At 38.5% G+C, this 121,896-nt stretch overlaps 2 protein-coding genes across 2 annotated transcripts in view; both read left to right on the top strand.

Moving 5' to 3' along the window:
* Nucleotides 1-1,368: 1,368 nt before the first annotated feature.
* On the top strand, nt 1,369-74,746 carry igsf9bb (immunoglobulin superfamily, member 9Bb; the record flags this gene model as incomplete). Its single annotated transcript, XM_079485995.1, has 21 exons — nt 1,369-1,580; nt 22,467-22,658; nt 26,522-26,668; nt 39,181-39,332; nt 45,183-45,300; nt 46,425-46,566; nt 48,163-48,308; nt 50,737-50,879; nt 51,839-51,979; nt 52,883-52,999; nt 53,171-53,321; nt 53,549-53,672; nt 57,364-57,539; nt 57,694-57,920; nt 58,604-58,688; nt 59,740-59,901; nt 60,087-60,132; nt 64,182-64,268; nt 68,959-70,602; nt 73,316-73,443; nt 74,532-74,746. The coding sequence occupies exons 1-21, from the start codon at nt 1,517-1,519 to the stop codon at nt 74,744-74,746; spliced, it is 4,407 nt and encodes a 1,468-aa protein (XP_079342121.1). The 5' UTR covers nt 1,369-1,516.
* Nucleotides 74,747-82,846: 8,100 nt separating this feature from the next.
* Nucleotides 82,847-121,896, top strand: part of arhgap32b (Rho GTPase activating protein 32b) — a 71,255-nt gene continuing 32,205 nt past the window's right edge. The window contains 6 exon segments of the mRNA XM_079486975.1: nt 82,847-82,936; nt 104,323-104,436; nt 110,273-110,279; nt 110,281-110,415; nt 112,397-112,488; nt 112,655-112,739. Coding sequence (XP_079343101.1) covers nt 104,348-104,436; nt 110,273-110,279; nt 110,281-110,415; nt 112,397-112,488; nt 112,655-112,739 — 408 coding nt within the window. The 5' untranslated portion in view covers nt 82,847-82,936; nt 104,323-104,347.

Genomic DNA, 121,896 nt, shown 5'->3' with positions numbered 1-121,896 from the left:
GGTTAAAGGGAGAACCCAATTGCAAGGCAGCGGGGTGAAGGGGTTAACAAACCGACTTTAATAAATACAAAACAAACACCCACAATGGGGAGAAACACTAACCAAACTAAATATCCAAAACAGAAAACAACCACTTCCCACATGGGGGGCAAAAATAACTAAACACTGTGTAATCTTAACAACACATACAGCAGACCGGCCCATGAACAAGGAACTTCTACATACAGGGCAGGAAACACGTACAACGAACGAGCACAAGACAATAGACAAGAGGGTATTATATAGGGAGACTAACAAAGGAGATAACGATGGGCAGGTGTGGGTAATGAGCCACAGGAGGAAAGCTATACTAGGAACGAGAGGGGCGGGGCCAAATGACTAGACTGGAGAGAACGCACATTATGTCCTGATTGACAATAATATGTTTATCTCCACATAAAACACGTGGGTCTGTCATGATTCTGCCCCTAGACAAGAAAATCAAGACAAGAGCAGGCAGAATCATGACAATAGCCTACTTGTAATTGATATATATTTGACAGCATTTATACTAATCAATCATTTTTCATTATATGTAAAAAGTTGCACGAAGAATAACTTCTTTTGAATCCTGTTTAAATTTAACATGCGCAAAACAATTTGCATAACACCAAATCAGCCATGGTTTTACTACAGTACCAATAAAAACGCGGTATATTTTAATAATAATTTATTACATCAATAGTTTAATTATAGTTAAACCATTGTTTATTTGCGTTAGGAACTATATCTTAACAATCACTGTCATGTCACTAGATCTCTATTAAATAACCTCTAAAAACTACAGATTAGTCAAAAATACTGACATCCTTTGATACCCTAAAATGTGACTCCGGTTTCATAATATGAACAGCGCGCGTAGTCCAATCGATGCTCGTGCTTATGGGGTGAACTGTGAATGACGCATCCAGGTTACATGCATTTCTCCCCACGCACGAAAGTCCGACATCTACCCCTCCGCATCTATGACGTGAAGCTGTATAACTCACTGAAATATGTCACGGTGGGCACCCGGCAGGCTGCTAACACGACTTTGCTTATGCGCATGATACTGCGGCTCCGACGCCACTCCACGCTCCAACTCACCTTGAAACGCGGACCTCTTCGTTTTACTTCGAGAGTGACGGAGAGGCGGCCAATCCCCGCGCCGAAGCCTCCCCCGCCGACCAATGAAATTCGAGCGCGGGCGGAGCCGACAGCTAAATTGTCGGCTTGGTTTCACGCTGGCATCGCTATCAAGCCGCGTCTGGCCGCCTCGCGCTGGTGCAGGTGCTCTATTTCATCGAGAGAGGATGCGAAAGGAAAGAAGGGGTGGGAAAGAATGAAGCGAAACGTCGGGGGAAAGTATGCAGGGCGTGCATAAAAGGGATTCAGCAGCTGACAGCGCGTCTAACGTCCAGAGGCTCGGCTCAGAATGATTTATTGAAAGGGGCACTTTGAGATATGATGAGGTTTCTCTCTGGTTGGCAATAGTACTATGATTTGGTATGTGGCCACTTTGATAGCAAGTGTATTCAGCACCCGAGGAACGGCTGCTCAAGGTGAGTTGAAGTGCAGTATATTGTATTTATCCTTAAGTTACTTTAGCAATTGACTTTGCTTGAGTCGCTTGATGTGATTTTCCTCATAAGATCATTTTGATGTTTTTAGTTCATTTTTAGATATATTTATGTCTTACTGAGGTCATATTGAATGTTGTGAAGTTAAGAATGTAGCATTTTACAATTGTTTTTGATTTTATTCTTTCGGATTGTATATAGTTTTCTGTTTATTTGCAAGTTGCTTTGTCATTGGCAAGTGACGTTTAGGTTGAAGTGTTTGTTTTTTAAAGTCAGATTGGCTTGCAGAACTGGAAGGATCGAGCTGTTGCTCTTTTCTGCTCTGCTGGTGTCTTTTCAGATTCACATTCATCTGTTTTAACCACATGATCAACTTTAGACACGTATATCATATATAATGATGCCACGTAAAGTAAGCATCGATCCCATACATGGGTCACGTAAAACTGCCGAAAGGCTTTACTTGTATATATGTACGTGCTTTCACAAAGGATATGTGCGGCTGCCATTGTGCTTAATAGTATTGGATTGATTTACATCTTTTTATGCTGTATGCTGTTTAGTTGATTTCTTTTTTGAATTTGAAACCAAAAACACATTAAAAGGAACCCATATTTGTAACTCAAGATGTATTTTGTGAAATCCTATTGACCTTAACACTAGCTTAAATAACATGAGCGTAGACTCTTGTCTTTTTCAATTTCATATGTCTGGTTTATGGACTTACATAGCCCTGCAATTCCCAATGCGTCCACTAGAGGGCTGGGTCACATTTAACTAACATTCGCCACTAAGAACTGTTCCATTTCATGTACACCTAAATAGTTTAAAATGTCCCACGCCAAGATGTGAACCATACCTACGTTGATGTGAATCTGTAGGTATTAAAATGTTTAATGCATCAGAAGCACCAGATGATCGTTTCACCTTGGCTAAGATTGAGTTTATTCTTGGGGACAGCGAGAAGCGTCTGACCTCACTGTTCTGACTGTGCACCTTTTCTACATATGCTCAATGTCTCCCTCCTGTGTGTCTGAGCCACGCTGCACTATCCCAGCCCCGCCGCAGCTCTCTCCCTGCCCTAACCCTCCCACCTCAAGCTGTCAGCTGGCAAACGGTTCCGTTACCACCGCCTATCAACCTGGCCAGGTGCCAGATCTATGCTCTGTCTAAACAGAGGACTCCGAGGCAGCAGACGGCCTTGTTGGAGAGCCATGAGCTTATGCTCTGCTTCGGGTAAACCCTCAAGGCACCATGCTAGCCGACTGTGTTGAACTAGGCGAGACCTTCAGTCCACCTGGGTATCAGACCGTATTTAAGCTTGATATGAGCAACATCTGTCCCTTTTAAATCAATTTAGACAAATCTGCATGTCTGGTTTTATGTCAGTTTGGCATGTGCTCAGATTTATTTTAAATTGCCGTCCATTTGTTTTTGAGTTAATGTACTTTCTGTAAAAGTCTAGTTTCAGACAAATAGAAAGCAAAGCATACAAAAGTGAAGGTTAAACCACTTGAGACAGCATTTTGGACTGTAGGATTGTGGTATATCATAGGCAGTGAAGGACAAATTTTTCTGTCTTAAAGGGATGTTTCACAGACAAAACTAAATTTCCTCATGTTTTACTCATCCTCAAGACATCTTGACTGAATATGACTTTCTTCTTGAAGAATAATAATAATTGCTCGACACGGCTCTGTAGTCTTAACAAAGGTCTTCTGAAGCGAATCGATGCATTTGATTGAGAGAAATATCCATATTGACAGTGCTATTAACGTTGATGTCTAGCTTCCGTTATCCCTCTGCTGTGCATGAACCTGAGGCTTGTTTTTCCGGCAAATGACAATGAAGAAAGTTCCCGCACATAGGAGATGTGCATTATTCAACTGCATTATTCTTCAAGAAGAACGTCATATTGAGTCAGGGTGCCTTGAGGGTGAGTAAAACATTGGGAAATTTTGTTTTGCCTGTGAAATATCCCTTTAAAAAGATGACCAGATGAAGTCATCTTGCTAGGATACCTCTTGGTAGACGTGCATTGTTGGTTTCTTAAACGTCCAATGTGTAGTGTTTTGGAGGATCTATTGACAGAAATGCAATATAATATACATAAGTATAACGTCTTCAGAGGTCGATAAAGACCCTACATAATGAAGGTTTTTATTACCTGTTATGAGGTGTTTCTATCTACATAAACCGCAGGTCCCCTTACATGGAATCCGCCATGTTGTTTCTACTCTTCACAGCGCGTTTCTTAAATACCAAAGAGTATAGAATACCAAAAGGCGAAACTCTGGTGCTTTTTGTTAAACAGCCATTAGGTGGCGCTTTGGTAGTGCGGCCACCGTTTTGGGGGGAAATGCCAGCTGGACCATAGCACAGACATACAGAAAAGTCATCAGTAAATTTGTTGACACCTACAGTAAATGTTGGTATGTCTTATATATGTTTTATGTTATCAGTTCTAGAATCCAACCATTTAGCCTCCTTTACTGAGCATTTTTCATTCATGCAACTTTACACATTTACTATTAGTATTATTAGTTAATATTACTCCACTAGGTCGGAAATTAATTTAGTATGTTTTTGTCTCCTGGAACACACTACAAATACGATGATTTTATAGAACCATGCTGAAAAATGATAATTTAATGGATTAATGTTCAATCCAAAAACACACCTACAAAATGGAATTTTATAATGGTTTTAATAGAAGGGGCTAATGGCTCGTAATGTTAACCATTATAACTTCTGTGATGGTTTCTAATGTTTTCTTTTAAGAAGGATGCACTGCCGAAAAAACTATAGAAAACCAATTCTAAGGGTTTCCATTAAAACATAATTATGAACCATTAGCTTTTTCCCTTAAAATTTGGGAATTGGAATTATTTAACATGCCAATTTGTCCTATGGTGTGACAGCAAAAATGTAGGAAAAAACAACGAAGAAAAATCTTTCTTATAGTGTTTTATATTATAAACATAAATGCTAATAATATAAAATATAATATTAACAGTTTGTTTTATAAATTTTGATACGTCACGATGACACGATTTATTCATCACCTACCTATTTATTGTTCAACAAAGCCAATTTTTCTGAAGCATGTCTTTAATTTGTTGGTATTAATGAAGTGTTTATAATGCTAACTTGATAACTGGCATGGTTTCTAGAGAGCAAAGGTTTTGTCACTATGTATTTACAAATCAGCTGATATTGCCATCGCGGCAGCAAAAAGCTATTGGACTGACGAGTCGCTTTCACACCAAAATGGCAGAAACACAAGGCTCTTACTGGGCGCTAGTGTTGCAATGGAACGTTTTATTGAGTTTCGCCTCTTGGTAATCTATACTCTTTGTAAATACGTCATCTCCTCCTGCAAAGCAAAACGTGATGACACCTTAGTCCTGTGTAAGCCTCCGTAGTGCTTCGAAAGGGAGAAAGGAGAGGTAGAGTGAGCCGTTGGTTGCAATTTGCAACCTTACCGCTAGATGCTGCTAAATTCCATACACTGCACATTTAAATCTGTATACTGCCTGCATTGTTTAGCTTTTAGACACAGCCAGGTTGGATTTACTTCACCCAAAAGTGAGAATTCTGTCATCATTTACTCACCTTCGATTTGTTCCAAATGTGTATAAATGTCTTTGTTCTGATGAAAACAGAGAAAGATATTTGGAATAATGCTTATAACCAAACAGATCTCAATACCCATTGACTACCATAGTAGGAAACAATGATAGTCAAAAGTGCCCCAGAACTGTTTGCTCTCCTACATTCTTCGAAATGTCTTCTTTTGTACAAAAAAAACGATTAAGTAATTTTTTCCTACTATGTGAGTCAATGGGTGTTGAGAATGATATCTGTTTAGTTATAAGCATTCTTCCAAATATCTTTCTATGTGCTAATCAGAACAAAGAAATGTTTCAACAACTCAAAGGTGAGTAAATGATGACAGAATTTTAATTTTTGGGTGAAGTATCACTTTAATGTGGCTGTATGTGAAATTATGTTGATCTGTTTTAGCAGTTAGCAACTGCTGGTGCATTCTTGATCCTTAGGGCAATAAGGGTATAACCATCTAAAGAAAGCTCCTGCTTCTGTGTTCAATACAAATCCTGTTAGAGGACGGACCTGACAGCTGCTCATGTTTAAGCAGTGTTGGATAACATTGGATGTGTCTTCCAACAGTCATCACTTTTTATCCCTAGGCTCTGATGGTTTGATCCTTATCCAGCGTACTGATAAGTGTGTAGGCATCTTCCCTGTGGAGAAATTAAAATTGTTTATGTAGCAAACAAGCAGCCTATCATGGCATCTAGCCATGTTACTAACACAAGTCAAGTCAGTATGTCACTTTGATATAGTCATTTCTGTCTCACAGCTCTACAGATTGCAAAGAAAGAGCCCTTAAATTGTGATATTGCATCTCATTGGCTCTCTTGACGGAAACATTAATATCATGTCATTATGATTTATAATGTCAGCTGTAATCCAGCCAAATCCATGGCAGGTGTTGTAATCAAACGATGGGAAGTGGCTGACTTGCGCTGAACGTGAGGAACTGTGTAGAATGTTAACCACAGAGGGCACAGCTAAGGCCGTTCATTTACAAACAGATTTTTTTGATTCTGGGTAAGGGGTTTAGATTAACAGTTTGGAGATTACAACAGTTTGAACACATGTATTATGAAGTTAATTTCAGTTTTTTTATGCCTTGATGTGAAGAGCAGCCACAGATAAGAAAAATAGGAAGGAAAGGAGGTAGATCAAGAATTCCCCATAGAAAAAACAGCAAATGCTGATTAGGTAGGTTTTGAAGCATGGTAGCTTGTTTGTGCTGGTATAAACTGGTCATGTGCTGGTTCTCAGCTGGTTTAAGCTGGTTCTAAACCAGCACGTGACCAGTTTAAACCAGCAAATGACCAAACAAACCAGCTACCATGCTTTAAACCTACCTAACCAACACATGCTGTTTTTTTCAACAGGGTTGGCCGGACTCATACCCCAGTCACTTTTTTTCAGAAACTTTGGTCCGCTTCATCATTTATTCGTCATATGTTAAGATATGTGCTAAATTGTTGTTTTGTCATATTGCAAATACATTATTGGCCTTAAACATCGGTGGTATGGCAGAAAGGGTTATCTGAAGAGAACCTGGTACACCTTGAATTCTTAAGGACTGGCACAATCTGATTCAAGACATCTTGTTCAATTTTAAACAGAAGAAAACGGTACAACTTCACATGTTTCCCCTGTGCAATAGATTTAACGAGAGCGCCTTATCTCTGTCTGGATTCCATTTCTACCATCTCAGCACTTCAAAGCCCGTTTCCTGTCTCTGATACTCTGGTCCGCCACCACAGCCCTGTAAAAAACCTGCGTCTGAGAACAATTCTTATTGAAACAAAAGAAGAGTTTGTCTCATTCAAAAGTTTGTAGGGGAGCCTTTCAGATGTTTCTAAAATCCACAGACTCATCCTTTCACTCATTGTGCTTTTTGTGAAGTCTGTACCTGAGTAATCCTTCATTTATCTTTTTGGGGAGAATAATGGCGTGATTTCTGATTTCTTGAGTTACTGTATGTGTTGTTCCTCTCTGTTGCCTTAAAAAATGCCTGATTTTCATTTTGCAGCATGCAAATAATTGGTTTCCAAGGTTTTATAACCAATGCACCGCCATTAAAGCTATTCCATAACTCCATTTATCATATTATTACAGTGAAAGCGTGTTTTGTCTCTAGAAAATCTGTCACTGCTGACATACTGTACATATGCCTTGAACCTTAAGTGCACCGGCATGCATTTTTAACCCAAAGGCAGGACTGTGCTCTGATAGATGTGAATAGAAAGTAACAGGCCACTGCTGTCCCAGGGCGACAGGCTTGTTCCATAAAAGTCACTAAAACTTGTATGTCAATCAGCTGGTGTTTGGTCCCCCTCACCCCCATCCATAGCCTTCCTTTGTCTGACAGATATAAGACAACAGTAGTGAAAGATGTTCCATATACTGTATAGATACCTTCAAAAGAGTCCTGAGGGATTTGGTTAATAATGCATGACTTTGCTCTAGTGTTGGAACTTGGACGGCAGTATGTTTTTAATTCAGACTCATCTGCATGTGAAACACACCCCCTCTATATCTGATAATTGTAGAGTATTGCACTTACAGCTTCAAGGTCATTTGTTTTTAATTTCCAGGGAACACCCATTCTAATGAAATGTATACCTTTGATGCACCTTGAAGTCAGTTATAAAACATCATCCAAGTGCGTAATTGTAATATGCCAGTTTCTAACTGAAAGTTACTCAGTTCACTTGTTTATACAGCATTGCGAACACTATGCTTTAGCAACTGAGTTACAACCGGTATACACGTTACGCCGAGGGAATGGGTTTGATTCCAAAAGAACACACAACTGATAAATAGTATTTGTTGAATATGGAAGAGTGGCCAAACGTGATGTCCAACTGTGGACAATTGACAACTTTGCTTTATATTCAAATATTTTTTTTATTAAAGGTATTCATTTGAACTTTTTTGTCATGCTGAATAGTTGAACAGAACTTGGGGTATAAAATGATATTGACTGATTTTCCCAAATATGCTGTAGTTTGCCATTTTGTACCATACACCTCATATTTTAATGGTTGAATGGAGCCTGAGAGAGCAGAAAATGAGGGTTGGGAATCGAAAATCAATTGCAATTCAGGATCGAGGGGTGAGGAATTGGATTGGAATAAAAAAGAATAGGAATCAGATACTTGAAATAAAAATGTCACTCTAATCAATTCCTGTGTGTATATTTTCAGAAATGTTAACTTGTGATCTGCTGATATCTCAATCAAAGTCCTTAGGAAAATGAACCATATTTTTACAATAGTAAGCATAGTTTCACTATAGACTTTGCAGTAAAGCACAAATGTACCAAAGTTTCATTAGTGGAACAAAAGTTTTATCATGTTTTAGGTAAACTATGGTAATACAAATTGTAATAAATCAGACAAAACATGGTTGCTATATATATATATATATGCACACACAAAATGGTGCTCATAAAAATATTTTTGCAAACCAGCCATTAGGCAGGATAAATAACCATACGGTTTGGTATATAAATGGTGTACTGCAACTGTGGAATCAAAACTGGGAATCGATACGAATCGGAATTGCTAAAAATCTAACAATACCAAACCCTAATCAAAAGCAAATATTGTACAAATATGCTGACCAAAACACTGCTTTTGGCCACTACTTTAAGCCTCGGTGGAGTATAGCATTGAAATTGAAATACACTTTATTGTCCCCATAAGTGGAAATTTGTAAGGTTTTTACATTGAAAAAACTAATTTGAAAACAAATTCAAAAATACAAAAACAGTTTGATTGAAATATGTATAAAATTGTTCTTAAAACGATTATACATACACATTGGGAATCTGTACCTTCTTCCAGAAGCTAAATGTATGTTCAGTATATGATTGTATTATGGATGTTGGACCCAAGGTCTGCATTTGTTAAACAATCATGTACAGCAAAATGAATGAATGAGACAACCAATGCTGCTATAAAAACTTTCCACCTTGGGTGTTTGTCGTGTTTACTGTTTTTTTCCTCTTCACAAGAGACTCTACAATGTTAGCAGTAGGCAGTGAATTACCTCTCTAGGTTTTTGAACAGATCTTTTATGTATCTTCCACATGAGAAGGAGCTGATGGTGTTTTAGTACTTTAGTGTGTTAAGTCAATGAAAATAAGTCTTTCGGTCTATGTAAAAGCTAAAGCTTAACATCTAGTTTAGCTCTCTGGAAACGGCTGAGTAGAAAGCGTTTGATCTTTGAGGAATTGAGAGCACAGGCCCAATGATCGATACACTCATGGCACACTTGTTCTGATCTTTGTGATTGGGTCACTGCCTACAGCACACCAAAAAGATTTCACTCATCTCAGAGTACTGTCGCATGTGGAGAACATTTGTGGATGGTGATGGTCTCAGGGGGACAATGTTTTTAAAGCACTCATATTTTGAATAGTCTTAACACATGATGATTGTGTCCCTTGCTTACCGACCATAATGATGGGGTGGTGGCCCATTTTGCATTAGCTAACTAATTATATTGTTTTCAGAATATTTTAGGGATGCTATCAATGATTTATTATTAACCCATTTGTGTTTGGTGTCAGTGCAAGTATTTCCTACATTTATTGTATCGAAGGTGTAGTTGGCCCCAAAATAAAATGATGCCATTAAATAACCTAATAGGGGTTTGAGTAAACAAAAAACCTAATAGGGGTTTGAGTAAACAAAGACATTTGCTGTTATCTTAGACTTATAGTAAAACATTTCTTTTACAATATTTTGACAAAGGATGACAGAATTGTCGGTGCCTTTTTCTTTAGTAATATAATGATGTTACATTACATAAGGATATAAAATTAGGGAACATCATGAATTTAATCTATACCACTGTAGTTCCCACAGTTTCCATTCCACTCTACACATGTTTTTGAGATAACATGATGTCATATTGGATGGCCGTCATTCACTCACACACTGATGTAACACTGTCTGCTTTTTAAAGGATGAGAAAGAGTTTGGAGGGAAAACTGTGCAAACACTGCCAGATGTCTGTCTTCATCTAAGACCTACTTAGACAGACACATATGGGATTTTGAGAGTTTTATCATGAGCTGTTAGAAAGCTGTCATGATCAGAAAGGGAGTGATTGAGAGGTAAGAGTTCTTGTGAACTCTTGTGAGGCGACCGACAAAATAGTTTTGATTCCAGAAAAAAAAAATCTACACCTGCCAATGGACATTATGTCACTTGACAAGATGAAGACTGGCTTGTCACAATAAGACAGCTGACACATTCTTATAAATAAATTTGGTATATAAGAGGATGGTATATTTTTAATACTTAGCTTAAAGGTGCTTGAAGATGGTTGCGTTTGATTTAAATCACTTACATCACGTATATCAGTGTGTGTCACTCTTACAATTATGTGTGTGTGTGTGTAACCTCGCTGAAGCACGTGGGCCCAACATGCTGCCAGACAGCATGCTGATCCGCTCTCTACTCTCTCCCAGCCCCATTGACTAGACCACTTCCCCTTGCGTGTCATCTTTCAGCTGTCCATTGATGCAGCGACCTTACTTCCTCTCGCCCGGCTCCACCACAGCCATTAAACATTCATACTCTGGCTATGAGATACTTTTGTGCTCTACCCACTACTCCCTGCTCAGGAAACTCTCGTTTTTTGCTGTCATCGCCTCTCTCTCAATCTCTCTCTTTACTCACCACACCAAGGCCCAGCTTCATTTTTACTCCCCACTGCCACCATATTTCAGATAAAATCTATTTAGACTGATCTGTATCTGAGGATCCATCTGTCTCCATCTATCTGTCTGGCTGTGCTATAGATCTGTTAAAATTATATTTATCATTTGCCACAAATCCACTCGTTTATTCAGGCCTAGATCTGCGTTTCTTCAATGCTGGATGCTGACTGTCACAAACTGAAGGTTAGTTCTGATGGATCAGGCCATCCTGAGCTGCTTCTTCCTCCGCTTCCTGTTCTTCATGGCATTGGGCCCATCTTCGATTCATTTTACCCTTCAAATCCTATCTATTTATCCTCCCACTCCAATCATATCTGCCCTGTCTCTCACTCATCATTTAGAGGTCAGCAGGGCCATAAATATGGTCTAACATGTATCCTGCTCTGGATGACTGGCAGATGTTGAGAGTTTAGTGCACTGACGTGGCATCGGTAGACCCTATTCTAATTAATCCTGCTTTTTGTCACTGAAGTAATGTGTGTAATCTGTGTTTAATATTAGGGAACGCTAAATGCATTGTGGCATTCTTGGTTGCTATAAATTTTTTTTTGATATTGATATTATTTGGTGTAGTGAAATTTCCAGTTTGAGCAGGTTTTTGGCTAGGCTGTCCATGCAGAATATTTTATAATTTTCAGTATGCATTTAATTGGAGTGGGTGTTACAATGAGATGTTACAGTGGGTGGAGCTACTTTGTGCAACACTACAGGAACGGAAGCTAAAAATGGCAAAATTATAAATGTTAAAATAAAGATGTTAAAAGAAATGTGTTAAAATGGAATCCAACTTTTTTGGGGGGGTCTATTGAAAGAAATGGAATATAATATATACAACTATGTCTTCAGGTGTATAAAGACCTTACACAATGAAGCGTTACGTATTAATTACCTTTTATTACTTTTATGTCTTTTAATAACATATATGGACATATATTTACATATGATTAAACCAAATTCCCTGTTTGTGACGTTTGAACGTCGTTTCTTATCTTAAAAAACGAAAGTAAGCGGCTTTTCCTCGCCTTCTGCATACGGTACAAATCAACTTATCAAAAATTTCAAAATCACATTTCATGTTCAGTTTTTTTCTTATGTGGAAAATAGCCATGTAATAAGTAGGAAAAAGTACAAGCAGCCAGCTGTTATCGCGAAATAAGCCCCTGCAGTGTGATACACGCTTCGTGTCGGGTCCTAATCACACTTTCAGGGGTTATTTTTAAGATAAAAACTGGCTGCCTGTACATTATCCCTTACATAGCTGTTTCTATTTACATACACCGTGGGTCCCCTTACATGGAATTCACCATGTTGTTTCTACAGTAGCCCTAAACGGACAAACTGCTTGTCATGGTTCTGCCACTGCGTGTCAGGTTTTCTAGTCTTAGGGCAGGATCATGACAGGACCACATGCTTTGTGTGGAGAGAAACACACGACATAATGTGCGTTCTCTTAGGTCTCGTCTTTTGCCCCGCCCATCTTGTTCTCTTGTTAGCTTCCCTTTAGTGTTTCATTCCCCACACCTGCCTTGTTAATTATCCTTTGTCACTCCCCCTATATAATGCCCTTGTGTTTGCTGTCCTGTGCTGAATTGTTTTGTATTACCTACCTATCTTGTGGTCCTGTTGCCTGGCCATATTCCATCCCCTTGTCTTTTGTTGGACTGCTAATTATTATTTAGTGTTGTCATATAATTTATAAGTAAGTCTTGCAATTCTGTGTTCTCGTTTTTGCCCCATTGCGGGAAGTCTTTTGTTCTTGTTTGTATTTTAGTTACGTTACTGTTTTACCCCATCGTGGGTTTAATTTTGCTATTAAAAGCGAATTGTTTGTGCACTGCTGCCTGCGCTTGGGTTCTTGGCTCCTACTATATCGTGACAATGCTCTACAGAGCGCGTTTCGTAAATACGCTTTATTCATTCGGCAAAAATGCAATAATGTGACGACATCTTTGTTCTGTGTCAGGCTCCGGTGTGCATTAAAGGAAGGGGGGAGATTTGGAGTGAGCAATGGGCTGAAATTCGTAACCTCACTGCTACATGCCACTTAAGTCCACACGGTCCTTTAAAGATGCCACGTTAATCATTACAGTCTGGGAAACCATATTTGTAAAACCAAACCGTGGGAAAGTAATGTTGTCCAGACACACTCGGTGTGCCTTCTGTGCAAATTAGAAAAGTCTAATCTCCTGGCAGATTGAACAAAGTCATCTTTTAGCACCCATATTGGGGATACGAAAGGAACGTGTTCTCTGTGTGTTTTAATTTGTGGACTGGCACAGGCACATTGCTGGATTGCAAATGGGAGATGAGCTCTCACAATGAGACAGGTTCACCAGCCAAACAAGAGCCAGTCTAGTCCAACCGCATCATTGGGGATTTTCTAAATGCTTTGTTTTTTGTGTGTGTGGGTATGATATTTCTTTATCTCCCTGAGAGATTAATATTGAAATGTTATTTATTACTTTTAATGTTACTTAATCCCGACGTTGTTGAAGATTCCATGTTGAAGCGGGAATTGTGGCTTTTTCTTTTCTCATGAGAACAGAGAAAGAACCACAGCATATGAAAAGCATATAAGGTGCACATAGTAAAAAGGTTAAGGTGAGGTAAACAGGGAATAGCTGTCAGATAGAAATAGAGAGATATATTGCTGCTTATATAAGGCTATCCAATCTAGAGGATTGTGGGCGTCTTCTGCCATTGCTCACCCAAATTTGCATTTGTTTGGGAATAATTTCCACACATATTCAGTTTTTGTCTCAGTTATTTATATGTTTGATAGGTGTAATAAAGTTCCATAGTAGGGAAGGAAGGAGGCGGGAACCGGTCGACTGCCGGCCCCCAAACATAAACACCAATTCGGGCCCTGTCCTCTCTCATTGACAGTCCGATCGCTCGTCCATTTTATGCTCCACAATCTCCTCCGTGATACGAGACCGGTGCTTGAGTGATAACAAGCGTCAGCTGTACGCGCACCGAATCCCGGCTCTTGTCCCGCCTAACTCGCTACAATAGGATTTAATGTTCATTTTGGAAGGTCTTACAGTCTTCTGTTTTGAATGGGTATTGTTGTAATCATTAACAACAATAACAACAATTGGTGTGATAAAATGTGGATTTGGATTAGTGTGGGATTAAATCCTACTTTTAAGAATTTTCTAAATGAGTAAGATGTTTTAGCATGTGAAGGTTTTAAGGGGACAAATTGTTTGTACAGTAATTGTCTCATCTAGAAGGGCAGCTTTTCTTTTTTATCAAAGCACACCATTGAGAAAACCATCTTCTGATTTGGTGATGCTCCGTTTTGTAAAATCCACTCAAATATCATGCAAAACTGAATTATTGCGGCACTATGACTCCATGGGATGTTTTACAACAATCTCTGTCTTTCTAGGCTCTTTTGTTATCCCAATTATGCATTACTGTTATGCATTACTTTGGGACTTACAGTGTCACTTTGCTAACCAGTTTGCAAAGGAATGTGTAGAGATTGTCTCAAGCATATTTCAGATCAGTTGAGTAACTCTGTCTGTACATTAACTGTGCGTTCACAACGCCGCCGTCGAGAGCATCAAAATGGCCGGAAGTCATTCATTTTCAATGTGAGCCGGCAGTGCATCTGTAAACTTTGGTCGAATCTTTCTACCGCGTTGTTGGCAGGGCAGCCAGAACGATTTTTGACGATCTCGACGGCGGTGGTATAAATGCACAGTAACCAGGTCAGGAGCTGTCTGTGTGTTGATTGGAATGAGCAACAGACTGCTGTTTTAGATGGTTTCATTGGACGCATGCGCCTGGCTCGCATTCAACTTCTGGGCTGTGTTTGGCTAGTAATATCATTTATTTTATACTTAATTCATGTTGACATTAATTTATAGTAATATTTTATTACATTATTAAATTAAATTAAAACTACTCAACACTTCTTTTACCGTCTACAGAGGTCTACTGGAAGTTACGTTTGGGCCACATAACGTTTGTCAATGTTGTTGTCACTCAAACCACCAATAGAGGGTTTGGACGGATGAGGCGTCACTTTGCCTACCACATGAACACCACGTGAGCACGTCGGAGTGGACCCCCGTGGGTAGTAAAATACTCAGCAAAATGACCGCTTACAATGTCAGGAAACGCAATTCTGCGCAAGATTTCAGTGTCCAGGAATACCTGATTTCTTTGTAAGTCGTAGGGAAGTCGTAAGAATCACCGTTGAGTCCAGCTGCTTGTAATTTCAGCAAATAAATGCATCTTTTATTCCCATTTATTTTATTTCTTCTATTCTCCTCAGCCATTTAAACTTTCTTTAGTTATTAATATTTTATCAAATGTAACTGTAAGATCATGATACCTTGAAATAAATGATTTTTATAAGGGTTGAAGAAAAAAACCCTGCAAATAAATAGGTGATTGAACACCCAGAGAAAGTGGCAGACTAAGCGTATTTGAATGCAGTCAACATTTCACCAACAGTACAGCATTAACAGCTGGTGTCTACCATATACTGTGCTAAAGTCCATAATCACAAACTCATTTTTCACTTTTATCACATGTACTGTCTTTGCTCTCGGGCGTCTAAGTACTAACAAGAAGTGTTTGGCTAATGATGAGTAAAGATGAAGTCTGGCCAGAAGATGCTTGTGCCAGCCTGTGAAAGGCAGGCAATAATTTATTTGTGCCTGTGAAAATGTGTGACTACAGTTTGGGTTGAACTAACTACAGAGAATAATGGCTGAAAAATATACTTAATAGTAATTTCATTATAATTTTAGTCATTGTAATAAAAAGTACTTTACAATTTTGTCTGTATTTAAACAGCGCATCTGCCATTCTATTTGCTTTTGGTTACATGCCAGCTATCAAAAACGGTAATTGTCACAGAGGCTTTCAAACCATATTGGTAAAATCCAATATTCCCTATTTTCTTTCTGCTTAGCCTGCTTTTGAGTCACCCACTAACATCATTACTACACAGTCATTTACACTGACACTGCATAGGAGGGTCAGGGACGAAATCAGACAGTATTCACAGTTTGGAGCAGCTGGATCTTAATAATGTGGCCGCACATTAGATGACGCATTGAAATTTGTGTAGCTAAATTGGTGGAGCATTGCATTAGCAACACACAGGTCACAGGTTCAAGCCCCAGGCATGCAGATACAAGTTTTATCAATTGAATGGACTGTTAGTTGCTCTGGATAAAAGCGTCTACCAAATGTGTAAATGTAAATCTATTTTTATCTTAACATGCTACATAATGTCAATTCGTATTTATTTTCAGAACATTAGGTTTTTAACTGGACATATCGTGCCACTGTATTATTTGCATGCATTATTTGGACCATATAAGGGTCCGGTTTTGCTGTTTACTACACATTTTTAGCTGAAGGGACTTTTTCGGCCTCTCTGTAGTACATGCTGAGCTTTGTGAAGATCACATTTCTTATTCTAACCGCTAGCAACATGAAACATATTAGCTTGCCAGAGTCAATTTGTGCTAGCTTATTTTTTGTATTAAAACAACTAAATGTAATCAAGGTGGTAATTGTCCTTACTTTAGTGCAAATCTCATGTGTGTATTTGTTTTTGATTATCTAGTATACTTTATTTAGAACCGCTTCACTGTGCAAGTGTAAAATAGAAAGCCACCAGTTTCTTTGAAAAGGCCTCAGCGATTGTGCCCCTGCAGAGAGCATTGTAGAAACACAATATTAATTATTTTCTCCATCTCCTCAAGAGTGCTGTGCTAATTGGCTGAAGGAAACAGCCAATTAAGTAATTTCCTCTCATTGCATTTTAATGGTCTTAACTCTTTAGCGTTGTTGCTTGCTTTTGATGGGAGGAAAAGCATCCGTTTACTATTTTTCCAAGTCTGGGCTTCTCATTGGAGGTCTAATGCAGATGAGATTCGCTCGAGTAATTTCATTTTTCTATTTTTTTCCCACATTTCAAGGCACGATAATCTGGTTGTTAGTGCAAACTTTCTTAAAAATATCTTATTTTGTGTTCTACAGAAGAAAGTCAAGAGGATGAGTAAATGATGACAGAATATTAATTTTTGGGTGAACTATGTAAAAATCAGATGGCCCGTTTTGCGGCCATGTGTAATCTCTATTGTACAGAAATCATAGTTAAACATCCTTTACTGTATGTAGAGACTGGTGTGTAAGACCGGCAGTACTATATGTGTACTTGAAAAATTGGTCCATTTTGAAGTCTTTGACTCCAGTTGACCCCTAACGTCACATACTGTACAATGAGCCAAATGGAGTATGCATACCATCACTGTCCTCTCAGTACTTTAGATTAAAAGTATGCTGATCTACCGTTATACATCTGCTCCTAATAGCAGCATTCATCAGGGGTAAAAAGCTTACCTTAGGACTCACATCTACTGTAACCTTTTAAACCTGGAGGTCAGATTGGTCTAACATTTACATGACAACACACTTTTCTCATAGAGAAATATACTTTTATATAACAGAGGACAGGATTTGTTTTTGCATTTTTTACTGCAATGAATAAGTCTCTGGTACAGGATTGTTTTTAAAAGTCAATATATGTGTAGACACACCTAAATATTTGTTTGCTCAAAGAATAATGAACATTTCATTTGCTATCGCTCAGGAAAAAAACATGTGGTTTTTGAACACACATTTATATAAAGTATAGAAATACAGTGCTTCCAATAAAATAATCTTCAATTTCATAGTATTTATTATTAATTCATAAATCAGTCCACGTAGCCGTTTCTTCACGATTAAAATATACCCCAAAAAACACAGTACCTCAACAACAACATCATCTGCCTCAATAAACATAAGTGGTCAAGATAATGAAAGATTAAACAGTTTTATGAATGCCAATCAATCACTTCAAGTCATTCTGCGAGCTGTCAAATATGATATGCACCTTGAAAATACGGTTTAGTAGCTGTGGGGGTCGGAGAGGCAATCGGTTCATTCATTAAGGATTCTGATCATGTGATGAGCCCTGTTGAAGCCACAAAGTTATGCACTGCCCCCTGTTCCTCCTTTGCAATTAGAGGTCCATCAACTTTCACATCTTACTACGGTCATTACTTACGAGTAATTTATGGTTATTTATAGATGCAGTCAGAAGTTGCATTCATCCTTAGCAAAGCTAGCCGCTCAGGGCAAGTGGTTCTTTTTATGAGACTGCTCATTACAGCTCACTACCTGTTCATCAGCAGCATTGATCAAGCCATTCAGGAATAGAAATCGGGAATCCAATATGGTGGATGGGTGTTCTTTATGGAGGCCTTTTATTGGTTGTGGTTGGCCAAAAGCTTCTGTCTTCACTCGCCGCATAGTAAATCAACACAATATATGAAGAAAAGTACTGGGATGCCTCTTTCTAATGAAAATGTTTATCTATTCCAGCAATTCCAACAAATATGAATGCTATACCATAACCATATATAATTTGTTTTTTGTTTCCATCTTTGTTTCAACAGTTTTGGATGGGCCTTTTTCTGTTCTGAAATGGCTGTACCCATGTGTACAAGTTATTGATGGGTTCGGGTGATGAATGTTTGGCTCAAAGGTGTTCAGGTCTGGGCTTTATGCAGACCAGCATCAATCATGAAAGTGAATAAATCAGTTCTTTTAATCTTGCTTTGTGCAGAGAGGCATTGTCATGTTGGAATAGAAAAGGGACCTACCCAAGCCGTTGCTGTAATATTAGACGTTTTCTAGAATACAATTATATACTGTATTAAGATTTGTGTGTCGCTTTGGATAAAAGCGTCTGCCAAATGACTAAAATGTAATGTAAATGACTCAATTAGTCAAAACTGTTCATTAGAAAAGGTCGTCCCAATGCTTTTTGTCTATATAGAGTACCTCGGAGATGCCGTATTTTTGTTTGCAAAAAATCCCAGAATGAAATAAGGTCTTGGGTTAACAAAACCTCTAAACCTCTTCATTCACAAAGTAATTACTTACCAGGGAACACGTTTTTAATAAGGTTTGGTGCTGGTGTGGTGTAGTCTGTTATAGCCTCATGGTAGCTTTTTATGTCTGGCGATTGTATTTTTCTTCCAAAAAACGCATAGGCTTTGGGTGGAGGAAAGCAATGCGGCGCTGACTTCCGGGTTGCCTACAAAAATACGTCATCCCATGCACCACTCCTGTATATACATTACAGGTTTGGCATTAAACGCCTTTCATGAACGAAAAAAGCATTTACATGTGTTTACTCTGATTAATAAATAAACATGATGAGTGTTTTTTCCAAATCATGCTTTTAAATTGGTGCAATGAATGTATACATATTTCTTCAAATTGAGATCAACCAGCACCTCTTTGAGGGTTCAGTGTGAACCCAGTGAGTGATGCATTCATGACAGGGGTGGTGTGATCCAGCTGAACTAGGTCAAGTCCTTTGCTGCCATTAAAACTTCATTAGTTTCTAAAGCCACATTGATATTTTGGTTTTATCAGCCCTGTCAAAATTGTCTGATGTGGATGAATAGGGTGGACAAAGCTGAAACTTATTGTGCAGCTACATTGCAGTGAGGTTTCTTTGCCCAATTTTACTCTTTTTGTTCCCCCCCCAGATGATACCCACGAGGAAGGATGACTTTCAGAAACAGAAATGCAGATTGTTAGGCTGATGGTGGGCTCTTCTAGCTTTAATTGCGCAGTCAAAATCCGTCCTGTTTATTCAATGTTTATGTTTGTCGTGCCGCAGATTACAGATTCTCATCATCAAGCATGAAAGTTATGCAACAATCAGAGTCTCCGAAGTACTTGGCAGATGCTTACACAGATGCTTGAGTCACTTTTCTGAGCAAACTTTTAGATCCAATTTGTTAAAGCTAACAGAATACGGAATTGATCAGCCAGGTGAGATGAGTTATTCTAGTGTTAAGGCTAAAATTCACTCAGAATAATCGGCTATCAGCATCGGTTGAGAAATGTATTATCGGTGCTTCGCTAGTTTTGTCAAAGGTTTGTCTTTTCTATAGCCAGTAACCTTTAGTTTACATAAAAGCCTAGCAAAAGCATGATTTGTAATATCCAGAGAGAGACATTTGTCATGTTTTCCATTCATTTTAATAGCATGTGGTGGACTTCACATTTCACCCTGCAGGTATTTGACTTGTAGACTAAGGTTTTTTTTAAGCCAGTCACTCTATATTAGAGCCATGACCTCAAAGTTTTGCTGGTCAGCATGGTGTTAAATTCTTTTGAATGGCTAAACATCGTTTTTGCATAGCTACATCATTACTTAAAGTGTAGATGGCATCAAAAGTTACAGACTAACTTACACCGACAAAACTTTGGCTTACAGTCTTATCATTTTTATGACGACTTTATCTGGTTAACAGGGAAAAACTATGGGAACTCATACTTTTTCAGTTGTAGTCAATTACGTTTTATATAGATAATGTATTTCCAGTATTAAGATTTTCTTAAATAATTCTTGTTTGGTGTGAAATGTAGATTTTTGTCCTTATAATCTTTTTAATATTTGGCAATATTATGACTCCTGGGAGTTAATTCAATGATTTTAGAGGAAGTGCACTCCCAAATCAAATCCTTTAAAATCTCGCAGCATTTACGGGTTACTTTGACCTACTTTTCTAAGTGGGATTTTCAAAGGAACAGTATGGTGCCTCCAGCCTTCCATCTCATTTAGAATGTTGAGAGAGATCTGTGAAAATCATTGTTAGGTGCGCACAATGATGTGCTGTCAAATCCTTTGTGTCAACTTTTTGCTATATTTTTAGATCGTGTGTAAGAATATTTGTCTCTTCTGCTTAGATGGTCACTGCAACACGTACAAAACCAATGAAATGCTGTCTTGTTAAACGCTCCGAGCGTGCATCCTTTTTCTCTCGGGTATCAGTGGTTTGACCGACTTGATCCCCTGTGTCTTTCATCGTAGACTGGAGTAACTCTGCAGGGTAGAAAGGGAGAGAGAGCAGCTTGTTAACCGCTTGTTGCTCTCAGCCGTGCAAACAGTGAAGTCATACCTTCCAAAGCTTGTTTTGCTCACCGGTGATGTCACCAGCAGCCAATCCGCAGGCGCTGCTGCAGTAGTTGCCGGGTTCAGCGGGAGTCTTGGGTATATGCATGGGGACGCACTGGCGGCGCTCCGCTCTAATCATCGCATCATTAAAGAGGAGGGGATGCGAGAGAGAGAGAAAGAGAGAGCGAGAGACAGAAATCTGCAGATGAGAATATCTCATCACAGTCGTGAGTCAGTCATTTGATTCCCTGGCTTTTTGTATGTGGTGTGCCTCAGATAGTGGAAGCTATCTATTGAATAAATGTATTAAAGTCCACCTAGGCTTGGACTAGGCCACACTTTCTTCCTGTCATGACAGGTACCTCTCAGAAACACTCCTAGTTTTGATGGTTATGCCAAACAGTCCTTTGCTTGCCAATGACATTAACCCAAGGTCGTTTTTAATTTATGTTCTGTCAAGCACAACAATTTTAGATATGTATTTGAGGATATTTTTAATAACTGGTTTAATTGCTGCAAGCAAGATAAGCTTGGATGACACAGCTACTGTAGCAAAGGTGGAAAGACAAATTTTTACTAGGTCCTTATTAACTGGTTTTGCTTTAATACCCATTATTTTAAATAAATACAATGGACCCTATTTACTGTATATACAGTAGTATTTCTAATGCTTCAATATAATTATTATAAAAATAAATGTTAATGGTTGAATATTACGCTTGATTCATTTCTGACTTCTGAGATAAATTGAACGTGCCAGCTCAAATTTGAGTACAGAAACCTGTTTAAAGACTATTTCGTTCGGTTCAGTTCAGTTTGTAATTTGCCTAATAAATGACAATCACATTTTTGACAGATATCTGTGTTTTTTATTATATGTATATATGCATATGTATTGTTTATCATATCAAAGTTAACAAAATCATTTATTGTATTACCATGACCTGCAATATGCAAAATGATCAACTTGACATTGAACGAAAAGTAAAATGGACACTTTTTATTTGTATTGTAAATGTTCTCAGCGGCAGCCGATTAATACTTAATTTCACAATTACATCGTGGTCTATATAAACCATGTTTATCCTGCAAGTTAATACAGTTATTAATTTAATTTCCAAGTTTGTAGGTAGTTTACTTATACCAAATGACAGACAAATGTAGCCGAGATGAAGATTTTGCAGTTTACAATCACTGACTTAGATTAACTTTTAGAAAGTTATGATTTAATAATCCTTACTTATTTACTGTAGATATCCCACTGTGAACAGCAAATTCAGATCCTAATCTAGATATCTCATCAAAACACATAGAAATTAAATTATTGTGTGTATACTGAATAGTCAAATAGTTTCAGGACATCCGGATGAGGAGTTAATTTATGCAGAATTGACCTTTCAATCAATACTGTAGTAGAGCACATAGCCTGGAGACCAAGAGTTTTTTTCAGCCAAAATTCCCATGAATCACTGCTGCACAGAAGTTGGAGTGCTGTGTGTTTGATATCATCAAATATGTGTGTTCTCACCAGGTGCCCACGGAGTCAGAGAGGAGCCCCAGTTTGTGACGGCCCGCGCTGGGGAGACCGTGATTCTGGGATGTGACGTGGCCCACCCACTCAACGGCCAGCCCTACGTGGTGGAGTGGTTCAAGTTTGGAGTGCCCATCCCCTTCTTCATCAACTTCCGCTTTTACCCTCCCCATGTGGACCCAGAGTATGCCGGTAGGCTCAGATGTTTCCATTCACTGTAACACATAATTTGTACTGAACACACAGAGGCACTCACAGGCTCATTCTGCTCTCTGTAAAGCAGAAAATTGTTCTAGAGACAATTGTAGTACCATCAGAGACAATGATGGTACTACAGGTGAATACTGCTTGATTTTCATCCTGTTTCATAAATGCATAAAGTTTTTTTGTTTTACGTTTTTACGATTTACGTTACATGGAGTAGGTTCTTCACCGATATAGTATACCCACCGAAACAGAGAAACTTCTTTTTTTTAATGGGCTCAGTCCAAGCTTGACATATTATTTAATCTCACTCAGAGGGGCAGAACGCTTTATCACAGGGCAAGAGCAGGCGCGTGTCAACAGATTAAGAAATGAAACGTGCAGAGCGTTTGAAAAAGCTCTTATCTTTTAGTTGATAAATGTGGTGGCCCAGATCTGTGGACAGGTGGAGAGCATCAGACATTGAGATGAGAGAACATTTAGTCTTTGGTGCATGGGGGGAAGTGAGGAAGATCAAATGTGATCCTTTTCTTTCCTAATTGAGGTTGGAAATTACATCATTGATAAGGAACGGAGACAGAAAGTGCATAATTTAAAAGCGTGTCAGATTTATGGAAGCAAAGAAACTGTGATAGTTGATCAGATGTGGCTTGGGGCAGGACATGCAATTTTAATGGTTCTCACTCACGGTGAATGGAAATGAGATGGTTATTTTATTCTCCTCTCTCATCCTGAATCCTCAGCTGATTTTACCATATTGTGCAGTGCTGAGTTTTGTTTTTTTAAGCAGATTACAATATTCAAGACCTTGGAAGCTTGATTTAGAAATGCATATCATAGTTAAGATGTAGTGTATCACATACAAATGTGAGAAATGGAATGGAAACAGGATTTAGTTCAGTCTGTTTTAAAATGGCTGACAGTACATACTACATTTTTCCCTAAACTGCAAAGTTCTGTGAAATTACAGTTTTCTTTACAGTTCTTTTTTCGCATTCAGTATAATTTGACAGAATGTAGCTGTTTCCTTTACAGATTTCTGAATATGGTAAAAAAACTAAATTCAAAAAATATTTTAGCTAAAAACCGTGTTATTTTACGGTATTTTACTTGCGCCCCAGCTGCTGAAAAATGTGTTTTTACTGGTTTTTTTGTGTATGTACTGTTCTCAATACAAAACCCCCGTTCAAAGTCAATTTTTGCATAAAAAATGAGCCATTTAAAAATCGTCTGGGTAATGATCATAGCACCAGGTCACATTATGACTTTTTCAACTGTATTTACGTATAAACTCTCATTCTGCAACTATGTCTGTCTTGATCGATATTGGTGTGATTATTTACAATAAAACTCTTTTTTAACCAATAGTTCACTAAAATAAATTAAATTGTAACAATATACTCTAGCTCATGCCTTCCCAAATGTAGAGGTTTGATATATGATTATTTTACACAAACCTGTCGTTTCACTTCAAAAGGCATTTATCTACCCACTGGATTATTTTTATGATGGATGAATGCCTTTGTTGGAGCTTCAAAATCATGGCGCCTGTTGGCATTACAAAGCTAGGAATTGCTATTACTCAATTTTCTCTAATTCAATAACTTCAATTGTGTTCTGCTGAAGAACGTCATGTGCACCTTAGATGGTAAATTATAAGAATTTCCTTTTTGGTTGACAATTCCTTTAATTTTAAGGGTCAAAGGGAGGACACAGTGTATATTTAAAATATAGCTGTTTTAAATGAATGATTTTCATTATAAACTATATTTTCAGCAAACTAATATGAGTGCATTAGTACAGTATCTTAAATATTTCTAACATTATTTCCTAGCTGTTAATGTTTCACTAAGCATGGTTTATAATTGTGGCAAAAACAGCAAGTGTTGTTCTGTGACCTGCATGTACTGTACATGAGTTCTCTCATTCAGCAGTATATTTCCTCTGACCCCTGACCCATAGTGGGCACCATAACCTCCACTTAGCCTGGCCACAATTGCCCTGTGTCTTTTTCTCATCTAAGACAGGCCGGTCTGTTTCCCGTATGGCTCAGGCATGATCAGATATCCACCACAAAAAGATTTCTTGTTAAATTACTCCATTATGAACCTCATGAAATGGGCCATTGTGCAGTCGTGATTATACACTATGGTGACAAAGAAACCACTTATGAATTGAAATGAATTCATTGATTGTACATAAAGAGGATGTAATGATGCTTGGAAATAACCTGAACATGTTTCAGAAATTCTCAACTTCTTTGCCTCAGCTTTAATCATAAATATGATGAAATGCACTCTTATTTATGAGACAATATTTTTGTATATTTAACTGCCTAATATACCACTGCACAATTAACTATTCAACAATAATAACTGCATAAATGAATCCTAAAATAGCCCCATTGCGGTGTCTGTGGTGCTGGGGGCAGGGTTCCACTTCCGAGCATGTAACAAGCCATGAATAAATAATGCAAATTACTGCTTTTGGGCCTATTGTTTTACAGTTTGCTGCATGCATTAAATGCAATGGTGTTATTAGCGCATTTAGTTGTGTGTCTCATGCTGTGTGTCTCTTTCTATAAAGTGCTGTGTGTAATTTTTTGGACACTTGGATCAATTGACAGAAATGCAATATAATATTCATAACTTTCTTCAGAGGTGTATAAAGACCTTATATAATGAAGCCTTATGTTTTTATTACCTTAGATTAAGCTATTTCTATCTACATACACCAGGGAATTTGCCATGTTGTTTCTATAGTAGCCCTAAACAGACAAACTGCTCTTCAAAGCGTGTTTCGGACATAAATACGTTATCTTCTTTGATAAAGACGTGACCACATATTAGTCCTGTGTCCGCCACCGTAGTGCTTCGGAAGGCAGGGGGAGGAGAGGAGTGAGCCGCTGGATGCTGCTATATTTCATACACTGGACCTTTAAAGAGATAATTTCCCCCGAAAAATGAAAATTCTGTCATCATTTACTCACCCTCATGTCATTTCAAACCTGTATAAATGTGAAAGATATTTGGAAGAATGTCAGCAATACTTTCACTACCATAGTAGGACAATTTTTTTTATATTTTGTTCTGTTGAACACAAAATGAGATATTGAGAGATAAACTATAAATATACTGTATTTGGAAGAACGCTTGTAACCAAACAGTTCTTGGTCACCATTGACTATGAATGCTTTAAATATTCTGTTTAACAGAAAAAAGATATGATGAAGAATCTGGGAAAGCAAACAGTTCTGCAACATGTTTGTTGGTGGCAATGAATTGTGTGGCTGCCATCATTCTTCCAAATATCTTTCTCGGTGTTACTCGCAGAGTAATATGTGTTTCCCATAGTAATGTCAGTTGTTTTGCAGGCATAACACACTCCTATAATAGCCCTAAACTCTGCTGTCTTGCAATCCCTCTGACAGTGCGGATATTGTTTCTTCCATCTGTTTGCATTGTTGCCAGAAAAACTGCATAAATCCCTTACTCCGCTTGACCCTTGAAAACCGCTAGCCAGCTAACACAGTGTCATGGTGGATTGCTGGTGCAGTTAGAAATTTTTCTCGAAGTTGCTCACAGGACTGTTAGGAATGACTGTGGGTCCCTTTGGCTCTCACTTCAGTTTTGAAACACTTCCTTGCACTTAGAGGGTGTGCAGCAGAGTGAAGATAAACACTTCAAGATTTATTTGAAGCGGTTACATGTGCAGTGGCCTTCACACCCAGGAATCATGTTTTTGTGTTATTTCAAATGTAAATGAAGCAGGAACCAGGGGTCAGAGACTTTTGATCTGGGTGAGGGTCGATGATAAGTGGATATCTCAACTCTCACTTCTAAACCCCACAGGACGAACCAGCCTGCATGGCAAATCATCTCTGCGCATTGAGAGGGTTCGATCTGAAGACCAGGGCTGGTACGAGTGCAAGGTCCTGATGCTGGAACAACAGTACCACACCTTTCACAACGGCAGCTGGGTGCACCTTACAGTCAACGGTGAGTGATCAGTTTTTCCTTTAATTCCTGAGTTGAAGCGGTGTCCATGGATCAGCATTATAAAGAATAAGTTCAACCCAACATCTTCAGTCTCAGTTTATGACACACTGTCGCCTGGCTTGCTGGCTTGCGTTGCTTTGGCAGCAGACACACAAATCCCCAAACTGGTTTCAGTACATTAACTCTGGCTCATCACGGTGTGATATTCGTGACACAACCTGCCAGTTTACTTCTCTAATAGACATTAGCTTTACTTGCCCCCTAAACCAGCAGCAGTGAATCCGATTACACTTTACTAGTGCACATATGGACAGTAATAGACTGCTTGATCTTGTTTGGATAACTTGCTCATTAGTGTGCTATTGTATGACCAGCAATGTTATCTCTGTTTTTATAGTTTTATAGCTTCTGTAGCAATTTGTCAAAAGGTGAAAGTGATGTTGGGTTTTTATTTTAGAATTAATAATATTTTGTTTGTACATGCATTGTTTTTAGTTTTTAAAACTTTATGTTGGTAATAATAGTAGTGTGTGTATGTATGGATGAATGTTACTTGTAAACCCACATAAAATCTTGGCTAGGACGCTCTTGTAAAAGAGATTTTAAATCTCAATATGCTATTTCCTGGTAAAATAAAGAATATAATAATAGTAGTAAAAGTGTTTAGTCATTTTTTTGGAAATTCTAAAGACATATACAGTATATTAAATATACTGTTGCTGTCCTTTTTTTTAAACCCTGGATGTCAAAATTCGCTGTTCATTAGGAAATATAAAACACTGACAACACAGTATTTAATCAGTTGACAAGCACTTTTGAATACTTTTTGTTGGTTAGATATTGGTCAAACCCAGTGATAAGGGCGACTAATAATAATGAATTATGTTAAAAAAATTAAAATGATGAAATATAGAGATGAGGTTTATAAGGACAGCAGCAATATGTTGAATAACCACATACAGTGTATATACAGTAATCCAGTAAAGCTACAATATTCAAGAAAATTGCGAAAAGTTGCTATAATAACGAAATACGATTATTTAAAGTATATTAAAATACATCTAAAAATTATAAGAACACCATATGTTTTACATTCTCTCTATGAGTATCAACGTAAAACTTTGAGTATGCAGAACTTTTTGATTTATAAAAATCATTCAGTTACTGACGGCAAACCCTTGTGATATCCACATTTGCCAATATTTCAATATTTTAAATATATCTTGCAGCCCTGTAATACTGTTGAGTGTTTATACATACAACACTTTTATTGTACGGTATTTTCTGGCGCCCCAGCTGCCGGAAAATTTCCTATTTTCTGGATTTTATTTACAGTGTAAACAACATTCTGTTGTAAAAAAATCTGATATTAGTTTAATTCTCTTTTATACTCTATTTTAACATAACATTTTTCCGTAGTGTTATGATTTAAAAATATAGATAGCAGTCCTGTACACACAATACATCACCATAACACTACAAACTGCCTAAAATAGCACCCAGATGTACGTTTTCTTGTCTCAGAGATAAATTTGGATTTTTGTCTTTGTCTGGGAGTTTCGGAGGATTGGAGGTTTGAATTTAGCTTACGTGATCATGTAAGGGCAGATTGAAAATGTTGCCTGCCTTATCAAGCCGGTAATAATCTGTGTGTATCTTTTCGTGTTTTGCCTGCTCTTAAATCTAACAGCTTAGCATACATAAGTGGGAGTGTTGACGGGCTATTTTATCAGCCGTGTGACCACTTGCCTTGCGGACTGTGTGACTAACACACTAATATCAGCAGTGTTTTTTCTATAAGAGGTCAAGCACACAAGCTCGAGAAACTACCACAGTCCATGGACACTCTCATTCTGAGCTCGCGTTGTACGCCACGTTCCAGTTTAATCAATGGCTGAATGGGACTTTAGGGTGTGCTAGATAAGTTTGTGTGGCGGGCAGGTTGTCAGCCCTCATTACCAATTCCCTCTCTCTCAAAGGCATTACTGCAGTGCATAAAAACAAACCTTAGCGTATCTGGATGAACATATGCACAGGGTGAGCTAATGAAGTGCTTTTTGAAGGGGATTGTACAGGGCGCTGTTTGATCAAGGCTGTTTAAGTGCAGCTAGCACAGTGAGCGAGCGGATCTCAGGAAAGAAATTAGCTCTGTGTTAGCTGCTCTCGCTATGCGCCTCAGAGTGAAAATATCACAGGAACTGTAAAACAACAGCTCAATCACACATGAGGTGTGAAGAACACGTGAAAAGTGCTAAGGAGGGGAGGCGATGATGTCATAGTTCATGGTAGGGGATAGGTGGAGTACTCACACAGGTGATAGCTTTTATAGAGCTTCGGAGGCTGGCATCACGCAATCTGAACCATTTTGGCAGGCTATCAGTTATTTTCAGCAATCAGACCATGAAGAGAATGTGTCTGTATAAAGACCTGCTTGACTGGGTTTGAGTGTTAAATGGGATTTTATAGTATTCAAACTCCATAACATTTTGTTTGAAATTTCATTTTATTCGTGTATAGAAGAATTTAATTTCAAAATGAGACAACTCCGTTTTTATGATGTTTTTTTACTGTGCATTCCAATTCATATCAATCAAACTGCAGTTGGTTTGTTTTGATATAAGCCATAATAACTTAAGAAATACTAACACAAAAAAACATGACAACATAATAAAAAACAGATTTTTGAAAAAATTCTCATTTTGGAAAAAAACTCTACATATATTGTTAAAAGATAAAGGTGGAGGTCAGACTTATTTGGAGGTCTGATGGAATTTCACTTCTTTAAATTTAGTTAGTGAGTAGTATAGCTGTTTGAGCATAAATAACTCCCAAGTCGCAAAGTTCACAGAAAAGCAAGATATTTTGTTGAACAGAAATCACTTTTTAAAGACTTAAATTAAAGGCTTGTTGGGACTACAACAAACTTTTTCCTTGGTTAGTGACATTATGAATTCCAAAATTTGCATTGACCTTCCCCTTGGAACACAGATTGGGTAATGGGCGGGACATCTCAACACATGCTAAGCGATAGACCATCACAAAAGACTGGCTCAGCATGACCAATCAGAGCGTTTCGGTAGGAGGGACTTCATAGAACCAGGAACTCAACTCGTTTTCTGAGAATCGAGATGACAGTGTAAAACCCTGGTGAACGATGTAAGATGAACACCTACTGTTTAGCACATCATAAACATAATAAAGATTTTGAAAAATAGGACCCCTTTAGGGGCATGCAAATAGTTTTTTTTATAGCCAGTGGCCTTTGGCTTATTTCATAACCATGAACATAACTTTTTTTATGTTGCTCTTGGGCATATCCATCAATATTTTTTGTCAATTTTTCTGGAAAGACATAATTAACATATTCAAATGCATCCATGCATGTGCATTTCTTTCTCTCCATGTACTTTCTTCTCTCGCTTTCAGGAGTACACAAACATAATAGATGGGTTTTATCACAAATGGACTACAAGCAACAATACTCCATGCCCTGCCTCTATCAGTTTGACTTACAGCTGCCGTTTACTTTTGGACCGTAACAATAGTTGTGTACAAGCATACAGCATTTGTTGATGTTAATGTTATTAACTAGACCCTAAGAAGCTATAAGTCTGTTGGAAATTTCCATTGTTGTGAGTGACCTCAGTCCATGCGGGTTTAATACTTAAAATCTTCATGGCAGGGTCAAAGAGGAGAGCAATGCGGTTAAATCTGTTCCAGCACGGCTGCGAGCTAATGCTAATCCGATAGGATTTAATGGGATACTCAGGCCATCCAAAAAGTCTACTCTGCATTGGCTGGGATGGTAAAACAGTGTCTCTCCTGTTGTGATGTTAAGATTCTTGTTGGCAGATTCCTTTTTCAAACACAATCAAGCTTAGAGAGGGTTTATCAGCAGACTGACCTTAATCTTTTGTATCTGTACTATTGACTATTTAAATCACGCAGATAATTATGACATTTTCTTAAATATTTCCTGCAAATTAAACAACTTGTCTGGTTAATATTCTGCTTACACCTTCATGGGAATTGACCATTTAAAGATATTTGCCTGCCACCTGTTTGCTGTGCAAATGTCCGTGTTGGGGAAGCTACTTTGAAATTGTAGTTAGATAAGCTACAAGCAACTCATTAATAAAAGTAGTTAAATTACAGCTTAGCTACCCATCTGAAAAAGTAGTTAGCTAGACTAAAAGTTACTGTAAAAAAGTAGCTAGCTTCTTTGAAACTTATTTTTTATTTTTACAATCTCACATTTAAATAAATAGTGAGTGAATTTACTCAGTATAGTCAGTCGTCAAACTCAGTTTTATAGTCAGTCGTCACTTCCTAAACTGCCACTAAACAGTAAGAAAAGTAAGAGAAGCCACTGAATAAAATCATTTTCATATATAATAATACTTGGACAAGCAGACAATCGCAAACAATATAAATGCGGTGCATTTGTTTGGGAAACACAGTCATGATCGTTCTAATAGAGCGTTCACACCAAACGCGGAAAATCGCACTATTTGTGCGTAGTGGGACGCTTGAACATTTTGAGTTCACTCGCTCGTGAAACTCACTTCACAACAGATGCGAATTCGGGTCATGGGAGGGGATTCTGCCAGGCCGCTCCAGTCTCGTTGCAAAATGGCTGACATGGATTTTGTTGAGAGGGTAGCTGCGCTTTATGTGCTATGGAAGGCTGAAAAACGATGTAGACTCGTTTGAGGCCATGTCTAGGTCCATCGGATTCTTTGGAGGCGCAGTCCTCTATTGTTGTTTCGGATTTCTGCCTCCGCTCGCTACGTCATAATCAGGTCTCTACTAGAGCAAGCTCCTGATTGGTTAACATGCCGCGAATATCCGCCAAAGTTAAAATCAAACGCCCGAAACGTTCAATTTGCGCAACCTCATTCGTGCGGATCACGTCTTTGCATTGACCTAACATCTAAATTATTTTCGCTTGGTGTGAACGCACAGTAAGACGCAATCCTAATATCTTTATCCTAAAAGAAGTTATAGCTACGTCAAAGAGGTGCTAATTATCTGCTAGAAGCTAAAGGAAGGGCTCATTCCTCTTCTGGCAGATTGAACAAAGAGGATCAGAGATCAAGGGAAGCGCCATGAGATATCAGTCGGATTATGTCTGCAGAACTGCAATTCTGATAATGCCATTACGACTCTTCTTTCCTAAAGCTTGTTACAGTAAGTGAATGAAGTTATGGGCTCTTTGCATAGAGCGTGAAACCAAATAAAGATAATGCAACAAATAAGCACAACAGGAGTTTCGAGTCTACTTTCATTATATTGCAGTGTTTGGAGTGATCATTTAGACAATCCTGATGCCTTGTGCTTTTAGGTCCTGCCAAGCTAACACTAAAGCAACAACAGGCTTGGCTTTTGAGTTTATGAGCCGTCCATGGTCCTGATGCAGTTGTGTCAGGGAGCTGTCCATGGTACTGATAGCTTCACTGTTATGTGTGGGTGCTGAATACTCAGCACTGCAACAACATATGCTTCTCTAACGCTGCAGATGGCATCATGGCATGATATGAAGACTTTTAAATGGCAACCGAGTATAACATAATTGTACTAAACCACAGAATTGGAACTGACTGAACTGAGAATTGCAGCTCTTATTGTGACGGTATGCTAACTCACAGTTTGTTGGTTGGTTAATGGGAATGGGATGAAAGTTCAGGGACAGGCAACACATGAGTCTAGTTGTTTATTGTTAAACAGTTGAGCAATGACCCTCGGTATGTTGTCATTGAGTGTATATGAAGCTGACATCGCACCAACCCCTCGAGTGTTAGAAAAGAGCTGTAGCGCTCTACTCGCTAATGACTTACTGCCCTAAATCCAACATGTTCATTGACTTTCCTTTAAAAGTTGCATGTCAGTGACAGAATATTTGATGGTTAAACTTGATGTCTAACTTTGCTACTGTGAAGCTGTTCTTGGCACTACGCTTCCACTACCTGTGTTCGATATTTAGCTAATTAAAAACCGGGTGACAGTAACAACTGCCGCAGGATTTACACAAGCAGTCTGGGCTACATGATGTAATTGGTTTGTAAAGCATACCTTTCAAGCTTTTCAGTCTAAAGCCAATTGTCATCTCATTAAAATCTGTCTTTCCTCTGCTGAGTAATGGTATTCCCTCTAAGCGTTTTTACTTCAAAATTGTTCAACTGGTCCTGCTTCAGTAACAAGATTTTTCATTGTGGGAACAGTTGAAGTTGTGAGTATGACGCAGTAATGTTAAAAAAGATCTTCAAGGAAAAGTTAATCTCAAAATCAAAATTTAGTTTTTTTACTCACCCACACGAACGCGTAGCATAGACATAGACAAAACAGAGGAGAAACATATCGATTCAAGTTACTTTGGTTTGTTTTTGCACATAAAATATTCTTGTCACTTAAAAAAGATTTATTTGAGCCACTATTTTGTTAATGGCTTTTGCAAGATAAAGGAATGTCACGCAAGCTTTCCGTGTTGGCATTTAACTAATCTCACGACCATTTACAAAGTGATAGATTATGTTTAAAAATAAGCAAAAATATGCACATTTTTAAAGCCTTTTTTCTTTATAGTTTATTTTGCTTCATTTCTTTCTTTGCAATCTACAATCCTATTAGAATTTGTAATCTAATGTATATACAGTTAACTCGAAATCCATCTACGCAGTTAACCATATGCTATACCTCCGGAGTGATCATGCAAGATAGAGGAGTACGGAGCTAAGGATTATACATGTAAGCAGATCAATGTGTGTAAAATGATTATATATGTCTAATATGAAAAAAGATTATTAAAGCGTGGAGTCGGCATGCGGCAGTCGCTTGTGTATGTGTGAAATGAATGCAGGAGCCAGAGGCCAGTCGTTTCTACAGCCATTTGCAACATATTTTTATCACCATCTGTCTGAGATAAAGAGGATTTTCACATGATGATTAGTGTTTTTAATAGCCATTTGAGGGTTGGTTCTGGCTGTTGTCTTTGCACATAGTTAGCTTTGGCTATCAGTCCATCCCCCTATAAACTCTTTGGCTTTTTGTTCATGTTGCAGGTGTTACAGTCCCACTATCATCGCATACATGTAAACACAGAATCAGAATTGAGCGGAATCCTCTGCGGTTTAAGGCTACTCATTATTTACCGCTTGCACACTTTTTTGCTCGGTCTTGTGTGAAGTAGATTTATCATTTCAACAAAGATTTTTGTGATTTAACCTGAACATAACAAAGTCTGTTATTGGTTAAATTTTTAATAGCTTTTTTATTTTAATTGTTTTTTACATGTAAATTGTATTAGGCCTACAGTTTTTTTGTTTTATGGAATGTAATGTCAAAATTTAATTTTTTATGCTTAATATATAATATTTTTTATTCAATATTTAATAATTAAAAAAAATTCAGTCCACAAAAAGGTTTTTCTCTTAATCGTAATATTAAAGGAGAAATGTGGATTTTTTTAGTGCCAGTGGTGAGGTTGTGAATTGCAACCAACGGCTCACCCCTCATTTTTGAAGCGCTGTTGTGTCTCTCACAGGATGTACAGTAGGGCTACTGTAGAAACAACATTGTGAATTACCTGCTATGGGACCCGCGGTGTATGTCGATAGAAATAGCTGATTCTAAGGTATGAAAAACATAATGATTCATTATGTGAGGTGTTTAAAACAGACAGAGCTATGTATATTAAATAGCATTTCTGTCAATAGATCCTCCAAAAAATACACACTTGACCTTTAACGCTATAACTGTTTGCTAATCGGTTTGTTGTGGTCATGGGAGCCTGGAATGATTAGCATCATCATTGTGTGATTTATCTGTGGTTTCAATTGTATGAAGAAATGACAGGAGTTCCTGTGCCATAAATAACATTGAGATGAATAGGAGTGTTGACAAAGAGTTTTCTCCAGTTGTTGTAGACCCTCTTGGTTGAAATGCGCCTTACTCATCTCTCTCGAGCAGAGCACCAGGCTTCAGTTTTCTTACTCAGCGTCCTCAAAGACTCAACCCTCCTCAGTATGCATAGTATCACATTTAATCCTTAAGTATCCCTGTGATAAGAAAATGGTTTGCCTATGCCTTAACTTGCAATTTGGTTAAATTCACAGAAGCATAAGTTTTCATATATCAAGAAGTGTTAAATTTTGTCGGAGAGGGGTTTGCTCTAGTTATAATTGGCTTTTGAATATCCTCTTCAGTTCTATTTTTCAAAAGTAGCTCATGTGTTTCTAGAAATATGTCTTTTGTTAAGTTATAGAAATGAACAGCTGGGAAACACAGCAATGCCCTAGCAACTCAAATACATCTTTAAATAGCACCTGAAGGTTAAAATCTGACAACTGATTTGAATGAGTTTCTGTCTCCATTGATGTGCTTGAGTGGAGTTGCATGTGATTGTGAAAACAATAATAACATAATCGTCTTTGTGTGAAGGTCACATGACTATAGCATGCCTTTTAAACCTAAATCAATGAATGGTTGAGTATTATAAGACTTGGTTACTTTGACCAGGATTGTTCATGTCAAGATGTGCAGGGAAATAAGTAATGTTAGACCAGATAAATCAGGAATAATTGTTCATCATTTGTGAGGCTGCTAAAAATCAAAGGCAATTGCAGCCTATTTGGCTTAAGGACCAACCACAAACCTCAAAAGTTTCAAATCTAATTCTTGCTTTATGATGCTCATTATAGCAGCTTGGGGACAATTGTGTTTCCTGGGGAATGATGCAAACCTTGATTCTTCCAAATTGCTTATAGCCATCAATGAGAGCCGGCATTGTGCAATCCATTATTTGTCTGTTGGCATGGTCACTATAGAATGATTTGTAGTGACAAAAGAAATCAGAGCATGAGACCTGTCAAATATACCATATCAATTTCGGAATCAAATTACTTGTTTTATTTGATCATTTGAGCCGAGACTTGTTTGTACTTAGTTTTTATATAGTTGTTTATTGGATTGAATTATTGGTGCAACCTTTTTGTCTGTTGTTCTGTTCCCGAATGTGGTAACAACTAATCAGCAGGCTGACCTTCACTTTCAGTGACATTTATACTTTTACTTGGCATCATTGAAACCTTATTTAAAAAGTGAGCCATATTTTGGTTTTGATTCATCTTGATTAGTTCTGGATGCTGGAGTCGAGATGTGAGTGGACGTTTGTATAAATAAACCATGTGAGACATTGTGAACATACTCAGTACATGATCCTGTGAGGAAGATGATGTTCCAATGGGATGATCTCTATGTTCAGTTAGCTCACTTGTGCAATATTGTACTTGTGTAGGTGTGCACTGAAACATCTGTCTGTGTGACCGGTGTTGCCTCATAGCCTAATTATAGCTGAATTTGTCTCACAATATGTGCCTGTGATTTCTATCACCGGCTGCAGGCTGTCTTGCAAGCCTGTGGCGTGAGATGATGTCATCTTTCCTCAATGCCTTGGAAATAGAGAGGTATTATTATGCATTGTTGAAGTCAAAATGTGTGAGTGTGTTTTACTCCTTTTTTCCTTGGTAAAGGTGCGTGTATGTGACAACCTGCGGAGGGTGACAGTTTATTATTTGGCAGATTCAACCGATCTATTCTGGGACTGACTGTTTGCTTGTGTGTTATTTTAATGGGACTTACTGTAATTATAAGCATGCAGAACAAGCAGTGTAATGTGATTCAGTTCGGGAAGGCTTTTGAGTGCTTTGTACTTGGACAATAAAAACTTTCACTCAGTCCACACAGATAATTACAGCTCGATGAAGCCCTCGGTTTTGTCCACTTCCTTTATTAATGATAATGATAATAGTAATAATACGTTTAATTTATATAAGCACTTTACAAATAACAACAAGTGAAAATTCATAACATAACACAATATACATATCAAACATCACAAAAATGATGGTACCAGGTTCAAATCTTTTCTAGATTAAAAAAAGGTGAATTTTAGGTCTACATAAACTAGCTGCTTTTGATGACTGAGAAAAACGAGACAATGGTAGATTAGCATAAGACTCACATGACTCTATTTGACAGCCTGTGGTGATCTTCAACGTTTGCTGGGTGCACACATGTATTTATTTTTAATCAACATCACAGGTCAGCAGTGTGTCAAGAGTGTGGAAGGTGCTAAATAAAGACTCGGGTAGGAGCAGATGGAGTGGTTTTGCACAGATGTCTTAGCGGCTGGCCTCAGAAACGTTGCCTTTAGCACTCTTGTCATGTGCCACCAGATCTTGGGGATTCCTCAAGAAAATGACAAATGGTTATATTTTAATTTAATAGAATGAAGCGATGCTGAAAACTTAAGAATTAAGTAGAGGAAAAAGCAACTTGTTAGTTTGTTATATCTGAAGGAAAGTCATAGGGGATTGAAATTTCATGCCAGTAAGTAAATCTCCACTAATTAAAAGTTTATGATTTGAAATCAACAAACTGGCTATAAATAAAGTTCAGTATCTTTGAATTGCATAGATCTGTGACTATTCTTGTTCTCAGCTGTGTGTACACCTCTCACAGAGCCTGTAAAACAGTCTTATGGGTCTCACTGACATTAAGAGCCATAATAAATAGATGCACAGCTTCAGACGATTAGTTTAGTCTAGACCTCTGTAAGCGCAGGGTTTTGAGGACCTAAAAAGAGCCAATGCCAAACCGTATTCTCTGTGTTGTTCATGCAATCTCTATGGTAATGTATGACCCTGAAAGCCCCTTTGTCATAGTAATTGTTTAACAGTTTAACCACATATGGATACAATTATTTTTAGTGTTGTCGAGGCTGGTTTCTACCAAGGTATTTTCTCTCTTTTTATATATATATATATATCATTGGAGTTTTGTTTCCTTTCTATTATTTGCCAGTGTTGGGTTTGTATCTCTGGTTCATCTTTTATAAGACTTGGAATAATACCATGGGAGCTGTACATATTATGTATTTATATAGATACTGTACTGTACTGTACTGGATTATTTCTATCCTTGGGTCAAAAATGGACCAACTCAAACGTTGGGTTATAAATAACCATATGTATGTTTGTGTTGTTTTAACCCATTGTTGGGTCAAATATTAACATTCGCTGGGTTGTTTTCATATTGCTTTTTAGGTTGTTCTCTATAACATATGTGCTCTTTTCTCTTTAGTGTTATTTAATGAATTAAGAATAATGATTAATAATCAAATTAGGAGTATAGCTACTTTTAACAAAACACATCTTTACCTTACTGATAAAGCGTATAACTGGATACAACTCAGAAAAAAATAACCATTCAATATGTTGTTTTGTCTGTCTGTCTATCATGAGCTCAGTTTTCCAGTTAAAACCATTTATGCACTTCTAACACAGTTCCATCTTGTGTAATAGGCCCCTCAATGCAGAAATTTATAAATAAGAGCCCCAAATACTACATGCAAGAAATGCAAAACATTTGTAACCTGATGGCTGAAATCTGAATAGATTTGTTTTAAACTAGACATCATACACTTGCAGACTCGGTTTCAGATAGAAACACACTAACTGTTCAAATCTGCGCTCTTGCACAGACTTTCTGCAACAAGTCCAGGCTGAAAATCTGGGCAAAAGTCTTGTTATGCCTTAGATTGCATTGGATTAGCATTAACAGTCATATCTGTAGAGGAGCTGGCTGATCAATTACTCAAGCCATCAAAGATGTTTGTCACATTATTTCTTCGGTAGAACGATAAAGATTTTACCTGGAGTCGTGGTCCATGGTTTTTCATAACCCACAATCCATCTATTTGGCATCTGCATTTACATCTGCAAGACATCTAAATAATACATAGTTTGCTCATCTGCAATACGTCTCGGAGACGTCTGAACGTTTGTAATACGCCTTCTGGAAGGGCCAACAGAGGCTTTCTTTTCGCAACGAAACACAAAACGTCTCCACTTGCGTCTTATTGTGTCCCTTTCCCGCAGTGACTTTCAAGTGTGCAAAACCGCCGTTTTGAAACCCGCCCTGCCTGCCGCAAACCTTTGTCCTCGTCCATGATTAAACTAAATTGGCGGCAGTCAGCACATGTCTTGAAATCTGTGTAATGCAAGTTTTCTATGCGCGAATTGAGTGGACGGGGTCACGTGACGGGACTGATTATTCTCCTTAGCCAATCACATTACAATTAAACACATAAAGTAGCGACGACAATGTGAGCGCATTAAAAGTACCCTGTTTTTAAACTTTAAAAAAAAAGTTAATTTCCTTAAAAAAACAACTCAATCACAGTAATTTGAGATTTTGTAATTCGTTACTTTACATTATTAATAATGTAACATGCTCTTTCACGGTCCATTGCCGGGAGTCTCTTTTACTCACAGGTACTAGCCAACAGCTCAGATGGCCTTCTGAACTCTCCTGGCTCCTATTAGCAAAAAGGAAGGAGTCATGCTTTAGCGGCATCCGCAAAACAAAAAAATTATATCCTCAGATCAGGAGGGCTAATTCATTTCATGGAATATTGCAGACCTTAAATTTCACATCATTTTTCTGTGTCACAGCTCCCCCAACATTCACGGACACGCCGCCGCAGTATGTGGAGGCCAAAGAGGGGGGCAAAATCACTCTGAGCTGCACGGCCTTCGGGAATCCCAAACCCTTTGTCAGCTGGCTAAGGGAGGGAGAGCCCATTACGGACAGCAGCAAGTACAAGGTGAGCAAAAAAAGGAGTCTTAACTGATCTGAGAAAAGTACCACAATATTTAAGATTCGTTGTTTTTTGTTTGATTTATACTCATTAAGCAATGAAATTGAGACATAATGTACTGTGTGTTTATTGTACAGGAGAGGTACAGTACAGCGGAGGTACACTACGGTGGAGTTACAATAAGCATTACAGGCAGACACTGTTTCAGAATCTCATGCTCCACAGCACTGACAGATGACAAATGTTACATGTTTGTAGTATCGACTGCAGCAATAGAGTCTGTGTTCTTCTAAGCTATTATCCACTCCCTCAGCCGTATGTTTGTGTCCTTATTGAAAACTATGGTGCTTTGGTTGCTGTTCCAACACTTGGGAGATGTTTCAGGGCAGGCAGTGAGCCATGTCTAACTGTGTCTGAAAGAAAAGTAGAAAGAGAGAAAATAATGGCAGAATCAGTGAAGCCATATCAATATACACTATATTAGAGATGCAGTGTTCCAAAAGACTGTTTGGACATGTGTAGACAGCCTTGCTGATTTCAATGAGCGTCTTAGTCATGCCATTCGCTTGCTTGAAGTGTAGACAGGTGTATAACTAAAGCCAAAAGGGTGAATTAACAGATAGTTCTTTTTTTAAAAGGGGTCATATGACACGGCTAAAACAAATATTATTGTTTTTTTAGATGTAATGCAATGCGTTTACACGATTTAAGGTTCAAAAACCCTGTATTTTCAACATACCGTGGATGTTTGTATCTCCTCATTGCCCCACCTCTCTTAATGCATTTGCAGATCACACAAAGAAACAAGATGCGCTACAAACACACAACAAACTCAACTTGCGTTATTCCATAAAAAAGTATTTTACAATGAAAATACACTCACCTTATTTGTGTATACATTTGGGCGGTCATAGTCAAGCCATACCATGAAATGGTGTAGATTTGTGGGGGGGTGGTTACACGAGGCGTGGCGTTTTAGGCAGCATTCGCTTTTAGATAGAATGTATCGACCCTTTAATTTTTGCAATTTTAAGTGTCTTTTTGCGGCAAATATGAGTTATAACAGCCAGTCAACTGATAAATCAATTAAGAGAATCATATTTGACTTTACAAATTAAGTTGTGAAGTTTTCTTGCGAGGGATGTGCATGTTCTGTGAGGAAGGATAAGAATTTACAGAGTTTTGATAAACTTGCATACATAAAGTTACAGACCTGGAACAAATTAAGAGACCAATCCAATCTTTCATGCGTCTTCACATTCTCTCAGCCTTTCACATTGCTGTTAGATGACTTTCATTACATGATGTTTGTTTATGTTGAAATGTAAAAGACAAATAACCACAGCCAGTGGGAATTGCTAATTAATTTCACATTTTATAGCCTTCAGACTTTAGCACTAGCCCTCTCTCCATCCCAATTACCAATCTCTAGTAGATTTTGAATATTTAACAAACCATCCTAATATTTCCAGGGCAAAGTTTCTTTTATAATTCATCAATCAAGAACCGTCTTGCGGAAACTAAATATTTTATTTTATTACAATTGATCCATTTATTCAAGTGCCAAACCAACACGGTGAACCTGAACATCAATCGCTTTCTGAATCTAAACCATCTGTTCTCTGAAGACTCGCCAGAGGTCTCTACAGGAACAGATGAGTCAGTCTCCACCTGAAAAAGAGTTTGAATTACAAGAGTGTGTTAAAAGATCTCCACACACAACAGAGAAATAACAGGCTGTCTGGGAAAAGCGTTGCTCTCTGATTGAACTCTTTTGAAGTGAGGTTAGATATCATCAGGTGAGGAACAACAGCATTCATTGCTTCATAATTTGAATGACGGTCAACAGTGATGTTCTATTTGTTGACATTTAATAAACAGTTAATAGAGATCTTAGGCTTTCTACGAGACCAATATTAGTTGAGATCTGTAGAATGTTGAGAACAGAACAAATTCTGATCCAGGAGGGAGCGATGTAGACTATAGTCATGGCTAATGACCGTTAAGTCAACAATTGCTTATTCATGAGTGGAGGATGGAGTGGGTCTTTTATTATACCTAAATAATAGATTTTCTACATAGTGTGTTATGATTTATTAGACACATGTGGGCTCCAGAGGGTGTGTGTTGATGTTGGGTCTGCTGAAGGCCGGCCGTGCAGCTTCGTCTGTGTAATTAGAGTAATTATGGAGTCTGGGATCCTCAACGGTGCCTCAGACTGCTCATGTGTTGAGCAAATTATCTGCTCGCTGCCCACTTACAGGTTTATAGCATGTACGTTCAGTTTATAAATGCCATTGGGTTTGTTTGTTCACGCCTCATTAATGGAGGTCACCAGATTTTGCTTCCGTAAATACTAAGGCTGTCATGATTTTAAAAATGTATTGACGATTTCAATTGTATTGTATGACGATTGTGATATATGAGTGTGACCATCGTCTGTTTTACCGCTTGACAATTTTTAGGTTTCTTGTCATACATTTTGTGTGCCTTATTCATTGAAGGTCCAGTGTATGAAATTTAGCAGCATCCCTCGCTGAAGGAGATAACGTATTTACAAAACGCGCCCTGTAGAGCAGTTTGTCTGTTTAGGGATACTGTAGAAACAGTCTTAATTTTGGATAATAGTAAACTCACCAAAACAACGGACAAGTGCAACTGGGAATTATGTTGTGAATAAAAGCATCTAAAATAAATTCAAACTGTTATATTTTAGCATCTTCAAAGCTGCCACCCTTTAACCGGAATGTTCTCTTGGCATTTTACCACCTTCTTGAGGTTTGTCCCATTGAAAGAGTTTCCAATCAGGTCTCTTATTGTCTGCTTTTTCTTCATAATTGGGCTCAAGTCATCCATTAAAAAAAGTCATTTTGATTTCTTATAAAAAAAGTTTTATGTTGGCACAATTATATGTTTGTGTACTAAAGTAATTTTAGACACTTGAGAACCTTAAACCTTGAGATATTAGAATATTTTTAAGATCAAATATTTTTGAGATCATTAGAGACATTTCATTCAAGTGTTTCCAAACTTTTATTATTTAATATTATGATGTAAGAGAAGAGAATTTGTAAGCAGCCTCTGTTTTCCATACTGGTCTACACACACTCACATGCCTGTTATCTCATGAATGTGCTAGTTATTCCTGCTATAAACCTTGCTATTACAGTTCATCTGATAGAATACTGAATATTGAACAGGAAGAGAGGGTATTTGACTTAAATGTGAATCTATGTCAGCTTTCTCTTCACCTGCTCGGCCGATAGCAGTAAAGTGTGCCTCAGGTATCGTTCGCCAAACAACTCTGACAGGGCAAGGAGAAGAAGATGCTCCACTGAATCCCTAAATACTCCTTGAATGAGCTACAACCAGGTGTTGGCAACCTTTTTAACCAAAGAGAGAGATTTTTCTGGATTCATTCATTCATTTTTGCAAAAGAGCATATATATATATGTTCGAGTATATTAAGTATGTTCGACTAATTGAAATGCTCCAGACTGATCATGACATTAGAGACCGGTCGGCGTATGACATCAAGGTGCCACCCGAGCAGAGCTCTGTGTGCTGTCACTTTGATGTCATAAGCTGACCGTTCTGCACAACACCTCATGAAAGAGACATAACTAGCGTCTTGGTAATAGCTTTGTAGTTCGTTTCGTATGCGGTCAAGTTACAAAGATAATGGCATTGAAACTCATCTGTCAACCTTGACAGCTGTATGTATGGACTTCATATGGTTCAAATGCAAGAAAGACTGCTTACACGGATAAGAGGAGCCAAACACAGCGCATTAATACTGATGCATCACAGCTTACTTTCATCAGCTCACCGGATACTTTCCTGCATGGTTTGTTTATAAAACGTTTTACATGTGATTGCATAGCAAGGCAACGAGTTCTGTATAATACGCCACAGAGAGCCCTTCGAACAAGGCATAGTGGTCCAGCAGTTGGGTTTGCAGGATGCAGGTTGATGGATTGAGGCCTGACTTTCCTTTTCTTCATTCAATACAGGGGAACCATATCCGACAGGAACATCCTTAGTTGTTTATTGATATAAAGCTAAAGCTCTGTGAACATACTTGAGACAAGCATAAGCATTCTATCTACTTGAATACAGGTGGAACGGTAACATTCTCAGATATCTTTTCAGATGTATTCTCAAATTTCGATCCCCCTGCTATACTGTGGACATGATAATATCATCAAAGGGTTTTTTTTGCACAACTGCCAGGATTCTACCCCCTTCAAACTTTTGCATGGATGCACAAATAGTAAAAACCAATAAAGTTGAATGCATAAACACATGCAATAACATGATCATATTTCAGGGGGGGTAATATTGGAGCAGGATCTGTTTAGTTCACCTGCCAGGATTCTACCCCTTCAAACATATGCATGGATGCACTTATAGTCAAAAACAATTAGGACATCTTTCAAGTAAGAAAATGTCTGCAATAGATGTAGTTCAACTATCATAATACCTGAAATGTCACATAGTCTGTGCACAGCCTATTGTATCCAATATAAGATAATCCAGAACATATTAAACATAACTACATTGCCATTGGTAAAATGGAAATAATTCTTGTGTGGGTGAAGAGAGAAAGAGAGAGAGGGATCCACATTGATCTATAAGTCTCTGTGGGAGCAGCCTGGTTTGTTTGATCTCTTCTACGCAGTCGCTGCCTCATTGTCTCCAGTTCACAACGCTTTCGGTGCAAAGCACTTCTGTTTGTTCTTTGATGGAGACAGTTTGTTTTAGTTTTTTATTCTTTATGAGTTACGAGATGGTAAAGGTGACCCCTCTTAAGTAAGCAAGTAACCTTTTATTTATATAGCACTTTCAAGCTACTACACACAAAGTGCTTTACAAAACATATATTACAGACATTTACATGCCAGAAGAGATGAAGACATCACACAATCCTGAAATGACATCTATACCTGTATGTTTTTAGTCGACATTTAAAAACAGACACACTATCAGATGCTCTGATATCCTCAGGCAAAGAGGAGCCCTCACTGCAAATGCTCTATCCCCTGTAGTTTTACATCTAGATCTTGGAACTTCTAGCAGTTCTTTAAATGAAGATCTCAGACATCTCGCTGTTTCATATGGTCTCAGAAGCTCAGCTAAGTACAAAGGAGGCAAGTCATTTAACGCTTTATATGTCAATAAAAAAATCTTATAATCGATCCTAAAGGAAACCAATGTAAAGAAGCTGAAACAGTGTCAGTAGTCTGGCTGCAGCTTTTGTACTAATTGTAAACGCGATAAATAACTTTGATTCAAAGAAAAAAACAAGGAATTACAATACTCAAGATGGGAAGAAATAAAAAGACGAATGAGCTTCTCTGTGTCCTTAAAATAACAAAAACGTCTCACTTTAGAAATATTTCTTAACTGACAAAAAAAGCCTGAACCGACTTATTAACATGAAACTCAAAGTTTAAATTAGTATCAAAATAAACACCCACATTTTTGCTACCTGCTTATTATTAGTAAAAATCCTCTTTAGAGTGGGCTCAACCTATATCTTATTCGAGCTTTGACCAATTATCCCAATTTCAGTTTTATCATTGTTTAGCTGGGAAAAATGTAATGCCAACCAATTCTTTATATCAACTAAGCATGCTTGCTTAAGGTACATGTTTGTAATGTACATGCATGTCTCATTGGACTTGTGTAATTCTGCATTTGTGTGTTTCCGTGAGAAAGTAAAAACTTTAACAGAGGTAAAACATAAGTCTTAACAAGCTGTACTGTTACAGCCGTTAGAGGGGTCACTTTCTTCAGATTATTGCCACTGTAAATGCGTGCTTGTGTAGCTGATGGTGTGACCTCTCTCCTCAGGTGAGCGATGGCAGCCTGACGCTCTTTTCCATCAACCGTGAAGACAGGGGAGCCTACACATGCCGAGCCTACAGCGAGCAGGGAGAGGCCGTCCATACCACACGCTTACTCGTCCAAGGTAATGTCCAAGTTTGCCGTCCAATCTCATGGTATTGGCAGCCTAAATCTCTCTGTGTGTCAGAGCTGTGCCGTGTGTGTTTGCACAGTCGTGTGTGTATAATCATGCTCACAGAACCGCATGTTGCATGGCACCCATGCTGCAGAGCTGCAGAGATAATTAGACTCCATATGTTGGCTGTCTGGTACAGTATAAAGCAGTAATGGGTAAGAGAGACTTCTCATCGTAGTGCTGCCAAAGATGCTTTTTACTGTAGAGATTACCAATCTGTCCACTGTCTCCTGCTGTTGACATGGCTTGTGACCATATTAACTAGAATTATACCTACTATTTCAATGCAATTTACTAAGTGATGACGTTTTTATATATGACAGAATTTTGTATCTTCGGGTGATCTGTCGCTTTTGCGTTTTTTCCTGTTTTGACATTTGCAGCGAAACATCTCTTTTCACTTGGTGCAAGTTCCCAGACTGCTACAGAAATGGCTTTTTTAGTTGCCAAAGTTTGCTATCCTGGTTGTAATGAATCCTTGAAATGTATTCTGAGTTTTGTTTAAGGAAGCTGATTAAATGAATATGATCAGAAATGATCAGTAATGGGGACTCAGATGGCATATGTCTGGGAAAAGGGCATCTAATTTGACTGTAAAGGGGCTTCAGAACCAGAGGGAATAATGAACTGAGACAGTGTCTGAAAGAACAGTTTCATTCAATGTCTTTATGTAACACAGGAGCCGTCTAGACATGGTTTAGCCTAGATTCAGAGGAAGCTCTCGAGTCTTGGTGTGAAAGCTCAGAGCTTGAGCAAAGATTCCTACAATATTCAAAATGTTTAAGTAGTTTTATTCTTGTACACCAGACTGGATACATATTGTCACTTGAGTTGTACCTTTACACAATCTATTGTCGTGCCTAACAGCAGCTTTTTATCAAAGGAACAAATGACAATTTTGTTAGTATAATTAGAACAAAAAAATTGTGAGCAATAATATCCCATATTAAATACGTCTCCAGCCTTGTCCTTTTTTAACCTTAAAGGGAGCCAACAGCACTATACACACCAACAGAATGTGACACATCCTTATATGTAACTCTGATTTATATTGTGTCTCTTTTCTATTTCAGGACCCCCATTTATTGTCTCGCCACCAGAGAACATAACCGTAAACATATCCCAGGATGCATTCTTCACCTGTCAGGCTGAGGCGTATCCTGGCAACCTAACGTACACCTGGTTCTGGGAGGAAGATAACGTCTTCTTCAAGAAGTAAAGTTATGATGGGGTTCATTACTGTACCATACTGTACGCCCACTGTCTGAGTCCTGTGTCCTTGTGGAGTTTTATCACATTCCATGTCATTTCTTCATCACCATTTTGGCATCAGTGAGTTTGCCATCAGGGATTGTGATAATGTTTGGAATGGGGCAGAAACGTTGTAAATCCTGAACTGCAAAGGGCAACCTGTCAATGAACATTTGCTTTTATGTTTTGTTTATGCATTCAGACTTTTTCCATTGTAGTGTTGCGGGTTGAAATGTATTGCATGAAAGATACAATTAGATTTTGAGAAATTGAACATTTCAAAGGAATTTGTTGCTATGTACATTTATTAGGAGAGTTTGCGGTGTGTTTGCACTGTGCGCATGTGTCATAACATCTGTTACACGTACACACAACCCAGAACTCATTTGTGTTTAAAATAATAATATAATTGTAAATCTCACTTGAATAGAAAAAATGAAAACAGGGGTTTTGCAATAAATGCTGTGTTACAACATAATGGCTCTATTCCAAGGTCTATATAAATACACACAAATACATTTAAATATTTAAGAAATATTCGCAAATATGTATTTGAACTTTTACATAATGTTTAATTAATTGTCATTAATCAATTTGACAGTACTAGTTTAAAGCATCAATTTTTTATGCTTTTATAAATCTATGATCATAAGCACAAAAAACACACCTGTAGTTTGAATAGTAAAGCATACAAATTTAATTCTCACCATCAAAACCAATAAACATGTTCTTGAGTTTCTCATCGCACTTCGATACATAGGGGCTGCGCTGACCTCTCAAGCTCACTATTGTCCCTCTCAGGTTCTCATGGCCTCCTCTTTTTCTCCTTTCCCCCATGATGAGAATATCTAGTGGCATGCCGCTTGTGTCATCATACGCTCGGCTATCACTGATTATAAGTAGCGGTGCCGTAAGCCATCCAAGACTCCCTCATGCGTGGCCTGCATAGTGTAGAAAAAGGATATTATGCCTTTTTCTTTCTAATAGAGGCTCTGTGCAGCAGGACAGGAGGAGGAACAGGCAGGAATACAGGCTACTTAGGCATTTAGTCTGGAGCATCTTTTTCCTTCTGATCTATTGACACTACTCCATCTGTTCCTGTTGAAACAGAACAGTTATTCACTATATATTTAAAGTCAGAAAAGAAAGACTTATTCCGTGTGTATTATTCAGTGTGTATACATACACGATAAGAGAAATGTTTGACCCAAAAATGAAATTTACTTAATTATCACAAATGCAGCTACGAGAATTCATAATGACTTTAGACCACTAGACCAGAAACACAACAAAACTTGCCCAGAGGCTTGCTTTTACATGCAGATCAAGCTCTAAGTCATTATTCGACCCATCGTGTTATTTTCAGTGGAAATCAAGTAAAGTTTTGCTCTGTTCATCACATAAAGCTGTCGTGTGTCCTTAGAGATTTAGAAAGTTGGAAAGTTTATTGTGTCCTGTGAAACTAATGCTGTATCCTATCTTAAACTAGAGTAGATCATTCTTAACGGTGTAATTTCAACGCAGTCTCTCTTCTGTCTATCTTTGTTTTTCTCTATCCAGTGACCTGAAGCGCAGAGTGAGTATTCTAATCGATGGTTCACTCATCATCTCCCAGGTGAAGCCTGAGGATGCTGGGAGATACATCTGCAGCCCCAGTAACAGTCTCGGCCGCCCACCCTCTGCATCAGCATACCTGACAGTGCATTGTGAGTCTGACCACTGAGAAATCTGCTGCTACAACACCAGATCACCCTCATCTACTCCTTTTATCTGATTATATTTACATTTACATTCAGTCATTTAGCAGACGCTTTTATCCAAAGCGACTTACAAAGAGTTCGGGGAACAATAAGCGATATGACATTCATCACTGAAATGCAGTGAGCAAACAAACACAGTTAAACTTTCATCAGCCGAGTGAAGTGGCATTGATGGGCGTGCTCTTTCTCACGCTGGCTGGTTGACACGTGGGCGTGCTCTTTCGTCAGCTGGATGACGCACGGGTGTGCTTTTCAAGGAGAATTGTCAAATATGGGACTATGAACCCTTGTTACGAAACGGGAATCCACGTTTAAAAAAAACTTTACGAAGCCTGTACGAACCCTGCAGGAGTGAATCGAGCACAGAAATAATACGTCATACGTTCAAACTCGTTTTTTGACAAGTTGATCCTGTTAAGCTTGAGAAGCCAGCACGTTTAACCTTAAAGAAGTCAGAATGCATGAAATAGATTGTTACCTGCACTTTAAAGCTGCAATTGCCTCTCTATCGCCATCTCTGTTTGAAACATAAATTTGCAAGTTACTGTACATGATCTTAACATGTGTTGAAAAACATTTCCCACGAAATTTGACCTGACAGCTCGAATCATAATTCACTATAAGGTAAGGTAAGCAGACAGTTTTTAACAATGATTGTTCACGTGTTTGCTCAAACACATATTTGTGTTTATTTTAACCCAGAAATAGTTGTAGATTTCACCTTTAAAATATTGTGTTGATTCAAATTTAAATAAACGTATAACATAAATTTGAGAATTTATTAGAATTCGATATGTCACAATTTTTCTTTAAGGACATCTTCCAATAAATCTGGCATGTACTCTTTGGATAAACCCAATGATTCATGTTTTCCCAGCCCGTTGTTTTAACACGCATGTTCTGCTTTGTAAAGTATTCCATGACGTAATGCGGAGGAACTCTGAATCTGAACTGAATCTTGATATACCTATGCTTTTTCATTCATTCCTGACTCAGACTTTATTCTTCAGATTCTATTTTGAAATCTATCAGCAGTTTGCTGCCGCCAGGCAACACAAATTCTGAATTATATACACGTGTAACAGATTTTTCTTGCAATGCGATGTTTTGTACTAGATGAACGGTTAACATCAGTCTCCTGGCGAAGTCTGTCTCGATACACATGCACAGGGTCATATTAGCTACAACAGCAGCTTTTGGCAGACTAGAACTTTCCATTTGCAGTCGGGAAATTGGAATGGCCTTCTATCCCTGGAGTCTGGCGTAGAATTGAAACAGTGACCTTGAGTCAGTAAGCTAGAAGATCACTCAGTCACGCCTCACGTCCAACACGTCAATAGACTCATGCAAAGATGCGTGAAATGTCTGTTCAAGACCTTCTTAAACATTGCTAAAATCCATAATTATATTCAGACGTGTTGCATTTAGTGTTTGGGAAATGAGCGCCAGTGAGGCTGTGGTATCCTAGGCAACAGACATTTGTCTGACTCTGCACGGGAGAGCCGGCAGGTATGAATTACATCATAGCTAATTTTCTGGACGGGAGAAACTGCAGGATTTTACACCTCCCCACCTGCTGTTCTTTCGAACACACGAGCACTTCGTTTGGCTGACTAATGTGCAGCGAGTGGAGACGCAGAGAAAGTGTATTTGACAGTAAGCGAGGAAAAAGGAGGGGTGATGTAAAGAGATGACATCATCCTGTGTGGAAACCCTCTTCTCTGCAGTGATGTCACCTACAGACGCTTTCACAGCCGGTTTGCATGGGCACCGGTGCCCCCTTTAGACACCTTACGGTAGTGCAGGTCTGCTCTTCACCCGTGTCCTTATTTTCTCATCCTCCCCCTCCATTTCTATGTATCTGCTTTTGTCTCGTTTTTTAGCTGGCCAGTCGCATCCCCAGACATTCTTTGTCTTTTCTATTTTCTTTATTCTATATATCACAACTACACACTTCTCCGTTGCTCCCCCTCTCTCATCATCTCCTGCATCGTCTCCACTTCAGCTAAAAATAGATGCTGGCACTTTGCTGAGCGTTAAGATGGGGCTGTGGATTTCTTCAAAGTGTTCGTTACGGAGCGCCGCTCTCCCCTTCACTAACAGTTTCTTGCCGCGCTACACTTGACTGGTGTCTTCTGTAATGAGAGACAGTCATTTAGTCACAAGCAACTATATCTCTTTTACAGAATTATTGATACTTGTTATTTCAGTTTGGATGTGGTTTAAAAAAATCAAGAAAAATTCTTGGAGGTCATTCGTTTTGTTCATTTATCTGTCTGTGTGGGATATACTGTGTAAAGCAAAGCTCATCATGTCCACTGTAGCATCTACATTATATAGTTTTTTGTTTTTATGTTCTGGTTGTGTCCCGTAGACCCTGCCCGTGTGGTAAACATGCCGCCTGTTATCTACGTGGCCATCGGACTGCCGGGGTACATCCGCTGCCCGGTGGATGCCAACCCGCCTGTCACTTCAGTGAAGTGGAAAAAAGACGGCCTGCCTCTGCGGATAGAGAAGGTAAGTCCCGTTGAACTGTGATCTCGGTGGGACTTACTGAATGTCTTTACAGGTGTTTACTGTAAGCCCATCCTCAGCAATATCCGAAGGGCTTTCAAAGATCGTTCCCAGCTGTGTGCGGTTGCTTTACCATATTTGCATTGATCTTTGTGCTTTCGCATAGACAGATAAAGAGATCACTGCCTCATCTTGAGCCAAAACCAAATGAGGACTAACTTTATTACAGGACTCTCTGAAATGCTAGTCAGTTGTGATTGGTCAGTTGTGACATAAATGGTCAGGTTTGTTTATATAATGGCTACAGAATTGTATATTGTTTGTCTAGTTGGTAGGATGATTGCTTTCTGTGTCGTAATGACCTGTTTTTCTTCAATCTAATTTTCCAAGTAAGAAAATGAAGTCAATTGAATGTTTCTGTGAATATTTTCGTTTGGTAGAAATCCCATTCTATACATTGCGATCATGAGGTTACTTAACCAAGATATAGGATATCACATTCATTCTCAAATCCTGCTCAGCTTAATAGGCTTTCAAGCATAGTGACCAGAAAGAAAGAGGTTTCTTATGTTACATCCCAAGTGGTGGGAGAGTAAATTCACTCCATTCACTCTGTTCTGTCTGCAGCGTCTTCAATGAAGTCATTTTACTGAATGTCCATAACATTACACAATATCAAAGTGATTTTCTTTAGTGTGATTATCATTGGACTGCTGCTTTCATACAGAGACGATACTGGGTGTGATTTCATTCCTTTACAGTAATTTACCTTTACCTTTAAACATTTGGCAGACATCCAAACCTATTTCCAGTGCATTTCGTATATTGTAACATCAGTATGTGTGTTCCCTAGGGATGGAGGACATGACCTTTTCATTACTGATGAAATTCTCTATCAACTGAACTACAGGAACACCAGAGTATGGCCTGGTTGAAATGTAATTGGAGCATTTGTGTTGCAGTACCCTGGTTGGAGCCAAATGGAAGATGGGAGCATTCGAGTGTCAGAGGTGACAGAGGACTCTCTCGGCACCTACACCTGCGTGCCTTACAATAGCCTCGGTACCATGGGACAGTCCCCTCCCGCCCCTCTGGTGCTAAAGGTAAACAGAACTATACATTCAAGAAAGTTCAATACAAACTATTTGGTTTGTCACTGCGTTATAGATGTTTACAGTTTGCTAAATAAATATGTTGATTCTGCTTAAAGGGTTAGTTCACAGCGAAAATAAAAATTATTTCATCATTTATTCACCCTCATGTCATGACTTACTTTTATCTGCAGAACACAAAAGAAGATATCTTTATTTGTACAGTGGCAACCAAACAACATTGGACCCCATTGACTTCCATTGTTTGGACACAAAACCACTTAGACATTTCTCAATATCTTCTTTTGTGAAGAAAGAGCCATTTAAATGGTGACTATAAATGATGACAGAATTTTATTTTTGGAGGAATGCATTTTCTTTGGATTTTAGTGACGATAAAAAAGTTTTAAGATGCTCCACAAAGACAATTAGAATGTTATAAATTTAGTTTATATGCAACATTACAATTTTGTGCATCAATTACTTGCCTCCATTTGTTGTGGTGTATAGACGGTTTCATCAGACACACACGCCTGGGCCGAAGTTAAACTCCGGTCTGTGTTTGGCAATAATAAAACAATTAATTTTATATAAAATGTAGATTAATATTTACAAAAATTGTATTTGTATATTAATTCTATTAAACTAATTTAAAACTATTCAACAGTTATTGATTCATTGTGGAGGTCTACCATAAATTAAGTTTGGGCCACATAACGTTTGTTTATGTTGTTGCCGCTGAAACCGTCTAAATCAGACAACAAGCTTGAAAGTTCATGCCTCACACAAGCAGTATATATTACATATTCAGTATTATCTGATAATGAGATTTACAATTTTACACATGAAAGAACTACTAAAACACAATGGCAGCTCTTCAATACACACATTGTATGTATGCATAACATTGGATAGGACCCACCTAAATTTATGGTGGTTCCTGGAGGGGAGTACAGGCAGGAGGCTGGACGAGAGCTGGTCATCCCCTGTGAGGCAGAAGGAGACCCATTCCCCAACATTACATGGAGAAAGGTGAGACACGCTGTATGGTGATCTAAAACCACCTCAAATAGTTTGAGCAATAGGCTGAATTTGAAGTGGATATGAGCATGAGCTAAGGCTGAAATTGGATGAACTATGAGTTTGATGTCACTGTCAACACAACTCTTCAGTTGTTAGAGCTATGTCATTTTATTGGTGAAGGTAGGGAAGCCCAGCAGAAGCAAGCACAACGTCCTATCGAGAGGCAGCTTACAGTTCAAATCCCTCAGCAAGGAGGACCATGGGGAGTGGGAGTGTGTCGCCTCCAACGTTGCCACGAGCATCACTGCCAGCACGCACCTCCTTGTAATCGGTATGAGGGGTTGATGTTTTTTCTTTTTTTGCCGGATCACAGTGGCTTGAACTTCATCTATCAGCATAGATGAGGCATCTTGCAAAAACAACATTTTCTTATTCCTTCTTTGTTTGTGAAATGTGTTTATAAAAAGCAAATGAATAACCGCTTTAGGCCTGACTCAAAATATTGCGGATGTGTATGTGATTTTTTTCCATCTGATACAAACTGCTTTCCCCCTACAGGCACAAGCCCACACACCCCCACCAATGTCCGTGTTTCGGTTTCGGCGACCTCGGCCAATGTCTCATGGGATTCCGGTTACGATGGCGGCTTTGAGCAGACATTCTCAGTCTGGTACGGCCATGTGTGAGTCATCCCAGCATGCTTTGCTTCTGCTTCTGTTCCTATTCTCGACCTGAGCTCTTCTTCTGCTGTGGGGCTGCTACATCTGGGGTCAGGGGTGGGTCTGGTCGGTGCAAAAACATCGCCCATAGCGATGAGATGACCTGCAAGGCCCATCCACAGTCAATAGGAGGGCAGATAAAACTTTAAACAGAAATCTGTGGATGGAATAACATTGTCTGGATTCGTAAAATACAAATAATAGTTTTCAGCACAATCTGTTTACTGGATATACTGTATCTTTTGAATGACTCAGTTTTTAATCTCTTTGAGTTTAAATTCAAGGTTGACTTCTTCAAGCAGTGAGCTTGCAAGCCGGCCATGTTAAGTTAAGTTTGCTCATAACAATAGAATTGAAATGGAACGATCAGGTGGTTAAATCCCTCTGTGGAGTCATTATGAAGTGTGCTGCATATAAAGTACCTCATTAAGATGAGAAGACAATTTTGGTGTCGGTCGTAATGGACTGCTTTTTAAACACAGCACACAAGAAAACAATAACATAATGTGATTTAGAACGAACACTGTGTGCTTGAGCCTTGCACCCCATCCTTATAGATTGTTTAGAGTTGGTGAATTATATCCTAACACATGTATATTTAAATTAATGGCAGAAGGCGTTGGCACGTTTCTACACGGATGTTTATGACTTTATGGATTTTATTATAAGATCAATCAGGGGCGGTTTCCCGTACAGGGATTTGCCAAAGCCAGGACTAGGCCTTAGTTAAATTGGGATATTTAAGTTGTTTTAAAAAACATACCTTACAAAAATCATTACTGGTGTGCATCTCGAGACAAAACAATGGCAATTATCTTTTTTAAGATAAGTCAGGGTAAGTTTAGTTCATTTTAAATGTCCCTCTGGTGAGACACTCCATTTTCAAAGTACAAAAATGACATATAGTCTCTCAAATATCATGTCAAAAAGCTGCATGCATACAAGCATTGTGCAAAATGCTGTTCAATAAAGTTTTATGAAAAACCGCAGGACATCACAACTACACATTAAAGTGCATATTTTTGCTTAATAGACCCCTGCTTTTTTCTGGCCTGGCTTATTGAAATCCAGTGAAAATGTTTGGCGTGTGTTGAATCGTTCAGTTGTTTTTGCAGATTTTGCAGCTCTGAGATTTAAAACCTAGATACTCCATCCAATCAGTAAAGCAGGGTATTCTCCTCTCCACATACTAATACACGTGACACTTTAGACATATGACAACTGTCTATTAATGTAAAGACTTGTGCCTCCCTCAGTGATAAAAATTTTTGGTATTTAAACTGTACACAGCGATCGCAATATCAAGTATGTAAGTATTCACTGCATTAATAAGTTTGCATTAAACTTTTAGGATCTACAGTTTAAAAGGTCAAAGGGCGCTCCAGAGGTGCTTTGTAAATGACTTGATCCATAACAGCGAAATGTTGCTTCTAAGTTAGCAGCACATCGAGTGGCTGACTGTATCTCCTCTGCCTCTCTCTCATCCCATGCCAGCGCTTCTGCATATCTGTGTCCCCGCTGCCTTTCCAGCGCTGTTTTGTGCGATATTCACCCGGAATATCAACATTCTATAGCTCTCTGTGCTCCTGCTTCTATAGAATGACACATGCTGTGCAATAACCTTTGTTTGATGTTTTTTTTCAGTGAGTATTAGTAAGAATATCTCGACTGTTTTCTTCAAAGCTCATTTGAATTGGACAAGAATCTCATTGCTAGCAAAACAAAAGTTAGGTTTAAAACGTTTTTTCTGCAACGTCACACCAGGTAACAAGAGATGGTAGCAGTGTTACAGTATGTGGGGATGTAGCATGAATAGGTTTAGGACTCCTGAGGAATTTTTGATCTATATATAGCCGTGAAATGTAGTTTGAGAGTTGAGAGACACGTGGCTGTCATATGGAGAAGAAAAAAACTGGAGGATTGTGTAGAGATGATACAAGATGGGAGGGAGAAGCAATGGTTAGAAGGTTATATCTGTACATTGCGTTGAGGCTATTTTCACTCCACAAACTAAAATGCCCAATTCCAATTAGGTTTTTTCCAAAAAACAGGCAGAACACAAAAAGAAGATATTTTGAAGAACATTGGTAATCGAAAAACAGTAGGGCCACATTGACTTCCATTGTTTGGACACAGAACCACTGAGACATTTCTCAAAATATCTATTTGTTCCAATGTAGAAAGAGTCACATGCAGGTTTTGAATGACACGAGGGTGAATAAATGATGACAGAATCTTTATTTTTGGGTGAACGATCCCTTTAATTATGTCAGTCAATGCTTTAAGTAATTTTGTTCACTCTTATCTGCCGCCTTAATGTCAATAAATTCAAGCATGCCTAATATCCTATTGCATTGACACAAAAATTCTCAGAGCATCAACACAGTAGGTGGTGCGACCAGGCTGCATTCCATCACAGCCTATTTTCAGGCCTATTCCGAGTCCTTAACTAATGCTGCAACCCACACAAATCACACACATGAGTATCACTTACGAACATCATGGTTCTAAATAAGGCCAGATGCCCCCTGGAGGAAAAAAAGTGAATTCTCTCACCTTAAGGCTACAACTTTTTCAGCGTTCAGCTCTAACTTCTCCCCTGGCCTGATGTTTCTACCACAGGTGGCCGAATGTCCAAAAGCCATTTCCAAGAGCTGACTAAAGCTGTCATTTAAAGCGCTGGGCGGTGTGACTCATGCCTTAAAGGTTGCGTATGAATGGCCTTTAAAGGTGACCCATTTGAGATTAAACAACAGCCCTCGTCAGCGTCATTGACGTAGATACAGTACATGCCGTGTTCCTGCTACTTCCTGTGCATTGTAGGAGAGGTGCTGGACGACTGCTGAGTTTCTGTTAATAGCACATATCTCCATAGCCTGTGAACTCTCATCTTGTAAGGACAGGAAGGAAGTGATCAATTATATTTATAACGGAATAGTATGACTTCCGGTCGATATTTACATTGAAGTGATATTTACTCAACCTCTTGTCATTTCAAACCTGTATGGCTTTTTTTCAACTGAACAACAGTGGTACCCATTGACTTGCATTGGTTTTGTGTCTATACAACAGAAGTGAATGGGTACTGCCGCTGTTCGGTTACCATCTTCTTTTGTGTTCTGCGGAAGGAAGAAAGTCATACAGGTTTGAAATGACAAGAGGGTGAGTATATGATGACCACATTTTTGGGTTATAATTTTTGGGTGAATTGTCCCTTTAAGAAATAACTAGATAAAAGATGAGGCGTGAGGTATTCAGGATTTTTCTTTCTAAGCTTGTGATAGGTTGCATTATTCAACCTTTATTTAGGACTCTGGCTTTACATTACAAGAGCACTCATGATGCTTTTCAAGCAATAGGTTATTCCTGATAGAGAGAGGCTCAGCTTTACAGAGAGAAGGGCTGTAGGCGCATGAGGCACGCCGTATATGATAAGATATTTCGGTAGGGATTGGCAGTCAAAAACAATTGCATTCTTCATAACAAACAGTTCTATATTATTGGATATCACAGAGTGCTCACTGAGCTAAATAAGCTTGCTTTCTTCAGCACTTGCATCAGCATCGTGAGCGACACCGTAACCATTATCTGACCGCTCGAGTGTGCGCGATGCTGAGCTCTGAGCTGTGTCTGTGCATGTGACTCCTTCTGCAGGGTGAAGAGGGAACTGTTAGGACCACATGATTGGCTGTCCACGACCGTGCCCAGCGGACAGCACTGGCTCATGGTGCAAGGCCTGGAGCCCGAGACGGCCTACCAATTCAGCGTCCTGGCCCAGAACAAGCTGGGCACCGGGCCCTTCAGCGAGGTCGTCACTGTGAACACACTAGGTTGGCAACCAATCACATTTATCATACAATACGTTCAATGGTAGAGTGTCCTTCAGTGATATCATCTCTGTTTGAACATGATCTCAGCACTGATGCAAGTGCCTATGAGAGACTGGATGACTTTTATCATGGTGCTCTGTTTAATTTCCTGCAGTATTTCCTATAAGTACTCCAGAACCACTGGTGCTGCTTACCCCACCACGGTGCCTCACAGCCAACCGGACACAGCAGGGAGTCCTACTCACATGGATCCCTCCAGCCAATCACACATCGCCAATTGATCATTACATCATGGAGTTCCGCCTCGGGGAGAGGTGGGATGTTCTCGATGATGCAATCCCTGCTGGAGAGACAGAGCTTTTGGCTAGAGACCTGGTTCAGGTATGCCTGTGGCTAAAAAGAGCCAGACCGATTTTTGAAAGTGATGTCATGCAGGTGGAAACAGTGCAGTTAGTTGTTTATATTGTTTTAGTATGTATTTTATTTTTGTTTTAAGTGTTATTCGTCAATACGTTATCTCCTTTGGCAAAGATGATATCTTTGTCCTATTGCAATTGAAATTAAGGTTTTGTAGATTTGTTTAGTTTAAGTAACTTAATTTTGTTTAGGAATGTTACCTGGTAAACAAGACAAAAAATCTTAAGGAAAATAATTTATTTAGCTGTGTATGTAACATTTACGGCAAAAATAAATTGTGGCATTATTTGTCAATTATATTCTCATTGCTGAAATGTAAATTTCAAGGAAAATGGCAAGCGAGTGGAAGATTTCCCTCAAGGTTTTCTTGAGCAATGAGAGGTTATGCAGATTTGTTTTGTTACGACGTGTTCGACTAAGCTGGAGGACACATTTTTACACAATACTTATTTTTCGGATGTTTGCAAATACAATGCATTGATTTAGTATTCCTTAAGGGAGGCCCCACAATACATCTGTATTATAATTCATCTGTTTTCTCAGAAATACAAATGTAACTTTATAACATTTTTGATTTTCTAATGACTTCAGGTCATTCAAGTAAACTAAGGAAACGTGCTTTACATTTATATTGCACTAATTTACAGGAGGCCTGGTATGAGTTCAGAGTCATGGCCGTTATGGAAGCCCTCATCAGCGAGCCCAGTAATGTAGTTGGAGTCTCCAGCACAGGTCTGTGGTCACAGTGAATGTTTTGCTCTACTGTGAAATATATTGCACATAATATCATATACTGTACTGTCACATGTTCTCTTCAATGGTAGGTTAAAAAGGTTGACTCTGGATTAGTGATAGTTTGAATGGACTCTGCTGCCATCTGCAGATCTTAAAGTGATTGTTCACCCAGAAATGAAAATCTGTCATAATTTACTCACACTCTGTGCAGAACACAGAAAATATACAAAACTTTATTTTGGGGTAAACTATCACTTTAATGGGAAGATCATCTCTTTTTTTACTAAAGGAATGAAAATGAATTGTCTGGGAAATAAAAGGATGAATTTTCCAGGATAGATTGTGCTCTGTTCTGTCTTATTTTAAGTTTAAAAACACCCACTCTACTGTACAATACTGTTATCTCTTTTTTTGTTTTATCAAAAGTTTTGTATTGTAAAGGAAGTAATTTACTGTTAGATAAAATTACACATTCAAGAACGAATACTAACAAAAGGCCATGAGCTGTGTGCAACATTATTACCCACAGTAGCACTATATACCATTGCAAAGATTGGCTGTTTTCTCAAAGGTTTCCTCAACACAGTTATAATCATAATTTATTAACCCTCGACATTTAGCTTTTATGTGACTCTTCCATCTGTGGAACACGAAATAAGATATTTCTGAAATGTCTTTGCAGGTTTGTGTCCATAAAATGGAAGTCGAAAGAAAATCATAGAGTTGGGATGACATGTGGGTTGAGAAATGTTTTGTTCTCTTACCACTCTCTATTGACTGACAAACAGCCCTACAATTCGCTAATCCACTAAAATAAATAGTTTGTACACTGCAGTCACTACTTGAAGTCAAAATAAACATGATGTTGTTATTTAACCGTTCCTTTTCATTCCTCAAAGCATCCCACTGCTACTTTGAATATCTTTGTGAACCAAGATTGGCTTTTTTGCAAATGAGTCATTCAGAATCAGCCGTGTAGTTCAGTGTTCAGCCTGCACAAGAGCTTGTGTGTGTGCATGCTGATGGAATGCCTGTTTGTGGCTTTCAGACTATTTCCCCCCTCCTGAGGTGCCAGAAGAGGGACTTGCGCGGCCAGTGGTGGCAGGCATTGTAGCCACCATCTGTTTCCTGGCAGCAGCAATCCTCTTCAGCACGCTAGCGGCCTGCTTCGTCAACAAACAGAGACGACGCAAACTGAAGAGGAGACGAGGTCAGAATAAACCACACTATCCTCCAGTATCTCAATATCAATCTCAATACACTTTCTTTTTATAGCGATTAAGAACTGGGTTTGTTTGAATGACATTAGTCATTGAGTATGAAATGCAAATTTAATGCATTTCCTGTAATCACTTTTATTCTTTCTTTGTGTTTTATTTTTTGTTTGTTTGACAGATCCACCTCTGTCTATAACGCATTGTAGAAAAAGCGTGGCGACTCCGTAAGTAAATCTCTTTCTCCTCAGTTCCTTTAGATGCAGCGTGTAGTAGGGCTGTGCAAATATTTGTAATTGATTTTAAGTTTCTATTTTGGCTTCCAACAATTATTGAAAAAAGTGATAGGACAGTATTTTATGGATGTAGAGTGATTGTGAAGTGGACAAACTAAGACAAACATTTTATTGAAGTTTTTTTCCCTTCAAAATCATTTATTGTCATCTGTACAAGTTTTGTGTACAAAAACTTTCTTAAATGCTTCTCCAGATTGTAGACAGGACATAAACAACACTTTTGGTTAAACGGAATAAACATTGGACAGAAATATAGAAAAAAATACAAAAAAGTAATAATTGCTAAACATTGCCAGAGCAACAAAGTTACACTCTTCAAAATAAATGTGCTAAATGATGCCATAGAAGAACCATTTTTGGCTGCTGGTTACATACAAAAGCTTTAACTTCTCTAATTCACAAAAATATTTGTAGTAGACTTCTAGTGGGTTCTTTAGACTATAGAAAATGTTTAATCTTTTAAAGGTGCTATGTGTGATATTAAGAGGTATATTTGGACAAAAATACAATGTAATATACGTGTCTATGTCTTCAGAGGTGTATAAAGATCTAACATAATGAAGCATTTTGTTTTTATTTCCTAAGAATTAGCTATTTTTATCAACATTCACGGCCATGTAAGGGGACCCCCTTACATGGAATTCACCATGTTGTTTCTACAGTAGCCCTAAACGGACAAACTGCTCTCAAGAGAGCGTTTCTTAAATATATTATCTCCTTCGGCAAAGAAGCGAAAACGACAACATCGTAGTCTTGTGTCAGCCACCGTAGTGCTTTGAAAGTGAAGGGGTGGAGTTAGGCGTTGGCTGCAATTTACAACCTAACCACTAGATGCCGCTTAAAACTCCATATTGCTTCTTTAACTGAGTGGTTCTTCTGGGGAACCAAAAGAGGTTCCTCTATGGTATCCCTGTAAAGAATCTTTTTTTAGCACATTTATCTTTAAAAGTGAACAAGTTTTAAAAGTGACAGAGAGAGTAGAGAACAGTAATATATCATTGATGCTTGGTCTTGTGTGTTGAACATAATTTGCTTATTTGTGGATGTTAGGAACATCCCTCTGAAATGGTAAATACTTCTCTTAAAGGTTTGCCATAATTTGCACTTTCTAGTGCATTATTGTATTTGTTTTAAAATTATTTAAATCTTAGGGATGTCTAAAAAGTTCTCATCTTATTCACTAACAAAAGGTTCCTACACAATATTCTCCCAAATAATGTGATCCTGCCTGTGAAAACCCAGTTAAATAAAAACATTATATAGGGAACATTCGGGGCAAATCTAATACCTTTATTTATGTAATATTGACCGAGTAAAGCCATATCAAAGATTGAAATCATAGTGAAATTAATGGTGGAATTCAAAATATGTTGCTCATTATCTAAAAAAAAACTTGTTTTGACAGGCAGGGTCCCAAATGTCCCAATTTTCTTAATCATTTTTCTTTATCATTTTGTCTATTAACGCTGATGTACAGTTCTGAATGATCGAGAATGCTGAAATTAGCATATTTTGTCCATGACTTTTTCCATGTAAGGGCTTTCTGCACAATCCCACCTGTACAGCATTCATCTTTCAGTGCAAATCTATATCGGAAGAGTCACTGTCATCCAAAAAACATGCAAAGCAAAACCATCGAGTGAAGATAGGAGGACCAGAAAATTTTATTTTATCCAGTGCTGGGTGGTTTTAGAAAAAGCTGATCTGATTGAAAACATAGCAGTTGTTCTCCACACAGAATAGCACTGACACTGTGAGAGTAAGAGGGATTGCAAATGACGCTTTGATTTGCTACTTGACAGCCAATAAAAAGAGATCAATGGTTTGCTTGTACAGGCACTGTATATGATGTGCACGCATTGGTCAATAAGTGAAATGCATAAGGAAATAAGGACAGATTATATAATGAGGGTGCATGATAAAAAACAGAAGGTAGAGTAATAGAATGCTGACATTCAGTAGGGGGTTCATATATAGGCAATAGGGTTTCTCATCTGGATAAATCATTCTCTTCCGTAGATATGGAAGTCAGTCAAGAGCTGGCAAGAAAATACTATATATTAAAACCTGGGTCAAGATGTCAGAGTTTAGATGATAAAAACTGTTGTCTGTTACTCACTACTATGAGCTTCAGTGCACAATTATATTCATATCAATATGTTTAAGTCTGTTAGAAATATTAGTGTGGTCCTTGACCCAATGCCGTACATTCCTCCTTCAGACAGACTTTAGGCATGAGAATGTCAATACAATATCGGAAGGGTGAAATACTTTAAAATACTGATTAGTTATCCTGTCATTGTCTTGACTGTCAATACTGTAATTACTGATCTAGTATTGTGCCACAGTAATTCTGCCTTTGTCCATAAGCAAGATCTTCTGGCCCCTGACAATCATAAATAGACATGTTTTGCTGTCTCCACTTCTAAGATGGCCTGTGACCACGCTTGAACAACTATTTTTCATCCAGCGTTTAGTTTTTGTAACTGTCTTTGGCTTTAGTGCTCTTAAAAGTGATCATTAGAACTTTTCAGTGTTGTCCAGTATTCAATAGTTGCGCAGTTTTCACTATTCATGACATCATGTGTTAAGTGTGATACTGTACTCTTCGTATTGCAGATTGAAGAATCTGTTTTGCTCGGTGCATTGTAGGTTTTTATGTCATTTTTATTTATTTATGTTTCCTTCTTTTTTAAGGTACAACAGCTGTTTATGCACCATTTAGTAGTGCTGCCAAGTTTGAAATAGCTTTTTGACAGCATAAGTTTTTTGTTGTAAAATATTAAATAACTTGGTTTCTTCCTTTGTTTTGTGGCTATTCCGGTCCAGTGAATTTCAACCAAATCTAACCTCAGGAGTGACAAAGTCATCCAACAGTTATGTAAAAGACAACGAGAATGCAAAAATGCATGAAAGATGTGAAAAGGACCTGGCTTATTCCATATATATTTTTGAACAGATCCTAAAATACTAAGGATGCACTGATAGAAAAAATGTAAAACGAAGTACGAGTAGCGATATGTTTTCTGGTACTCGCGTATTCGCCGATACCAATGCCTTTAAATTTTCCCAATACAGTGAGTCCATAATCAAATAAATTTCTATCAGTTCTGTCAATTACGGTATTTCACATGAGGTATCAGTGCATTTTTACGAGTACGAGTACATGAGCTTAGCTTTGTGCCCGATACTGGTATCAATGCATCCCTATAAAATACATGTAAGCATTTCAATTAATTGTGAATATTAACTTTTTTGCAGTATTCAATATTTTTTGCATCCTTCTTTTATTTTGAACAGTTTTTCCCATTTAAATTTTCTGCAAATAAATGTAAATTAAAAATTCAGGATACATTTAGTCAATAATTCATGTAAAAATGATACTTTAACTGAAATAAGTATGGTAGCTATAAATAATTCTGAAAATTAACTCTGGAGTGGTTTCTTGATTTTTTCCTTGGCTGTATATAGCATGGGAGACATCAGCTAGCTGTCACGTGTAGTACAAATATATCCCTATTCTATTTTTAGTGAACTGTATCCTTTCTACCTGGTAAATAACAACATTTTTAATATCTGTCTTTGTACACAAGACTTGAAGGTATTTGCCAAGTTCAAAACAATTGACCTTCAAAAACAAGCTTACCCTGAGCAATATTAATGGTGAAAATATTGCGACAACTTGCCCCATTCTCCTCATACCAAACAAAATTGACTAACCACAACATCCCAACATGCCACGGGTCTTAAAATGTGATGTGCAATGAACTGTGTACTGTAATATGAGGGAGTTTGAGGAACTATCCAGTGCCCTTAATCATGATCAAAATTTCGTCTTGTTTGACTTCTGTGTCTCTCCATGTCACTGATCTTTTTCCTGCTATATGTTGGTTTTATGGAAAGCAGCATCATTGACGGCCAACACGATCCCTCCCCGTGACCCCTCCCCACCCCTCCCATCTCTGTGTTTCCTGCCGCAGGAGTCCACTTACCCCACTGCCTGGCATTGAACCCTACAGGGAAGGGCAGGAAAGGAGCAGCTACAGGCCCTCGCCCTCCAGTCCTCTGTGAGTGCCTGCACCTTGTTCAGCAGTGTGCACTGCCTTATGTCGCATGCATCTCATGTACGCTGCTGGGCACGGTTAGTTTAGCAGGCTGTTGACCCATGCGCTGTACACACAGGGGACCCCACATTTTAAGACATTGCCACCTGCGCCCCCATGCCCGACTCACTTTATTTTCGTCTTAGGGGAAATATTTAAATTCATAGTCTGCCTTTTGTATACAGTATATGGGGAAACCTGCTTTCAGTAATGTGCTTAGTATGGGAGTCTAGTGTGCAAGAAGGGCAATTCATTTCATGAAATAATAATAGTTCATAATTTACTTGCTTTCAAGATTTTAGTAGAAAACAAAAGTACTGTGGACGTGTGATGAATCTCAATGCAGGACTTAATACATATGCAGTTATATATTATATATAGTATTATACATATATTGATATAGCCTATATTATGTACTGTGTATATACATATAGGTATTAGGCTTCCATTATAAGTGTATTTACTGTGAACATACTTCAATTACTTCAAAATGATTGTCTGGGATAACCACAGTTCAAAGACTTGGTTTATTTTTATCTGTCCAGCAGAGGGCGATACGGCGCTTTATTGGATTAAAAAACGTTAATCACAAGACCTCTTCAAGTTTGTCAGGACAGCTTTTCATTACGCATGGTAAAGCAAGCAGACTGATATGAAAAAAAAATAAGTTTAGTATAAAGCTAATTATATAAAAAATAATAGCTAAAGTTTTTGACTAACAGGATATCATTCTCAAGTTAAACCATTGACATGTCTGGTCTTTCACATTGAGATCACTCGTCTGTTGTTTGAGATTTTCGTGTCAGTTCTATTTAGTTTAGCCTTCCCATCTTTTTCTCACTCATGCTAGGTCTCACTTTTCTGCCATATGTGTTCCCTCCACAGGTTCATATTTGAAGTACAGTATTTATCTCGGAACAAAAACACTATTATTTATTTACCAGCCTTCCATACTTTAATGACTTTGATGTCTTTGTCCAATACAACAGGTGAAGTTCTTAAGACTGGTATTTCCATACAATTACAATAAATGGGCAATGCTTTTAATTTTATAAGCCATTTGGTTTTGCTTATCAAGCAAGTTACAAAAACACCATAATTACAGTTACAAAAACACCTTATCCTAAGGTCCAGTATAGTGCTATGTAGTTTTGTGATATCCAACCGGCTACTGCTTCTTCAGAACATTTTTATGGTGATTTTATCTCCTTAAAAGATCCAGTCCCTGTTCATTGTAATTTTCCATTAGTAGTAGTCTTATTTTGTGTTCCTCAGATGGAATTTGTTTGGTATATTGAAAAATTATATATGAAAGTGTATACAATATATACAAAGTATAAACGTATTATATTGGTGGTCAAAGGTTTACATACATCTAGCAGAATCTGGACAGGGGTTCATAAAAGTAAACATTGTGTTTATCTGTACAACAACTTTCAAAAAACATCTGTATGTAATTCTTTGAGCTGGGTTATTTTTTATAATTTCAGTTATTATGCTATATCAACATATCTTAAGTTCATGGCAGTACTAAATAAAAAAAACTGAAACTTATTTTCAACATTTTCCAGATTCTGATTGGTGTTTGTCAAGTGTTGACCACCACTGTATACAAATTTTATTTCAATCAAACAAAAGATCTTTAGCTCATTTATGTAAGTGAGGATAGCAAAATAAAGTAAACCGTGAGGTATTATAGCCCAAAATCTTCATACAGTGGACTATCAGTAAAATGCATGAACATTTTGGACAAATTATTCAGACACTTTGACCTGACCGTGTTTTGCTTAAGTGTTTTTTCTTTCGTTGCTAATGTTACCTTTTGGCACCACAGACTGAACAGAATTAAGCATGGTCTTGTAATCTAATACCCTAAATTGGTATTATCTAATTGTGTACTTAATTTTAACATCTGACTGCTATGCAACCTAAACCATTACATACCTTTCAAGCTAAATTATCTGACATTATCAACATGAATTTGTTCTGACACGGTTTAGTTCTTAACTCTTAAGTTCTTGTCATATTTTATTACCATTTTCTAAACTATAGCAAATAAACTGTGAGAAATGTTTAAGGTGTCTGAATAACTTTTGTAACTTCAGTATATATCATTTTATATATAAAATGCATAGACAACATTTTCCTCTAAGTTGTTTACAATGAAAGTGCCAAAGAAGCACACTGGTTGTTAGGGGCTGGCCTGCTCTCTTTGTCATGTGCCTTAACCACCCCATAATATTTATTTCAGATTTCTCCCTCAAAGGCATCTGAACCACTACCTGTATGTCACCAAAACTTCCCTACACACCAGAGGCTAACCGTTCAGCGACTGGGAATCCTGCTTATTGTTTCCCCTTGTTATAGATATTATATTATTTTGTAAAGCTGACATACTTTTGTGTTGCAGTTTTGTGCTGTTATTTGGAATCGCCTTTGCAGTATATGGTACACGAAGCTTACATTTTTTATTTAGATATTATGTGCCAAAAAGAGCATCACGGCTGTTAACTGTGTTGTATTAATGGTGGTACTGTAGTGCCTGGTGATCTTTCTTCAATCTTTCTGACCACAGAATTAAAAAAACATATTTGATGTGTAAATATTTCATTTAGATTCTGATTTAAAATCAAATTCGTCTTGTTAAAAAAAATCTAAGTTAAAAATAAATTGTGTTCAGGGCAGAGAAAGCCAAGTAAAGCCAGACAAAGGCATTTCATTCTGGTGGGTCTACAAGGTATGATAACATCTGTTAGATATCCTAAAGCAATATTCACAACTTCTAGAAAATATCATCCGATAAGAATATTTACAGCTAATACAATACTGAACCTTTGATGTTTAATCAGTATTTTTATTCAAAATACATTTTCCATTTAAAAGCTGTTGTACACCAACAAGTCAATATTGTGTAAACATTTATTTCAGTAGTTTTGCAAAAGAAAAGCAGTTAATCTTCTTAACAGATATATAAGCCCTGTGAAAACAATTGTGAAAAGTTTATTTAGCTTAAGAGTCTGTATTGTGTCCTGTGATTGGCTAGGGAGATGCTTGCTTGATAGTGCACTGTATCGTTGCTTAGAGCAGGCACAGCGTCATTGTACCTGAATGGCGGTCATCAATAGACAGTTGCCATGGAAACCGAGCTCCGTCGCTGCAGCCATTACAGGCGAAAGTGCATGCTGAAGTGATTCAGCAAAAACAAAGCTTCAGCCATCACAAGTACATTTGTATTATAAATAAAATATGGTGCCTCTATCCTCTCTGGGTTTTCTCTCTTCTTTTCTGGCCTTCACTTGTTATTTCTCAAAGTATGCTCACAGGAAAACTCTATCTCTGTTCAAAACTATTTTCAACTCTGTTTTGAATGTCTTGGAAAATGTCACCACCTATGATTATGAAGACATCAAATGTTTCTTAACTATTGATAAATAACATGTGCTGTTAATAAATTTGATACATGTTGTTGAGACAGCGGTAGTATTAAATAAGAAAACATGAATTAGTTATAATATTTCATCAGTGGTGACTTGAGAGTATAAGGCCTTAACAAGAATGAGTTATGACAAGATATATCCAGAAAGAAGAGTAAAAACTATACTAATAACTATACAAACTTACAAACCACATAAATGGCTTATATGCTGGATTTTGACTTGGGACGGTTTTAGGGTGAGTGGATATCCGGGGTTTAACCCAGAGATATCCCAATATGTGTTCGAATATACATTGTGTGTCAAAAAATGTGTGGAAAATGTGAGCCACTGTACTTTCTCTTTGTTTCAAAGTGCTTGGGAGTTTGGGCTGTTGTGGTGTCTGCCATTGCTAAGCATTTGAGACGAAATTGCCGGGAAGATGATAAGGATAAAATGGATTTGAAAAAGGCAGTGTGTCGCACCACATCAATGTGCGACAGCATTGCTCTCTACATTTAAAATAACAAACTTTTGTGTGCAAAAGATGCAAAATGTAAATGGCCACTAAGTTATTCATACATGGCATAGAAAGTTTGGGGGCATTACTATAACATTTGTGGCTTCAGCCCCCTTGGCCCTCACCTAGTGCCGCCCCTGCTTCTGGGTTGGATATCTAAAATAAAACTGTTGTGATATTTTTTGCTTGATTTGAAAATAAGTATTGTAAAGTCATAAAAAATAAACTTGTAAGTAATCTAGGGAAGATTTAAGTAAATAAACACCTAAGAAATAAAATCGTAGTAAAAATAGTACTAGTGCCACCTGTGGCCATATTGGGAGGTTGTAGGGTGAACTTGGTAGGTAGAATTGCTTAAAGCCTCAGCCTTGCTTGTCAAACCATTGCTTCAAAACATGTTTTTCATGATTTAAATAAAAGTTTTATATTCCACATTTTTGTAACTGAACTAAAAAACTTGGTTTATTGCATTCACACATTATAATGATAATGTGGTATGTTAAGCACATTGGGTCCATTTGAAACTGTATGAGAATCACAGTGAATGGTGGTATGTTTTAATGTAGTTTTTGAATCCATTTGATGACTAAAGGTGCCTCCTGGATGAATGGTGGAACATCATGAAATTATGAAATTACGACTTTTTAAGCCCTTACAATGAAAAGAAATAAAGTTAAATCATTCACTTAATTAACATACTCTATTTTTCTTATTCTCATAGATCATCTTCTGGAAAGATAAGTCCAGAAAGTGTCCGCTCCATGGGACCACCTTCAGAGTCTTCGGAGGAGGGTTTACAAGCTAAGAAGGTGTCTCAAAGTCCTGCCAAGGAGAAGGAGGTGTCCTTATACAAGAAGACCAAGAGAGCAATAATAAGCAAGAAATACAGCGTTTCTAAACACGAGGCGGAGGCCACCACGCCTATTGAATTGATCAGCCGTGGTCCAGATGGTCGATTTGTTATGGAACCAACAGATACGGAGACTCTGGTTAAGGCACGGCGTATCGAAGGATTCCCCTTCGTGGAGGAATCTGACCTGTACCCTGAGTTTCGACAGTCAGATGAGGAGAATGACGATCCTGGGCCCATGCCACCTATGATGGCCACCCTCAGACCCCATCAGATCTCCCCCATCTCCTCAAGTCAGGAGTCTTACTTGCAGCCTCCAGCCTACAGTCCCCGCTTCCAGAGGCCCATGGAAGGCATGACTATCATGGAGACCAGTAGGCTCCAGGCTACAGGGCAGATTCGCGGTGCTTCTCACTTCCGAGCCTTTTCTCATGGCCAGTTCTACAGCTATTTGGGAAGTCCAGGGGAACCCGAGCCTCCACCCCCCTTCTACATGCACGAAACCAGCCCGCTCAGCTCAGTTATGTCATCACCCCCTTATCACTTGGAGGGCCCCTTTGGACATCCAACCATCCCAGAGGAAATCGGTGAGGGAGAAATTCAGCATTATGCAGTCTCTGGCTACACCCTTCCCCTGGCGCACCCTTCCTCCTCACGCTCTCCAGACATCTGGCAGCGACCCGAATTCTCCTTTGCCACAATCGAGGGCCCTCATTTTATTTTTCCACCCCCACACCCTTTGCACCTTCATTCAGAACCTCCCCTCCCTCCACCTCTTGTTCTTCCTCCTAGTGCCCTCCAGCCCTCCACCCTCCAGGTATCTCCTTACCCTGGTATCCTGCAGTTGGAGGCCCCAAAGAGTCGCCCAGGCAAGTCTCCCATCAAGGTCAAGCCTCAGGGCCCTCCAGCCAAGCGTTTACCTATGCAAGAGGCACAGGGTCTAGGGCATTTAAGACACACAAGCCACGGTATGGGTGTACCGGTATTGCCTTACCCTGACCCGGTGTCTCACATGGTTGGCCCAAGCTCGTTCGGAAGCCTGGATACCCGATGGTATGAGCTGACACCCAGGCTTAGTCCAAGGCAGCCCCGTAGGATGGAACCCAGCATGGTCGTTCTCCATCCATCCCGCCTCTCACCTCTAACTCAGAGCCCTATTAGCTCTCACGAAGGCTCGCCAGAGATTGTAGTGCGACCAAGGCCCCGCCCCAGTGTCATTCAACCCTCGATTCCTCCTGAGATGTCTGAGATAACACTTCAACCACCATCTGCTGCCAGCTTCTCTAGGAGGTCCTCCCCCTCCTCCTCTCCTGCTCAAGGCCAAGGGAGCCGTAGGGCAAGTCCCAGCTACCGATCTCACATGGCGTTTGCCACCTCAGCAGCAAGCTATCCGTCACAGTCCCCTTCGCCTCCTGTAGAAAGTGGCAACTTTTTTGGGCAGATGCCGACCCAGAGGAGGACTGAGGAGGGAATCCTTCCATCAGAACCCTCACCACCACAGTTATCAGCTTCAGGGTAGGTGCAGAAGGTTTAAAGCGTGTGGACCGATAGATCATGTACCATCTGGCCCACGTGTAACATCCAGAACTTTTCTGGGGTCTGAGTGCAGCAATATCCACAAATCTTTATTTAATTTTAGTCTAAAGCTGCAGTTTGCTGCTTGTCTTAAATGTATTCGAAGCAATGTTAAAACTCATGCTTTCATAAATATACACTGCCCCAGATACTTTGCATTATTCCAAACCATTCAAACTCATTTTCTACATAGACAAGTTGTGCTATAGTTTTCTAATTCTGCTTTTCATGTCAAACATCCAATTTCATTCATAAGGTCTGTGAAGCACTTTAAGGCACTTGTCTTAGATAAAAAGTGGTCGCGGGGTCACGGATGCCAAGTAGAGACTTGATGAATTATTTGCTTCACAGACATGGTAACAGACCTTTTAGGGCAACGTGTCTGGAGAAGTTTCATGTTAAGTCAATTGAAAACGCAATGACGAAGCCCCTAAAAAGCCTGGAATCAGAGGATCTCAGCTGTTCCATTCACTGTCATGCTTTACCCTGCCTTTCACCCAACAGGAGGAACCCCACATGTGCAATACAATTGACCAATCCCAGTCCAAACGAAGCCCACTGTTTGACTAACTCCAGGCTTTTTAGGATGACTTACAGAATGTATGATGTGGAGGAAGAGGTTTGTGTGTCCAGAACAGCAGGCACAGGGCTCCTCTCCTGTTCCAAAGTAACCTGACCGCATGATTTTCCACACTTCCCCCCTCTCTCCCGCCTCCTGTCACCCAGGTCACCCCAGCTCTGACTGCCAGGGGAGGCTTGTTGGGCGAATCGCGTTTCAGGGATTGTCTGCTCTCATCTGTCGCAATGTCGTCATCATCTTAAATAGGGCATTTGGTCAATCTTAATGACTCCTCGAGTCTTACCTGCTTTGTTTTTGATTGATCTCAGCTATCTGGGCAGCGTTGTTGTGACCAGGTCCTCTACACCGCAATAGGTAAGGGTTGGATCCATGTCTGAAAGGGGGGGCAGCTGGTGGGGCTTTTATTCACCTTGTTCCTTTAAAGGGGAATACAAGTCTTTGGGTCTTGCTTTTCTTTTCTTTTAATTTAACTTTTTTTTTAGGTAGCCACACATTTTAGTTCTGCAGTCTTGAAACCTATATGCATTCTGCTCTTGGTATGCATATGAAAGTTTGCCAGTTACTGATTAGAAAATCCAGCATATATCATTTGGTCAACACAACCTCATGCTTGAGACACAAGATGAGTGCTAATGGTTTAATATTAGGGTAGAACGTTCTGTTTTATATATTGTAAATGATGTAACCACTACTTGCAGTGGTTGTGAGTTTTAGTTTAACCTTAATGTATAAAATCCGTCATTAGGGGCTGTCTCAAGCAGGAGAATCAGTTGCATGCTATACTTCATTTTAAGTAGATGCTCTTTATTCCTTGAAACCAATTCAAGTGATATAACCCCCATGGACCTTCTAAAGACAACTTTACAAAAATGTCTGCAATTTTATTGTATTATGAACGTTGATTTACGTTTACACAATTTATTCCTAAATCTGCACTTGTAAGTTTGGACTGCAGAACACCTTTCACATTTCACAATCATACAGAGCAAGTTTTCTTCCAAAACACTTGATGCACTTCCTGTACGACGGAGAACGGTTTATTGGCAACGGGAAACAGTCTTTCACCTGATGAAGTGCTTTTGCAGAGTATTCCCCTTTAAAGTTCTGTTCCATGTGCAAACTGCCATGCATGCCATTGCTAAATATTGCTCTTCAGTTGAAAATCCAACGAATATCCGATTAAATTCTTGTTACATTTGTTGTCCAAGTGTTTTGTTTTCTTTTTCATTATGTGACTGTTCCCAAGTAGCCATTTCCCCCTCCCGCCATCTCTCCCCCTGTCAGCATGGTGAAGCCCATTGTAGACAGTATTCATGTCTATGAGCACATTTCTGACAATGCTTTGTCGCTGAGCTGTGATTTCCCCCCTTTACTAATGGCCTTTAATTTCTCTCAGCAGCCTCAGCAGAAGGATGGCCCTACTATAATGCTATTTCAGTTATTTTATTGTGAATCATGAGAGCTGTGTGTGTGATGTACAGTTTGTGTGTGTGTGGAGCAGAGTATGCAGGCTGCCGGTTTAAATGCCTCCATACTATATTTAGATGGGAAGACTGTACATACTACTTACAAGACTCTAAGAATGCATTTATTTTCATTAGAAAAGTATTTTGTAAAAATTACCTAACACTACAGTATTTTACGGTATTATGCATTACATTATGGAATTACGCCAATCTATGTCATGATTTCTCAAAATTTCTCTCTAAACAGATACAATTTGTTGCCATATTGAGGTACTGTATACAATCAAACTATCTTTCTTATTATTATATCATACAATCTGATGAATATGTTGATTTCTGGTGTTTAATTTTGAGGGGGTGTAAAATATATACAAAAACTAAGAAAACTTCCCTTTCCACTAAAAAAACATGTTGCACTGTATTTATCGTCCTAAATAAACTGCCTGGTCTAGAACAAGTCTTATGGATTCATATGTTATGTGAGTTAACAACACTCTAAGCAGTAATTTGAGAAAATCCATGCGGTCACTTCTATGCCCAGTTTAACATCTCACCGCTCGTCCAGTTCCCTGTGTGACGGCTCTGCCTCTTTTTGCCCCCTGCACAGAAAACGTCGAGGTGCACCAAGTGGCTCTGCAGGGTCTGAGAGGATAGAAGCACTCAGATATCAACGAGTGAAAAAAGCCAAGAAAGTGGGAATCAACAATAACAACTCCAAAAGCAGACGAAAGATGGGTGAGAACCAAGCCACACAGTAAATTTTATTTATCCTGAAAGAAGGCGTTCAGCCAAATATGAAAATTCTCTCTTCATTTGCTCACCCTCATGCCATCCCGGATGAATATTACTTGGTTATGAACATTCTTCAAAATATCTTCTTTTGTGTTCTTCGAAGAAGAAAGTCAAACAGGTTTGAAATGGCATGATGATGATTAAATTATAAAACTTACCAGCAACTAGTTGCAAATTGCAACCATCAGCTCACTCTACCCCTCCCTTTCGTAGCACTACGGTGGCTGATACAAGACTAAGAAGTCGTCAAGTTTTCGCTTCTTTGCTAAAGGAGATAATGTATTTACGAAACGTTTAGTGATACTGCAGAAACGACATAGGGAATGTAAGGGGACCTGCGATGTATTCAATTAAATTTTATTTACAGTATATAGTGCTTTTCACAATGTGCATTGTTCCAAAGCAGCTTTACAGGAGAAAATAAGAAAAACACAGAAAAGGGAAAACACAGCACAGTGCATGGTGTTTATAGAACAAGCAAGATCATTCTAGCAAATAACATGTAATAAATGCAGTCTCCTGGTGAGCAAGCCATCACGGCCCTGTGGCGAGAAACCCATCACGGCCCTGTGGCGAGAAACCCAAACTCTGAGAAAATATAACCTCGGGAGTCTCAGCTGGGAGGGCCAGGTCCCCTCTGACGTGTCACAGCTGCACTCAGTGACTCTGATTAAAAGTTACGGATTAAATGTTTCTGAAAAATAGGGAGAGCTTTTAAATTGTGATTTAGGAAATTTCATTTGTTGAAACTGTTTATGTCTATTTTTGTCTTATTTTGTGATCGATAACACAAAATCTGTATGTAGATAAAAATAGCTCAGTCGAAGATAATAAAAACATAACGCTTCATTATGTGAGGTCTTTATACACCTCTGAAGACATAGTTATATATATTATACTGCATTTCTTTCAATAGATCCTCCAAAAAATACACATTGGGCCTTTAAGCTATGTACTTTCAAAATGATCTATTCTTTTAACATATTTCCTAGTTCAAGCGGTAATGTATCTTGTCTGGTTTCTATAAACAGGTGTGCCCGCCTCTCAGACCCAGCAGCCCCACACCTCTCAGGTCCTCCAGCCCGAAGAAGCTCTCTACCTCCGCAAGAAAAAGAAAAAGTTGACCCGCCAGGACCCGTACACCCGCTTCTCCGCTCTGCTGTACCGTCGTCCACCCCGAGAAGACCAGAAGGCCATTTTGGCAAGCATGGACACAGCAGACCCAGACCATGCCACTCTTCTTTAAAGTCTTAACAGGAACAGGCCACACTCCCCCCAAACTCTGAGCTCCTTCCATCTTTGCTCAGCTCAGCCAACACATCCACACCTGACTTGAATGGTTTATCCTCTTCTCTGTTCGTTTACACGTACCGTGTCACAACGTAATGCTGGTTGCAAGCATCGCAAGGTTTTGCTTCAGTTCATTTACCTCGAATTGGTAATTTTTTGCAGCTTTAGCTTATCTTTAGGATTTAGTTTCTCAACACATGGTTGTCAAGCCTATCTTTCATTCTACAGGCTGTCTCAAATAAATCTCACAGGGTTCTCAAAGTTAGACCGGATATACCTCAAATTTCGTGCTGACAAACTATTTTTTTGTGTGTTTATATATATACTGTATATACCACAATGCACATCTTCAACATCGTTTCCATATACGATTGATGTGGATCTGCAAATTAATTTGCATTCGGTGCATTATGGATGATAATGAGGCATCATGACTGTTAGTGATAGTGTTGCACTTTTACAAAATAAGCATTTTGTGTTGTTCTCTACTCACTCACTAAGACTGTCTATTTGTGACAACAGTTGTCATATTTGAGGAAATATGGAAATACACTTTTACAAAGCACAACAATTCTGTTTAGGTTGCTAAGAAAGAGATCGTGGCTTGCATTTACATTTAGTCATTTGGCAGACGCTTTTATCCAAAGCGACTTACAGAGGAGGAAACATTGGAAGCAATTATAACTACATTGCAGCCATTTGAGAAACCATTAAAACACAGATTTATAATTGTACTGATTTCGTTATGAAAATGTATAACATGTACATGCTGCTGTATTCTTTAATATATTTTCAACACAAATTTGTACTGGAGCAAAACCTTGGTGCTGTGACATCTTTCTAGCTAAGCTCACTTTTCTTGGTTACTAAGCCCTATTCACAAAGTACTATAGTAATGCCAAAAATACTACAGCTTCCTTAATCAATAAGACAATACGTGTGCTGTACTGTGAGGAGGATAGGGTTTCGTGCCATAATATACTATAGTATTTTTGCCATCAACATGCGATGCCCCCCTGACATTAGGAAAGGCATGTCAGCCTTAATAGGGCTTCTGAATGCTTGTTCCTGTCACATTTGTTTGCGTTTGATTGAACAAAAAAATGAAATGTACTCCCTTTGTAGGCTGTTTTAGAGCCTTTGGTTTTTTGGTTCAACCAGACACAGCAACCCATCACCTGATTCTCACATCTGTGAAGACCCTCGGGGGGACCCTCTTTGGAATGAGAGGGCTATTCCCAGTGGCCAAAGGTTTCTATTGTGTTTCTATCATCCAACGGTGCTTCTTTTCTACAGATTGACATGTATTTTCACTGTTTTATCGGAGGTAACTTAATATACATGTAGTGTGCTAAGGGGGATGCGGCCGTCAGGTGACCAGTGGCATGATCTGTGTCTCATCACTCACATACAGATGTGCTTTTAGCTCAGCTGGGGGCTTGTACATTTGAAATGTCTAGAAATGCTCGCGTAATGGCTGAACGGTGAACTTTGATCAGCCCTTGAATATAATCTTAAAAATGGGGATTATGGGTTTAGAGTAAGTGGTTCATGGCTAAGCCCCTCCCAATGGCCAATCTCCACATTCTAGGCATTTTAACAGCCTACGTAAGGTGCTATCAAAAGTCTTCAGACTGTACTCTGTTAATATTGCTTTATGTCATTCGTCCGATCTTCCAGCAGGTAATGGCTGCTGCTTATCTCCTGAACACCTCAGTATTTGATGTTTTAGGATTTCAACATCATCCTGCATCTGTTATTGATAAGCCTTCCGCTGTCTGCTGTGGCGTCTTGTGATGTCATCAGTCAATACCAACATTCATACTTGACTTTCTGAACGTTAGCCACCATCAGTTCGCGTTTATGTTCTTAGCACTTAGGAGTGGATGAGCCAGTTGTTAAAGGGTGAAGTGACGTCATATCTCGATTAGAGGACAGAACTCGCATGCATGAAGATGCGTTTTCATTTGTTGTTGATTATGTTTTGTTACAGTCAGGATGTACTGTAATCTCTGCTTGTGTGAGACCAGCGCTTTAAGTGCTCCTTGTTAGGCATTATAATAAAGAAAATAGCGTTGGATCAAGTGATTAGAATTTCAAAGAGTGACACACCATTTTCAGCTTTAAGAGATTCTGAGCGTGTGTTTATATTTAGCATTGTGGTATAACAGCTGTTGAGATCCTCCAACCAGCTGTGTGTTGTGTTGTTTGAATGGCTTTACATTCGAGCAAAGATTGTTAGTTTTCAATTGTTGTTTCATTTGCAATTCAAGTAACTTATCCGATCAAATGAGACGTACCTACTGAAGTTAGGTATTTTGTGTGTGTGTGACAACACACTGTCAGATAGATAGAGGCGTCTGATCATTGTGTTCAGTTCAGAGATGTGCTTAAAGTATTTTTGATCCATTTCACTCTGCAATTGTCAAATAAGGTGCTTTCTAAAAGATATACAACAATTTAATTACCTTAATGTCGTGTTCCTTTTTTATTTAACGCCTTCATACAAAAGAGTTATATCTAAATGAACATCCAAAATGCTAGGAATGTACTGTAATATTTGAAACTGTATATAACATAATAGCATATATTGCACAATGTATTATAAAATTTTAGTAATTTTGAATAAATTGGCCAATATATGCACGTAACAGACTATATTGATATAAAACATATTGTCATATTTTGGATTCAGTTTTCTAACACTACCGTCTGTTATTTTTTCAAAAGGGTTGAGATGCATGAGAGCATTTTTGAGCCAAGAGAGCTTTACTTGATGGAAATGTATCTGTCCATCTCGATTCACTTTCACTTTGAATTTGCAAGTTTAACATTTCTTTGTCAGTTTCTCTTAAAAGAACTAACAGAGAACCGTTTTCTATGTCTAACATGTTGCAAGGATACCAGTCTAGCTCAAATTCTACATTGCGGGTGACCTCCAGCTTTGCACCTGTAGCATCAATTGTTAAACAGATTGCTCATTTTAAAGCGCTGTTTAGGGATTTGGTGAGTTAAATGAATGCTAAATTAACACGGCACATGGGCGATGTAAGATTCTTGAGAGATTCTTGAGCTTGATGAAATGAACCTTTATATTTTGGTAGCATTATAGCGGTTGTAGAGATTCATTCAAGCATTAGTTGCATTATTTATTTCATTCTACCAATTTATATATGTCATTTATATCTACACATGGATTACATATTATATTACTTTTATCAATACATCTCGAGATACGCATTTTTCATTCCAAATCATTTTTGAGGTGCATAATGTTTAATAAAAACATCTTAGTAAATCTTGGGTTCTTTGTTTTGTTCCTTTGTTTATTAACATTTTACAGTTTTGAATCTTTTCATTTGTTCACCATAAAACATTTTTCATATGTTTACATCACACACTTGGCAATTACATAAATATTACATCTTTATGGACAGAATGAAGCTCTACACATACGTAAAAGTTTTTTAGACGGGTACATAATTATTTAGTTGTAAATTCAACAACACTGTTGATATCCAGCTTTACTATTTCAGATAAGAGTGTAGACCTGTAAAATTGCTTGTAGGTTTTTGTAAGTCGAACCCTTGTTGTATTAGATACATGTTTACATGATGAGTAGTGAATAGATTTTTGTAATTATTATCTTTTCAGCAGATTTTGCTGAATGTTACATAATCACAGCATGGGTGCAAAGAGCCGTCATGACTTTCTTCTTTCCTTTTATTCTTAACTCTTATTCTTGTTTGTTTATAGTTTTTTTCCTTAACAATTTAAAATGCAACAGACAGGAAAGGGCGTTCCAGAAAGAAAACTGCCAACTCAACCTCTCCATTTCATAAATTAAAAGAGGTGTTAACACCATTGTGTCTAAATAACATGTATTATTCACCTTAAAAATTAAATAGTGCGGTGAAAACGCATAATATATGTTTGTCGAATAGAACGCTGACATGAATTCCCTGCCATATATAAAGTAAAGGTGACACCAACTAAATACATTGCACATTCTACAAACTTTAGCATCACCAAATCAAATAGCCCAAGTTAGTGATAGTGTTTTTATCAGAATCCCAAAGACTTTAAAATATGTGTTTATTTTTATTTATGACAAATTTTATACCCATGGGCAAATCTACAGCTGACACTATTTGTTAAACAAACTCATGTACAAGTTAACCTCTCAAAATATAACCTCTTATAGTACATCAGGGATACAAAAAACATAAGAATTAACATGCTGCTCACAGTTTTGGTATGCAGACTCAGAGAGAGAAAGAGAGAGAGAGGAGAGGGAATGAATCAGCACAATGGAGAGGATGAGGCTATGCAGAGGTTATGTCCTCACATGGCCTAGAAAACAGATTATCAGGATACCAGCTCCACAGCAGACACACACTTTTAACAACCAAGGTGTAAATATAGAGTGCAAATCGTGCAATATATATTTTTTGTATTAGAGAATGTGATACACTGTGGCTGTTGATGGATGAGGCACTTAATGGTTTTTCTCAGTGGTCTAAACAAAGATGTAGCAGGCCTTCACTTTCAATGATCTATAATGTGAATGAGACAACTGTTACAGGTGGGATAAATTTCAAAACAGAGCTATTAAACGTTACACATGCTATTAGAATTGTAAACCAAAGTGGATGGTTTTATCTTTATTTTTTGAGTTTTTCTGTGTCCATTTCATGTCTCTAGTTTAAGCAATACAAATATATTTTATCATGCCTTGTTTCTGTTAAAACTGCTTTTATAGGATTGCAACAGCTGACAATTACAGAAGGAGCTTATATTAAAGTGAGGTTTCTGCTCATTTTTTTGTATTTCGATTTCTTTTTTAGGAGAAATGTAGGTGCTCGTAATATTATTCAAAACATAATTCATTACGATCATATTCGCCCTTTTTTTCTTTTCCTGAAAACGACATTTGATGGTATAATATGAACCTATGGGCTATGAGGAATACATTAGCTGTCGGTGTGCATCATTATTTTGGCAGACGTGTCACACAACGGAACTGCACACATTACACACTGAGATGTAACATGAATATTGATTGTGTCTGTATGATGCATGTCTTACATGCAGTTAAATATACCTGCAAAGAGTTATTTCTTTGTGTTCAAAACTATCATTGCGTTATCTAGCTACAGTGCTGTTTGGCTGATCCATACAAGATCTCTGTGTCTTGTATCTCATGACTACAATGGCGTTTGGTGGTATGTAGTGGGGGTTGGGTGTATACACCTGCAATATGTATAGCAGCACAGTCCAAGATATATGTATTCTGTATTCTTATAGTCAGACTGAACCAGTAGAAATATTTTGACAGTGTACTGTATGTATAAATAAACAGATATTTATAGTTACGTAATGAAGGAAAATTGGGGGATCTTTAATTTTGTACTGCGAGAAAAATGAAGAAGATATGTTACAAGTTAGCTGTCTTGTTTATGGAGATATATATGTTATTTCTGCTGTTAGAGGCTCATGGTAGCGAGGTGTGGTGATTAGCAAACTAGCAGATGATGCAAACCGCTTTTCTAGTAGGTATTCTAACAATCACAGTAACCTTTTCTATAGACCTCAGTGTGGTGTGTAAGCAGCCATACCATTTAACATATCATGACTCGGTGCTATTGCTGATCTGTTTTGTGGTCCAGACCAGACTGAACAAAATTTGCTGTAAAAGTTGTAAACTTGAGTGAGAAAATCATGCTACATGAATGTGCTACCAAAAACCTATAAGGCTTAGAAAATACAGAACCAGTTATGAAAATAACTTTCGTCTATAGGAGGTCATTATAGCTGCAATGCAAAATATGTTGGGCATTTTATTATTTGCTGTCAATTTAGTTTTCAAGCCTTGCAACTATTGTAGTCCATTCGAACAACATTTGGGCTGTTTATGAGGTCTGTTTTACTGCATTTTCCCTGCTTGTGTTTACTGTAGAACAACACTGTTAACTCTTATGGTAGCCTTAAAAATCTGGTTGTACCGATGTAATAGATTTGCACCATCACTGTCTCCTTTGAATTGGTTTGTAGAATCATTTGCAGATTTGCACGTTATATGACCTCATAAACATCAACTGACATTAATATGTTGATACTTATTTTTAGTTTGAATTCATATGCTGTACACTGTCAACATTTGCCTGCACAGAAAGTAAGCTGAATTTAACATTTGCATACATCACTGAATTGTATTGTAATCTGAGATCATAAACACAAGAACACAGGAACTTTTGTGTAATTTTTGTCTGCATAAATAAACGTTTACTGTTTTTATGTGACTTCTCAAATGATTTAATATATTTCTTATATATATATATATATAGAATCATTAAAATAATTGTTCACCAAGAATGAAAGTTTTTTCATTCACTTACCCTCATGTTGGTCCAATCTTGTACTATTCCTTCTTCTGTGTAACAAAGTGTTTAGCAGAATCCTGGTATGTTCCTCAAACAAATCTTTTCAAACACTACTTTGTCCTTTTTGGTGCTTGGCAGTATTAATCACCATCTACATTTTTTAATAAAAGTATCTGCCATTTCGCCTATCAATAACATGGTTGAAGGGGCATGAGGATGAGTAGATGACACACTTGATTAACAATATCTGTGTAAACATATCTAAAATATGGAACACAGTTAAGGGTTCTTTTGTGCTTTGTTTTAAGGTTTTGACGTACTTTCCTATACCTTTCACAAAACATACACATGTACAGTTTCCTTGATAACTGCACCGATCTTTAATGCTTGCTTATGTCATATATTTCATCTTCTAGCTCTTAAATGACAGCCACACAACCCAAACCATAACAGATCAGAATCAAGTTAAGACTAAGAGGTGCTTTATTAAAAAACAAAACTAAGGTTGTGTGTTTTGTATACAGCAAGTATATCATTCTAGAGGATAAACTGTATTCAAGATCAGTAATGACAGAGTCTGACAAAAGGTAGAATAGACATGTGAAGTTAAAATACTGTAAATAAAATAAAGCACATCTATTAAAAAACACTACTAATTACAGACCTCACCTTGGTTCATTTCACCCATGTTGGTACAGCTCATTGACATTTTCACATGCTAGACCGTCACCCAAATGATCTTTTCCTGCTTCAACAATGTTTTTAATAAAAGAGACACGAAATGACAGCATGTTGGTGTAAGCTTGCTTATATAATACACAGGGAACACTGGGGCAATGTAACATTTTTGTAAAATTTTATTCATAAATTTGGGTACCCTGCAGTAGCTGGGGCACATGGGTATTCACCTATTATTGCCCGTGGATATAATGAATTTGTGCAGCTGTACGGGTTCTCCTTTGCAATGTTAATTTATATAAACTGTATATAGCCTATTTTATATATATATATATATATACATTGCTTCTTGGTGCCTGTGTGAAATCTTGCATAATTCATGAATGATGTCTAACACACCGACTGCGCCAAATGCTGCCCCTATTTTGAAAATGAACACAGTAGGACACATTTAGATCATACATCGATCCCTATATCATACAAGACATTCTACATAAAACATCTACACTGAACAGACATCTGCGCCAGTTGCATTTATGTGGTCACGGCGACGCGCGTAGAACGCCACTGCGCGGTCACGCTTTTGAATGTTGAACCGAAGTCTCCCCTCTCGGTAGTGGTGGCGGTACGCGTGGCTCAGCAGAGACTTCGGCTGAAAGACAGCATACTACCCTACACGTATCTGCAGATATGAGACAGGACCTTGGATACGTGACAGGTCCACTCACATGTTCTGCGATATTTGCGTAAGTTGATTCAGGAACGCCGCGGGAACAGCTGGCTGGTTGTTGCTAGCCGCAAAGCTAGCTCGACAAACCCATTCCCCACATGGATATTTTAAACGTAACCGCGTAAATTCCACCACTCCGAAGTGTCTTTTCCTAACAGCGCAGACTGGGTTCGTTTGGACTTTTTGAGCTTTTCTCGTTGAAATCTCTTCATTTTACAATGCGACTCTCTGGCACAGCTGTTCTCGGCGCGCTCGCTGCGGTCTTCTTGGAGTATCACTGGAGAGAGCGGTGCTGAGCCGTACTGACACCCCGAAATCCAGTTAGTCTATTATTACTGACACAATTTCGCCACCGGTAAGTACCCAAACACAGCGAGTGTCCGTTATAGTTATTAATAACTTGATAGTGAAATGCATGCGCGAGACGGGGAAAGTCGAGCGGTTTGCGGGTATGCGCGCGTGGGCGCTCGAGCACTCCTATAATAAACTCATTTAAATAGCTGCACGTATTTTAGACGGTTATCCCAAATGACGCGTGAATGTATCGGTGTAGGTGTCTTAAATCGGGATGTAGGTTGTATTGTTTCAAGACATTCGTGTGTTTTGGAGGTGTACTGTTTATTTTCTGTAACCTTCTTTTATCTCTATTCTTTTAAATGCCCTTAAGGAGGGATATTTCAAGTGTTTATAGGGACTGCACGACGCGGAACGTTTCATCCTTTACTAGTGTGAATCGATATGCATGTATTTCATTATTAGAAAGCCACCCCTTCATAGGGTCTAAAGAAAAATACATTGCTTTAATGCGTTTTCAATAAGTCTGGACAAACGGACCACATATTGTTTGTTTCCTTTCTGTTCTAAGGGTTGTCGTCACCAATCAACTTTGCAAACAGAATCGTATTGTCCAGATGTTACATGTATGCTTTAAACAGTGAAAAATAATCTCTCTTTGGCACTAAATTATATGAAAATCATTCACAGATTCAGTCAGATGGAGGCATCTGCGTGCACATTTTAGCAGTTGTGTCATATTGGGCTGTATTCAAATGTGTTGGAAGAATTACAGCAAAATTCATGGTTTAATCTCTGCTTGTGTTACAATACCGCTTTCATTAATTTGATATCCAAGCAGTCCTGGTTAGGGTACCAAAAATCATTGCAGGGCAGCAGATTCAAATATTATTAGAACGTAATGAGGTTATTTCTGTTTAGATATCTGTCTTTGCCCAATATTGTATATTTTACCTTATTTTTTGTCTGGTGCAATAATCACACTTATGTCGTCATCAAGATGTAGTTACTGTAGCTGCTGAAAGGATGAGCTTGTATTGATTGGCAGAGTTGTGTGCAGGTCATGTTTCCTCTCATATTTCCATTTTTCAGCGTTGGTTAACACAACATCCAAAGTTGCTTGAACAAAGAACATTTAGAGAACAATGATGCAGGTTCTCTTTAGGACCTTCATATTTACATTACAACTATGATAACATGGGACGATGGTGAAATAATTGGCCATTATTTGCATTCAGACTGATGCTATAAACAACACGGTTACAAACATTCCCATTAATCACTTTTTCAGTGTGCCTCGATTCGCGTTGCCCACAGTGATTGATCTGAATTATTTGTATGTAACCCAGCACTTCACAGCAAGGCTCCCATGTTGAATCCACTTTTGGAACACACTGGTGAAGCGTTTTCGTCTCAAAAGGCATGAGATCAAAGTAGGTTTTCATTCGTTCATCTATTCTTTAACTCAGACAGGCAGTTTGGCATGAGGCATTGATTTATGACCTACTTTACTACTAGTGAACACACTTTCTTCATGAGAACATTTTAATTGTGGCTTTGTAGAATATGTTAAATATATAACTTTGATTGGAAAAATCTGGAAAGGTTTTTGGAATTTGACCATCCAGAAAAGTCTTCCTATGAGATTAAGAATAATGATGTTGCATATATTAATGGAAAAGATGGTAGAATACTGAAATCTCATGTTTCCTCTTTTAGATGTCTCTGATGTCATTCATATGCCATTTGTTTGTAAATTATTGGTTTTTTTTGTAATTCAACTCCATATACTTTCTTCCTAGTGTGTGTATTTTAAGACTGTCGGTTCTGTTCTTAGCTGTGAATTTTTGTTAAGGATATTTCCTGCAATGTTCTGCAATAGGCGTAGATTTAATTTTGGACCAGACATAATCCAATTGGTGAAAACGGCATATGTGATTCAAGATCCAGTGACATTAGAATTATACAGGGTGTGGTAATATTAGTGTTCTGTTCTCTCCAGCAGCCATCTGTTTTCCTTGTGTGGAGTGGTTAGCATTTTTCATGTGTACTTGGTGAATGCCTTAAGGTCATAACACTGCGCTGTGAAACGAGGAAAGAATTTATATCTCGGCATTAGATTAAAAAAATATTTTGCTCTATTTCCTATTCCCTGAATTCTTTCTTTCTGATATTGATGATCATAAAGCAAATGTAGCTATACTTTATTGGCTGAAATTGTATTAGTTTGAGGTAAGTCTGTGAAATTAATAGATGCTATGGAACAAAGTTTCTATTGTATGTCTATCTTCTGTTCTGAGGATGCAAATCCATGCAAAGCAGCGACCTAAATACAGAGCATTGTAGGAATATAATACACAGACCTTGCTCATTACTAATATGAGACATTTCTCTGGAATGAACATTTAATTTTTATTTTCAGTTGAATTGTATGTTTTCGCAGTCAACAACGTTAATACAAAGTTATCCCACGGCTGCAATTAACGACTTAAATGCCAACTAGGTTATTCTGAGATATTTGTGGTGTGACGCATCAAATATATAATTAATATAATTCATTGATCACTAAACCTACTCACGGTGAGTTGTGGGTAAAATTAGCTGTTAGAGTGTGCATCGTTTTGCACATTTGCACGAATTTCTACTGGAAGAAGTAGACCATCCGGCAATCTTTGAAATACTCGTATCAACATACTCGATTTGGGACATACTAATTCTACTTTCGAACACAATTGGACGGGTTGCAGCAAGGGTGTCCAATTCTGCTCCTAGGGGCTGCTATCCCTTTCGTTCTTACAAACACACCATAACCAGCTAATGAAGATCTTAAGAATTGCTCGAAAATTACAGACAGGTGTTGGAGCTTAGCTTTGCAGGAGCAGCATGTGCAGAAGTGAACACCCCTGGTTTTGGAGAACCTCAAAGGCGAGATCATTTGATGGATGTTGGAATCGGGCTGACGCATTACAGCCTAGCCAAACAGAGTAATCAAACTGGCAGTGAGAAAACATGAAGAAAATACCTTGAACAAACTGCTGTGTAATAAGCTAACTCGGCTACCGGCACAGGAAAACGCATGCTGTTCTCAACCAACTTATCATTATCTCCAGCGTTCTTAAAGATACGTTGCGTCAGCAAGTAAACCACTTTTGATGCGTGTTGCTGTTTACCTGTTTGTGGCTAGCTTTTAAAGCACTTTGTTTGTGCCATGGTGGCAGGAGTAGCGTTCTAAGCACTTTGCCGAGCAGTTTCATTAACAGTTGTAAATGCTCAGCTTAAAACACCTGTGTTACCCATTGATGTGATGGCAATGTGCTACTCATCATGTTTTATTTTCACAAAGCTGTACCCTGAGAATCTGAGTTTTATATTTTCTGCAGTTTTCATGCATTCTGCATTATAGCGTTTCTGTACCCTGAGATATCAAAAAGCAAAGTTCTGTATTTTTGTATGAAACTTTCCAATTGGTCTTTCAGCTTAGTGCTTGTATAACCTCTCACATCTGCCAAACGAAACCATCCTTCATGACATACCCTCAACCACTGTAAACGTTTGCAGTTCGATCAAAAGATTCATTGTCTGTTTATAACCAGTGCTGCCACACACAAAGCCTTATTTGAACTCTAACCCATGGCTCTGAAGGCTAAGGGCACAGTGTGCGGGAATGAGAGCTTTGTCATTCCAGGCTGCATGTCCATTAATTGCTGGAATCTCATACATAAGTTTGTCCCTCGACCCCCCCCCCCCCACACTTGAGCTGAGCAGGCGAGTCGCGCGAAGCATGAAAAGTATCTCCATTGGTTCGCTATATAGAAATGCTTTGGAATTCCTTATTGGATTCTTTGCGCGTAAACAATTCCCACATTGAGAGAGCTTGTTGGAGAACAGCCAGGGAATTCCTACAATGGGGGGATAATGAGGAAGCTTTAACAAAAGGAGTTCTCATTCAGCATTCAATTGGCAACACGGTGTGCGAAACTGTTTGAGTGCAAAGGAGCCACCATGCACGAAACTGATTCGGTGTCTTGGGAACATTTGCACAGCTTTTTGTAGTTTTGGGCTATTCATTCATCATATCTGCGTTAGTATTCTGCTAAATAATGCTTTGGTTTACAATACAATTTTGGTTTACTTTGCTAAGTTATCCTTATCTTTCGATTTCTACACAGTATTTAAGACAGAAATTGTTTTAAGAATACATTGTTGTAGTGAAATTATTTGTCATGTCACCAGGCAGCGGTTTGTCGCAATCCTTGATCATCCTCTGAATCACACTTGATATAAATTGCCTCTGTGATTGACATATTCACTGCAATCTTCCAAAGCGCAGGAAACATACGGCTTGATCCTCCAACTGTGGGCAAGTGCAATTTGCCAGGATGACTCATCAATGTAGATTCCTCTGTCTTTGTCTTGACAACTATGCCATATTCCTCTTGTTAGCTCTAATTTGAAATGCAAAAAGGTGCTACGGTGGCCATTACTTTCCCCGTACCATGCAGTATGACTGTACTTAATTGGTGTTGGTATGGTAGAATTAGCTATGGTTGCTTTCCTGTAGCTCAGTGGTTAGAGCATGGTGGTAGCAACGCCAACGTCATGGGTTCGATCCCAGGGATAGCACACACTGATACAAATGTATAGTATAATGCAATATAAACTGAAAAATAGCGTCTGCTAAATGCATAAGCGTAAATTTATATAGTTGGCTTTTGTTCGCCTGACCAATAATGTACAGTAAAGCAATTTTCCATGTATCTAAATATTCTAGCTACTAGAAGATAAATAAGCTTTCAGAAGGACTTTGACTTCATGATATGAAGACATTACTAATTATATTCTGAAAGTAGACATTTGTAAATATATAATGTTTGAAAGCTTCATTTGTTTTCTCACCCTTCAAATGGGATATTTCCGAGCCTCTAGGGAGACTTCAATTGAATCTGTAAGCGCTGAGTAAGATAATCTCTCCCACCTTTAATTGGATTGAGATCTAGACATTGGCCCAAACAAGGTCACGCTGCGTATATTAAGGTGTTTGAAGAGTCATAAATGGGTATATAACAAAACTGGATTGCAGATTTATTTCTGATTAATATTTCAAAGCCTAGGGCTAAAAGGCTTTAATGTGCTATAATATTATTAACAGATTATTATTTGGGTATTGTAACGTAGATATTTGAGTTTATTTCTTTCTTTACTTATTGTGGCATAAAATTTGTATATATAAGAACATTTTTTAATCTTGTTTTTGCTGTCAGTATTCATCAAGTTTAACAGTGCTGCATGTCAATTATCAGGACAAGCCATAGGGCCAACTAGCTTATTTCAAAATGTGTTACTTTTCAGCTGGAGTAATTGGGTAAACCGTGTTTGCATTGAGGAATTTTCCAAACCCATGTAAATCTTGAGTGAAACCACGCCTGACAGAATTGGGACAAACAAAGCAATTTAGGTCTCGAAGACACCAAGGAACACTGATGTTATATGCTATCTGTGTTAGGATCTCCTTTATTAGAGGCGAAATGCCCTGGCCTGCTTTGTTGAATTGTTTGGTCAATAGCAAAATCCTCACTTTTTTCCATTTGTAGTTGAAATTACCCGATTTTTGTTCATTTTAAAAGAATTTCTGTGTTGTGGTTAACTCAAGCCTTTTCCTAAACAGAGACCTGCCAGAAAATCATATTGTACTTTGTGTTGGACTGCGGCATTGTGTTGGACTACATAATTTCCTGTTCTGCTCTCTGATCTAACTTTTTTCTGAAAATGATTCCATTCCTCATAAGTAGTTGTTGCATGTACCAAAAACACTGTTTAACTGAATTAGGCTTAGTACATTCTTCATAGGTATGTTGTTAATATATTTCACCAGTCTGATTTAGCTCTTGTAAGTTTCCCCAAGACTTTTGAATTGAATGTCAAAGAAGTAGAATCTATTGACTTTCTGTTCTGCAGCAGTGAACCTCTTCCAGAGGGCATAGACCTGTGATTCTATGGATGAGACTCATAAATTAATCATTAAAGACTGAATATATTAATTATTCATGTGCATATTGAGGAAATAAAAGCTATCAGTTAAATCTCATTGGTTCACTCTGGTTTAAAGTGTCGGTATTGACCCTGTAGGATTCTTTCTTTGACCTTTAAAAAACATGGCAACATCATGACGGTTGTTTAAATATGCAATTTCAAATTTTTTAAATGATTAAGGAAAATGAGGTGTGTGTGGAAGTGTTTTGGAGCATTGTTTTGTTGGCATACTGTAGCTGCTACTGTCAGTCTGTATTGGATCCTGTTGTGAGTTGATTTCCAAACTAGCCAGTTCTTAGGTTACATTTTGGCTAGGATGTTGTCTTCGAATTCAGCAGACAATGTAGACTGTAGACTCTAAGGGCAGCGTACTTGGAGCAGAGACGTATTTTGCTGTTTCATAAGGAGAAGAGCACTACTAGACCAAAGACATGTGTACAAATTACGCTAAAACAACATGGCTACAATATATTTACTTATTGTCTATATTTTTCTGAAGTGGTCCCTCATGTCACAAGCTGGCCTGTGTTCTTTGATCAGCTGCTGGCACTTGACACTGGCACAAAGTGCCCAATGTTGATGCCAGCCAGCTGTCCAGGGTGAATGAGGAGCATCAGTGATTGAATTCTGCTCCTATAAGCTAGTTGGCCCTGTGGACTGTCCTAAGACGTTTGTCAAGAGCTTCATCAACGGTCTACTTTCCACTAGTGTCATGTTTCGAATCTTTCTCTGCCTCCAAAATCTCTGTGTTCGCACCTGTGGCCAGTAATTGTTTTTCTTTTTTGAAACCACAAACCATGACGTGTTGCCTAAGTTTTAATGTATTTAAGGGATGTTCTTGTCTGTAAAGCAGTAGGCCTATTTCTAGACCATCTCTTAATGTTTTTATTGTTCTCCAAATCATATTGAAAAGTACTGTGAACATTTTGCAATGTGATGCTCTCTGATCTCTATCTTACTACATATTTTGCCTGGAAATACATCTTGTTCTGCTGACTGTGTGCAGTTGCAAGCAAGTCTTTGTCGTCTTTGCTTTGATATTAATGTTTCTTTTACGGAGGGTATTTGTTTTAACAGTGATTATGACAAACCATATGCAACACAGTTATTTTTGGAGGTATAGATGCCAGAATTTGTCAGTGTTCAGATGCAGTGCTGAATTAATGAGCAGTGACCCACACCTGGACTCAAATGTGCATGTCCGTTTGATCTCATAGTATAACTGGATGCAAATAACAACAGTCCCAGTCTCAGATATAATTTGACAGCATTGTAAAGACCCTGTCCTTTTTCTTTACAGACAACATTAATTGGCATTCATTCAATTCATAGCATTGCTTTATAGAGATTTTGAAGACCGGTTATAATCAACAGCTTTTATACTAGGATACTCAGCTGGAAATACATTTAATTTACTTAGTTTTGTGATTCATGTTTGAGCTTGATGTCCAAAGGATTTTATTTTTTTAATTCACGTCCATTTAGCAATGTCTTATAAGTCCTGACTGAAGGTCAAGGAAAGCAATCAACAGGGAAGAATATTTGTGACTAGTGTAAAGAGTTTAAACTAGCTTTTTCCACACAATCGAGTGGGATGTAACTTCTCAGATAAGTATGTAGTATTTTTAAAGGATTGCATTGGATTTTAGTGCTTGTTGTTTATGGATACTGAAAAGCCTTTATGCAACAATAATTTTGCCTTTATTAATTCTAGTTGAGATTTTGGTCTGGTTTGGTTTTGATTTGACTGCAAACATAGCTGAACATTGTGTTAGTAAAGTAATGGATGTGACTAGTAATAAAACCTATAGCACAGCTAATGTAAAGCTATATACCAGTTGATATAAAATAAAATTTAGCAGAAAGAGAATTCAGAATCTGCAGTCTGGCCAAATATTATTTCTTCTTATTATTGATGTGAAACACTGTGTATTACATAGTCAATCATATAAATTGTTTAATGTATAGTTTAGATTTTTTTCTTAAATTTTCCTTGTTCCAGTGTAAAGAAACCAGTACAAGTACTTTCCTAAGTGTGACACTGCTGTCGACTTTCTTAACAGTGCTTTGAACCTGGAGTGTTATGTTTTAAAGGTCCCTAGGGTCAATCGCTCCAACAGAGTTTCTATAGTGTGTTTATAGCCAGTTGTGTTGCTTGTGCTGTCCTGTCACCAGCCTGCATTTCCATCTCATCTTAGATTTATCCCGTGATATCTGTGTGATATCTTTTGCTGTCTCACTGTGGCACAGGCCTTCTTAGCCATGCATCATGATAGAGTGGCAAACAATCTGTCAATCAGTCACAAGGTGGATTTTTTTCCAGCCTCTTAAAAGATTTACTGCCTTACAGAGGAAACATTGAAAGACACATCCTAATAAACGCTTTTGAATTGTTTCAAACTGTTGACAGATTGTAAAAGTGGTTTGAGTGTTGTGATAATTAATTATAGAAATGAATACTTACTCAACAATAAACTATATTATATGGTTGAAGTGTTATCGACTGGGCTGGTTTGCTTGATTTCTTTGTTGAATATGTTGTTCACAAAGTTCACAGCTGAGCCTTATTTGTTGTTTGGTTAATAGGGGGTGAATTCAGATATTATGGCCATTGGATGGACAGGCTTCACCGTTCTGCTCTATAGACTGTTAAAGAAAAGTTAAGGTTTCTTCTCATGGTCGTGGTGGTATTGATTTAGTGTCGAATAGCATGGCAGCTGGATACAGAATTTTCAAGGTTTCTCTGTATGTCTGTGGGTTTTAAAGCGGTCATATGGTGCGAATACGTGTTTTTCTGTATCTTTGGTGTGTTGCCCATGAATGTATTAGACACGTAAAATTGCAAAAATGTAAGTGTCAGAACAAAAGATGCATTCTATCTAAAAGCCAATGCTCAACCAGACCTGCCGGAAATGCCGCGTGTAACCACACCCCCACAAATCTACGTCAGTTTGTGGTATGATTTGACTATGACTGCCCTAATGCATACGCAAGTGAGGTTGGCGTACCTGTCAGTATATTTGCTTTGGAACCTGATGTTCTTAATATGGTAAGAGGAGTTACATTTCCATCACACGCTTGCAGTATTTGACCAATCACTACGCACTGGTAACTGGCCAATCATAGCACACCTCGCTTTTCAGAGTGATGAGCTTTGTAAAAAAATCTGCGTGTTTCAGAGAGGCAGGGCACAGAGGAGAGGTGGTATGTAAAAAATACAGTGTTTTTGAACCTTAAATCGTGTATAGACATTGCATTACATCCAAAACAAACGATAATATTAGTTTTTGCCGTGTCATATGACCCCTTTAATGTTGGGCGAAAGTACACCGTAATCTTCTGAAGGTTGTGGTTAAGCCAAAAGACTAGTGCCCTTGTGAGTCAGCATTGAATGTATTGTCTGACAGCACTTATCAAGAAAGGTTTATCTTTTCTGTCATTCCTAAAAGGATTTTCAAGAATTAGCAACGATAGTACAGAGAGGCTGTATGCCAGCACCTAACCCTGCAATAAAGCTAAGCAAGATCAATGTCACGACACTGACTAAGAGTTTGTTCAGATAATAATTCATACCTTTTTTTATTCTTTTGAACAGGTTTTTTTTATATTTGTTTTATCTTTTATTTTCTGCGATGGACATAATGGACACACAGCATCCTTACCTCTGGTTAATCCACTGTAATGTATAGTTTTATGGAGCTTATTGCATTTGCTATGTAAAATGTTAAATATCTTTTCAGTATAGTAATTATTTTCTCATGTTTTACCCTGTGCCTTATAACAAATTGTAATAAAGATCCATAGAAGGGAAGGAAGGAGGCGGGAACCGGCGAACATTTAAACAATAAAACTTTAATTAAACAAACAATAAACACGGAAGTAAAACCGGCAGCCACCTCACGGTCGACTGCCGGCCATAAAACAAACACAAACTTAACACGATGTCCGGGCCCGGTCCTCTCTCGTCAACAGTCCTGCCGGTCGTCCTTTTAATCTCCTGGTCTCCTCCGTGAGAGATGCGGGACCGGTGCGCGCACAGCTGATTGCACTTATCACTCACGCCACCAGCCCCACGTCACGGCTCTTGTCCTGCCTTCCTCACCACTCAAATGTATGTTTGTGTGTGTTTGTATTTCCTCTATAGGATGAAACATGGTTGTTCAAACCCAAACTGTCTCGCTGTGGCTTTCCATTGAGATGCTACAGTCCTTGGAACAGTGGACTGTTCCTCTGTTTCCTCTTCTGCTTCATTATGAATTATACATTGAATGTGACCTGCTGAATTAGGGTCAGGTCTTTTTAGAAAGGTGGATTAAACTGGTGTGGCTGATGAGAGAGAGATGGTAGGAACACTGGGAGAAAATCCTCCTGTTGTGCAGAAACAGTGAGCATCTGGGTGACTGTAGAGCCTTGTACCTTCTCCAATTTATTTCCATTTTAGTGATATTTTCTATTTACTGACATGTTTTTGTCCCCGAGCCATTTGTCTTCAGGATAGAGTGAACACACATTGTGTTATGAAATGGATTGGTTTTTCAGCAATGCACGATCTTGCTATAAACTTGAGGACTTTACTGAGTCACTCGCACTACAATAGGTGCTCCTGATTATCTTTGGGTGGAAAGGACGCGTCTGTCTGTGTTTGTGGCTGGTAAGTCGAGTGGTGCCATATTTTGATCGTCTGATGTCGAGCCACTAATTTGATCCCTTCTCTACATGCTGGGATCTTCAAAAGTCAGCTTTATTTATACTGGATCCTAATTAAGGGATTCGAGTAGACCGAGAACTCACAGCTCATGCACGTGCAGCCTTATGTTCAGACTGGTGGTGTTCTCAATTACATCCAGATACCAGAGCTGTACGAGCTTGACTTAAATTTGGGAGGTTTTCTTTATTTAACAGTGTAATTAAGGGTTTTTTGCTGGGTTTTTTGTTTTAATTGTGCGGAAGGAGTGCCCCCACAGCGATAACATCATGTTGTGTGACTTTATGTCGCATTTAATATCAAATGCTGCCATTAAGGAGTTTTATGGAGTATAAGTCAGTGGTTAATAGAGAGGAAATTGTATAGTCCGTTGCATACTACACTGCTTTTCAAAACCATGTCTTTCCTGCACATAAAGGAGACCTGTATGTGTTGTGGATTATTTTGCCCTTAACAATGTTAAAGGATATGAAACTACTCTCACTACAACAATTTAGTTCATTTTGTCTCTGTATGCTAATTTCGATCCCTTACGGTCAATGCCAACATGCACTTTGTGTGACGTATGAGTACACTGATTTAAAAGTAAACTACATTTCAGGAAACACTACACGTAATTTGTGAAGTTTCATTTGAAGCTTTTTTTGGAGCTGGTCTGCATAAGAAGAGTCACTTGGGAAATATTTCCTCCAGATTTTTTTTACTTCCCTTCTTGTGCCTTTATTAGTTTATTTTAAATACAGCCATAGCTACACATGTTCACTTGAGAACACAGCTCTTTAGATCGAATTTCTGCTGAAACAAAAATGAGGTTAGCTGCAATTTGATGAAGCAATTAAGCATAATGATGCATCCATGCATGCAGACATGAGCTATTCTTCTTGCATGCTGAATGATAATTAATGTCAGTGGCACAGGGCATTTACTCGATTGTGCGTTTAGTGCCTTCTGTGTGATGGTGAGAAATGATAGAACGCTTCACTTTGCAAAACCAACCATGCTGCGGATGACTCTGTGCCCAAGCACGATTTTGTGTTATGGCCTTGCAGAAAGACATACTTTAAGCAACAGGCTTCTCTATGTAATGAGGTAGTGTATCATTCTGTCTTTCTGAGCAAAGAGGCAAGAGAAATAAAAAGTGAGGCCCTGATGAAACACAAAGTAGTCTCAGTTTCATGAATATTTATTCGGCGTGCTGGTGGTTGACGGCCTAGATTTTTCTTTCTTTCTTTGTTCTTATGGGTTAGAATAAGATAATTCTTTGCATTAAAAAGAGAGTGGGGTGGTTGTGAAAGTGCGCTACTGGAAGACCTTGGATGCGATGCTAGTTAGTTGTTGTAATGTTATACTCATTGCTCTTCAAAAGTACTGCCAATTATATAGACAGTTTGGTTACAGCGAGACGAAGAATTGTCAGTTATGTAAACCCTTACAGGTGACACTTGGGCAAGATCTTGCGAAAAACATAATGCATTACTATGGTATTGTGTGCAGGAAATTCTGGTATACCATAAGCCAGCAGAGCAAGCCTTTTGCTTGCCAACCATACACTAACCGAAGTAAAAGGGAATGTCTAGCTTTAGTAATATAATGTAGTTTGTGGGCAATTCAATGCAAATATCAACGAAAAAATTTTTTTTGCCAAAGGTGCTTTTACAGCGTAACAGCTAAATATAAACTGATATTTTATGGTCTATATAGTGTCATTCCTTCTCCATTTTTTTGGGTGTTTTGCATTTTGTTTGAACATTTTAATTCACAGAAATCCTACAAAGTTTGTCGTCTCTCAAAAATGTGCTTCCTTTTATGTCATATCCATAACACATTCATTTTTGCCTCTTTTAAAAAAGAAAACTCTGTCATAAATGAATATTTTTCTGATGTCTCGACTCTTATCGAGAGTGGTTTAGTATAATATGAACAGTTCAGGTTCAATAACCTGGTAACAAATACATTCTTTGAGATTTTATTTTTTAGTTTTGTCCGAAAATGTCACATCCATAACGCAAGAATTTGTCCTTTATTTACATTTACACAGTAATTAAGATGAAAATGCCTAATGAACCAATTTTCTCTTTGCAACAAGAATTTGGATTCATTTAAGGTTGATAAACAAAGTTTTTTGTTTTGGTTAAATGGCCATGTCTGATAAATAGCAAGTAGACGTATAAGTATAAAAAGTACAAGGAGTCTTCATTATCAGTTATTGCTTTGAGTTAGAGAGCTCTGGAGGCCATTGTGATATGCCTTCTTTCTATCTAGTGGATAAACAGATCAACTCCTCAAGGTCCTGAGGCCTTCAAGGCTTCGAGTTTGAAGTGTGAAGGTAGATCAACTTCGCAGAATTTGCCCATTCAACTTCGGTGGAGTTTATTTATCTCCAAAAAGCGGCTCCAGAAAGTAGTGATGTACTACATTAGTGAAATCACTAAACCGTTCCTCAGCAGTACTGCAGAGGCCATAAAGAAAATTAGCCCCAGTGCCCAGCTCAGCCTGATTCCTTGCCCATTCTCCATATTTTCTCTCTCTGATTTTTACGGCTCTGTTGTTTTGATTCTTAGCTTTACCATGTGTGCATTTAATAGGCATTTAATACACCAGCTTTATATTCTTGATTTGCTTTGAAGAACGTAAAAACTGTCAGAATATTTATCAGTGTTCGCCACGAAAATATGATTAATAGTGCTTGCTTGGGCTTGTTATTGATCATACTTAGAGGTGGGATTTGAAGAATTAATCTCTTACGTGTACCAACCCACATCGTCTGTGGTAACGATATAAATGAAACCTCAACAAACCAGATTATTACTGGTGTTAATTACCTTTCATAGAAATTGGATGTATGATTTAGGATTTTCATTCTTTGAGGGGCAGTTTGACTGTACCACAGAACTCTGGAGTGTTATTTTCTAGTCACATGACATGGCTAAAACAAATATTATCGTTTGTTTTAGATGTAATTCAATGTGTATACATGATTTAAGGTTAAAAAACGCTGTATTTTCCACATACCGGGCATGTTTGTATCTCCTTTTTGAAAAGTGCAGATTTTTTACTAAGCTCATCACTCTGAAAAGCGAGGTGTGCTATGATTGGCCAGGAAACCAGTGTGTAGGAATTGGTTGAATACTGTAAGTATGTGTCGAAAATGTAACGCCTCTCACCATATTTGGAACATCAGGTTCCAAAGCAATGGTACTGACAGGTACGCCCATCTTAACTTCGTTTACATTCGGGCGGTCATAGTCAAGTCATATCACAAACTGATGTAGATTTGTGGGGTTGTGGTTACACAAGGTGTTTCAAGCAGGCCTGGGTGAGCATTCACTTTTCTATTGAATGCATCTTTTTTCCAATACTTACATTTTTGCAAGTTTACGTGTCTAATACATGTGTGGGTAACACACCAAAGACACAGAAAAACACTATTCGCGCCATATGACCCCTTTAAGCCTGATGATGATCTGATGTGGGACAATGACCTGCTCTCTGCATGACCCCACTATGCTGGATTTATACCGGCGGTTTGTTAAAGCTGTAGGTTTTCCGGCCCGATTGTTTAGTGGAGTCTTATTTTCCCAAGGCTGGAGAGTTTTCCAGCCCAGCAGTCTCTACCCTTTCCCATTCATTCATTCAGACAGCTGCCCACATGTATGCCAACAATGTAAGCAAAGCTCAGGCCATTCAACAGTGACCTTTTCTACCAAGATTCAGCCCGATTGATTACTGATGTCTGATGCGAAGCGACATACCCTTTCATCCATGATGTATGTTTTGAAATAATCAAATAACAAATGTAAACGTAATGTACGTTTCTTCTTTAGGAAAACGAATGTCCGTGTAGGACTGAGCAAATAATCGAAAATGAATCGTAATTGTCAATTTTGGCCTTCATCAATTATAAAAACAAAATAATCGAGGTAAACGTTTATTGTGCCTCATTCCATTTAGCAAGGCTCCTCTATTTTTTTGTATAAATCCACAGCTTACCCTTTTCTTTACAGTGTTCAGCAGTGCTATTTCTTTAAATTTATTTTTCAGTTAAATTCAGAGTTTGAAAGCCAACTTCTTTAATTTTCTATGTTGTTTTAAAGGTTAATGAGTAATCGTGTTAAATAATCGGGATCTCAATATTGGCCAAAATAATCGCGATTATGATTTTTGTCATAATTGAGCAGCCCTATGTCCGTGGCAAATGGTGCATGGTGGGATGTTTGTTTTTCCCCCAGTTGCTCTCATTAGTCATTTGAGCTCATGTTGTCAGGGGAATCATTTCTAAATATAGAATAATTTCAGGTTGGTTGACAGTACATACTGTCCCTTTGTTTTCCCTGTCTAGTTAAGCATTAGTAGCCATCTAATCAGGATACCCATGAGATGGGATATGTGAAGCTTTTCGAACCATACTAATTATCATCATGCATGTATTAGATCGAAAAGTGACAGGGGGTGATGCGGTAAAAACTCGCACTGGCAGTTCTAATCATGATGATGCGGTTTACCAAACTTCTATTTTTCACTTCAGCGATCACACATACTTCCTCTTTGTAAAGTTGCTTTGGCAGCTAGATGTAGTGAATCTAGCAAGCCGTTTCAAAGTTTCCCAAGGAATCTCACTCAAAATTGTATTACACTTTTTTCCAAAACGCACAGCTCCGTGTCTGCATGATCAACATTGTAGACATTTCTTTGAGTTTTGTGCTCATTTAATAATTTTTTTTTGCAGAAGCCAGTATGGTTAAATATGCCTTTTTTGCATCAGATGCATAGTGGTTGTTTTGTACAGTGCGAAATATATGTGTTTACATGTTTGTGTTAAGTGTGTTTGTCGTTGTGCTTGTTTTTTTTTGTGAGATTTATCAATGCCGCGCCACTATTTTACTTGGCTTCAGTCTATTTTGCAAGTTTTCCAGCTGCATTGACTCAATATAACTAGATGCAGACTTGCAGGATGTGGAATCATATTATTTAAATATGTCATCTATGTTGTGCGTGTCTGAGTGAATGAACTACACAGTTTAACATGCTACACGTGTGATGCTCGTGGATATGTCTGTGTCTGCACTGTTTGAGGGTATAAACACATGAACTTCATCTCCAGAGTTGTACTACGAGTCAATTTCACGAGCATATTACTGTTGAAATAAAGCTTCAATCGTCAATCAACCACAAAACACAAGCGTCTTCCTCACGACCTGTCAAAATAAAAGTCCCGTTAACCTGAACACTCAGGTTCAGGTTAACATACAGCCCTCTGAGAGCTGTGATAATTTGTCAGTGTGCAGAGGATGGAAATCCAAAATGATGCAGTCATCTTAAAAGGATAGTTCACCCAAAAATTCTGTCATCATTTACTCGACCTCTTGTCATTTTAAACATCTATGACATTATTTCTTCTGCGGAACACAAAAGGGGATATTTTGAAAAATGTTGGTGAACGATTCAATTTTATTTTACATTCTTTTATTTTAACATAATTATTTTCGGTTTTCTATGTTCACATCCTCCGGTGAAAGATCTCACTACAAACATCCATGTGTAAATCCATTTAAAGCAGCATAATTCCGTAAGACAGGACTTTGTCAGAGCTTTGTTTTTACTGGCAGTGTTTTGTTCACGGATAAGCTGGCTGGATGCTTTTTACGCTCATCTTTGGCCTCTTCCATGCTGTCCTCTTCACATAACCTTGAGTAATTACCTATTTGTCAAACACAAGGTTTCGCATCAGCCTAATTTTTGTTAAAACTCAAAGCCTGTGCTTATATTCTAATTGCAATTCCACCCAAACTTTAGTTCCAGGCAGTGGAGGATTTATTTGTTTGCCACATTAATGCCGTCTCAAGCTGTTGTTAAATGATTAGATCCCAAGAATCTCTCCACGTTTTTGATGTTTTTTTATATTTATATGTTGTTTTCTATCTCAAATAATGGATGCCATTGCCACAAGCATGCAATTCAAAGATATGAGTCCTTGTTTTATTGTGTTATCGCCTGTCAGCTGTGAGAAATTGTAGAAAACATTATTCCTGGTCTCGAAAATGGTACGTATTCCTTCTCTACGATAGTTTAATAGATTGTCTGACTGACGTAAGGCCTCAGGATCTAGCGATTGAGGTAATGATCTGCAGAGGCAGGGCCTTGCCCCCTGATGTAATGCCATGTAAACAAATCCCCATCTTTTTCACATTAGCGCAGGCGACCACGTCTTACCCCAGACAGATTGTCTGCTTGTCAATGAGATCGCATTTCACCCAGAGCTTCGTGAAGCTTATGTTTCATTACTGGGGTCAGGAGGTCTGGAACGGTTATAAAAATGTACTTGTTCACTTTCGCCTTCGCTAGGTGTCTTACTAGCCTGTAAAATTTGAATCTGTTTTGTCAACTAGCTTCACAATGAAGCGATGTAGATAAATTAGTATGTATAGTGAAGCGCCATGTTCAGCTTTCTGAATTCAACAACAAAGACAAGAGCCTCTCATGGCCTTGACCTGTTCCAAGAACAAAATGTTCAGAATTTTCAGACCGACAATCACGGAATAGTGTGTATTGTTGTACTCGTATGTGTGTATGTGTATTGACTGATAACTTGAAGATCATCCGAGGCAAGCGTTAGCTGTGTTTTTAGGTTTTCTTCTCAATTTCTCCCACATTCAGCTAGATTTGTTGACTGTGCAGTAATTGGACATGAAACACTGAATTGTCCTGATGCAATGTAAATGTCGAGCTCTCCCCCACGGCTAAATGATAGGAGGCAGAGAAAAAGGTTGTTGTTTGAGTTTACGAAACACTTGAAGAGCCTCTGTGAAACCTGTCCAACCAAGTACAGCTGTATGCGAGATATTACATCTCTTAGAAAAACAGTGAGCTGCCTACCAAGACAACCTTATGAGGCATATACTCTCTATGTGAAGGTCGTTTAAAACTGTAGGGAGTTATAAGCAACCTTTATAGATGAGCATTCCTCAAAATCTGTTGTTTATTTTAAAGGGTAAATTCTGCAAGTGCATATTCAATGATGATTATTAAACATCTTTTTACTTGTTTCCCAATTGAGCCCTAAACCCAATTGAGCTTATCTTGAGGAAAGCTGTTGACCGAATAGCATACAACATGTGGTTTCGAGTGGGAACCTTTCTGCATGCTCTCTGCCAGGGCTATCTTCGTACCACTCACAATAATCCCCAGCATGTATGTGCACAACAACCTCATTGACCTGAAGCCGCTTCTCGAGCATGCGTGGGTATTTGGTGCTTCCTACAATTTTTCAGCCTGCCAGTCTTTCATAAAGTTCCCCAGCCTGCTTCAGAGGGCACGAGGCTGCACGGCAGTGTTTGCTGGCTGCTGCAGCGGTATGGCTGTGTGGGTTTGGGGTTTTGTTGTTTTTAATGATTGAGGGATGGCCTGTTTTTCAGCATGTCATTTATCTCCTGTCTCTGCAATTAAATCATGTAGTACACTGAGTGCCAGAGTGGGAGTTTCCTACACGACAAACATTGAAATTGTCTCTGATTTGGTGGCGACTTTAATGGACACCATTAACAAGATTTAATGACTTTTGCTAAGTACTTGCTTTTGCACAGGGCCGGGCATATATTAAGCCATTTTAGTCTTGACGTTTTATTGATTTTATCTAGTGGTCAATTGATATGGGATCTTGAGTGACTGATGGTCATATCTAGGTGGTAGGAAGGTTAACTTGTATATTTGCTGTTTTAATGAGCTGGATTTTGTGTTCTCTATATTTTCTCTGTGGCGGAGGTCCAGACAGAATTTTTTTAATAAATGATATCGTCACGGCTCTCAGCCCGCCCTCTGTTCCTTGGTTGGATGGCTGGTGCGGAGCCAGAGATTATCTGGGAGCTGGTTTGCTATATCAGACTGAGTACAGAAGCGAACTGAACTGAAATTGAGCGGAAGTACCAAGTCTGACGTAGTCAGGCTAACCCACAGTGTGTATGGAACATAGAAAATCCTGGTAACTGAGAAAATGTGTTTTAGGCTCTGTAGCTAACACGAAGTCCTAGTGGCCTATTTTAATATTCCATAAAACTACTCACAACTAAATGTAACAATTGACATGAATTTATTATGAGCAGAAGTACTTACAAATTTGCTAACAAGTAGCCTTTCCATTCCATTTATACTGGAACTGATTCTAAATAATTTCAGATTAAAACATGATTCATTATCAAATGCTCTTTACATTATTAATATCATAGATGCTAAATGTAGATACAAGACTACTAACGATGCATTAGCACTGGCGTTTACAGAACTACTACAATCTTTTGGAGTAATACAACACATTAAAGGAACCACTCATCGATTTAATCATACACTAGACCTGATTATATCTCACGGAGCCGATCTAACCAATATAGATATTATGCCTCAAAGCGACGATGTCACCGATCACTATCTTATAACGGGTACTTTGCGCACGTCAGGAATCAGCCCTTTAACTCGTTATCGACAGGGTAGAACAATCACCTCCACTACTAAAGATAGCTTCGCAAAGAGCTTGCCAGATCTGACTCCTTTAATAACCTTACCAATAAATAAAGAATCGCTCGATGTCATGACCAGGAAATTGGGTACTATTTTCTCTAATACATTAGAAGCTGTTGCACCTACGAAGTCAAAAAAGATTAATAAAAATATTGCACCATGGTACAATAGCGCCACTCGCGCCCTTAAAAGAGAAACTCGCAAACTAGAGCGCAAATGGATAAAATCGCAATTAGAAGTCTTTAAAATGGCGTGGAAAGAGAGTGCAAATTGTTATAAAAAGGCACTAAAAGCAGCAAAGGCTGAGCACCTTCGTAACCTCATAGAAACCAACAAAAACAATCCAAGGTTTCTATTTAGCACAGTCGCTAAATTAACAAATAAACAGACACCACCTGACCTGGCTATTCCGCCGCACCTCGGTAGCAATGAATTCATGAAATTTTTTACAGAGAAAATGGAAAACATTCGTGACAAAATTGTAAAAACTCAACCTCCAAATCTGTCCCTACCTACCTAACAGAGCTTCTATCACACTACAACCCATCACGCTCTCTAAGATCTCAAAACTCACGACTTTTGATAATACCTAGAATAACTAAATCCACCAAAGGGGTCGAGCTTTCTCATACGTAGCACCTAAACTCTGGAATAGCCTTCCTGATATTATTCGAGGATCAGACACACTCGCCCAATTTAAATCAAGCATTCACTCAATGCAAATATGCTAAATAAACCACCAGGAGAAGCTGACATTAGATATTATTTACTAGAATAATTGGATTTATTATATAACACACCATGTAGTGTGTTTTACCCTTCCTTGGGTTTTTCGTTTTTCCCCTGTAAAACTGCTTTGGAACAATGCAAATTGTGAAAAGCGCTATATAAATAAAATTTAATTGAATTAAAGACGTTATGGTCTATAATCCGTCACAAACCTATATAGCAAACAGTTGCCCCCTGTTTGCTATATATCTTGCAAAGTAAAGCTGGGTAAGAACCTGTCATCCAGGACTGTGGTTGCTTAGCAGTGGCAGGTCGTTCGTCTTTTCTTTACTTAGATTCGGAGCAGGAGAGAGTTGAGAGCGTTTAAAAATGCAACTATTTGTATCTGCTTGCTTTTCAGGTTGTTGACGCGACATATTTTCCAATATTTTCCACTCTCTGTCTGCTGGTGGTGGGAGTGTGCTTACCGGTAGATGTGAGCGCATGTGTCTGTGTGTGTGCGTACGCGCACCGGGACGGAACTCGATACGGAGTGCAGAGGAGAATTGTAAATGTAGAGACAGAAATGACATGCCGCCGTTTACATAAAATAAATCCCATCATGCTATATAGTTTGTTTAATTTTTTTTTAAATAATTGGTTTGGTTCATTTCTGATTGCTGTGGGGGTGTGTCCAATGCATAATATCAGCAGTGCTAAAGAAAACTAGATTTATTTTTAACTTGATTTAACTTACTTTATACTCTGCCTTCATATTTGTCTTTGGAAGACTGTAACTTTAGTGTATAATATTTAGAAAAAGTTGCAGCTGTTTTTAGTTGTTAAAAGGGTACTTTTTTTTGATGAGGTAAAGAGTTAACAATAGGGCAGCAGGGGGTGTTCTGTGCCATGAGAGTATTACTGTACATTCTTTGGTTGGTGTATTGTGTTTTTTGTATGCTTTGAATATGGTTAAACCCCTAATTTGCAATAATATGATCTAGGTGGAATTGACACAATATTGATAATCCCTAATATTTAATAGTACTTGTATAATGTACCTCTAGTATCAGGTGATGCGATAATCCCAGATTTTGGGATACAGGCAGTTTAATCCGGTTGATATAATAGTCCATCATGTAATTTTATAAACAGGTCAGGTTAAATGGTTGCAGGATGTCACGTTTTGAAACTAGAACAAAAACAGGACATCCTAGAAATAACCTTAGGAGGATTAGTTAAAATTAGAAATTAGGCAAAACTAGATGTGTATCTAGGTTGGCTATTTCTTTAGTCCCTACAACAGACAAGGATAGTTTCTTGTCTTCACTGTATGTTTCTCCTGTAAAACTACCCCATCTACTTTTGTCTTTTATGTTTGGACTCTGACTACATCTCTGTCTCTCTCTCTCTCTCTCTCTCTCTCTCTCTCTCTCTCTCTCTCTCTCTCTCTCTCTCTCTCTCTCTCTCTCGCGCACTCGCTCTCTCTCTGGCAGGCTGTTCCTGCAGTGAGTCAGTATCATGGAGGCAGGCAGTGGGGCTGCTGCAGTGGTGGGGAGTGTAGCTCTTGGACTGCTCGGAGCCTCTGGAAGTCATGACATCTCTGACAGGTAAGACTCAACGTCTTTCCCTGGGTCGTCTTTCTCACGCTGTTATTTCACTTATATACAGCTGCGATTTAGCTGCCTGTTTGTTTATGTGAGTGTTTCTGGTTTGCATTCTTGCTTGTGTCCCTGCCTTGCTGTTTCATTCATAACCTTAGAGGTTATTTCTGTTTGTGTGCAGTTTAGACTCAGGCACGTACTTTCTATTCCTCGCCAGGGGTTTGAGGAGAAATGTCAAAAGTACGAGCGCTCGAAAGTGCCACCAGATGTTGCTAAAATGATGCAGGCTAAAGGTTGAGATGCATGTGTCAATTTCTTGTCATCCTTAGCTTTGATATACAGAACACTTACAAGATAATGTAGGGCTCCAAGCTGATATTTAGGATTCTCGCCAAACTCAAGACATCGGAGTAACGTCATTCCTCTCATATTTCCCAGCTGTCACCAACAGAGATGTTTTTTGTCTTATAACACAATGGTCTAAATCCACAATGTTGTGTAGTAAAGCTGTGACAGCCAATAACAGTGCGTAGCCTTAAATTACCAGTACACTCCCACCCACCCACTCTCATGGCTGAGCTCGGAGCACGAGTCATGTGAACGTCAGTGCTCACGAGCACCTGCATGCTTTCCTTTCCTCTCTGAGAGGAACGTCCATCCTAAATCCCTCTCCCATCACACTCCTACCAACATGAGGTCTCCCGCGATTGTCTTGAGGATTATTGTCCAGCCATTTTAGCCCTCATCCTCAGTTGAACATAGTCCAAAATCAAGGTTGCCATGGCAGCCACAGCTTAGCATACATTATATTAGCACAACATTACAGAAAAGAAAAGAAAGAGACAAGGGGAGGCAGTGTTTTCTCGCAGCTGGTAATAGTTTTTATACCCACCCATGTGTCTGGGAAACGTTTTGGATGTGTAGAGAGGCTTTTCCTTCACAGTTCCTGATAAGTTGACCTGAAGATCTGCCACTCTGATGCATGCATATCTTAAATAAGAAGCCCTGGAGTATGCTTCTGACATCTTGAGTATCCTCCTTGGAGTCCTGAATAAGTATGCAATAAACTGCATTTCAACTACTTTTTTGGCAGCGAGGCTTAATTTAACTGTCAACTTGAGATGTCTGAAGTAGATCAGTTGGTCGCGTGGCCATTTACTTGCTGTTTAAGAAATGGTTATTAATCAAAGCGGCTTACCGCGCACTGATGGCGTGACAGTTTGCCCAGGGCAGCTCGGGGTTTAGTGCCTTCCTCGAGGGCACTAAAGTAACAATATAGGGTTTTGATCTCTCACTCTCCAGATTTTGAGTTACTACTTGAATTTAAAACAACAACCGTTGTGTTAACCGTCTTGATTCTTAATCATGAGGTTACTGTAAGGCCCCTTTTTACTCAGCTCGATGCTCTACTGCTGAAGTGATTACGGGTTAAGTGGGACTTATGAAACATATAATTTTTCTTGATTAAATGCCATGTGGTAACATAAAAAACTGACTAGCCGGTTTGTGTTGTGAATCTTTTGTCTTTACATTTTATGATCGGAAGATAAGTTGTTATTGCATTGATAGGTTTTACTTATTATTAATGTTAAAAGTGTCGGGTTTTGTCGCAGGTGTGATATTTAGTCAGTGCTTAGTTAAAGTCTATTTTACTATGATCTGTTTTTGCACTACTTTTTTTGAGAGAAAGGTTAAAAGATGTATTATTTACTTTCAAATCAAATGGTTCCTTCAAATCTTTATGTAGCTCACAAATGGTGCCTGTGGAGTAGGTTTGACGTCATGACATTTGGTCGTGATATTGATGTCTAACCTGAGCCATAACTGCCATATTAGATTTTTTGAGCTGCGTAATGGTTTTCCTGACTCATTTGATTTTAGAGTGAATAATGGCTGGTGTGTTTTGGCCGGTTTCTCACTCAAATCTAGTCTATGGCTTCAGAAGACATTCAAAGTCATTTAAAGAGAGAGTTCAACCAAAAATAAAAGTGGTTATGATTTATTCACCCTCAAAACCTGTATATGAATCTGGAGCACAAAAGAAGATATTTTGAGAAATGTCAATATTTTGTGTTTATACATTGGAAGGGAATGGGAGCCAGTGTTGTTGGGTTACCAACGTTTTTCAAAATATTTTTCGGAGTTCTGCAGAAAGGTTTGTAATGACACAAGGGTGAGTGAATGATGAAATCATTATCATTTTTGAGTGAACTATTCTGATTGATGGGTGAAAACAAGCGGTGTGCGTCATCAGATCAGAATATGACATACCTCCATCCAACCTGCATCCTCCAAAATCTCTTTTCAGGATTGAAGACTCACAGAAGCATATGGGCTCTGTCGTTGATTTCTGTGCCAGCAGCTTCTCATCTTGAAACAGTTTCATCTTTAGTCAGTTTAATAGAAAAGTGTTGCTCTGTGTGGGTTGGTCTGACTCACACAATCACATTACTCCCCTGACACACTGCCACTAGAGTTTGCAGATTGAAAATGCCCTGCAGGGGACAGCGATCTCTAGGCTTGCGTGTCCTCTTAGAGCACTCATTTAGTCCAGGGCCCAGTTGCATAAACTTGGCCGCTAAGACTGCGTCTTAACAAACTGCTAGTTAGTAAGATTAGTTGTTAAGACTAATCAGTCACTTTTCATATTTCAATTAGCCCAATCTACCTTTTTACTTAACTGATTTAAAGAAGGTATGAAGAAGAATGTCTTGAAGAAATAAAAAATAAATGACTATCTTCGAAGACTAGTCTAAGCAGTTTATGCAACCGGCCCCGGGTCTCCAAAGCTGTGTAGCTATTATTTAGAATCTTCTTCATCGTTCAACATCTTTTGATTTATTTCAGTGCAATCTTTGTCAGGCACCTCTCTTAAAAGATTGAACAAGCTACGATTACTTGGGAGTAATTCTTTTTAGGAGAGTCACCTTAGGTAGACAGTCTGAGACCTGTCTGACCATCTGAAGCCGCTAGAGCTTTTTAAAACAGTATCTTTTAGAGGGAAGGAATTCTGAATTTAGTTTTTTTCACCCTCTTTCTTTCCAGCCTTTAATCTCTGTGTTAATGAAATGCTGACTGTGAATAGAGGCGCTTTCATGATTTATGAAGACCCAGCACGACCTGCACTGGCCTCCAGGACTTAATAACTTCCATTGGGATGTTACCATTCCACATCGCCAAAAAAAATCCCAATTATCTAAATTCTCCTGCAGTGACTAAAGCAAAATCACCCAGGTTATGTCATCCAGATCATGTCAAGATCTGGTAGGCCACAATGTTTCCTTATTTAATTTTTTTGTGGCCTGAATAACAGCTGACTAATGAATAAATCAGAAATGAAGATAATGGGTTTGAGAAGCAAAATAGAATTCAACCCATTTCTTGATTTTGTTGCTTTGTATGAGGAAGATCTTATTTAAAAATAAATGTTTATCTCCCGTTTTAAAAAGCTTCATGTATACAACGTTAATAAGAATGTCCTATAGGTCACCTTTGTTGTTTTGAGTATACTAACGCATATGCCTATGAACACGCAGTGCACATGATGTCACCAGTTTTGCGGTTTTGTAGTTTACACGGTTTTCAAAAACGTTTTTTGTTGTTTGCTCAAAGAATAAGAGATAGTAACAAAATACGCCATTACGGTTACAATGAATGGGCAGGAATGCAACGCTCAATATGCAACGCTCAATATGGCTGTTTGAATAGGGTGATTTTAGCACCATTAAGCTTAGCACACCAAAGGTATGGGACAGTTCATGTCAGGTTTAATTATTTATTGGAAACGTGCTATTTAATTCTAATTTTGACAGCGGTTTTAGAAATGTTTGCCTTTTGTTTAACATTGAAATAGCTGCCTGGAGGCGTTGCCAACACGGCCACCGAATGGCATGACTTGCGTAAACAGATTTTGGTCTGCCTGAGTTGCTGTCACCCTGTCGTTGTCAGGTAAACAAACTCATGAAAAGTTTTTGGTTGAGAACATTGTTTAAATGAGCATAACAGTCCAAACCAATCTCTCTCCCCATTATAACATCTTGATCTCCACATGGTATGATCTCCAGGTCTTTCACACCACGCCTCATTAAACACTCTTGTTTTACAAATGATTCACTAAACACAATGCCGATGCGTAGTATATGAGTGAAATGTGTTTAATCAAGGTATTGATGAAGCACTGCAGTTGGTTGCACCTGGATCAGCAGAGTCCTGGTATCGGTGTCATAATGCAGCACGCTCATAATGCAGCACGCTGTTGTTTTCTGGATGCCCTCCATACCGATGATTACAAATGCAAAGTCTGCTGTGTCAAAACTGTATGAAGGATGACAATTTGAGGTCAGCACTGTACAGATCAACCATCCTTCTGTTCCCCTCTGATGTGTGAAATGGATAAGAAAGGCGGGATCTGTGTTTAGCTTGAAACCGACAACAAGAAGGGGGAGAAAAAGAGATACGTGTGGCTTTGATCTTATATGTACATGTACTCCAGTGACCTGGATAAATCCAGTTGTTTTGAAGCACACTGCAAAAAAGTCATTGTAATCCTGTAAAAGTATCCCAACTGGGTTTAAATAAGATATAGCAGCTTGAAGCAAAATTGTGAATGGTTTTTAAACTTTTTTAAACCATCTTGTTTTAGCAGAAATCGAATATAATGAGGTTTATGCAATGTATTTGCCAGTGGGGTATGAAAAATAAAGTTTGTTATATTCTACGTAAGGATTTACTATTTAATTATTTATTCAACTATTTTTGCTTCTCAAGTAAACTTTATACTGTTTTAATGATATTTTCACTAGAAAAAAATCTGTGTAGTCTATCCTGGGTCCTTTGAGATAGAACAGTTTTTTGGTTGTTTTTCAACATTTTTGGCCATCAAGCTCATTTTATCAGGAGCTAAATCAATGTCAGATGATTGTAAATAGCTAGTGCGTCTGTGTATTACTGCAGCTGAATCATTTTAAGAGTGCCTTCCCCAGCATGACCCTTATGGCGAGAAGGATTTTCATTGTGCTCCATAAATCATCAGCATAATTAAAGGTCTTACAAGAATGCAAACTGTCTCATTAATGTAGGCCAGATTTGTGTGTCTATGTAAAGTTGTTTGTTGTGGAATGGCACCATATAGTTACTGTAAAATACACAGACGCTCTATCAAAGTGAATGACATTTGGTGGATTTGTCCTTCTCCCATAAGCTGCAGGGTCACGCATTATGTTCCTATGCCAGCGCGTCTGCTGAGTGCAGATAAATTAATATGCATTGCGGTCTTCCAGTTTGGTTTAATTCACACAGCACAAGTTTTGTATAATGGTTCCAGGTCTTTTTATGGAATAAGAGAACATTGCTGTCATTGGAAAGTGTAATAGTGCCGCTGACCACATCGTGTCTTCATCTCTGATCAGCAGTAGTTTGTGGTTCCAAAACGTGTTCTGCCACATTTCTCATCTACCCTCTCATTCATCTGTATTTAAAGAAAAAATATTTGTTCTCTTTTATGTAATGCATTATATCCAGCTGTATCAACTTTGTGTCCATTTTCAAAATCAAAACATGAAAGTCGTTGAATGTGACAGCTCCCAAACCCTCACTTTGATTCCCTGCTGTGTATGGTGGTTAATAATTTTGCCTGTCATGTCACTGTGATCAGTTTGACGTCTTGCCTAATTGAAATGATGGCGCTATTAACACCTCTGTGAAGGATGAGATGTTTTAATTCACTGTCTTACATTGAGTACGTATCATTTTCCCTGCCACACTGTCTGTCTGATATTCCGCTCAACTCCTCTGTTGTAATTCCCATAGGCAGGCTGTATCCCTTCAGTTCACAGGCTATTAGACTGACGCTCTTTCCCCCCCCCCCTTCCCCTCAGGGGCCTGAGGCCTGGACGACACCCGGAAGAGGACGACATTGTGCCAGAGCTTGCCAGGAGCATCCACCCCCGAGAGCGACCTGACTGGGAAGAAACCATCAGTGCAATGGTGAGAAGCCAAGTGCTCTCTCAGTCTCACACGAATTTAGCGATTGCCTCCCACACCCTCCATTTAGCATGCCAGTAGTAAAGAGAGCAGATAGCACATTCTCTCTGAAGCTGTGAAGATTGACTGCACGCTGTCCGAGAGGGGCCTGAGTCAAAATCACACTCATAGTCTCTGAAGGATAATATTGTTCTTTTCTTTCACGGCGGAATTGCATTTTACTGCCGTTTCTTCTAGATGTCCTGACTCATGACTTAATGGTCCACCTACTGTGGGTTGTCATTTGTACGTGTTTAGGTGTCACATATTATTCTACTGAATGTTCAACTTGGGTAATCTGTGACTGAATCGTTCTCCAATAAAGCTCACTGTAGGTCACGCTTGGCTTGTGTTATTCCAGTTGTGTACAGGCTTTTTGTATATTTTTTTCATTTATTGGCCTACACATATAACATAAGCTATGAAGGAAACTGGGTTGCCAGGTCAGTATGACCACAGCCAATTTTACAGTGTAGTAGTAAAGCAGGGCAGTTTGACATCTATACACGGTTTCAATGAAACAACATAAACATTTGTTAATGCGCAAGCATGCGGCCCAAACTTAACTTCCGGTAATGTATCTGCATGTCTGATGATGCGTTCTACAGACAAATATTTATTTGTAGAATTCCAATTAAATGGACCAATTGGAACTGAGTATTAATAGAGTTGTGTAATATGGACAACCATATTAAGGCTATAAACATCTACACAATCCATGTTCTTTCGCCATCATTTGTTCAATATTGAATTAGTTTATTTCTTGATTATTTTACTAGCCGTCGCATACTTGCATGCAGTGGTGCTGATAAAAACCTGTTTCCATGCCAACCTTGCTGTTGGCTGATGTTGTTTTGAGCACAAACATTAGCAGGGTAGTATCAAGGGAATCACCATGTCAGCTCATTCAAATTAATGTAATGTTCCTTGATTCTGCTTATATACCAGTGTGCCCCACAGTATTAAGTAAATTCTTTAATTGTACGGTCAATTCTTGATCTATTTTTGCTGTCACTTATGGTGAAGTGAGACTGATGATCAACACGACTGGCTGTCACAGAACCAGATTTGTTGAGTTTTCACACCACGTTTAACACCTCCACAAATGTGTGTGTTCAGCAGCACCACGACTCATTTGAATGCTGCATGGTCAAGAGACTTTTTTTTTAAGCTCTTGTCTGTCAGCTAAAGAGCCACGCTTTCAAAGCATTATTTATGTTTCATAAGTTTTGAATCTCTGGCTTGTGTTGGTTGGGTTTGCCGGAAGACTGTGTGTCTCGCACCTAGGCATTAAAGTGACTGGTAACAGAGTTTTATAAAACAGCTGTCAAAAGATTTATTCTCTTGTCCTGAGAGAGGTAGGGCACTCGTTTATCCTTAGTAAAGCAAAATGAAGTCCAAGCCTTGACTTTTTCATTTAACCTGTCTTTGGCCCTGTGGTGGTTTTCTCTTCGCTTCCTTTAGTCCGCTGATATACTTTATGGGAACTACAGGTTGTCACTTATATTAAATTATATTTGCATTCTAGCATGTGAGTATGGCTCTGTGTGTCATAGTGCCTCTTATTTGCATAGAAAGATGTGCATAGAGTAGGAACGTTAACGTCCTGACCGAGGCTATATGGTCCACAGTGACTAAAATGCTTCATCATTTGAATGGCGCTCTTGGCTGTATTAGGCTATATGCAAATGTTAGTGATGGTACAGTACAGTAAAAGGACACAATGGTCCAACAGTGTTTTAATGGCTGTGCCCAATAACTGGAAATCATGGTGGTTGACAGCCTAGTCTGGAGAATCTGTGTATACAGCATTTTTTAGACGTGTGTGTGATTCACAGTTAACATGGGTTCTGTTGTGAGCAGGCTATAATTGTGCAAATTTGGTTAGAAAGAGCTTTAAAAATGTGATAAGTGATACAGATTTCTGTGCTTATGTGTGTTTCAGGCTCGCAGTGCTGAACTTCCGGAGCTGAGCTCTGAGCCGCTCATGCGCTCCTGTAGCAACACTGCCAGCATGAAGGTCAAGAATGTAAAAAAGTAAGTGTAAAACATTTACACAATTGAATGCTGATTTGCACCATGTTTTTTTTGTGTATGCTTGCAAGCAGCATAGCTTAATAGCTGGTTATTTTGTGCATACAGTCTAGACCTGCAAATAGACACAATGCATCAGTTTCATGCATTTATGCATTTATGTTTCCAGGCTCTCATTCACCAAGGGCCACTTTCCAAAGTTAGCAGAATGTGCACACTTTCACTACGAAAACGTCGACTTCGGAACAATAAAGGTAAGGTCATACACATTTAACCTGCTTTAACTTCAGAATGGATCTTAGTGACCAGGCATTTAACAAATGAATTTGCATTCGACAGACTTGCTTTTGATTCAAGCTACATAAGCCCATGCATGCCCTAGGAATCAAACTTACAATCTTTGTGTCGCTAGCGTTATCGACAGTGTTGTAGAGATTATCTTCTGATGTGCATGTGTGTGTTTCGTCGTGTGCATCAAAATGTCACTGGGAGACAGACAATGGCATGTCTCTAATGCGAGACTCTAAGGGATTGGAAACTGAGGATCAACATGATTAACATGCCTTTAAAACCAGCTGTAGCACTTGGCAGCTGATACTGAAGCAACCGCTGTATGTTCGTATAGCTGTAGAACACAAATACCTATAAAATGAATAGCTTAAACTTCATTGAACAAAAGTGTTTGCCAAATGCATACATGCATTTCTTCCTTCAAATTAATACATTGCATATACTGTACAAAACCTTAATTTTACCCCCAACTTTTTAAAGCAAAGCGAACTTTCTGTATCTGTACTTCAGACGAGATGAATAGATTTTGCTTGCGCAGTATTTCTTTTCAGAATTGCTGTTCCTTTTAAACATTTCCACTTATTTTACATTTCTCATTAGAAACTGTAGCAAGGCTCAGCAGGATCATAAAGGGATTGGTGGGAGAGCTGAATAGCGCCTTGTTGTGTAGGGACAGGAGGTGGGGTGGTGCGACAGTGTCGGAGATCTCTCAGCTTCTGTTTTCGGGATTAAGGGTATAATGGAGCGCCCACAGAATGAGAAAATAGATTGGCATGGTGTAGAGGTGCCAGACAATTCGGGATGGAGTGAGGCGGCGGTTTCCTTAGGGGATCTGCGCTGTGTGAATAGTAATCTTGCTTTAGGAAGCCAGGTCCAACCCGCCTGGGAAAACCATTTTGCAATGACCCATGTTCCTGGAGCGCTTCTCTTGTTTGTAGTTTTAATTGTTGCTAAGCCCTATCGTAATTGTACAGCTGGTTGTAGCCCCTGCTTTTCTCCAGTAGAGGGCAACATTTATGTTGCTCATATATGCCGTCCATGCAACCTACCCATGATACCAGGGCACGACAACAAAGAACATCCATAATTCTCTGTATGTAAACCATGATTATGTAACAGAGTACAGTACAAAACACAACATAAGCTGGAAAAGTCTCCAGCTCCGAGTAAATCAGCCATGGTTATCTGACAGCAGTTCTTGGCACGGATAAATCAGCTGTGTTTGCTGTGTTCTTACCAAAACCATGGACGTCGTCCTTCTGGTGGTGACTTATGAAAGGTTTGTAATTACAGGCAGATGACTCACTGATATTCCCAAAAGAGAAGCAGAATGATTGGGTTTCTTTAAAAGAGCGCCAGAGAAACTGTTATCCACTGTTTATGGCAAAGACATTCAGAAGAGGGATGGTGTTAATCATTTTGATCAATATTTTCTTCATAACAAGTCTACCAGTGTGGAAAGCGGTTGTAAATAGAAGGCAGATATTAATGTGCCTTGTATAGGTTTATGTAACCCCCTGCAAAATGTTTAGCACTAATTACTGCATTACTCGCATGGCATTGACCTTCTTTGCCTTTAGCTTCAGTCATTGATTATGTTGCTGTTGCACTGTCGTATGTGGTCATGCAATGGTTCTGGTTGTCCTAAATACATTATATTTATGAGCCCAGCTCAGCTATTTTCTCACATTTGTGTTTCAGTGTTTCGCAACAACAAAGGTTTACATTTCAAGCCCCGTGCTAGCCCCAAAGGTGACGTTGCATTTTACATTTTGATAAAGTTGGATACGTCGACCAGTTGTCTAATGGTTGTACTCACACACAATGGAGAAGTTGTTTAGAATGCGTTTGTGGTTGTGACTCTTCCCTGTCACCCAGCCGTGTGGTGACTGGCACCGCCGCTCACCACAGCCAAAGACAAAAGCGACTTGGATTCAGTCACAGATCTGTTTTAAGTGCTGGGCCAGGATTGCACGTGTGTGAAGTGTACTGAGATTCATAGTGAATGAAATGGTTTACACAATCACCCCTCCCTGTTTGTGAATATATAGGACAGGGCACTGGCTGTGTGTTTTTAGTGCATCCCTTCCCCATTTTCTGTTCCAGGGTCATATAGCTTCCCACTCTCTGGATATACAACCCCTTGACCCAAATCTTTGGTTGGGTGTCGCCTGTGTTCAGTGCCCATCATGCATCTCTTTATAATGCATACTTGTTTAAGTTGACATGTTTTCAAAACTGTTTTATATATAATTTATACATAGGTTGGTACAGAAGGAAGACTTTTAGGTAGAGATGCACCGATATATAGGCCAATAATCTGTATTTGTCGATAAAAGCAATTTTCTTAAAACAGACGATGATCAGGGCCGATATATCCTGTCAATCAAAAGAGAGCAAGAAAATGCAATGAATTTGTGCTCTGTATATAGAAAATATTAGGAAACGTCATAAGTTTGATGTTCAATATATGAATCGATAACATTCAGAAAGTAAAAAAAATATTCGTTTAATCATCGCTATCAGCACATACCACTTTGAATGATCTGTATGAATAAAGACATTTTGAAATTTAGTATTGGTGAATCCCTACTTTTACGACTACTTTAGAAGCTTTTTTCATCAGAAAATAAAAAATAAGACAGAAAATTTGTCTAAGTTTTATGGTATAAAACATCAGTCTTTTGTGTTTCTTAACAGCATAGCTCATCCTGTGCTATTCTCAGCTCCGTCTCAAGCTGTTTGAGTTACCATCCTCAGCCTGAATATTATTATTTACCCTCTGTCTCACATCATTTGTCTCGTCTCTCCATCTCTTCGCTAGTTATATCACCTGCAGAGAATGTCAAATCCTTTTACCCCTCAGCTCGTACACACGACACATTTGCTCTTGTGCTGTTAGAAGGTTTGCAAAAGCGATCCAGCATCTTACCTTCAAGTCAAGCGAGACAGTATGGCCTTCTCTTCTCCTCTGTCCCTTTCTCCAAATATACTCTTTGCTTTCGCCATGTCTCTCTTTCTTTCTTCAATAGCAAGTGTTATTGAGATGAATGTGAATGATCTCTTATGGCTCACTCTATGCATATTAAAATACCATGCTCTGGAATGGAAAATACTCTTCATCCCTGTCTTATTTTCTCTTTATTTTTCATTCCCACCACAGACCAGGAAAATTTTGAATCGTTTTTTGATGTTGGACTGGTTAGAGTTGTATTTTTAGGGCAATGTTAATGTGTCCATCAGCATTTGGTGCTAATGGGAAAGCTGTAGGAAATATCTCCTGCTTTGCCTCATAAATCTGGATAGCAATGTTAACAGAGGAAATATTTTGTTTAATTTCCGTCTAGATATTGAGTATCTGTATTTTTCTATTACAAAGTTTTGCAGTATAAAGCTGATCTCTTCCAAAAGTAAATTTCCACACATATCTATGGTTCTTTGATAAATGTACAGCTCTTAATCTGAATACTTTGATATGTAATATTTGCTGACACAGCCCACAATAAAAGTAGTATTTTTAGATTTCTAATGCAAGCTGTACATTATATTTTCTGCAAAACATTTAGCAAGTCAGCATTTTAAATGCACCAACCCCAAAGACTCCCATGTGGCCTGCCCCGTCTCCATCAGAGCATGTCAAACTGCAGCATGCATACAGTACCAGCCTTGTGTGTGCATGTGTGGCCACATAAATCAAGTCAGTCAGTTAACCCTATACCTACATACGCTTATGAACGACTGCATACCCCAGCTGGTATAGTGGGTTTCATATCAAATGGAAATGGCCGGTTAAATAGAGTTTGGGGGAGGGGATCATGGCTGCCAATCTTGTTAGCTACGCCCCCATTATCCTTACTCGCAAACAAAGCCGATAGCTCCACCCTCTGTCTTTTCACACACTATAATTCAGGAAATTAAGCTGCTCATTTAGCCAACAACAATCTTGACCCTTCTTCCATTGCCTGAGGAAGTGCATTTCACCGAAGAATGTATAAACTGCCTAATCTCCCTGTCAATTAAACCCTCATCCATCTTCACGTCTACAACTCAAAGTCCTGCATTTCTTTACCGCATGTCTCACCACCACTTCCCCATATCTCACCCTGCAGTCGCTCTTCGTCAGTGCATTTCAACATTGCTGGAGCAGCTAAATAAATGCATGCATCTGTTTGTCTCTGTGGAAATGTTGGCCACGCAGGATGCATACAAGCCTTCGCCGCACCGCTGTACCTGTGTCCTGAAATGTGCTGTTCTGTCACTATTGTATATCTGTGGAACTCATTTGGGGAAAACGTTTTGTTAGATCTCTGTTTGTTCGCTGCTGAGCTGGCTTTGTTATTGATCTTTGCAGTACAACACGTTTTCAGTGTGCAAGCAGCTTTCTGTATGTCTGAGAGTTTAGCTAGCAATTAGCTTGAATCATAACCGGCGCCTTAGATTGAGATTTCTACCAGAAATTTGCTACCGCGAATGATTCCATCATTGTTCATGTGAATCAACGAGCATCATCTTCTAAACTTTTGAGACTTCTTACTGTTCTATTAAGTTTACGGTCTTCTGTAATGTATGAAGGTGCGTTTCTGTTCAACCTCAAACAAATGGCATTTTCACACTTTTCCAAATGAGATTCTCATAGCTTTTGTGCAATAATCCGTGTTTAAAAGCTATAAGGAGATTTATAGTTATTATTTGAAACCCTCTTCTATGTTCCTTAATCTCATCCACTTTAATCTGCCTGTTTGTTTTAAATCCTGTCAAAGCAACCTTGCCTAGTTATGTCATCTTGAGAAGCGCTGCAGTATTTGGATCCCGCCTCTGCAATGAACCACTCTACTTTTGCCCTATGGGCACATGCACTCAGAAACACAACCACTCTGCAGCCAAACACAAATATACCACTCGTACCAACCCCTCCGGTTGAGCAGCATGTGGGAAGACCCCTTTATACTCACAAACCTGTGTTTATCTCCACAGTCCCACATTTTTTTCTGCAAAAGGGACACTTCTGCATATCTTGGAGTTGTCAGAAATGTTCCATTTGTATAATCGCTTTTGCATTAATGTCGTACTCATCTGCTATAAGATTGTGCCATAGTTTTCTCTGTTTCGTGGCATTTTCATCTTTATGACCTCCAATTTCTTTTTAATGTAGATTTAAAACATTGTTTTGTGGTAAAGGATTTACCCTGGTAAATCTGGATGGACACCCAGCCTCTGTCCAGCAAATCTGGGTGAACTAGGTCACTATTGGATTATAATTTTATAGTATTTATAACAGTCCAGAGAGAGTGTATGTTATTTTCATGTAAAACATTAAAAACAACACTATTTTTTACTAGTTGGAGGGATGTCTGATCAACTAGTTGAAAATGAAGAGACCAATCTCAAAATTATTTTCAGTTTTTCAGAATTTACTATTTATAGGTATGTGTTAAGTATATATGTTTTTCTCTGAACTTCTAACAATATTTCTCCCAAATTTCAAATTACTATAATATTTACAGAAATAAAAAACTGGATAAACAGTTCAAAATAACAGAGAAGATGCTCTTTTATTTTTTCAGACCTCAAAATACTGCAAAGAAAACAAGCTCATATTCCCTTTCAAGCAAATGTATCAAGTTCAAATTTATTTTTGTTATAACCTCGATTTGTATCACAGTTTTCATGCGTCTTATCATGCTGTCAGTCTTTCACATTGCTGTTGAATTACTTTTTCACTCCTGTGGTTTGATTTTGTCAAAATGAAAACAAGACTAAATCTAGAATGATACATGTTGATTTAATGAAAATTTTGAGTGATCTCTTCATTATTTCTATAGCTGTAAATTATGTTTAGGGTCACGTTCATCGGTGCATTTTGGGAATATTATTGACACTATGTGCAGCCCCTAGGATTGCTGACAGGTTTAAATTTAGCAAATAAATAGGCTAAATAACTTTTTCGTTGCACAAAAGTATCACAGTCCTCACTGAAACTAATTACGCATAATAACTGAAACATTGCTTACAACAGGCAGTTTGCAGTCTGACAGTAGTTATCTTGCAATATATTGTTGAAGGGGGTAAATGCGTTTCAAAAGCAGTGCTTTGATGGCTGTAGCTACAGTGCTGTAGGGGATTTGGGGTAACATCTTTGTAATCTTCCAAATGTCACATTGTATGATGCCCTTTTCAACTTTGCTCAAATTAATCCGTGCTGCACTCGTTTTTGTGACATCTTTAGAGAGGGTTTAACCAAGCCGACAGTCTACTTTTAGATACATAACATTCATACTCAGCCTCTTAATTTGATATGTACCAAAATACTTCAGGGTGCTAAATCTTCTGTTGGAATTTGTCCACCAAAATCTTAAGTGGCTCATCCCGACACATAAGTGAGAACTACATATCCATCCAACATATGTAGTTTATTTAGTGGGATCCTTCAATGTTCACTATTGCAGAACTGAATAATTTTTCTCCTGAGAATTGTTTTTCTATGTTGCTGGAACACATATTGTTATCCTAAGCAAATGGCACGTCATGTGTCATTGATTAAGTAAAGGCATTTCAGCTGTGGTCCCTAAGAGCTCATATTTGTTTTGCTTTGAATGAACTTCTCCAACACCATGAAATCATCCGAGCATAGTGCACCAAAGCCCGAATCCAAACACAACCGATACCAACCTCCCTCTCCAAACTTGCATGCTGAGGCGGCCATGTGTTTCTGAGGGAGTGAGACTCTTGGGAAGGATTACTCATTTCTTCAGGTCGAATTGCAGGAGTCTTGGATTGCTCCATGTGAGTGGCCGCCACGTTTCAGAATGCTTCTCCAGGAATTGTTTTAATCGTCCTCAGATGTGCTGTGATGGCAAAAGTGATATATTTTGCTGTTACAATTTTTGTATTTGTATGTCCTCTGCTCTGGTACACGAATGCTCAAGAGCCCCCAGCTGGTTATACACAAGAGAAAAATGTCTGCCAATGTATTTGTGAGTACAACACGCCGTAAGGCTGAAGTATAGATCAATTTTTATGAATACGTGAAAGACAACGTACAGTGTGTGTGATGCACATTTCGTCATCAGAAATGTACGCCTACCACTGGTGTCATGACAAATTAGGTCCCTGCGTGAATTGTGTCCCAATTTATTAGGTAGTTGTAATACCTGATCACAAAGTTGTTATCTTGATATGTTATTGTATGGCTAACCGAAGCTGCGTTAGCTTCTAGCGAGCTAAATAAGCTGGGTAAAATAAAAATTACATGTTTCAATTTAAATTTACGAAAAACATATGAGCATATAAGCTTGATGTAACATACACGTCAGTATTTCTGGGTCGACATGTGCTTAACAAACAAAAAACATCACTTTTGATATTTTAAAATTGCCACGGTTTTAGTAAAGTAAACGACTAAAACAGTAAGAACGAGATTTGTTTGATTTGACTACCCATAGCCTCATTTATGTACCATTATATGAAGCTATTAGTAGGTACAATAATGCCATTTTATCAAAGTACTAGCAACATAAATCGTAATCTAAGAAATTAGGCATTAGAAGTTATTTTAGGCCACAGAATCACGTGGGGTCCTTAAGGGGCCTGATTTGTTATGACACCGGAATTTGTTACCTTGTGTACAAAGTACGCGCATGTCACGCATACGCATTCCATTTCTTGCAGTCATTAGTTTTTATACACGTAAAAAAAAGAAGTATACGACAGGCTTTACTGTGCATTCAAACTGCCAGCGATTCTGCCGTAGCTTGACTGTAGCACTTTATATCCCACTGTCTGCATATTAAACCTTGGATTTTTTTCATTTAAGAACTGCCTTAAAATAGTGAAGCCAAATAAACTAGTCAACCTCTCTAATGGATCAGTTATTGGACAACCAGCTGACCATATCTGGTTGCCCCACAACTCACTTCAGCTTTACACGATAATAAACTCATTAAAGTGCCTCTAAACAGAAAGCAACTCATGCTAAACTACAAGGCATATGGAAGCTCTTTGTATCCACTATTGTCTATTCTGTTACTGCAATTGTGTGATTTGTAGACAATGGTGCCCGAGTGCCCTTTGTCATTCATAAAGGCTTCTGCAGACCTTCTCACTGCAGGACTAACATTTTTCTCTGTCACTGTTGCTCTCTCTCTGGACTGTCCTGCTCCCAGGATCTTATTGAAGAGTGAAGGGCATATGCTGGAGTACCGCTCTGTGCTCCTATAAGGGCAACCCCCACTCCCTAGCGCTTCCCACTGTTTCTTTTGGCTCGCTGGTCCTGTGCTTTGTCCCAGGGACTGTACCATTGACAGCGAGCTGGGGGGAGGTGCTGGGGGTTGGTAACAGTGGGGAGTGCGTTAGAGTCCGAGAATGAAAACGTGTACATGTGGTGAAGGGACGCCACTTTAGATTGGTGCAAAGGAAGAACTGCTTGGTTCATCTTCTTTTCCTTTTTATTTCATTTTTGGACAGCAAACTGGGGATGCAGTGTGCTTTGATGTTGAGGAAGTGCCAGAGAAATAACATGGAGTGAGAACGACAGACATACCAGCGCATTTAGAAAATTAGGAAAACAAAAGTGCAGAAGGTAAAGAAGCTTTGAAAATTGGAATACTGCAAAAAGCCAACCAGCATTCACTCTTCTCTGTTCACGGGTTCATCAATCCCTGTGCATTACAACAACTCGACTGGGAAGGCGCTCTGGGGGAGGTGGGAAACTCAAATGACATCGGTGTTCTGCCGGGTGGATTTGCACTGGACAAAATCCTCCAGTGTCCAATTCCCACTGTTTCTCGCACACACCGACTGAGTGGCAAAAAAGTTTGAATGTTTGGAAGTACAGCTTCTACTTTGAGCTTCCAGCGTGCAGCCGGTATCTCGGGGTGAACAAAAGATGCTGCGCTAGATAGGTATGTTGTGCCTCTGTAAGACATGCTTGTTCTGTCTCACATGTTTTAGGTTCCGTTTCTACTCATATCTCTATTTTTATCTGTTTTTATCTAATATGCTTTTTTTACTCTTAAAGATGTTACAGTATATATTCAGGTCTCGGTCGGGCTGTTGACCACATGCTTTGTACTTGAGATCAGTGCAGTTGTGTGCTCTGAAGGTTTGCACGCTAAATAGGTT

The sequence above is a fragment of the Barbatula barbatula genome (genome assembly GCF_947034865.1).
Source record: "Barbatula barbatula genome assembly, chromosome: 22".
NCBI classification, from domain to species: Eukaryota; Metazoa; Chordata; class Actinopteri; order Cypriniformes; family Nemacheilidae; genus Barbatula; species Barbatula barbatula.
Note: the sequence above shows the minus strand (reverse complement) of the source record. Positions and strands in the feature narration are given on the sequence as shown.